Source organism: Electrophorus electricus, chromosome 9, assembly GCF_013358815.1.
Source record: "Electrophorus electricus isolate fEleEle1 chromosome 9, fEleEle1.pri, whole genome shotgun sequence".
NCBI classification, from domain to species: domain Eukaryota; kingdom Metazoa; phylum Chordata; class Actinopteri; order Gymnotiformes; family Gymnotidae; genus Electrophorus; species Electrophorus electricus.
Window position 1 is genome coordinate 22,338,128 of NC_049543.1, and position 144,179 is coordinate 22,482,306.

A 144,179-nucleotide genomic window follows, 5' to 3' on the forward strand; every position below is an offset into this window, starting at 1 on the left:
AGCTGGAGTATTTTTTTTCTCCCTCTGGCTTTTTTCTATGTATGCGGTTATTTCAAATCTCACACATGAAATGACCTTTTGTTGCAGTAGAACACTGGGGGATCTGTGTGTGTGTGTGTGTGTGTGTGTGTGTGTGTGTGTGAGAGAGACAGAGATTGCTTCTTTTAATTCATCCCCTGTAGACTGGACACTGTCTTTTCTGTGTTCAAAGAAGCTTCCAGGGTGACTGTGCAGGGCCATTTGTTCTCTCGCTTTCTCTCTCTCTGGGATGGTTTGACAGGTCTCAAAATGTTTTGCTGATTCTCTGCTGCATTAATTGCCCCATCGTCTCCTCCTCCATCATTTCCTGTGTCTCCTGTCTGCGGCCTTTTCTCCTAATGTTGACCTTTTTATAGCTTTTTTTTCTCACTAGTCTTTATTCCTGTTGTCGTAGTAGGTGTTCCTGAAATTAAGATGCGAGTATTGCCCAATGCTTCCACATCAGGAAGAATCAAAAGACTTAATCTTACTCAGTAGAAAAGCTGTTTTCACAGATTAATCAAATAAATGTATGAAATAGCTCAGGAAGAATTCACACTCGTACATGTGTCTAATGTTCCTCTAATCAGAATAAAGCCAATTTTGCGTCACTAATGAATGGTTTTGCTAATAGTTGTGATAAAGTGCAGCTGGGTATCTGTGGCTTGTGAGAAGGTATGGAAGCATGACTGGAGTTTGGAGCTAATCCCATTCCCTAAAGTAAACCCAGACAACATTGTGTGACACTCAAGACAGATACAGTCAAGACTGCATATCTTGTTTGCTGTCCTACTGTTTCTCTCTCTCTCTCTCTCTCTCTCTCTCTCTCTCTCTCTCTCTCTCTCTCTCTCTCTCTCTCTCTTTCTCTGGCTGTCAGACAGACATTCTCAGAGACTTTTATCCCTGTTCGATAGGAAGGCGGAGAGCTTACACAGTGAAAAGCAATCTTCATAAATAATGAACAGTGCAGCCTTTCACCCAGCCTACCCTTCTCTGAGCCCGGAGAGATTCAAATCACTGAAACTGAGATGAACACCTCCATTATATCGATGAACTTCAACCTTGTCGTCAAATAATGGTTAAACACACCACCAGCCATCTGACCAGCCAGAGACAGAAGAATAGGTTTACGTGGATTAATACATCTTGAATCCAGAACAGGGTATCTGATCATTAGTTGAGCCCTTGCAGCAATACATCAGCCATTTCCCTACTTTTATGTAATTAGTTATTTTAGTTTTTGATTTTGTACAACCTTTACATTTAATATTACGTTAAATGCTAAGTATGCTATATTTGGACTTACCTTACTTCATCCATGTGGGCATTTAAAAATAAAACTTGCAATAATGCTTTATATTAATATTTTTATTTTGTAGAATGTGGAAGAACAGTATATGGATATATATGATGTTTTCATTTCAAAGACAGGATTAAGGTGGGAAGTGCACCAAAGGTAGTCGGATTCATCAGTTTGCTTTGCTTTGTTACATTGCTTTCTGTTTTGTTTTGTGTTTGTTTTTCGGTTGCAGTTTTTGAGTGTTTTGTTTATTGTTTGAGGCATTATTTGCCTCATTGTGTCAGTGTGGCTGCTGTTTTGGACCATATTGCTTTAAGAGCTTCAAGTGTTGCCTTCCCTCGGACTAAAAAGTTTCTCACCTTGTGGAGAGTTTTAGGATGGCAGGCGAAATTTTATTTTTGTCACGTCCTTTGTTGTTTTACTGTTGCCCATTGTGTGTTAGAAAAAGGGCCAGAGGACTAACTGTTATCATTAAGCATTGGCGCAGAATTCTGTCCATTTGTTTTTATCTGTTACTGTTTCACACCATAGGACTCATTTTTTTGTTAGCATTCCAGGGCTTTGTTGATTCGGTCTGTTTAACTGGCGCTGGGGCTAAAATGAGCCGTCACCAGGACTGCAGTGAATCACAGTGCCAGGACTTCTTAAAGTTAAGCTTCTGTCTACACAGGTTGGAGGGGGCCTTGGTTGAGAGAGCTTCGACTTTTCTCAAGAGCTTCAACAAGAACTTGTATCTGGACTTCTCTTTGAGCTAGATGACTGTTGCTCATTATTCCAGACGAGGGGTTTACAAGGCTATCAGTAATGTAATGCCAGGGCAGCTTTGTGTTTGCATTCACCTTCCATGTGTGCTGATATTTCTGAAAGATTACATCTATTCTGGTAATTAGCTCAACTTGCCTTCTCTAGAAGGAGCACCACTGACAATCTATAATTTCTCTCTCTGTCTCTCTCTCTCTCTCTCTCTCTCTGTCTCCTCCTCTCCCCTCCTATTTTATTCTCTAATCAAAAGATAGATCCAAAGGGCAAGTGCTGTTTGCTTCTCTCCTCCTTTCAGTTTTCACACTGCTAACTGCAGTCGATTTCAAGTGATTTCCAGCCTGCGTGTGCATTCATGCGTGTGCCACTTGGCTGAGCACGCCTGACTAGCTGCATACTGAGCAGAAGAGACTGACAGGTAGCCGGGGAGTTAGAGAGTGGGAGAAAGAGATTGGGGGGGTGGGTGGGAGAGAGAGAGATGGGGGGGGGGGGCGTGGAGGAGGGGAGAAAGAGTGGGGGAGAGACAGAGAGGCGAGCTAGATGCACGCTACGCTCTGAGGTGTACAGATGCATCGTGCAAAGTCATTTCCACTTGGCTGCGTAACTCCTTGTGCCACTGAGACCGTGCTGTACGGAGCTGTTCTGTGTCCGTTACAGCCCCTGTGGCACTCTCTGCAGCACAAAGTGCTTCAGTCATTGTGCTCCCAACTCCATCACACCCTCTTCCTCTTCGTCAGTGTGGCTTAATTCAGTCCAAAGCAGCATCTTTACTTCCGTCCTTCCCTGGACAAACTCTGGCTTGCAGAGTGCCAGGTCTTGTTGATATCTGTCATCATGAAAGGTGATCTGACTGGTTATTATTTTCAGGCTATTTTTAGCTGCCTGGCCGGATTCCTGGAGCTGAATTGTCTTGATGTGGCCAGAATGAAACCACATTTACTGCACACTCTCCTCTTCGTTACCCAATGGGGCGAATGTTTTCCATTTCTCCATATCAGCTCATCATGACTGGCAGATGACTTGGATAATTTGCATATTTCCCACAAGGCACTGGGGAGACCCTGTGTACGGGCTAATCATGCTTGAGCACCAAAGATTAGGAATGTGGACTTGCTGCCCTTGGGAGGCAGGAAGGAAGCACTAGACAGAACAGAGATAAGAATCAAGTGACCAGATCTGCCCCCAGCTGCCTTGCTTTACCTGTCGGCCTTTGCCAGTTTGTACTTTCTTCTGGAAAAATCAGACAGTTTCGCCTCTGGCTTTCATAATCAGTTGAGTAAATGTTCAATAGTGTGTAATTCATTCTCCTGCAATGTCTGACCATCATTTTCTTTCGGGAGTTGTACTGTCTCAAGTACTGAATACCTTAGCTTCTAATGAACAGTAGCTGAACACTAGCCCTTTGCATAGTCTGCATTTATGTAAGTGTGTGTGTGTGTATATTCAGGCTTATGTCACAGTTTGTTTGTTTTTTTTATTTGCTAATACCACAGTCCCTTTTCTGTATAATTGAGCTCACTAGTGTGAATGCCATGATTTGGAGGCTTAACACAAATGAAGGTATTTGCAGCAAGTATTTGGACGTTGCAATTTAAATGACCATCAGTCTGCTCAGTCATCAAGCCCTTACGAGCTGCTTCTTTTCAGAGCCGGGCTGTAGAGGCTCGATCCCTGATTGTGGTTGAGTGGAGCCAGCAAGAGAACAGAAAGAGAGAGTGGGAGAGGGAGGGGCTTGGAGAGAGGCCGTGCGACAAGATGCTGGGAAGAGTGTGTGTGTGTGTGTGTGTGTGTGTGTGTGTGTGTGTGTGTGTGTTGGGAGGAGTGAGAGAGAAATGAGAGTAGGAAGTAACAGAGCATTGCTAGCAGCTAAGTGCTGAGTGGAGGGAGGGAGGGAGATGTGGCCTTACACACACGCAGGACTCTCTGGCTGCTTTGTGGAGACAGTGTTGGAGATCCGCTGCCTGCTTCAGGTGCCTAGTCCACACGGACGCTGCAGAGCTTTGGGTGTCCGCTATACCTTGCCTCATTACTCTCCAACCTGCTCGTCTGGACGCTGGGATCGAGGAGACCTGTTCAAAGTTGCTGAGGAGAGTCGGACTAGGCGTGAAGAGAGGTGATATGAAGGTGACCGGGAGCGAGTAGCCACTAATGGGACGACCCTGTCGGCATCGCCTTTGCCTGGATATCGCTGTCCGATTTGAACTTCACGGAAAGCCATTGGTGAAGTCGCCGCTAGCACGGGTTTCCCCACGCGCGTCGGCCTGAACCTCCCCCAGCCCTCTAAACTCGAGGAACCTGAGTTGAGAAGTTGACCCATCACCACCCCTGCGTCTTCCACTCCTTGGGGGAAGCAGGCATCGAACCCTCAGCGTTGGCCTGACTCGTTAGCGTCTGACGAGCAAGTCCATGTGTGGCTGTGGCTGCGGTATCATCTCTTCACTGATGAAGAGGCTTGGTCGCACGGCCTGCTGCTCTCACCTCCTCTCCTGCAGTCAAGCCTCGGACCAGCTGCAGCGCCTGGCCGCCCGCTGCCCCACGCAGCCCAAGGTAACGCAGCCAGGCGTGGCCAAACTGGGTATCTGCATAAGTGGCCGATTTCTGGTTGGCCAGAAACGGATGATGCGCCCGTAACCAGCGTAAGCTCGTGTGCATGGATGGCTCTGGCTGTTGCGCGATACCTTGTGCTTCTTATTAACAGCATTTGGGTTAGGAAATATTTCCTTTAGAATCTGCCTGAAAGGTTAAACTGACAAGCCCACAAGTGTTAAGCTGTGCTCTAGGTAGTCCTGTATCAAGGCTGTGCTGCTGATCTGATTCTGTCAGTAGATGCTTTAAGCCCTCAGGCAGTGGTTCGAGATGACTCGGCACTGAGGCTCAGGCGGACAGAGAAGTCTCTAGCAGTGGTTTTTGAGAAGGATTTCTAGTCTCAGTGTGCTCAGCATGACTGACCTTGCAGTGGCTTCTGTGATGCTATTTGGCTTTTAGAAGGGTTGTAGGGGCCTTCTAAGCACCCCCGCAGTAATTGATTTTATAATGGAACCCGGTGATTTTAAAAGGCTTTGTGTGGTGAAGCTCTCCTATGGCTGTGAAAAAGCCCTTTATTACATGGAACTGTTTGTCCGCAAAAGCCTGAAGCAGACAAGTGCAGGCGAACCGAAGGTTGTTCACCCTCCTGAGTGATTGATCTCCTCACTGATGGCCAGGCAGTGCCTCTTCCCTGTTCCAGGGTCAGTCAGGATGTAGACATCTTCCTGTCTGGAAAAATGCACAAATCTCTCCCCTGTTCCAGGGTCAGTCAGGACACGGACATGTACAGGAAAAAAACGTACAAATAGCTTGTCACCTCCGTTTCGCTCACCACTGACCGCCTGCATCCTGAGGTGAAATTCAAATCCCAACGGAAGGGATCAGAGGTTTCAAAAGATATACTGCCACTTCTGCACCACGGAGATGATGCACAAATAAGAGGTCCACATGTCAATTTTTTAAGGAATTATTCAAACCTGTCCAACAATGAGATGTTGCAGTGATAACCAATTTGCATCTTTGTTATTGACTATTGCAGAGATAAAAAGCTGTACACCCCCCCCCCCCCCCCAAACCAGGTTAGTGTCGTGCCGCTCATTTTTTATCCACTTTGTGCCATACATTTCTGGAACTTTGTTCGATTCCACATGACCAAATAGAGCAGGTCTTCCTCATTCGTTGCAGGTCTTTTCAAAATAAAGGTTTAGAGTTTCCTACCTACCAGATCAAGCTGAATCCTTTAATAGCACCGGTATCGATTAATGTGTTCCTGAATGAAATGTAGACTCAAGGGCATGAGAGAGCATTAGCCGTGTATTTATAGAATTACTGAGTTAAATGAGCACTTGACTCTACCGTGTGCCGAGTCTGCTGGCAAAGACTAGCATCCTCTATAATATCATTGCAGCGTGTCATGTGATGAAGCTAATTAATCCACCGGCAGGCTTGTGATGCCGTGGTAATTTAGGCACCAGCCATGTTGTTGCTTCACTTTCCTGGAGGGCTGCTACTCGGAATAAAGGCTCTAGTCAGCAGAAAGTAGTTTCTGCAACTTTCTGAATGGAGCCTCCTCTCCTCTTTTAAGAGGCCGTTCGTGCAGGTATCGGCGCATCTCGTCATCTGTGTCCGTGTGTGCGCATGTGTGGGGGGAGGGAAAAAAGCAGAAATGCTATAACGAGTCACCTGTTTCTTTTGATTGGCTGAATGTGACATTTGACATCTAGTACTGCTTGGTCTTTGCCTACTTTGATACTCTTAGCAAGCGTGAAGTTGGCACATTTTTTTAAGTTAGTTCATGCTTCTTTCTTTTTCCCCCTAATACACAACTACTCCTCACACAACAGACTTTCAAATCAGCCTCAAATTTATGGACAAATTACTTTCAAATAATTTACTTTATTAAATACAGATCGGTTATAGAGTGTAGAGGTCCGTGGCAGCGTTTTGTCTCTGGATTACAAATGTGCTCATGGATTCATGCTGCAAGATTTGTTGTAGTTTTTAGTGTTTCGCATGCATGTGCGTGCGCACATCTGTCTGTGGGGTTATAAATGGAGATTGAATATGTAATAAATCAGAGCTTCATGCAGACACTGCGTGATTGGGCTTGCTTCACGCTGCTGACTGGGTTCACCAAACCTGAGTCGCAGTCCTACACAGTGTGCAGTTTTCTCCCTCGCTGCTGGGCTCTGACCAGCCGTGATTTGATTGAAGAGCACCAGACTATTTCTAAGCATCACCGCATCACCACCCTAGTCAGCACTGCTCCATCTTGCCCACCGTTGGCGTACACACCGCAGGGTGGAAACACATTGTAACGCTGTTGCTGAAATCGGTTTCCATCGTAACTGATTTCTTTCATAGCTGCTCTTTCCTTGTTTCTTCCTTCTTGTCTGTGTTGGAGGAGAGGAGTCACGTTGGCGTGCTTCCCATTCCTGATGAGACTAATAGTTTATTTTTATGGATATACAGAGAAGCCACAGATAACATCCCTTTGCCTTGTATCACTTAACGACTCAGGGATGTTGAAATGTTAGGTGGACTTTACCGCTTTGTAACTACGACTCATGCAGGAACTTTTCCGTTCTCCTCCTTTTACAGAATGACTGACAGACACATTATAAGAAGAACGTGCCTGTCTACTACCATCCCTCTCGCTGCTTAGCTCTGCCCCGAGCTCAGCTCATGGTACGGCTCAGCTGGGTGCAGACATCCTCCTCTCGCTCTTCCTCTTGGGCCGCTGCACCATCGATTTGCCACCAGTGTAAAGGGACTCAGAACTGGAGTGTAAAGTGATGTGGCAGCACGAGGGCCCTGAGCAGATGGGGGCCCTGAGGTGGCTGGCTGACTGGTAGGCTGTAAGTGGTGGACTGTGTCCTTTCTGCATTTTCTGTGTTTGCCAATCACTGTGCTCAGTGCTAACCAGGCCTGGCCATCAGCACAGCCTCTTTCACTCAGGAGTCTTGAGCTTTCCGTCAGTGAAGTTGTCCGACATCTGTTTGCTCGTGCATGCTATTGATAGGCACCTTAAAAGGTGTGTGGAGTTGTTGTTGTTGTTTTCCTCTGTAGCAGGACCACAAGCAGGACATGGCACACTGCTCTGAGCTGAGCGAATTCAGCCGTTGGACCTTGAAATGGGAAGCAGAAAAAGGGAGAACTTTTTATGCAGACCTGTGCCGATTTTAATCAGATGTTAACTAGTGACAAATGCAAGGCATGTGAGAAATTTCTCAGTGTGCCAAAGCATTATTCAGTATGTATTGTTTTCTCTGGCTCACCTGAGGCCGGATTGAGGGGTGAATGTGCTATACTTCTCTTTAACGGACAATGGTGCATTCACAATACCAAATTTACAAGTAATGCATAGCTGCTACATGTATACAATGAGTGGCTTGGTCCCCTCAGTACAACCTGTTTAACCGGTGGCACTTCCAGCAACCTTGTTCTTGTCTGGTTATGACCTCTACCCGATGAGCTCTGGAGGCTTTGACAGCACTGTGTTCACACCTGTCTCCAGCTGCCTCCACAGCACAACCTGTGGATTATTCTCTTCATTTTCTAAATTTTGTCAGTTTGAGTAGTAGTGAGGTAACGCTGGATGTTCCTTTTAACAGTGGGAATATTTAATGATTTAATGTCAGGGGGAAAAATTGTAGTCTTCAGCCATCATTTCCTTGTTTTGTGTTTTTTGTCTGCGCGCAAACCCATCAATTCACAGGTGTGTCAACAAGTACAATTGACTCAACAAAAAAAAAAAAAAAAAACCAACCAAAAAAACAACCCAAAGAACAAACAATAACAGCACATGCCTGGCTCATGCCAGCTCCCTGTGGCTGATTGCGGAAGCTTGGTTGTTCCATCCGGACCTTCTGTGAATTCAGCTATTCATAGGTGTCTGCAGGCGTGTACACACCACTGCATTGCCTGTCCCTGGGGTCACCCTCGCAGCTGGACAGTCCCCACACCCCCAACACCCCCCCCACGCCCAAAGAACAGGCCACCCCCACCCCAAGCCACAGAGCAAGAGAGTGTTAGAGTAGGCCCTGTGACGCACATGCAGCAGAGAAGCTGATGCCTGTTGGTTCATCTTCACTGCCCTGCCCTTAAGCCTTAGGCTTAAGACACACTCACCAGACTGGTGGCTGGTGGATGGTGTCAGTGACTGACCCTCGCCCGGGCGGCGTGTTAGCACTTTGCTGTAGTTGTTCATCAGCACTGTTTTGGCCGATTCTGCACATCAAATCAGTGTCTGTGTTTCTGATGGTGGTTCAGTCTAAATTTTAAACTGCATGCAGGAAGAAGCTCAAGAAGAAGCAGGAGTCTGAACTCGGTACACTCACTATATTCGCTAAGAAACCTGCACCTTCTGGAAGAAGCTGTTTTTTCTTTTGAGTTGTTTTCTCTTGCTCGGGTGCAGAGTGTACATGCGTGTCATCCATCAGCTGAGGTCTGATTGGTGTGTTTGAGTGAAAACACAGGCACGGGTGACGAGGTGCGGCACTGAGCTGGTGGAAGGTGATCATCGGCTGCTTGTTAGTTTTTCAGTATCAGTTTGGTGTGTCCTTCGCCTTGAGGCCAAAGTGTGAGTGAGGTGGTTTTGTTTTGTTTTGTTTTTTTCTTCTTTTTGCTTATTTGTTTTGTTTTTAAACATGGCTTAACCCCTCCAGGTTCATTCAATTCTCCCAGGAAAGTTCAAGGTGCTTCTGTGCGTATGTAACACCCTCTTGTGTACAAAAGCCAAGCGATCCGTCATTGTTGCTGGTAAACGACACGTTCTAACCAACAGTACGGCCACTCACCTTCCTTCTCCTGTGCCGTCCTGCTGCGGTCGGTTGCAGCCATGTTTCCTGTGGTGTGGTAGATGGAGACAAATGGGCTGTCGCCGTGGTAATAAGTAAAGAAACGATGCGCTTGCTTCTGCCTCTCCCCTCTTCCCCGCTCTGCCTTATCTTCCTCTTGGCCTGTGTGCCAGTCTGCCGCAGGCAGCCGGGAGGGCAGCCTGAGCTCAGGCTTATGAGCGGCGGCGTTTCCTCCTCCTCGAGAATACTTGTGCTCCTCTGTTCTCTTCGTCAAGCAAGTCCTCCGCTGTGCTCATTTCTTCCATCTCTGCTCCGTCGCGTGGTAGGAATGGACTGGTACGGTTCGGCTGAAGGGTTGACGGGAGCGATCGCGGTGGCTGGGTCGATGTATGGTGTCTGCCACGCCTCGGCAGTATTGCATGTTTGTACTCAGGGAGTGTGAGGGGCAGGCCATAATGGAGCTTCTTAACAGAGCTCAGGTCATTAATCTCAGTGGGAAAATCGAGCCATCTAGCTGGGCTGCTTGGGCTGAATGCATCTTCACACAGAAATTGCTCGAAGGGACCAGACAGGAAGCTGACGAAGCAGTCAGACAAAGAGGAAGTGCACATGCTCACCTTGCTCTGGGCTGCTGTTGTGTTTGTGCAGGGATTGACTGGCAGCTCTCTCTTCTTCAAGGGTTTGTTAGCGGGCAGAATTTGAATCGGTCTTTTACACATGAGAAGGAATGCCTTCCACATCATGGATTTGCAGAGGTGCAATGCTGCGTGCACACTCTCGCTCTCTCAAATGTGCACATACATGCAAACATACTCAGTGTGAAAATGAACAAATTCTGCAAGCGAGACTGTTTGAGAGGGTGTGTGCGCACATGTTTGTGTTCGTGTGTGTGCGCGCGCATGTTTCGGTCAGTGTGACGAAGTGAATTCATGACACGATCTCCCTTATCACAGCCTACGGGATACGTGTCAATTCACGGAGGCCCTAACAGACTGGCAGATAGGCAGATGCTGCACACCTCACTACACATGCTTTATTTGACCAGCTAGCCCAGATCTTGACTGACCACACCCCCTTCGGCATCTCACAGAGCCTTGCTGGTGTTTGCACCTCTGTGTCTAGAGCTTGCGTTTCTCTTCAGTTGCAACACTCTGGATCCGGACTCTTTGAATGTTTTCATCTTGGGCACTCTCTGGGATTGAGGGTTTGTTCGTTTTTGTTTTTTTGACCGACAACTCCTCCTTGGTACACAATCATCTCATCCAGGCATCGCTCAGTAGATTGTTCCATGACATCAGTGGAAAAACTAAGCACTAGTGCTCTCCAGAGGGTGGCAGGATGGTCCTTATGAACTCTGCTTTGATAAGGTCTTTAACCATGCAGGGTGAAACACAGATCATTTGGCCTGAGTTATAGTAGGGCCTATTGGTCCACAGTTGTGATCCAACACACCTAACTCAGCAATTAAGCATTTGGTCATGATGGGGTAACGCAGGGTGGTTAGAGAAGAGAAAGTGGAAATTCATAGCACTGGATGAGGTGTTAATCCCCAAGGTGTGTGGTGTCTGTAGAAATGCCCCAGGATACCCCTGTACCCACTCAAAGTTGTTTCCTTGCTACCGAGCTTCAGTGTTTAGTTACGGTTTCGAGGACCATGACCTTTGTCACATATGCACCCACTCCCGGCATAATTTCCCTCATTCCTCCCCTCATCTTTGTTCCCCTCCTTCCCTGCCTCTTGTTCCTTAGTAGTTGTGCTAAACCTTAGTGCTGTATTGATTCTCTGGGCTTATATGGGAGCACCCTCTGCTGGCTATCGGTGCTCTGTGCATCTTTTGTATTTTTAAAATGTATTTTTAAAACTGAGCGTTATATTGCGTAGATCCTCTGTGATTTCCCTCCTTGATGGGATCTGAGACTGCGTTTTAAGGTGCTCATTTTATGGGCTGCGAGCCCCCCCCCCTTTTAAAATACATCATGCGCTGTTTGTTTAGGACATGTTTTGACCAATGTTTAGTGTCACTAAAGTGTTAAGCACACTTTTTTTTTAATTAAAAAAAATTTGTGACTCATTATATTTTAATGACCGTTTATTACTTAACAGCCAGAACACTTCATGACACATTAATGTTGAATAGTGGGGAATGAGAACTCTCAAGCCATTCCTGCAGGTTCCCTCCAAAGCTGTTTTACGGTTTGGAGGCCCAGCCCATGTGATTTGCTGCCAAACACTTCTGGGCCTTATTGTGTAGGAGACACTCGTACTGCGTCCCTGCCTGCGTAAATGCTAATGTCCATTGTTTTATTTGGGCAGCATGAATAAAAGATGAGGGGTTATTACCACTTTCAGCACACAGCTTCAACACACGAGGGTGTGGGAGACGGATAACTCTAATAACACATCTCTCTCTCTGTTTCTCTCTCTCTCTGTCTCTCTGTCTTTCTGTCTGTCTGTCATCTCTCTCTTTTCTCCAGAATGCCGGGAAGTCCTTGTCTTCATCAGACAGCCTAGCGAAGGTGCAGGAGGTAGCAAGCTGGCTTTTGGAAATGAACCAGGATCTGCTGTCGGGGGGCAGCAGCAGCAGGGGGGCTGGGCAGCCCCAGAGGCCACGCCCGCCGCCTCTGGGCCCAGCTAACGGGCGGCCGGCCCAGGCCGAGCCCGAGCCGGAGCGCCTGAACCGGCTCCCAGAAGCACCCGGGCGAGAGCCCCCACCCAGGAGGAGGGAGCACGGCGAGGAGGACGTGGATGACGACGAAGAGCAGCGACAAGGTTCCAGAGAGGTGGAGCGAGCGGAGGAGGAGGAGGAGGAGGAGGAGGAGGAGGAAGAGGAGTCATGGCCTCCTCGGAGCGAGAGGGTGGAGCCGAGGAGGAGGGAGGAGGTGAACGGAGGGGAGAAAGGCGCCCAGTGGATGTGGGAGCAGGAGCAGCGGCATAGGCGACGGCGGCGACGGCGGCACGACGACGAAGAGGAGGAAGAGGAGAACAACAACAGTGGAGGGGAGGGACGGGTAGGGGCAAGCCTGCATCCCGGGGAAGACGGCCGCCGACCCGAGGACGGAGAGAGGGAGGAGGAGGATATGGACCAGGAGAGTGATGAGTTTGAACAGTCGGACGACAGTGGGAGGGAGGAAGATGAGGAGGTAGAGGAAGACGAGGAGGGAGAGGAAGGCCTCCACACCCCCTCCCTCAGGACCAGTGTGTCAGACCCTAATGATAACACAGACCACCTCTCAGGACGACAGAACCAAATCTCATCCTCATCTCATCAAACACATCCTCAGGTAAGGTTTCAGTTAAGACCTTACCCAAACACGCCTACCTGGTCCAGCACATTTCCGGTGACAGGAACTGACATCGGTTGTCTTAATGCCGTTGTAATGAACTTCTGTCCTGTACTAGCTGAGTGCTGGACCAGTTGAGTAACGTTGCCAGGTCTTATGGCTGTGCCTTCAAATGATATCTTTAGGTTTTGAGTTTTTCGGCTTTAGCTTCTAACATGCTTGTAAAGATTTATAAATCCAGTTAGCATTGCTGGATAGAACTAATTCAGTGGTGCCGGTTTGTGGCGTATGTCACCCTCTACTGGACATACTGTGCATTAAGACAGCAGCACATAAATATAGAATTGCTTGACATGTGGTCCAGGCCATGTCATCTTGGGTGCCTGTGTCCGTTTATAAAGGAATACGTTTTACATAAATTTTTTTGCTATTTGATTTAGCTCAAGCAAGCTAGACGTGTGTTATGTAGATGTACACGTTGATCATTCTTAATTACAAAGACCAGTCTATATTTGTGCTCCTGTATGAATTTCAATTCCCAGACACACACACACACACACACACACAGAGAGAGAGAGAGAGAGAGAGAGACAGCCAGCCACTCTAACTATGCGTGACATGTCCTTAATGAGCGATTTATAGCTTTCATGCACTCGTCCTGGTATATTCCTGTCTCCCTGCTCACACACGTTCCAAAAGACTCTCAGCTTTCTGTTGAGTTATGAGCAGGTTTCTAAATTCTCACCTCCAAGTGCACTTGTTTATCTGTTCTTAGATGTGTGGGGACCGTGTGTAGCGTGCAGGTTTTATATATCCAACCCACTCCTAGGCTTCCTTGTGACTGCGTGGCCTGTGGCTCACCGCTCCGAATAGCCTGTTTCTTGCCTGCAGGCCAGGCTGTTTTGGCCTGTTCCGGGGAAGCCCCTGTTTTGTACATGAGGCCAAAGTGCTAGTCCAGCCTCCACTGGTGAAACCTCCGACCTTCAGTCTGTGACCTCACTATGTTCATTTATGGGTGATACTCTTTAGAAATGAAACGTATTCCTGCTTCTGTCATTTCGTGGTACCGTGCACTTGTAGTGTTTGACTGTGGACTGGTTGGATTAATTACTGAGAGTTTTAATGTAAGCTGTAGTTGTTTCTGCTGTCATGTTAAAAATGGCTGCCACCCAATGGCTGCTGGGGTTTGTATTTCCTTTGATTCCTTCACAAAGTTCCTTTCTGTGTAGTCCTTAAGTCTCCTGGCCTTCATGTAATGATAATTAAGACATATTAAGCCACAGTGGTTGTTTCTGTACAGGGAGGTGTGCATGGGACCTCCTCCTGTATAATCCCACTGCCTGAAAATAGGGAAGGGAAACCACTTCTCTTAGCCGCAGCATGGCTTTCCCTACCAAAAAAAGGTGGGGGGTGGCCCAAAGGGCCATGGATTTTATTGCTCCTATTCACGAGTCCGTCTGGTTGTCTTTCTGCTCGGTGGGGGCTGTTGTCGCTGAGCAGTGACCTTAACACATGCCTTCCCTGCCACCGATGAGATGGAGGTTTTCTGCTGAGCCATGAGTCAGTCAGACACACACACACACACACACACACAGAGAGAGAGAGAGAGAGAGAGAGAGAGAGAGAGAGAGAGAGAGAGAGAGAGAGAGAGAGAGAGAGAGAGAGAGAGAGAGAAGAAAAGACTCTCCCCCAGTGTACCATGCGAGTGGGCCATGGAGGCAGTGAGTTACTTAAGAGTTGGAAAGTGGGAGTATTTCTGTGTGAGTGAGAGAGACACGAGTGGGGAGAGGGAGGGAGAGAGAGAGAGAGTGCATAAGCAGACAGATTTTCCTCAAGCTGCTCTGCATGTCCTATAGCGTGTCAGAACTGACGTGCGTGCTTGTCACCGTGGCGCACTGGAACACCCAGTAGCAAACAATCCAGAGCTGCTCTGTCTGCTTCTGTCTTGCTGTCGGAGGCTGAGTGGAGTCCTGTATGAGCCAGGATGGGGAATCGCAGCATGAAGAAGGTGGCTGTGCTGCTGGTGAGTGAGGGACTGAGGAGAACACCTGAGCAAATGCGTGCGTGCCACTAGACCGGCTTGGTTTGTGCTGGAGGTGTATTAGAGTTGGCGCTGTGAGGAATGGGACTGTCAGCCTTGCTTGGATACAGTCGTCAGAAGGTTTGTTGGGATCAGCCTCGACCAGGCACTTTTGTGGGTTGTTATGGTTCTTTCGGTGCTCTTTTAGTCTTCATTTGCACACATGGTAAAGAGAGAATTGCAGGTAACTTAATCTGGTCTGTGTTGCTGCTGTGGCACTCAACAGATTGGATAAAATACAGACCCATGAGCAAAGCTGCTGTTCTGTTCCTTGTTGGACGATTTTTTAAGCGTGACCACTGTATGGAGTCAGGGACTATAAGGGTTAGGTAGTTTTTTGAATATTGTTTCACGATTTGTTTTGGTTGATTAAATATAGATTCTTAATGAATTCTTTCCTAGATTGAACTCGTACATCTGTCTCTATGCATATTTAATCTGCATAATACTAGTTCATTGTCATTATTATTGATTTTGTATATCAATTAAAATTAAAATTGAATCAAATTAAATGTAATTAAATGGAATAGTTTGTTCCCCGTTGGCAAAGTTTAACATTAATCTTTTCACTTATCACCCATATTTAAAGGTATTGTTTACATGTGGAGCATTATTTCTCTCAAGATGTTTATCATAATTACAATGAATCTTTTATATATTCATATTGTAATTGTCTTTAAATAAAATAGGAGTGATGTTGAATCGCTACCTTGCGAATGGAATCAAATCAGGGGCCTTTGCAGATACCCAACCCTGCTGAGGACTAGAGGTTTTCAGGACATCTTTTGCAATGGCATTATTTTTTTATTTGGGCTTCGAATGTCCCCATACCATCACCTGACGCCCTGATATTCGGAAGGAATATGGTCAGTCCAGAATGTGTTCACAACTTTAACCACATCAAGATCTGGCACTTCTCAACCTTATTATTTTAAGTGCTGCAAACCCCTGTCAGTGGTGACTCAGATTAAGTGAGGACCATGGATTGTGCAAGTGAGTCTCTTTTCTAGAGCAAAAAAATATCTACTAGATGAAGAAAAATCTGCTTGTGAATGTAGGTCTGCCAGGAGACTGCAAATGCCTCTGAATTCACCGGTCTCAGTTTTCAGCCCTTCGTAAGGAAGTGGGGAAACTCACAAAGTAATGCTACATTTTGTATTCAGTAGACAGCACAACTCTGCTCTTATTTATGAAGCCCAGATGTTTGGGCCTTGGGTAGTTTGTTGGTATCTTTTTAGACTTTGCATGCATTTTGAGTGCATAAAGGGACATAAAGGGAGTTCATGACTCACCTTTATTCTGAGTCGTGTCCCCCCCCCCCCCTTCTGCTCCACAGAAGGTATGCACTAGCGTTAATGCTGATCTGCTCTGCGTAAAATTTGGGTGTAGCATCGGAGTCTAAATGCTTTATCGCCAGAATCGTTGTTTAACATTTGCTAGCTGAATCTGTCGATTGACTGCCTGCGTCCTTGGTACTGAATGTCTTGTTGGTGCACCTGAGTGTAAGGGTAAGGGCTGACTGGTGGAATGTGTAAGCAAGTTTTCTAGCTCTGAGACCACATTGACGGGTGCGTGGTGGTCCGTGGATGGACAGCTTTTCCCACTCTATCTGCATCTGCATGGCCTGCGCTTCTCCTTCATACTCTGATTATCACAGTCTTTATCTAACTGTTTAGATAGCAGGCAATGCAAGTCATATCATATCCTCCACCTGTTCTGTTTCTTTCATGCCTTATTTATATTCTGGTTTGATCCCTGCTGGCAATCAGAAAAGATTTTTCCAAGCCTTGTTCATCTTTTATAGATGTTTTCTAGATAATGTCTATCTGATGTTGCTAAATGTAACTGTAGATTAATCAAGTGTTATGCTGAAAGCTGGTCTTTCCATTTGTAGTTAGTGTCTGTACTGAGCAGTCATTCTCCCTCCATTCATTCACAGGTTCACTCCTTATTACCCAAAGCATTCTTAATTTTTTTTTTCTGGGTATCTTGGCTACCTTTCTATATTAGAAATATTAAATATAATTGATTAAGAAATTTAGTGAATAATTTATTAATATGTTTCCCCCCCCCCATGTATGTTTGTCTTAAATGGCCAACTCTAAGCGAGAGTGGTAAGACCATATCCTGGAGGGAATCTTTTAGCCCTTCTGGTCTGTGTGTGATATACTCACCATATGTTCCTTGTAGCACAGAACAGAGTCTACACACACCATATCAGCTCAATTTTAAACATCAACTTTCTCCAGATTGTTCCAGGGACCATCAGCTGCCTTTTCGCCAAGATCCAGTTCTCCAGTTGTTTCCCGCATCCGTATTCTGCAGCACAGAGAAACGGATGTCATTCAAATGACGGTTCAAATGTGGCATGTGGACTTGGTGGTGAGTGTTGGGTGGACTTGGATGGTGAATGTTCCTTAAATATTTTAGAAATCATGGAGAAGCTTTTTCCCTCTCAGGTTCACAAATGGGGCTTAACGAGTACCTGAAGTTGCGCAGGGACACTGAGCGGTACCGTGCATCGGCCTCTCTGAGAAGAGAGGCATTTCTGTAGATAGGTGCATGTGAGTGTGGTTGGCTTATCGGAGCAGGAATAAACATGTTAAAAACATTTACATGCTAGCATGGGAATGCCCAGAGGAAAAACTTGCAGAACATCCTTTATTAAGCTCTAGTCTGCTATTCTAATTTGCTATGTCTGGTTAGGGTTCCTCCTTCTTGTTTCTTCTTCTAAACCAGCAGTTCTGGTTTTGTGTTTGTGAAATGGTTCGCTTGGAGAAGCAGTTTTGAAGCAGTTGAACTGTTCACCCTCTGCTGCGAGTTCATCCCATCCTGTGTCTGTTTACTGTGGTGGTCATTATTTATCCGAACGAAGCATTTAAATTTGATCACAACACATTCAAAATAGGTTTAAGTCTCATGTTATGTGATGTAAATTTGATTATGATAATATATCATGCTATCATGAGTCACCAGAGTTTGATATGTGCATGGTATTAACACCAAGCTACTTTTGTCATCGTCGTAAATCATTTTTAGCATGTCTTAAAGGCCCAGACCCCTGGATGCCTGTATGTTCATCCTCAGAGGGTCACAGGACTGCACAGGTTAGTGTTTTGTCTTGAACAAGCACTAAACTGCCTCCTGACTGATCATACAATGTGCTTTGCTTCAACAGTGTAGTTTACTTTCTGGTGGTGAGTGTCTGGACCACCATTAGGGCAGTAGCTATCAGGCTATAAAAAAATATTTAAAAATGCTGCTTGGAAGTGAACTTAGCAAATAAATGCTGTGTACTTGTGTGTATTCATCTGTCCGTGTGTGTGTGTGTGTTTTGGGCTCATCTTGCTTGCCTGAATGACTGGTCTGAAATCAGTTAATGGAGCACGACCCGATCAGAACATGCTCCCCACCACTCGCACCCCTGTGTGCGCATTTGCTGCCACTAGTTTGACCAGGGGCCTTTGGCTCACAGCACTCCAAAAACATATTCAGCAGTGCTGAATATTAAGGATATGAAAGGTTTAAGAGGACTTAGAGCTGGCCTAAGTAGGTGAGCTACACCAGTAATGGCAGTTTACTCTTGAGCCCAGTGTTATTAAAACTGACATGATTTGTGTTCTTTTAAGGCATAGTAGTAGAAACACGCACATACACACTCAATCACTAACTAGCTCTGCAAGTCTCTTGAGTAAGAACAAACACACACACACACACACACACACACACCTGGGTAGGTAGGGCAGGAGAACTCAGGCACTTCCTTCCTGAGCCATGAGCTTCAGCATCACAGGAAGAGGATTGAATCTTTTATAGCTCCACGAAATCAAGTATGCCCTTTCTGAAGGCACAACACAGTCTGCCGCCATTGTAATCTGGCTCCTGGGTTCCTCATGTCTCGCAGCTCAGGGCACCTTTCTGTAGTTCACTTGGTGTCTGTCTGTCTGAACACTTGTTCTATGTTTGGATTCAGTTGCATACATGCGCATACCTGTGGGTGGTTGGGTGGGTGGGTCTGACTGAGAGAGCATACTTTAATGGGCTGGCTTTGATGTGTCTTATGGGTAGGCAGGCTGGCACTGTTTGCAATGTAGCAGTATGTTTCCGAACACATTATATGAAAGCACACTGTGCATCCCAAATGGCACATACAGTTGATGGGCTAAATGACCAGCATCATGCACATGTGCAGTAAAACCAAACAATCTTATACACCAACCGCCAACCCAGGCCACTCCCCTAGCCTCTACCACACACCTCCCTCTACCCAGACACCTCCTTCTACCCTATACCCTGGCCCCTTCACCTACCCTCTACCACACACCTCCTTCTACCCTATACCCTGGCCCCTCCACCTACCCTCTACCACACACCTCCTTCTACCCTATACCCTGGTCCCTCCACCTACCCAGGCTTGTCATGTTCTCATGCTACTGTCGTTGTGCAGTCCTCATCTCTTGTTCACTGCCTGCTCTGCTGCAGGGGCTAAGTGTCCTGTGCTTATGTGTGTTTTAATATTGGGCCATCTTGCCCTGGAACTGGCTAGCACTGATGTTAACATCCTACTGAAATCTATATTGAATAAGTTGAAATGAACTGCAACATAATCCGGATAGGCTGTCCTTGCTGGCAAAGTATTCTGTTGTAATTTAGCCACAATAATTTTTAAATCAACTGCTTGTAATTCATAATACTAAGATTGTATCTTCTTATCTGCTCCCAGCTATGAGGATGGAACTTGTGTAGTGCAACTTGAAACCACTGAATGGCCCATTCAGGGTTCATTAGATGAAGAGGGATGGGCCTTATAATGTGATGTGTATTTATTTAAAAAAAGAGAGAGAGAGAGAGAGAGAGACGGAGAGAGACGGAGAGCGAGAGAGAGAGAGAGACAGACAGAGAGCGAGAGAGAGAGACAGACAGAGAGCGAGAGAGAGACAGACAGACAGACAGAGAGAGCGACAGAGACAGAGATGGAGACAGAGAGCGAGAGACAGACAGAGAGAGACAGAGTTCAAAGGTAAATAAACAGGATTTGGAGAACAACATTTCTGTTCAACATATTAAATCATGACTGAATTATTAATCTGAATGATTGATTAGATTTTGCATTAGCAGTTTTGCTTTCTCTGATGGCTTGTGTTTAGTGCTATTCATTTTGACCGTAGGTTATGGTTTTGATGCATCAGGAAGCAGAATAAACACTAATTTATTAATTTATAACTTTGCTTTGCTGCACTTCTGATGGAGTCAGTGTTGGGTTAAATCCTTTCATAGCGCATTATTATGTTATTGTCGCCAGTGAAGGCAGCTAGCAGAATCTGCAACGTTTGTCAGAACTTCCCTGGCTCGCGTGTGGGTGTGGGTGTGGGTGTGTGGGTGTGGGTGTGTGGGGCTAGATTTGATCTGTTTCTGACACTTTTCTGCTAAATCTGGCCCAGATAATGGAAGCTGCGGTGTGCTGTGGTTTCCAGCGGGAGCTCCACAGTTGCACCATCTGCACTGGGTTCTGCCAGAAATCCCACTCTGTGGTCTCACATTACACTTCTTAGCTTGACTCAGATCTCTTCAGGGTCCATCCTCGCAACCATGCTAAGAATCAGTGCGTGCCAATTATCTGCAAGAGATCTTTCTCCCCTACCCCCGTTCATGAATTACAATATATAATAAAACTCAAAACTTTTCGTTGAGTTTTTCATATGGTTTGTATGGAGTTCACTTATGTTAGTTGGGACCTTTCTATTGTGCTGCGCTGTTCTATTAAGCTGTGTGTCTCCCTTGTCCATGACTCCAGTCCTATTTGGTTTTAACTAATAAGAAGTATACCTGTGTTCTACTTTCATCCAGCTGTGAAGGTTTAACAGGTTTAAATTTATTTAAACAATACAAAGGTGTAGGATACTCCCTCAGGGCAAAACATCTAAATAATGGCTATATAACTAGATATTTAAGGCTAGAGACAGAAGCTTCATGCACTGCAAGTCCAGATTAGTTTGATTATTATTTTAGGTTTGATGTCAAGGAAAAGTTAAGACTTATTTATATTGAAATAAATACACCCGTACAGATGTCTTTCACTGTACTGGTTTGTGCTTGTAGACATAATGCAGAAATGAAAAAAAATATTCAAATGGTTTGAAGCTGTGTTTGTTTATTTATTTATTTATTTATTTATTTATTTATTTATTTATCCTTTTTTTTGTGTGTGTAATTATTAAGCCTCATTTTTGGCCAATTTTGACAGCACTGTGCCATGCACAGACAAGCAGATGTGCTGTAGCTCAGGATCCCTCCATGCCATGCGTGCGAGTATGTATATGTCTGATGACTAGAGGCAGACTCTCACAGTGAGAGTGAATCATATTAGATGTACTGTAATGTAGTGTAGGTTGTACTCTTAATATGTTAATTAACATTCAGTTGGGCACTGAGTGTGGGTTGGAATATCAGTGCAGGTTTAAGTGATTGCGTGTTTGGCATATGGTTACACGAGTAACCCATATCACACCTATCGGATGCCTAACATCTTATTTCAAGGGGCTAATGTAATTCCAGAGAAAAGACACACTGGAATACTATATTGTTGGTGCTCAGGGTCTGTGGCTTACAAATTTCTGCTGATTTTCCAGCATTTTAGTTAAAGCTTCTTATTATAATCACTATACATTAGAAGTTTAACTTTGATTTCACTGTCTGTGCATTGGATAGGCTGCAGCTGTTATGGCAGCAAGACAATATTTAAAGAGTTGTCAATGTTTGTGCGTAAAAGCTCTCCTCAGTGGTTAACTCTGCCTCTCTTGGAACTTTCCTATTGGAGTCCTGGAAATGGTTGCTACGCAACTCCCATTATTTCTCCTGTCGCCGTGGGGATAAGGTAAAGGAAAATAGTTGGATGATGGCGCAGGTGAACCACAGCTGTAGGCTGCGGTGGTGCCTTTATCATAAATGTTTTGGTGGTTTTTTTTTGGTTTTGGTTGTATCAAATAGGAGTTATCTCCATCTCTGCCTTCATTTTCATGCCTTAAACACTTTTTCCCTTCAACAAAGTCTTTACTTGACGTTCTGTGTCTTTCAGCCCAGTATGTACATACCACTTTTAATAAATCTTCTTTTGCTTGAGACTCATGCATTCCCACTTTGTGGCACTAGAGGGCACCAATGAACCAGTTTCTGTGTTGCAATTACCTAACCTTTAACACCTGGTCCTGGATCAGCACTGTCATCTACTTCATTGACCTGACACTATAATAACTGTCCTGAGATCTGTGTTTTTAGGGGATTATATTGGACCTCTGTGTGACAACTGTGCCAGAAACAATCCCTGGCTTAATCATTTAATAAGCCATTTCCCATTTGTGGTTGAACCTATGCCAAGCCTGACACAGGGAGCCATGGCCTGCTCTGATCTCTAGCCTGTTTCTTTACACAGACCCAAAGTCCAAACTGTCTGGAAGAGAAACAGCAGAGCTGGACTGAGGTCAGTCTGTGAGCACCTTTTCCACAAACACTGCCTTGGGAAGGAGTGGGTAGGGTCTGCAGTGAGCATGCTCAGAACCAGCCTGTGCCAGCTTCATCCTTGGGCTTTATGAGCTGGCAATCTATACCACAAAATTACACATCTACACACACACACACACACTCACTCACTCTGTCTCTCTCTCAGTAGAATATGTTTAAGAGAAATTCTGTGAAAAATGATGGGTTTTTTTTGTTTTGTTTGAAAAAAAAAGATGAACTAGATGCAAGCTGTTTAATTTAGGGTTCAAATATTTTCCCGTTATGTGATTGTTTTACAAATAGTTGAATTTTTATCCCTCTGAAGTCTAAGGTATTTTCTCTGTTTTTACATATTTTCTTAAATTCACTTTAAAGGCTCTTACTTATAGCATGACATCCATGTTTCATGTCAAAATGTTCAGACCAATCTCAGCTCTCTGCCTAATGGTACCATTTGTAAAATAACATTCATTTTGGCATCGTTCTCTTTTTAATTTTTTTTATTATCCTTCTTCATCAAAGGAATCAAACCCCTTAAGCTCCAAAGCTCCGTTACTTCCGTCACTACTTTCCGAAATCGCTGCAACTTTTAGCTAGCTAGATGTGGACTGAACGAGGAAGAGATGTTTCCGACGTTAAGGGTATAGCCTTTGTGATGTCATGATTGTTTATTGGTTAGTTTCGCACAGATTGACACACACATTCATCAATCACACACGGCGAGTAGATGGCTAAGACCTGAGTGATATTCGAACACGCGGCGAGAGGCGGATGATGTGCGCCGTAACCTATAATCTAATCTCTCATTAGACTTTTTATTCCTACTATTGTTTACCTTACTATTGTTTACTCCAAATTTATCCAAATTTAAAGGGCAAGTTGCACAGATTCAGGAAATGTTTGAACTATATTTCTACGCTGTCTTATTGCAAAGATATAAATAGAAACATCGCGAAAGCTCGAAAATCTCGCGCCGGTGCGCGCGTTGACCGCACGAGGACCACATGACGACAACTACGTAGTCACACGTCCTTAAAGACATAACACACTTCTGTTTTGAAGGACAAATCAGGTATTTTCTGCGTGAAAATGTACTTAATGTATGCTTTGGAGGATTGCCTTGTAAGTCTAAGAGTTCTCTTAGCATGCAAATTTGTTGTCCCTATGAGTGCCCAATGAGAGAAGGGTTTCTGCTCCACACAGCATGTGCATCAATTATTCATATGAGCCTGAAATTTCAACCAGTCATTTGGTTGTTCTACTCCCAATGGGTGCCTGAAAAGTGTGCATGTGCGTTTGTCTGTCTGTGTTTGTGTGTGCCCCTGTTTGTATCCTTGTGCTTGTGCATGTGTGTTCGGTTATGTATGTGTGCCCTCTCTAATGGAAACAATGTTTTGGGCTGATCAAGGGATATTCTTATCTTTGATTGATTTGATTGCTTGCTTGCTTATTATGCATGTCCATTGCTGGGGGGGTGTGTGTGTGTGTGTGTGTGTGAGTGAGAGAGAGAGTGCAGAACAGGCTGCCACGTTACATTTTGTACTTGTTTTGTGCTTGCATATAAACATAGCTTAATGCTGCTTTTATAAAGCTCCTTTTATTGACTCTCATTTAAATAATTGCATCCAATTATGGAAACTCCACAGTTTGGTGTGGTGGTATAGCTGTTTGGAGACGAGTATTCTGCTAGTCAAACCGATGTTCATGGTCTCCTGTAGCAAAAATGTTTATTACTTAATTGTTTATTAATTAACTGGATACTCATTGGAGCTTGCTTTTTCCAGTCCTCTTTGGCCATTTCTGCTCACGTGTGTGAGGTTTGACCTCTTTAGTAAAGGAATGACGGAAAGTTCTATATTCTATAACCCAGAGTAATTGAATAACTGTTAAACCCTTGGACATGGTTTAACAGTTTTTTGCAATAGGTCCACTTTTAATTCCCTTAAACTCAGACCTTGCTTGCACATAAGTGATTGAAAACATTTGGCAGTTTGCATGCTGTGTACCGAACCCAGTAACATTTAACTGTTACAGAATAATGGCGTTTCTTAAGTAGTTGATTTTCCACAATCTTTATTCTACTTCCAATGTCTGTGCTGCGAGAAGTGCGCTCTGGTTGCATGGGAGCAGTTAACATTATTTATTGCACTATATATTGTGTACACACATGCACTTGCAAAGTTAGCCTGTTGCTTTAAGAGTTCTTATGGTGGACCTTAATCATATTAGGTGCTTCACATGGAATACCATGTAATTAATAGCTCCCACTTGCTCCCTTTTGTCTACATGTCCACATCTTTGTCTCCGGCTATGTCCAGTACTATATTTACTGACTGTAACTCATCATGTCAATTTGCAGTGGTTGCCAGGAGTTAGCTGATGTCATAGAACATGAGATTAATTCTAGGGCTCACAGAGGTGATTGGCTAGTTATCAGTAACCATGACGACAACAGATGTAATGTTAATCTTCTCTTGTATTTGCATTCAGTAAATGCCTGCACTGCTGCCTTGCTCCAGAGGGCCCATGCTTGGCATCAGTGTCATTTGAACTCAAAATCACAGGTGGCCCCTGTACATACGAGGGGTGTGATTTTATCCATGTTGGTAGTGGCTACTTGAAGGGCGACCACCACAGCAACATAGCCTTTGTTGTCCGCTGGGCCAGACAAAGAAACATGTGTGGCTTATGTTTAGAGCAACCCTAATCCAGTGCAGCCCTTTGAAGATCTCGCTTTTTTTTCCCCTCTGTGTTTTTATTTAGTCGCACCTTTTGTTGGAGCTCTTGGAGGCCGGCTGTAGGGTAGGTGTTGTTTCCTGGACTCGTCCATGGCACAGTGAGCACTTGCTGTTATGAATTCTTAGCTGTGAATGATCTGCATGTGTGTAGAGAAACCTGAACCTCGGGAGTCTGACCTTTTGCCTCAAGGTATCCTGGTTCAGTCACCCCTTGAATGTGACCCCACGAACCTCGGACTCCACAGTAATTTTTTAGGGGAAATGTTCGGAGGGAAAAGTGTTCTTTGGTATGTCACTGCTGTTTTGTGTGTGCATGCATTTGTGTATGTGGTTTAACAATTTTGGTGATTTGAATTCCTCTTCCTTTGGTTCCAGCTTTTATGCCGTCTTTCAGAAATTTTTCAGTCCATCCACAGCTGTTGCTGTGGCCCCTAATAGAGAGTCTTTGTCTTTTACCTGTGTAGTCCTGACATTCACTTTTGATTAAAGCTGTCCCCCTGCCTGTACAGGCCACAGGAGACTGTACAAAAACAGCAAGGCATGCAGGATAAGGGATTCCTTTTAAACACAAGGACCTCGGCCGCATTCTGAACGATCCGAGGTTAAATCCTCAGCATTTTCTGCATTCCCACCAATTACCTCTGTGCAGTCATGCTGGCGGGTTAAGGCCCTGCTATGTGCATAAGGCACATGCATCAGTGCTGTGAGATTAAGGGAAACTCTAATGTAGGTCTGTGTGTACAGGCAAGGGAGCCACTTTTGGGTTTCCAGGGCAAGGCTAAAAATGCCCCAGTTTATGTCCACACTCACTTAAGCTATAGTAAGTGCTTTGGCCATTAGGAGACATTTTTATCCATACATGGTTTCCTTTTTTCTTCCTTTTCTCCCATTTAACATTTTTTTTTTGGCCAGGGGGAGGAGGGGAATTGCGCTGCCGTTGTCTAGTAGACCTCTGCTGGTGGAAAATATCCACAAATAATTTTAAGAATGGAAAAAAAATTCATTTCTTTCATTCTCCCACTGTTGCGCATCTTGCACACACAACGGTGTGTAAGAATTACAGCTCGGCTTGAAATACCAAGCTTCAAGTCTCATGGAAGACAAGCACCGAGACTCTTCTCTCCCGGCTCCTAGATGGTGGAACGAACTTCTGCTTGCTGTCCGGACAGTGGAGTCATTTGTAGTCTTCAAACGCAGACTGAAGACCCATCCATTTGTGGGATATTTTAAATGACCACTGACCCTGCTCGTATGTTGACTAACTGAAACTCTAGTACTTCTTGCAGGGTATTGTTTATTGACTTCTTTGTTGACTAACACACTCTCGTACTTTATTGTTTATTGCACGTATTGTCTCAGATGGAGCTTGTGTTTTTTGCACTTCTAGGCATAAGCATTATTTCCTGTATTTCAACAGTATTCTAGTTCATCGGTATCTTGAACTCTAACCTACTGTACTGGCCAGGATGTATTCTATGAGTAAACGACAAAGCACTTTTGTAAGTTGCTCTGGATAAGTGTGTCTGCGAAATGCTGTAAATGTAAAAATTGGATTTCTGAAAGTTGATCCTCATGCATCCATCACTGTTCTAAGAAATGCAATTCTGACACTGATTTGAAGGCTTGCATAGCACAGTGCCTCATTAAAAGCAGTAGTTGGGTAACTGTTCAGTCATCTCACAGCAGCAAAAAGAAAAGCCCACTTTCGCCTCAGTCTTCTCTGTACCGGGACCCGAGGCCCAGACCTTAACCTGGCAGGCCGTTTGTGAACGTTTGAACTCAAGTGCCCCGGCAGCTCTTTATTTATGCTGAACAGCCCGTCTGTGGAGGGCACAAGGAGAAAAAAGCCAGCCGATCCGTCACAACACCCTCACCAAGGGGTGGCAGGTTGTAGCGGAGCCCTCTGTCACACCTGTCCCTAGAAGCACAACCCCTCACAAATAAACCCAGAGCTGTTAAATCGCCAGGCGGGAAATGACTGGAACATCACGGCAACCTGACTGTGTGTGGCTGCTGGAGGAATAGCAGTGCTCCGTCTGAGCCTAGAGCGAACAAAGGAAATGCGTGAGACTGCAGCCGTGGACTGCGCCATGGTGAATATAGACTCACTCACTGACTGTAAACAGATGTCCACATGGGTTGTTCACATGCTGATTTGACACTGGCATATGTGGTATGGCATGATGGTTTGGGTTGCCCACGATGCTTACATTGTGATTATGGAATTTTTTTTATTTTATTTTTTAACTGATTTGATTACATTTTTTCAGTAGGGTTTGGGGGTAGATGTTTTGTTTGGTTTTATTTAGGTGTTGTGTTCCATGGTGAAGTATATCAGTAGCACCACCACTGTCATATCAGACTGAGTGGGGCTGAGCTACTGGGAACTAAAGGAAGCTCAGTGGTTGTCTGACAAGTGGTATTAGATAAGCGCCCCCTCGCGTTCCCATGCTGGTGGCCAGGGTGCACAGTCCCCCAGTGCCGGTGGTTTGGGGGGGTTGAGGTACGTCACACAGGAGAGCAGCTGCCAGGCAATGCTGACATCACATGGACAGGATATTTTAAAAGGGGGCGAGAGTCTGGGGAAGGAGCACGTTGTTGCCCCGCAAAGCAGCGCGCAGCTCTGCACCACACCCGCTCTGACAAGGTTCCGGAACCGTACCTGCTAGTTTTAGTTGCAGTTGTTGTTGTTGTTGTCGTTGTCTGCCAAACCACCAGCCAACGTTCCGCCTGTGAGAGCGAGATATGAGCAGCTAAAGCCCGGCCTGGCGATGCTGCGACATTGCCCCATCCCTCGCTTCTCGTCGGCCAGCCCTCGACGGAAGATGCCCAAGGGCTCTGGCAAAGAGAAAGAACCCGGGGCTCTCCTACAGAGCCAGGCGCTCGAGATGGCCGAGCCGGAACAAGTGGCCAAGGAGCCACTGCACCCACAGAAAGTACTGAAGATCTTCAGTATTAACATCATCGCCCAGGGCCTGCCCTTCTGCCGCAGGCGGGTGAGTTTGTGTGTGTGTGTGTGTGTGTGTGTGTGTGTGTTTGTGTTTCATGGTTAAGAGTGATGGCCATTTTGTTTCTTCAGTGCAGAGCGAATGGCAGTCGCCATCTCTGTGTGGAACTGATGCTAAGTCGAGCTTTGTGGATAATCCAAAAGCAGGAACATTTAACTGTGTTCACTTGCCTGAAGTTCTGCATGTGTGCTGCATCTACCTTGCAGCATTGGGGTGATTTGCTCCGGTCCCTGTTTCATAACTAACAGGCTGTCCCACTTAAGTGATGTAGTTATGTTTGATTTTTGCTATGAAGATCAATACTCAGGCCAGAACACAGGCAAATTGTAAATTGGATGTTGCACATATGGTTCCAAGGGAAAAAGGCTAAGGAAGTTTATGCAGCACATCATTTCATACACAAGACCATTTTAAAAAAATAATAAAAAAAATGTTAACAAATAAAAAGTATGGAAGATGGTTGAGAAGAGAGAAAGTTCAAATATAAATTTAAATAGAAAAATAATAAAAATAAATATATAGGCATAAGGAGCTTAAGACAAGTAAAGGATAAGACACAATAAAAACTATAGCAATGTGCTATCCTTGAAAATGAAACCCAACTTCCTAATTATCTGAGATCTGATGGCCCTGGTTCGTAATGCTCAGAATCCTGCTCGGACAAGCTGAAATCTTTATCAGGAATTTGCTGTATCTATTCTCTGAATTCTGTTGAGTAAGTAATTCAGGCCAAAATGTTACATTATATCATTGGTAGTTTTTACATTAAATATTAATGATTTAGCCCTGTCCTAATTTGTCACCAGTGTATAGTTTATTTTATATATTTATTATTTCTTGTATTTGGTGTAGAGTTGATAAAATGTAACTATATTTGAAATATTCATATTTATTCTAGAAAAAATATTACTGCAGCTTATTAGCACAAGTATTACTGCGGCTTAAGTAATTTTAGCTTTATTTTTCTTTGATGAACTACAGCACATAGATTGCTAATATATTTAAAATCTAAAATATCTACTTGTATTTTAGATGTATAAAACTCTAGAGATATGATTCACGCTTCCTTATTCGGTCTTCGTGTCTGTCAGTCTGAAATGAACAATGACAGCAGTTGGTGCAGCACTGGCAGCAGCCTGAATATAGCACTGCTAGTCTCTCCCGTGTTTTAAACTGTCACCCTGTACTGCGTCGCTGTCATTTCAACAGGACTGGTGAAGTCCACCCCGGACAGGTCGCTTATGTCACACATCGGCGTGTAGGCTGAAACCGTCCACTCTAATGGGGTTTAGACATGGGACGGATACACAGGTAGGGAAATGGCTCTGAACCACATGGCCACCTAATGCAGTGTGGCCTTAGGTAGGACTTGTTCTAGAGTGGATGATGGGTAATTTGTGCTCGTTTATCATGTGCCCAGCTTCTCCTTCAGTGGCTCCTACGACCCTAACGGGTGGCTGTAAAAAGCCCTGCAGCCAGTCTTCTATTTTTAGGCCCTTCGCCACAAACAGGGCAAAGCGAAACATATTGATCTTTGCAGAAAAGCAGCTGACGCCCGTTTCAGGGTGTCTGAAAGAGCTCTATCTGCACTTTTCCTGAGTGATCAGTTCAGAACCGGTCAAAGAGGTCAAAGAGGTCAAAGAAGTGCCGGAATGGGCGTGGTCAAATAGGGGCCGGTCTGCGCTATGGTAAGAGTTGGCTGGCCGCATGTTGCAATGCTACACCTCAACAACTGGCCTGCACGCACCGTGTTTGTAAGCAGGCCCTAAATTAAGCTGTTCATCTTCGTGGAAAATAAGGGCGTTGGTTAACATACGGAAACGTTTCCATGCTCAGACATGTGGTTCCTGGGCAAGGGGCTACCTACCGAAATCGTTTGCCATTTTGGGAAATCGTTCCTGTGCTTTGGGACTCATTAAAGAGCTTTATATAGTTTCAGAAGACACTACCACAACAAGTGGCAAAGCCACAGGCCTTGGATCAGAGAGAAATAAAACGCGTGCCTATGTCGTAGCTGAATTAAGATACCTCTCTGTAGTTATTTCCCTCTATGGGCACATCTACAAAGACGTTTGTGCTCCCATTTAGGGCAACGGTTCGCTCTTTTGCCTTTGCGCCATAAGAACAGAGCATGTTTGGGAGAAATCCATTACCCTTTGCACTTCCTGCTGAAATGTGGCTCCAGCCATGAACGGGGTCAATAACGAAAGCAACTCTGTTTGGAAATGGTGTTAAGGTCGTGTCTGCAAGGTGACGTGATGGAGGATGTGCGAGACAGATGGGTGAGCAGGGAGCGTGCAGCAGATGGCCCAGAGAGGAAAGCGTACAGAGCACTGTGGGCGCAGAAGTATCCAGCTGATTGGTGCTGTTTATGCCCTGCCTGCAAGTCCGGAGGCCAAGCACTACGGAGGAGACTTGAGACAGGCTCGAGAGATCAGATTTCCTAGGCATTACTTTTATACCCGACACCCTGAGTTCTCTTATATACTATACATGTATGTGTACTTGCGCACACCGTGTCTGCTAAAACTTCCCGTGCATGTTCATTGTGTTATAGTCCTGAATTCTTAATCTAGCTATGAAGACTGTGGGCCTAGAGAGTTCACAGAAAACACTTGTTTGAGATTAAGGCTGTTCAGATCTTCGTACAAGCCCATCAGCAGAAGGTTTTTCTTGCCTTTGCCAGAAAGATTTAATGCATGTTGACAATCTTGGCCATCCACTGTGAGAGTGCGTGGGCTAGTTTCATGTTTCACTCACATCCTAACCTGTGTAATACAACTGAAGGTGTCTAAACCGTAAAAGTGCTGTACTGCATACTCACATGACTTTCTCTGCTCCTTCTCTTGCCACAAGTACCCCTTTCCCTGCGGTTATTTCTTTGCTGCTTTCTTGCAAGGTTGTATTCTAAAAATATTGCAGGGTGACGCTTATGACCCTTAAGGCTACACTTGAAATGAAAGGATACTTGGATAACTTTAGCATGTGAGCTCTTGTACAAACCGTTTTCTTGTCTTAATAAAGTGGTCGATGTGAGCTTTCCAGTGGAGCCCACAACAGTGTTGTCTGTTCACCTTAGCTGGTAAATAATTGTGACCCTCAGTGCAAGGTATGCTTTGATTGACATTTGCATTTTTGTCATAGGGCAGACATTTGCGAGATAATAGTACACTGTGAATCTGAATGGATCCATTAGACACAAGACGCATGATTATTGTGACATGGAGAGAAAGCTGTCTCAGTGCAGGATACACCAATGGATGCGTTTCTCGTTCACAAATATCTACCATTTGCTCTGGGGGTTAAAACCTGGAAAGGAAAAGTCCCACCCCTCTCTAATCCTATATATTTGTTCATAAACTGGTGCATCTAAAATAAATAAATAAATAAAAACAACAAAAAGTCTGTCATTTGCTTGGATTTATCAAAGTGGGATAGGAGGGGCCATAGTTTAGGAAATATAGCTCACACTCTTGCTGCAGCCGCATCTTTCTGCGGTCTCTCTTTCGCGCCGAACACCAGCCGTCTAACCGGCTCGTGCTGGAGACGCAGCTGCTGAGTTGGTGCTTCCTTGCAGACCGCCATGAAAGTGCTGACTGACTTCAGAGGCAGCAGCTGGCTCTGCTGAATGGAATAGCTTGAATTTCTCCTGGCCTCCGTGGGCTAGTAGATGTGAGATCCCCGGAGCTGCCACTCCACAAGTTCATTCCACAGAATCCACGAAGCTTAAAGGAGATGCTCCCTTGCTGTTTGCTGTTTATACAAAATTGCAAATGAATTCAGAGCTTTCTGAAGATGCTCAAACAACCCGTGAAATATTCATTGTTTCCTCTCAGCTGATTCCATTGGAAGTCAATTAGTTGACTAATAAATGCCTTCCTTGCTTAAGATTCAAGATGCCACTTGAGCTTTCATGTCTCACACTTGGCTACACAGGAATCTTACCTAAGCAACCTCTTTAGTTAAAATAGCTGCCACCTGGGTTAGGTTTCTAATTAGAATGCAACCAGGAAAAAGAAAACAAAACAAACAATTTAAAAAAATCCACCTCCACATTTCCCATGAGTGTAAAAATCCAGCTGTTGGTGAGAGTGGCCATCAGGAATGGACAGGAGGCTGGACGGTGCTGTGGAGTGCGTATTGGTTTCCTCTCCCACCCTGCCTTGCCATACCGTTGTGGTAAAGTGATCTGGTCCTGCCCATCTCAGATATGCCATGTCCACGGTTACAAGCCAGGGCCATATGCAGCTTTGACTGTCACTGGTTTATCTTTTTATCTCCTTATCGCTAAGAAGCAGGGATTCCCTGAAGCAGATGACCAGGCTTGTTGAGTGACGTCCAGCATTTTAGATTTTAGTAATAAACGATACTTCTAAACAGTAGGGAGGTCTGTGCGTTGCTCTCACTCAGGATGGCCTGTGTGCGCATATTTGTGTGGCAGAGTGGGGCCAGCTACGTGTTGGGGCTGGTGTTGGCCCTTCTTGGAAGCAAGAGGTGAACTGCTGCTTCTGTAGTGTGCCTCTTTCAGATTAAAACCCCTCTAACACCACATGCTTAAAATGTGCTTACTTTATTGAGTGTTTTGCATCAAGGGCTGTACAATTACCACATCTATTCCTTTTCTCAAATAGATATGTGTTTGCTTTGTAGCTTTTACATTTACAGTGCAGTATATCTAGTTCATACAATTTCTGTTCCCCCCTCATTTTTAAGCTTCTGGTCATAGTGATAAAGTAGAATTGGACTGAAGATATAGGCACTTGTTCAGAATAATCTCACTCGAATAATCTCATATAGATAAACGGATCGAAAGATATGACTGATCCATGAACCGTCTAATGGTTCAAGGTGCTATCGCCTTGATTTTGCAGAGAGCGCCACACGGTCACTGGTGCTATCTTGAACAGCTGTTTGGTGGTATCATCCTCATCGTGCAGCAAAATGGCAGAGGTAGTTGTGAAAGATTTCACGAACCTCTGGAAGGAGACGGCTGAAGTAATGCACATTGATGCAATTGACTGAAAGGTAGCAGAAGCTTTGAATGCCTAGTGTCACTTGTAGCCATTTGCATGTTTTAACCTTTTAAACAGAAATTAAACTGTTTTTAAACATCATGCTAACGTGCTACCACATATCGGTTGGGTAATTTGAGGATATTTCTGACATTTGACATGTATTCTGACATGTATTTACGTTTCTGATTAATTCGGTCTTTTGGTAAGCGCCTTTTCCTGAACAAAGCTGTAAACCCATGCCCCTTCCGGAGCGGGAAGGGGGAACACGGCACGTTCTCAGCGGGGTTCTGCTTGTAAAACATTCCCTCAGTGTGTAGGGTCAAGCAGACTGCTGTTAGAGCAGTGTCCGTATCCCCTTCCCCAGCAGGCTCGGAGTGCCCTTCCTGGCTTCAGTTGATAGTTCCCCCTCGGCTTCCTCTCTGCCTTCACTGGAACAACGTCTCTAGTCTTACTGCATCATTGACTTGGAGTTTAGACTTCGCACCTGGGTCCGTCTTTCCTAAGGGTCATGACGTTGAACAGAACCTCACCCATTGTTTAAAAAAAAAAAAAAAATATAATAATAATCAGTAGTATCTATATTTATAATGCACATTTCAGTACCACCTTGGCTGTTCTGTGCTTGCATCTGAGAGCTTGTGATCTTGAAAGTCACTGCGCCGTCTTGAGGAGCACACACATTTAGATTTGCGTACGCACATCTATTGTAAGTGAATGCTTCCAATGATGTAAAAGTGAGGCTGTGAGATTGTCTAGGATGGGCGGGAGGTGGACAAAAGATTTGTGTGGTATAATGCCAGATAAACATAGCAGCCATTATTATCTTCTGTTAATTCACATTCCTATGGCTGCCATCAGAGTCAGCCTTGAAGTAGGCCTAACAGTAAATGCACAGCTGCTGCGAGAGACCCACCGAGCACAGCCCTAATCCTGTTTGCCGGAGTGTGTTTTACATGGCTGGCCCAGATATGCCTGTTTTTGCTTGACCTTTGGTGCCCTTGGCTCACCTTGTTGTCTGTGCCTATTTGAACTCTTTGAATGACTGCTGATGTGTTGTTCCATCGCTCGTGTTCCTGTCGCGAGAGTCTCTCCATATCCCGGGAGCGAGGCGATGGGATTCCATTGCCCTTGGGCTCCAAATAACGCAGCACTAAGGCATCTGCCCAAATCTATTCTGAGCAAGCCTATTCCAGGGCAAGGGAGAGTGGCACCCGGAGCACATGCTCAGGCTTCTGCCTCTATATGAAAACGCTCAAAATGCCTTGATGTGGCTAATTTGTGTTAAGCCGTCCCCTTCCTTTGGAGACGAGTACGATGCAAATTAAGCAACGCGTAGATTTGAGAGCCCAGATCATAGACCAAACACAAATGCTGTGACGTGAATAGAGATGAAGGCGATTTGAAACCTTCACCTCATGATGCACTGTAAATAATCAAGTGCGGCGCGAAGAGCCCATTCCATGTGCTTCCATTACCATGCTAACAGCATAGCTGACCTTAGAAGCCAGAACAGAATCTCATCCAAATGCTACTCAAGCTTGGGACAAAGTGTGACGTCGATACTGAGCATTCTGTGCGGGCCCTATGGGTGAATGTTCATAGCTTGCCTAGAATCAATGAAATAATTTGCAGCGCTGTGGACACTAGCTGCCCTTTTACTCCTGTTTTGGGGTTTAAACACCACCAGCCCCTGTTCTAAACCATTAGTATAGGAAACAGCAAGAATGCTCAGTGCAAATGAGCAGATGCTACCAGCACTGGGATTGGAAGACCACCTGCTGTGAGACTGCCAGGAGGCGCTGACATTTTAGGTGGGCCTGCCAGTGTGGGCGAGAGGCTTTCTCCTCTCGCAGGAATGTGTCTCTCAGCCTCTCAGCGTCTCCACACCAGCGGGAGTAACCGAAGACGATCGAGCTGGGCTCAAAATACCCCTGCTTTTTCATCGACAGGGAGCGTGGCATTAAAGAATGACACAGCAAATTCTGAAAGTACCATTTTTCAACGCATTCTTTTTGTTGTTTTAGTTGCTGCTTATTGTTATAGTAACACAGCAAAGCAGTAAGGCACATTAGACGAATGAAATGCGGATCCAGCATCAAATGGATTAAGGGTGGGCGGTGCTGCATGGCAGAATGAGCAGAAGTAATTGGTTCAGATAGGACAGTAGCAGCTCATAGCGCTGGTGAAACTTTAGCAGCACACTGCCTCTCATCTGCCTATAGCATCCCCCCTGAGGCTTGCACATGCTCTTTGAGTCTCACCTCTTGGTACATATGAGCCTAACTGGTCTAAATGGGATTTTTTCTTCTTCCTTTTTTTTTGTCACGCGCCGAGCGTGAACTAAACGTCCCCCCCCCCTTTTATTCGCAGGACTACAAGCGGAGCTTGCTGTGTTGGATGGCGGGCCTCCTGTGTTGCCTGCAAAGGCCTTCGCTGTGTGCTTTATCTGCAGCCGTGCGAGCTCTGAATCTCCGCAGCAGCTTGTGGATTTGTTGCGAGTCTCTCCAGGACTGCAGCCGATTTAAACTGCTAAATTTCACTCTGCTCTGTTAACAATGACTGGAACTATTTATTTATCAAAGGCTTGTTACCACATAACTGGTGCTTGCGTTGGGCCCCATGCAGAATCCTTCGTCGTTTGTCCTGTTAAATCACAGCGCCGCACAGATCGATCAATCTTCTGCATTGATCACGGGCGTCGGTGCTCGTCTTAGCTGCACAGCCGGTTGCCACTTGATTTTCTTATCCAATTGATTTTTCTCTCGTTTGCGTGCTCGTCCGTTCAATGCGACCTGTGGCCCATGTTCCGTTCCGTGAGAAGCCTGGCTTCTCGCTGAGCCGTTTGGGATCGCTAGCCACGAAACGCCATGTCCGTCTCTGTTCCCTCTGTTGCGGTTCTTGCTTGCTTGTCTAGGACGTCACCCCCCACCCCCTTTCCGTTTGCTTTCCTCTGATCACCTGGTGTCTGATTAGGTGGTTAGAAGGGAATGGCCCAGAGCTACCTCAAATGTCATATTTTCGACTGTCTGCTTGGTATATTTACTCTGTGCGTAAAACATTGATTCTTTGTGTGGCCAGGCATAGCTGTGTTCACCAAAGAGTCTCTACAGCTGGGTAGTTCAAATGCAAGATCTTGCTCGCAGACATAGAATGCAAAAGTTTTACAGTACCGGCTCAATGTTCAGTTTGGCTTTTGTGTTTAAATGCGAGTCTGTCATACCCTTCTGAGATTTGTCCTGTAGTTGGTCCCACTCCTCCATCTTTAAAACGAATCTCTTATTTGCAGGAAGAGATTGTCTTTGTCTTTTTGGGGACAAAAATTCATTGAAAGTGAACTTTAGTTTCCACACAGGGCCCCTGTTTGTTGTCGAAGGGCCCAATATTATATCTGCCGTCCTATGCGTGTATGGCGGGTCATTGTGAGGTTACAAGCAAGCCAACTGGCCAGAAAAACATGACATGTTCCAATGTCAGGCAACTTCATAATCCTACATATCTCTGCAGCTGGGTCTCATCTTCCTTCTCTTAATGATTTTCCTTCATGGCCTCTGTCCTTGTTGGTGTTTGGCCACTCCTAACAATGAGCATGCCTTTCTGACGTAATACAGCACTACGTCCTGGTCTGGTTGCGTTCCAGTTTGTTTCGCATGCAACTTTACATAATGAAGGATGGCAGAGATTATGAATATGAACTTGCTGTTTAGCTACAAATGGCTCTAGTTTGCTATGAGAACATTAGAAAGCTTGATATCCTTTTGCCCGTGGAGCGTGTGCATCAGACGCATTATTTGGAAAAGCTCCACAGCTGGAGTTTAGGGGGGGTTCACAGTTTATTGCCTATTACTGATTTGTGTCAACAGATCGATAGCGTCCTCATAGTCTTTTTTCCTGTTCTTGCTCTACCAGTGCTCTGGATGGGCGGGCGTTCGTGCGTGTGTATGTTTTCTCTTCATGAGTGATATGGTCTGTTCATGAGGTGTATATATACACACACACACACACACACACACACACACACACACACACACACACACACACACACACTGTTGGCACATCCGTATCTGGCGTTTTATGTCCAGCAGCCTATTGAACCAAGGTGCTGCTGTGTGATAAATAGACCATCGCGTGCTCTGGTCTGTGTAGATTAAGTGGTGTTACAGGGAGTGCTGCTCAGCACTTAGATGGACACAGTTGAGAGAGGAAACCAAAGCTCCTCCTAGATGTTGTTCTCCTGAGTGTTCATATGTGTGCATGGTGCCTTGCAGTGTGTAGTAGCTCTTTCCTGCACCTGGGGCTCTCTGTGCAAATTAACTTCTGCTTCATCCCCCCCCGCAGTGTTCACGGGGTTCATGGCACAGGCAAGGACAAGGCTGTGTGTCTGTGTGCACAGGTGTACGTGATCTCTATTATCTAAGGGACGTGTGTGTGTGTGTGTGTGTGTGTGTGTGCGCGCACTTTCGCACTCGTAAACACTGCGATGTCTGCCGTCATTGTGGTGCGCTCTGATGAGTGTCAGTGAAAGTAAAGCAGATCTCTTCATTTGCACCTCTTGACCTTGGAGCAGCTGTGCTTGCCTTTACAGAAATGGCGCTAGTTTCAACATGATGCATAAATTTGTTTTACACGCATAAGACCAAAAAGTCTACAAATAACATCAGATGGTATCTGTTTTTCAAGTGGTTTTTATTTTGGAAATTTCAAGAAGCGGTTCTGGACCAAAGTGTTGGTCCTTCTGTTTGAGCATGTTGGCTATCCCATGTTAGGTGGGTGTCTTAGCTTGGCATTTGAGGGGGTGCGTGAGTATGTTGGGGGAGCTGGGGGTTCGCAGATTTTGCCTGCCAGATGGATCAGGACTACTGACCATGTGGGAAGGTGGACCATCGGCATCCTACACGCCTATTTATAAAAGCTGTTTAGAAGACGCAAGTGTGCAACAGCAGCCTTCATCTGCCCTTGCCTGAAGTTATACACCAAGCCAAGATCGTCTTGACTGAACCGGAGAACTCTGTGGTGGATTCTGAGGGGCGTAATGATTCCAGGAAATTAATGTCTGTTGGTCTTTGCTTTTTTTTTTTCTTTTCTTTTTTTTGTCGTCTGTGAGCATGTTGGTTTGTGTTGGAGATCGTCCTATGTCTTCTGGCTCTATTTTCATCCCAGCAGAGTTTGTGTCCACTATATTAAGGTGCCGAGTAGATGGGTTGGCGTTTCGCATGTGGACTCGCCCATGCTAACATACACCAGTGACTCAGCATGATATTATTAGCCAGCTCCAGCCCTTACTAAGGCAGTGGTTCCTGCCTGCTGTCCATTTGACAGCTCTAAACGGCAGACGCATGAGGGGTTTGTCCCAGCCCTGTCTGAGCATGGTCCATGTTGTGAAAATTCTCTACTTGGACAGATTAGCGTATTTTACACCACCACCATTTGTTGTTTTTAGAAGGAGCCCCAAATTCGGTTATGGGACAGGAAGATGATTTATTTTTATGATGAGCTAGTCGTGCTGCTCCTAGAAAAGATGAGCATCACTTATACCACTATTTACATCCCATCTTTCCTTGCTTCTGATTCATGAACGAGAGAGAAACGGGACAGTTTATTGCGTGCGTGTTCAGGGGGTTGTCTCGGATCAAGCGATGCAGCTGGGCACGCGAGGAGAGATGCGTAATGGAGATCAGCTGTGGTTGTAGAGTCACGTTGGCAGGAGTTTGTCTGAAAGGCACATGTGGATATTCCACTACTTCTCAAGGAAGTGGGGGTGTTTTCAAAAGTGAAGTGAGATTCATGAACTTAAAGGCTTCTTTGTTTCCTCTCCCACTCCCCTCAGTTTAATAGCTCCTGAACAGTGCCCATACTCCTTCACTAAGCACAGACATGATTCACTTCTTTCATCTACTCTCTTAAATGGTTCAGTGTCCCTCACTGCTGACTGAAGTCAAGTGTCCACTTAGGTGGCCATTTTCTGTCCTCTTTTAACTTTTACCCCTTCTGCGAGGACATATGAAGGTGGTCCAGGCCACATGGAGGTTCTTTCAGAGTGGGAACATGGTTGTGCATGACTCACTTAAAATGCTGACTGCAGTTTGAACTGGTGAAGGGAAGGTCTGAATATAGGTCAGTAGTGCTTCCCTGGAGTGTTCTAAGAATCCAGGTGTAGACAAGAATTGTATTCTGTCCAACTCTCTAACTTGAATTGTGTAACTCTAGGCAGATCTTCAGCACCAAACTGACTGGATGCACTCGTTCAGTGGCTTTTTCCCATTTTGGTATATCTCTCTGAAGGAACGTAGGCTTCTTATTAACTAAATGGGATTGAGTTTTATTTGCGCTGACAGAGTTGGTAATAAAAAAAGTTTCCGATAATGTCTTTTTTTTTTCTTTCTTATAAACAGAATCCGTGCATTTAAATTACACCTCCGCGTTTCTGCCAGGGTCGGTTCTGTTTGGATCGTTCCATTGTGAGAGGTGAGGTGATTCCAGCTGTATCATTGCCGTCATGGGCTGCTTTTAGGAACAATGGCTGCTCACCCAAGTGTGAGATCACCAAAGTCTGCACTGCATTATCTGATGGGAACGGCACAGTGTTTGGCTAACTGTCAGAGCACATCGGCCTGGCATTCTCTGGCAAATACCAATAAACAGGGCAGTACGCTTACTCATTTAAGTAAATTTTGTAGCATGTAGAGGAGTACATTTAAAGACTTGTTTTATTATTGGATCATAAATCTTCTTTAGCACTAGCCATACGCAATGAAACTTTAGACGCTGAGATGACTCCTCAACGTTTAGATTGGTTCTCTTGACTTTGGTGTGTGGCACACCAAGATGTTGGCTAGTCGAGGTACCATTTACTACTGAGAAATACCGTTTCATCATTTCTTATTGTACGTAGACATCACAGTTAGCTTAGCTAGAGAAACAATAGCAGTAGCGCAGATGTTTCCTTGACAGTGTGCCCTTAACACGCCACTCTCTTGTACTTGGTAGTGAGTTGTATTGTATTGTACAAACCTGTACAGACTTTTGTTGCAGTGTTCCAATTAGTACGTTGGTAATTTTTGTTCTTTCTTGAGCAAAAAGAGGGCACCTATGCAAATGATCGTACACGTGCAAATGATTAATACCTCACACAAAGCATTTTTGTTCACTGGGGAATGTTGGTGGGATGTTGTGCAATGCTGAACTGGTGTGTCCACAGCTTTTGCCTGTGTGTGTTTTTGATTTACAGAGAGTCGGATATGGACTGCTCTCCCCTCTCATGCCCAGTCGATGGGGTTTATTGGCTGACTCTGTGAGACAGTAATCACCAGACCAACAGTGCTCTAAATCTTGGATTTCTCTGAGCTTGGTTCTCTCTGCTTGTTTCTCTGCATGGAAGCTGTTATGCTCTCTACTTAGGCTGAAAGATATGACAAAATAAGATGTGTGTACATATACATTTTCACACTGCATAATACAATAAATAATTCACACTTTTCTAAGACTGTCCTGTTACTGAAGATGCATATATGTGCTGGTTTAGTTGTTTTAGGCCAAGAAAGTAATTTGGTTCAAACTGGTGAAGCCCAGAGAAAAAGGCTATAAACAGCTAAGTTTTGTTTTATGTTATGATGGTCAGAATCCTGTTTCCATCATTATATAACAATGAAGAGTGGTTTTGAAGTTGCCGTAGTGACCAAAGTTCCTGTTTTTTAAGCCCACTTATTAGCATTAGTGTCAGTGTATACACCTTTACCATCAATTAACAGTTGTATGAGAGAGTCTGACTCCTTTAAAGTAAAAATCAGATGAGACAGTCTGACTACTAGTAAAAATCAGGCTACTTGATGCATGGATCTTTTCGTTTTGTACTGCTCGAACTAAGAGAATGCTACAAGGGCATCTTTCAAAAACAAAGTGTGTTGAAATTTTAAGTCACTGTAAGGACATGGTCTGGTCTGGCTGTCCACATATCAGAGGCTTCTGGGTCTAATGCTTGAATGATCAGTGCGCTTGCTTGTTATATTGCACTCATAGGATTTCAGTGTACACGGCGCTACTAAGAATGCATACCAGGGATCTTTGCTGTGCAGTGCAAGCCTAAATTAAGCTGTGAATGTTGAACTCAAGGGACCGGAGCTTGTTTGTCAGATTTTGAGAGAGGCACTTCAAAGTTTCCTTAGAGTCTTGACTCCCCTTAGGGTCATTTATATCAAAATTGAAACTGGCTGAATAGGAGGACTTATAAAGGGTTGTGAGACATAAAAAGGTGTTTACTCTTGGTATGTTTATGCATCAGGCAGTTTTCTTTTGTTTTTGTTTTGTTTTTTGACAATCCTGCATTCTGTTAAGTTTGACAGGTTCATCTCTGTTTGCTCTCAGAGTTCGCTAACCGGACATGGTCTTGTGAAACAGACTAATTTGGTGTTTTATGTCATTAGCACTCGCCATTTGTCAAATGACCCTCACACCTCTCTCCCCACACTGCCTCAGGATAGGATAGATTTATAAAGCTGCTGCAGACTGTGCAGAAACCACGACTTGCGCTGATGTGCGTTATCAGCAGAGAGCTGGTAGGCAGATCCTGATGGTTCTTTCTCATGTCAGTGCAGCCACCCCATCCCCACTTTGGCAGAACTCCTAGCAGGAATGCTGAATGCTGTGCTATTGATCCTAGCACTGGAGATGGTTTCAGGAGATGGTCTGACTGGATCCAACAGGCTGTTGTTGTTGTTTCGTTTTGTTTTTTGGGAAGCAAATTTGGTTCGTCTCCACCTCCTCTCGTTTTTGTGTTTTGTTTTTGTTTTGTCATCCCTCCTTCTTTTGAGTGAAGTTTGGTTCTCCTCTGATGGGTGGAGGAGCAGGACAGAGTGTGGCGTGTAGACATTTGCCGCACGATCTGTGGAGCTAAGGTTTAAGGCGGTGGTCCACCTTGGTGCCTAGCTACCCCACACCTTTGGGCCCCGTCTGCCGAGGCTCTGCTGTGATCCGTGTGGTTTTATGCTTGCTGGACACCCACGTTTCTGAGCCTGAGCCAGGGCTCTTTGACCCATTACACGTAGACAGACAGAGCTACGTCACCCTTCCTTATCGCCTTGGCGCCGAATTGTGCTGGGAAAAACCATGTCTCGTCTCTTGTCTCATGCCTTCCTTTAGGGATGCATCTTTTTCTTTTTTTTTTTTTTTTTTTTGGCCATCAGCTACAATTTGCTACCTGCCTATAAATTACAAATCGTAGCAAAATGTTTTCAGGTTTTACTTGGTAAAAAAAAAAAAAGATTGCACGTTTATACATGCATAAATGTGCGCGCACACAAAAGTGTCTCCCACTCAGTATGAGTAACGCACGCCAGAATCCTCTTGCCTCTGTTTTGGTTTGCTAATTAAGCTCCTTTCATGGTTTCCTCTAGTGAACATGCTTGAGTAGGGCATCTCTTTGCATGTTTCACGGAGATGAAACACACACACACAAATACAAACACACAAGCAGTCTGTTGCTCATAACATACACAGAGCCACCCTTATTCTAAAACTCTCACATGTGCACACAGTCACATGCATGTAAGCACAGACTCTTTCGAATGCTCACAGCAAACTCTCTCTCTCTCTCTCTCTCTCTCTCTCTCTCGCCTTCTCTCTCTCTCTCTCTCTCTCTCTCTCTCTCTCTCTCTCTCTCGCCTTCTCTCTTTTGTCTGAGCATACCTGTCTATCCTACCTGCTCCCATTATGTTGTTAGTCAGGACTCCAATGACTCAACAGTCTCACACCCAATTCCAGTATTAATTCTTACATCAGACTTTAATATATATTTTTTCTTTAAAACACTTTCAATACTAGATATTTTTTACAATTTTAAAAAACAAATGTATTGTAATTCTGTGTGTCTCAGTCTGTTTCCTGAATTGAGGTTAACTTTATGCTCAAAGTTCTTATTGCCTTTTTCTTCTTTTTCATGCAATCTCTCCTGTTGTGGCTGGATCTGGCTGATACAGGTAAGAACAATCTCTCTTATCAGTCTCCCTCTATTCCTGAGTGATCATCTTATAAAAACCAATTACATGTTCTGTATGATTTCCTATTTTCTGCCCCAGGGTTATCTGTCAGATATTTTCCATTTGGCATCTGTAAATATTCATCGCGGCAGGCTATATTTAATGATGTACACTTGCCATATACAAACAGTAGGTGGCAGTGTGCCCTCACATCTGACATACGGACTGCAGGCGAGCCACTGAGCACACACCCATTAGTTTATCTAAGCTTTTCGAAGCTTTTCTGAGCACCTGGAATAATTCCACTCTCCCATCCCATTTATACTCAGTCTCGATTTGCAGTTACCTTTAATACGCTTTTGTGTATGTATGTGTGTGTGTGTGTGTGTGTGTGTGTGTGTGTGAGATTATTTAAACACAGAGAGGGGCTTTCTGTGATTTGCTTAGGAAAGGCCCGAGACAGAGATGTACCCCTATGCTTCAGGGGTCTGTCTAAGATGGTGTATGTGTTGGAAATGTGTTGCTGTTGCACATTGTGGCTGAAATATCTCATACTTGTATGTTTTCTTTTTTGTGGGGTTATTTATTTATTTATTTATTTACTTAGTTATTTATGTCTTCTGAGCCATGTCAACAGTTTAGGAATGCTACCCTTTCCTAACCCCAGGGGCAGTATTGTCTGTGCATATATTATGCTATCATCATGTAATAGTAGCGTACTCTGTTCTCTTGAGTTCTTGGCTATAAGGTACTGTGCTTTGAATATTAAATAGTGTTCATTGTTTTTTAGTTTGGTTTTTTTTTTGGCCTCTTCATATATTTAGGTGTAGGGAAGCATCTTCTAATTTAGTCAAATGCTGACGAATGTCTGTTAAACTGACATGAATGCTTTAATTACTGGATTAATATCATTTTTCTATTCATGTAGTCCAGTGTTTCAGTACTCACCTGAGCACTGTGTAACTGAGCCCTGGGTGCCTATTCCCTTCTCCATCAGCAGCCAGGCTCTAAGTGCTATTAATCTGCCTCCATCCATCTAATATAATCTCGGCCAAATTGAAAGTCTTATCAATTCACCCAGCTAGCCGAACGCCAAACGAGCCGTAGGCAAGATCTCCAGACAGATAGTATGATGGCGCATTATCTTTGGTCACACTTAGTGACGGGGTGTCCAGGCTTGGCTCAGGAGCAAGTCTGCCATAGTTGCGCTGGCATGGTGGTTTTGTGCAGAGTCACGGTGGCTGAAGTGTTGCAATAACCTGAGGCTACGCGTTACTCATTCAAGCTCATACAGCGATCAAATGAATGAACTTCACTGCTCTTTACTTTGCGGTGGCACAGTAGGGGCACTGTATTCTGGACCCCCCCCCCCCCCTTCCTTTACCCTCATACCCCTGCATAGTGTGTTCCGTGCCCCAAGCCAAAACAGCGGCATGTCCGACACGCTTCCAAGGGCCAAAAGTCACGGGTAGCCGAGAGGCGGAACAGGGAAGAGGACTTGGGAATCCTGGCCCGGCGTCAGAAGAGCTCTGTCGTTACAAGATGGTGGCTAAATCCCCTTCTGTTCCTGTCTGTCCTGCTCGTCAATGGCAAGCTTTTTCCAGCCATATTGTCCTTGGCAAAATGGTGGAGGGTGATGAGTGTCGTTCTGATGAGAGACGGAGAAAGCTTCCTCTCCCATTAGAAATGCACAACCAACTTGTTGTATTAACATAGTGTGTGTGAGTGCGCACTGTGCACACAAAACCCGTGTGTGTTATGTGAAGTGGAAGGAGCGTCTTACAAAAACAAACAAGCGGTTTGAAATGTAGATTTTCCAGATCGATCCACTCTGGATGTTGGAGACAATTAGTAGGGTTTTGGCTACATCCTCATGCGTAGGTAGTGTGTGTTACCTAAGAAGTGGGCCATTGTGGTACCTAAATAAATGAATGGTGGAGATGAGCATGCAGCATTTGCTGAATCAGAGGGGAACCTGTGTCGTATAGGCAGGTGTTATCAAGGTTTGAGGGTTGGAAATTGAGTCTCACAGCCGGACCTACTATTGCTCCTGATCCAGTATTCACATCGAGACGGGTGAATGGCACCACATGCTTTTATCTCTTCAGAAGCATCTCTTGAAACCTGGACTTTGTTTGTCATTGCAGTAGTGGTATCTCTTTTCTCTCTCTCTCTCTCTCTCTCTCTATCTATCTTTTTATGACTTTTCCAAAACCAGCAAGGTTTGGGCTGTGCACTGGGAACCCCGGGCTTGGGCTGTGCTGAAGCTGGGGGAGCTGGGCCTGAGGGAGACATCCCTGGCCTGGTGCGCTCCACCTCAGCTGCCACCTCTCACCATACCAGAGCATTTGACTGTTGGATTCTTGATCTGCGCACCTCGGGCAGGTTTGCCTGCCTTCAGACCTCTGCGTCGGTTTGAAACTGTGTGTAAATCTGCGCGCGCGTACACACACATCTCCCATCATCCTGTGGGTTCTTTAATCCCTTGCACTCCACAGAACAGCCAGGGGCCCAAATTCTACATACCTACATACCAGTATTCTACGTCCTTTTCAAATTATTTTCAGTGTTGTCACACATCTAATTCACCGTGTTGTAACTGTATAACCTGTTTTACGATTAACCATTAAGCATGGATCTTAACAGGTTAATCCATTTTAAGGGCTCCCTCATCAAAGACGGCGCTAACGCCACCTCTCCTCCTTTGTCCTCGCCTCACTGGTTCCTGCCAACTTCTGTCACACCCAGTGGTTCAGTGCAGAGTGCCATGAAGGAATGCCAATGACAAACACTGGTGGACTTCAAACAAACGTGCACCGATCCTGTGACGCTTTCCCGCCCTCTGCCAGAGTCTTCCCACATTTCAGGACACTTTTTTAAAAATGATATCAGGAGTCCAGGAAAAAGATGGAGGACGGAGAACAAAGCAAGGTGGATATGTGCTACCCAGTTAAACAGTGTGCGGTCTGATTTTGTGCCTAAATCATGTGTGTACTGCTGGCACCCAGTGAGATGCATGACCTTGGGTGGGAATACTGTGATGTTCAGATTTATTTGCATTAAAAAAAAATGTTTTTTTTAAAGCAGACATAGTCACAAAGCGGCGTTGCAGAAATGCGATTCCAGCATTACTGTATTGCCATTGCTGACTGAGATCTTGGTGGGGATCTGCTTTAATGCCTCTGCTTCATTTGATGTCCTTGCACAGACTGTGAAATACATCCCGTAACCATCCATCCACGGCTCTCCATGTGGACTTGGTTAAAGTTGCGATGGGCTACTCCTTTGGTAAACACGCATCCCCCTGGTTGACGGCCCCCTGTTGTAAGAGGGCCTTGGGATTATTCCTCATCTTTCAACCTCCTGTGTGTCAGCTCTCTTCACATCTTGCACTCTTGCAGCTATCATGTGTCTCAGAGAGATGATGTTCTAACAGTGCACTGGTTGGTGTCATGGTGTCTGCTCTCTGCGTGCTGTTGTATAGGAAGGAGTGTTGCTGTTTTTCCTGGGTTTTTTTTTTTGGTTTGTTTGTTGTTTTCCTCCCTCTGCCTAAATGAACCCTCTGTGGAATAGCGGGCCATTTTAAGGGAAATTACTTTCCATTAGCTTCCCTTCTTACATTTCTACATCACTTTCATTCAATTATTATATGGAATATGCGGGTGTTTTGCACATTTGCCAAGTCACATTAAAAATCTTCTCGCTTTCCCCTGGCGAAACGCCCCTGTGCAGAAAGCAGGCTTTCTAATTGGGAAATCTCTTCTGCAGTTGTGCCCATCAGTCACTGATCTGTGTGATAGTGGGAAGCAGGCACGTCGATGTGAAGCTCCTCCTGGCCTTTGATCAGTAGCTGTGTCAAAAAGCTTTCAGCTAATGAGACCTGTGTCTGTGTGTGTGCGCACGTGTCTCTCTCTGTGCGTGTGTCTGTGTGCACGCGCGCGTGTGTCTTAATGTGTGTGTGGGTGTGTGTCTTAATGTGTGTGTGGGTGTGTGTCTTAATGTGTGTGTGGGTGTGTGTCTAGCTTTGTGAGGGGGTGGGTGGGTGGGTGTGTTCTTTATGCATCATAAAGAACCCAGTGTTGAGGTCTGAAGAGCTAGCAGATAATGTAGTGGTGTTGACAGCAGCATCCTAGGTGTGAATGAGTGTGTTTGAGCTCTGTGGACTGCCATGTACATCCTGCCCCGAGTTACTGTTTTTGCCAGCTAATGTTGTCGAGGAGCTCATGTCAACCCACCAAAATGTCTGTTTGTGTGTCTGAACACGTCTGTAGAAGTGCTTGCAAGATTAAATTGAACCATTTTTCTCTAAAGTCCCTGCAGTTTAGTACGAGTCAGGTTGAGCTCCCAACCTTTCTGGAAGTCAATTGCTAATTATCAATGTGCGACCCTCTTTATTTCCAGTGGGATTTATCTACTGGAGTTGATGCCAAGACCCCTACACAGAGGGAAAAGCTATATTTATTTATTTTTAACAGCAGTAACAGCAACAACAAAAACAACCAATGAAACCCGTTCTCAGCCACAGTGCAAAACAGTTTTCTTATTTCCAAATGTTCTCCGTAAAACCGTGCTGCCTGAGTCCTGTATTCACTTCCTTCAGAGTAGCACGGAGCATTTTGTCGTTGCGTAGGACATATTCTGCCAAATGGTTTTGGGGGGCAACCTGGCTGTGAAAGCAATGTTCAGGCTCAGTGTTTCTCATTTTTACGCGAACTTCCTTAGAACATGGTAAGGTGCTGTCTGCTGCCGCCGCTGACGTTCTTCGGTGGCTGCTCCGCCTGCAGTCCGCTTCAGAACCCACTTCAGACTTCGCTGCACCCGCTTAGGGACACTCTTCAGAACCCGCTTCACACACACCCCTTTTTAACTTCATACCTCCTGTTTTCCTTGGGTTGGAACGAGGATGAGTGTGCAGGGCTCCCTCTAGTCTTGTGTCTGTGGGTTCAACAGAAAGTTTCACTGGACCATCTCTCAACCTGAGCCCGCTGGGAGGGTGTTGCAGCAGGGGTCTGAATTTGCCCTGATGTGATTAACTTCCTAGCATAACCTCCCACACTCATTAGGCCGCTTGCATTTATTTACCGTTTCCAGGGTGAAAAAATCATTATGACAGCACTTGAGGAAACCTCAGATGTATTCACAACAGACAGCAAGTCATGAACTGTCTAGAGTTAAGAAACAGCCAGACACCCGTAGACCACGGTTGTTGTTATATGAAATATGCTTGCCTGCAGCGTTTGTGGATGTTCTGAACAAAGTGATTCAATTTCACAGTGCATGAAGAGATCTATTTTGACAGGCAAGGATGATAAATGCATTTTTTAAAATATATATATATTTATTTTAAAGTTCCCAGTATGGGTTGTTATCCCACATCATGCACTTGTGCCCTAGTAAACGGTGGGACTTCACAAGAAATCATTGGTTAATCCTCCTTGCAGGGTTTACTTTCACAATACTGGCATCATAGAAGGCAATATGCAAATGAGTCTTCTAACCTATCGCATATTAGTTTTATTGAGCTCTTCCTGACCAATCAAAGACCTTTTTTTTTTTTTTTACATTTTCTTGCTCATATATTAATACATTTGCAGTTTCAAGCAAACCCAAGTCGTTATGGTCACAAATCTTGCATCCTGTAACCAAGAGAGCTTAGTTAGAGTGTTGCACTCCGTGACAGAGATGAGCAGAGCAACTCTAATGCAAAGAGTCTGGGGTAACAGACCTGAGTGTGACACAGTACTGATGTCTCCTCTCATTCACTGTAGCTCAGAGCAGTCAGTACTGCGGGGTCTTATTAGAGTTCCCATTAGGGCTGCAAAGACCAGCAAATAATTTAGATTTTATTGCAAAATGGCGTTATGGTGATTACCTTTATTATTACAGCAATCATTGTCTCCAAACAGGACGTTATGCTAGTACAGGCCAGTGTCTAAAGATACCATTAAGCTAGAGAGAATACAGAGTGTGCGTGTATGCGCGTGTCTGCATGTTCCTTCGCAGGCTTGCACGTAAGAGTATGATTTGTGATTAATCGTGTACCCTGAACTGACTAGGACTTGTACTGGGCTTTGTCAAGTTAGATAATGAAAAGACTGCAGTTCATCAAATTGTCTGCAATTCTCAGGATTGGTCCAAAGGCTCACATTAATGATGGAGATATTAGGATTCATTAGAGGGTTCATTTGCGTATTGCAGTCTTTTGTAATATGAGTATTTCTAAATCCATTATCATGAAACATTCAGTCATGAGAAACAATCAATATATCATTCTGTGTGAATGGACCATGGTAATTATAATCGTATTACTGTTTGGTAGTTCTGGTGGTGTTTTTAGTTTCTTTTGGGTGCAGTTCTCAGGTGTTGGAATGAACAGAGGCATAAAAGGAACGCGAGACCTACTGCGTGCATGTGTCTCAGCGTGTCTGTAAAGTCAGGCAGTCTTCAAAGCTCTGTCCCGTGCATATACAGGTGCATGGATCTTTTTCCACTGTGCCACCCTGATCAGATTCCTCTGAAGACAGTGCGCCTCTCTAGCCAATGGAATGCTCTTAGCATGGTGGCCTATTGTTGTTAAAATAAGATGACTGTGATTCATGCTAATCTCACCCTTGTTATGAGAAGAATTTATGCTTTCAGTTTCTTAGTCAGCAAGAAGCCTCACAGTACACTGTTGACTGGTGTACCATCCCAGGGTATGGCTGAGACTTCAGAGTGAAGTTCTGTTCATACTGGCTGTCCCCAAGATCTTTATCTGACTGGCTGCTTTGTCTTTCTTGGTCTTTCTGCTATGGTCTTTATCAAGCGCGTCATAGATTTTTGTTGTCTATAATAACATCCAAAGAGTCCTGATACAACACACTTAAGCCAAACTTTTTTTTTTAACATGAATGTGTGCATGAGTTTGCACACACACACACACACACTCCACATTCTGTATTCACATGCACAAACACAAACAGGTTCACATACACTGACACTTTGGTTCGGTCACTTGGAGAAGTCTTTGGAATACTGTATGAGATCATGTTCTTAGATACTAGGTTTTACAGAATAAAGTGGAAGTACTGGCATTCAGTCAGATGGTGTACAAAAACACAGACATATGCATACTTTCATGCGTACACAAAACAAACAAGCAAGCTGGGAAGTGTAAACAGACCTCAAGGGAAGCGGTCTCTCAAGCTCATGCTGTGGAGCTGGGGAACTCTCAAGGGGAACAGGGGGCTCGGATCAGAACCAGGCAAAGATACACAATCATCAAGGCACACAATGTGTCACTTTTTTGGGCTCGTCAGTCGCTCACTGAGAGAAGCCTATACTCCATGAACCATCCTTAGCTTTGCTTAGTTATGCTTATCACGTGTCTTCTTTGGCCCCGTCGATCTCTGCTGTGTCGCTTATGCTTGCCTTACGCCAAGCAATTTTTCAAGTGGTTTCACTGTCAGACAATTTTCCAATATATGAATAAAATCATGGGAATTTTGCTAGAGCTGTGAAGCATTACCCTCATCTCAAATTTCGTATAAGGTGGTCAGGATAGCTGTCTTAAGTCTGTTCGGATAAAATTTATTTTTGGTGGAAATGTGGCAGACTGTTCAAAATTAGGTGCGTGTGCAGGAACGGAACCCCTTCCACATTGGTCGAAAAAGGCTAAAGGTGAGCTCTCTCCGGCAGCAAATAGGAAGTAGCAAAGCACGTACAGGAACATGTGCGGGTAGATGAGACATGGAGTCTCCTCTTTAGCTGTATTTTCAAAACAAACCACTGCACTCACAAGGGCAGCTGTGGCCAAAGTCTGCTTCTGTTTCTGCTCCATTCTGTTCAACAGTTTATCATCTTGTAAGTTTCCAACAAAATAGTCTGTAACTGAAAACTGACTGACTGCATTGCCTTTAAATGTAAGAGGTTGTCAGACTTGAATCTTTTAACAGCCTTTTTTCAGAGACCTTTCAAAGATTTTCTAGTGTAAGTTCCAATAATTTTAAGGTTGGCAAAATAAGACATACCCAGAACAGTTTAGTTTTATTCTCTTGATTTAAGTGCTTATCAGGTGGGTTCACTGTTAAAGTAAAGCTCTCATAAAGACACACTAATTAATAAACACGGTATGTCTAAATAAAATTTGAATTCTGGTTTTCTTTTAGAGATCCCTCATGATTGAGTTTTGAGGTTGTGCTGACAGGACTCCTTAAAGAGACTCTGCTTTCGTATTACCCCCACCCCCATCCCAACCCCCTGTTATTACCGCAGCTAAGAAGAAACGTTAGCTGTGCATCTAACACCGAGCCGTTTCCCCCGAGCTTATCTGCAAGGCGTGTTTTTTTTTGATTGTCTCAGCGCTTTCAGAGGCTGCAGGAGAGGCTGGAATAGCTGATTACCCAAACAATCAGGTTCCTCTGTGCCTGTCCCTCCCTGTAGGAAGCTGTAATGACCATGAACATACAGTTTCTTTACGAAGAGCACATGGCCCTTTTCCTGCAACATAGCGTGTGCTGCTGCAAAAATGAACTGGATTCTGTCTCTCTGGACAGGGCAGGGGTGATGAGGAGTTTTCTAGCTGATCCAGGAACAGTTTTGTGAGCTGTCTTGTGATTGGTCAGGGCTGGGATTTGGGGAGGAGAAGCTGGCTTTGGGTTAGCATACTGTGGATCAGGAGTTTGAGAGAAACGTCTGGGCATTAACTCAGCCAACTTCCTTACCTTCAGGAATGCTTCATATTTCACAAAGGGGCCTTTATTCAAGATTGACTCTGACTGTTGTGAGGGCTTGCATATACATTTTCTCCTTATTGAAGCCCTCATATTTCATATTGATGACTTCCTCTGTGACAGAGGCAACCCTAATGCCCTCATCTTGTCTATATAGCCGTCTGTTTCACACGGTCTTGGGCTCTTGGCTCAGGTAAGATTGGGATGCTCTGTTTAAATGACTTGTCTTTTCATTCCACCAGGTACGTTTCGATCACCTCAGCTTCCGCACCCAGAGTTGTTTCAGGGATGAGCACCAGGCCGCTGGCGTTGGTCCCAGCTGGAGTCATGCTCCGCTTCCATTTAATTGTGTCGTGTTAGCTCATGTCATCTTTTATTTGCTTTCAGAGGGAACAGGATATTAAAATGCACGCTATCTGGGTGCATCATAAACTGGCCGGATGGCTAGAAACCGCATGGCTGTTTGTGAACCCTGCAGTTCCTGAATAGTAATTACCCCGCATCAGCACAGGCCGTCGTCAGACAGATGGCAGAGAGACAGGACAAGAGAGAGACAGGCGTGTGGAGAGTTTAAGGGCTGTCACTTAAACAGATTACGCTGGTCTTGCGCTTTCCTGGGTGGATGTGGGTGAGAGTGGCCGGGCTTTAACGTGTTGGTTCCCAGAACACCGAACTAACGAAGGAGTGGAGATGTGCATGGCTAGCGAGCGTCACTCTGGAGCATACGCCGACGCTGCTGCTGGACCAGACCCAGAGTCACCGACGATGGGGCTCTCTCTCTTTTTTTTTTATTTTTATTTTATTTTATTTTTTTTTTATTTTTTTTTTTTTTACACTGCCGCACATGCCAGCTTTCTTCCTCCTGCTCAGCTAGTGTCTCATCCCATCACAGCCACATCAGAGGCTCCCAGATAACACTCCAGCTGCTTCAAGAGAGGCCCTTCAGACACACGGCTTACTCTCAAGTCAGAATTCATGTGGCCAAATCGAATTCAATATAACTATTGCACATCTGTATTACGAATTTAGATTTTAAATAGCGGTTTATTGTAAAGTGTTTCTAAATAAAGTTTGGTTTAGGGTTAAAATTACTTTTAAAGGGACAGTTGTAATTAAAATGGTCACTACAACAATCCATCCAGATTCAGTCAGAGATGGGCCCCACCCCCCACCCACCAGTCCTCAGCATCAGGCCAGAGGCATGACACGACATCCCTAAGGCCATCCAGGCCTCCCCGTGTTGCCAGGCAACCGCATACAGATGGAAGGAGGTTGTCAGGGTCTCTGCTTCTGTCCGCACCGTGAGGGGTGAGCGAGGGGGAGAGAGAGGGTATGGGGCAGGGGTGGGGTTGGCAGATCTGGAGTCTGTGTCGGTGTCCACAGATCCCCTGGTCAGTGAAGCTTCACACTAAGTGAGGTGAGTCTCAGGCACCTGACATTGGCAGGAGTTGCAATGTAGCCTTACCTCTCTAATCAATACACTCTCTCTTACTCTCTCACGCTCTCACTTTATCTGTCACTCTCTCACTCTTGCTTGCTCTCTCTCTCTCTCTCTCTCGCTCACTCTGTTGCTTTCTGTCCCCCTCCCTGCAGTGTCGGTTAGCTCACCCACCGTTACATAACAGCGGATGAGTGTATTAGTCACACTAGTATGGGAGGAGTGGGTGGCCGGATGGAGTTGTGCGTGCTGCAGGGCACCTTGTGCAATGTGGGTGGGTGGGTGTGTGGGTGGGTGGGTGTATTGGTCAGGGGCCTTTTTTGTTTATCTGCTCCTTTTGTTGGGCCTGAGCTCAGGGACATTGTGTCTTCTGTTAAGACTAGCGTGTCTAAGAGAGCTCTGTGGAAGTGGTTTCTCTGAACTGTTCACCATCACTTCCAAGGAGGAAGGAGAGATGGACAACAACTGGTTTTCAGTCAACCAGACAAAAGAGCTATAGACAGTACGATCCCAGGGCTCCTCAAGCACTCTCTTGTCTCTGTTATTTGGTATGGTTTTGTTTTATTTTTTGTTGCTTTCAGGGTAGGGATAGGGGGCAGTATCTGTGTTGGAAGCTCTGTTTGTTTCCTGAATGGCTAATATGCCAAGCTCATGCCTGGAGCGAGTCTGCTTAGAGGGGGTCTTGTTTCTGAACACTGCCAGGGCGGTCCTCCTGACAGAGCAGCCTACCCAGGCTCATTACCATACAGCTGTCTCAGAGTGAGAGGGCCTCAAACACCAAAGGCACTCCCTTACTGTCACTGCAGTATCACTCATAAGAGTTGGCCTTGAATAGTGGGTTAGAGATGCAAGCAGTCAGTGGACCAATGGCATACATTTGAAAAACTATTGTGACATCATTGTAATGTCATAATGTATAAGCCAAGTTCACATTGATGTAAACTTTTAACAAACATTCTAGTGTTGGGATTATTTGACTTGAGTGTACAGGATAGGGGATTGAAATATGATCTGATTAAAATCCAGTGGCTTTTCCTTTTTAGAATCATCAGCTTCTTTCATTAGTCTGCTCCTCCCTAACAGACGTATAAGTCTTAGTTACCACAACGGTGTGAAGACAGTGTGGTTTTTGAGTGGAAAACCTCGGCATCCTCTTCTGGAAAATTGACTGGCACGAACAGCATGAAAGCATGACACGTAGTCTGCCATGGAATGTCTATTTTTGGGAAGCTGTTCCGACCGAATTTCGCTGGCGTTCTGGCTCTTGCAGAAGGTCTTGTTCTCAGGGGAGGGTTGCCGGCTGACGTGTTAAGAGAGAAACCTATAGTAGGATTCCACTTATTAGTTCGGATGAGAAATTACAAAATTACAATTTCAAATTAAAAGTCCTAACAGTAAAACACATGAAATTGATGCAATGATGGTATACCTGCATTTATTCATTTCAAAGTATAAAATATGAAAAAAATATTGAAAATATAAAATCTTGAAATTACTGTAATTTTATAACATAGCATTTTATAACATACAAACACAACAGCTGATTTGCCTGATCTACAGTGGTTTACTATAGGTTTTTAAACTGAATTTTATCTTTGAGTTTCTTAGAGGTATGGACGGACAATTCATGCTTTATGCATGAATTCAATTAAGAAACACGTTTTGTGTGGTTCAGGAGGAATGTAGGCTGTTATCCTTCACCTTTTTTGCCTCCTCATACGGACTGTAGCAGCTCCTTCTGTTTCCTGGCGTTGGGATCCTGAAAAAAAAAAAAAAGCTACATAAAGATCAATTCTGTGTGGTACAGGTGCGTCAGACGGGGCACCTCTGTCGCTCGATGCATGCCAGAGGTCCCTGCTGTCTGTGAGGAGGAGCAGGTGTGTAAGCTCAGGGACCTGAGGAGCTGGAGCAGTGGACCTAATGAGTCTCATCATATAACGCAAGGAGTTCAGTTTTCCTCATTCAGCGTGTGCGTCACAGGAGGACCTAAAACAACCTTCACTCCCTTTGTCGACGTATCTAATTTGGACCTCCTGTTTAGAAGTGGTAGAGGGTTGGGAGGGCTTTGGTTGGGGGGGGGGAGGTGTCATACCGCATTCGTCACTGTAGGTAATGCAGCTGTATTCCTGTTCTCTGTCAGTCATGGAGGTACACCCGTGCTGTATTATAGTCTTACAGGGCATGCTAAGTGGAATGGTGAAGCAAACCCGTGCTAGTGACTGATCGGTCAGATAGCTACAGTGATTTCCAACTGGGAGCAAATCACTGGTACCAGTATAACAGAAGCTTTCACACAACAACAGTGTCACAAGGACACATTCAGTGAAACATGCGGTGTGAAATGTAACCATAGCACTCTGTTATTAAATTCAGCGAGCTTTTGAATGTGAAATCCCTTGAAGAAATAAAGTTTTGATTCCGCCTTCTGTGCATACGCTATTCAGTCAGTACACAACTGAAATTTCTTGCATATAACTGAAATACCGTCTTGCAGAAATGTTTCAAAGATTCAAAAGTTTCAGTTAAATTAGGGGACTTGGAGCAACATCTGACTGGGGCTTTTAATAACAAACAGCACACAAGTCATATATCTGTACTTTTTGCTGTTCTTTGTTACTTTTTCACCTATTTAAGATCCTGTTTTTAAAGTTTGTCATAAACTAAGCCTGCCCATGTGTTGTCTTTGCTGAAAGTTGCTGTTGTTGGGCCTCTGTTGCAGCCCCACTCTGCAATGATTGTGATGTTGCCAAACAAGAAGGAAAAAACGGCAAATCTGTCAGTCAGCGGAAGCATTGCCGGCGGGGTTATATTTGAAAGATAATGCTAATGCTGACAGTTGTAGTCAGAGGTCTCATCTCACTTCCACACTAATGCGCTTTGACATAAAATATCATTAAATGGCCCAAAGGCTTTATATACAGAGACCTCTGAAGGAAGTTCAGGACCACACAGAGCTCTGAAGAGGGAGGGAGGGAGGGAGAGAGAGATTCTCGAATGCATCATTTTTTTGTCCTTTTTTTGTCAAGACTCTAATGGTGTGATCTTTCTACTCCAGGTTCAGTGCCAATAGCAGGCTCTGGCATTTCCATTTAGAGTTTCCCCCCCCCCACCCGTCACACCCAGGCCTCGTTGACCCAGCCAGATTCTGGAGGCTGTTGGCTGTAGGAGGCAATACGGCTGCCTGATCAGATCAGTATGAATGTTCTTCTCTCAGCAAGATTACCGTATTCATACACCGCCCTTGAGTGTGTACTGCCTCATTTAGACCAGCCCACTTGGATAATGCGGGACACTGTAGGTAGGATCAGCAAGGTGGAAGCCTGAAAAGGTGGCGTCGGGTTGTCATCAACCCCTTTGTTGCCTCAATTTCGTTTTGTTTACTTTCAATTCTTGCGGTATGTCAGCCCATTGTCATGTTTGAAGCTACTCAATGTAAAGTCCACACACTGCTGTCATCATCTCGAGCAGTCCTGACCTTTTTCATATCCAGCAGAGGGGTCTGAAGGCAGGAAGAGCCTCAAGTCTCATCCTCAATCCTACTCGAGGAGATAAAGAAATGATCACAGTCACTAGTGGTGTGATTAGAAGCCATTTCCAAGACTTGACGCATGGCCTGGAATGCAAAGGAGATGTTCAGTAGTCTCATCACAAATTTTTTTTTAAGCACCAGTTGCAAAATAGACACAAAGTGCTTCGTTATCGCTCGGCTCACGGAGGGGTTTCAAACCAGCCGTCCTTGTTTTGATCTTTCTAGGCAACTGCATCTTGCTGACAGTTTTAATGGCTCCTGGCTGGCTGAAGGAGACCGAGACCGAGACCTGCTCCAGACTCCGCCTTCCTCCAGATGGTGTCATCACGGTGGAAGGCGGAGCAAAGGTGTGACGCACGATTAAGGGAGGTGCAAAAATCACGCATAGGGAAACAGAGAGGCCTGGACTAATTGGGTGCTCTGAAAGGCACGGTGTCTTCCCTGCGTCCTGGGCGTGCTCAGTGGAGATCGTTCTCTAGGCATACTGCTTCATTTCAACAGGGACCTTAACTGTATGGTCAAATTTGGATTTTAACCTGAACATCAACTAGTTTATTAGCCTGCTTAAGATGATTGGAATTTCTTCAGAAATGCACCAACTTCACCAATATATTGACTTCACATTGAAACATGTCAACAAATGTTGCATCCCAGATGGGAACTTTATTGGTTGTGGAGTTATGTCCCTCCATCCTCTTCTAGTTACGGTGGCACACCTGCTGTCTGCCTGTCACCTGGATGATGGTGCATGCCAGTGGACCTGTGTTTAGGACTCTACATGCCATTTGGGACCCTGTCCCCACCTGAAGGCTTAAACAATGCACGAGTACTTACTCTGCCTAGCTTCCAGTGGATATGTATTATTGATCATGGGCAGATAAGCCCTTTTAAATAATCCACATGTGCAGTGTGTGCTCTTATTGCCCTGTAGTCCTCAGATCTTAAAGGTGTTGATATGTGCCTTTAGGCTGCCCAGCCCTCTTAACTTTAACTGACAATACATACATATGCACGCACACGCTGCTGTTTGATCGTCTGTCCTTGTCACTACAGAGCTGTTTTAACGCGCCATAAGTTTGTCTAAGGTAGCCAAGGTTCTGCGTCCTTTTCCCCTATGCAAGTCTGAGATCAGAGGAAAAGCGAGCAGTGTTTTTAATGCATTTAGGCTGATGTTTAATGTGGCTACTTAGAGCTGTGTGTTCATTAGTGTCTCGACCGTGGTCCGGCCTTTGTTCTGCAGTCATTTAGATTCAGAAGAATTTTTTTTATTCTTGTGGCAGACGGGACCTAAGAGGAGCCAAGAGGGGAGCAGCACGGTTCACACGCCTATCCCCCTGGTGTTCCCATGATGCTCTCAAACCCCATGTCTAAGACCACACGCAGATAGATTTGAGGCGTCCAGCTGTGTCTACTTATTGTTTATAGACCTTGACCTTGATTGTTTATAGACCGAATGACCCATTGTGGACACCATAGGGTGCAGCTTGGGTGTGGTGGTGTCCCCCATGACGATCATTGCTCTGTCTTTCAGGTGTGATTGACGGCTAGACTGCTGAAGATGGGTATCACAGCTTTGCAGCTCTATCTTCCCTCCTCACGCACTCACTTTCTTCTCTCCATTTCCTGCCCTCCCTTTCTCCACCCCTTCACCTCTTCCCTCTCTCTCTCTCTCTCTCTCTCTCTCTCTCTCTCTCTCTCCCTCACTCCAACCCTTCTCCTCTTCCCCTCCCTCCCTCCCTCCCTCTAGCCTACATTCTTTGCCCTGTTGCTTTCTCGAGGGCTGACAGACGTGCCTGCTGGGATCTTTTTATCCACACCCACCTGAGGAATGGCCTTGTGGTCTCGTCATTCCTTTCTTACCCATTGTTAGCGTTCACCCTACACAGGCTGCTTCTCCCTGCACTTTGTTCTTTACCTCTTTCTTCACCCTTTGCCATTTAGTCACTGTCGCTGCTTGTTCCGGTTCTCTGTGGTGCTCCTGTGTTTGTTTAGCGTTTGTTCTCTCTTGCTGTTTCTCCTTCGTCTGTCTGTCTATCACTCTCCCTCTTTTGGTCTCTCTCTCTCTCTCTCTCTCTCTCTCTCTCCTCTCTCTCTCTGCCATGCTCCTCTCTCTGCCTCTGGTGTTCGTTTTTACTTTTTTGTTTTACTAAGGAAGGAAGCTTAGTAAAGAGTGAGCGTGAAGGATCCTCCCCAAATGTCTGTCACATGGTGCTGCCCGCGGTACCCCTGCAAGGGCAGAATCCTTTGCATACGTACTTGGACCAAACCATCTCCCCTATGTGCAGGGCGAGCCACAGAGGCGCCGAGCAGCTGGCGAGCACCACCCTTCTGCCGCCTCTCCACCGCTGGATCAGACCCCAGCCTCCATGCTGCCCCAGGCGTCGCACACTGATGGGCAGAGAGAGCCTCCTAACCCTGAGGCCACTCTTTCACTCCTCCTCTTCTCCTGTCACTGATGACTGTGTTGTTTCGATGTGGTTAGCAGCCTGAAGCCCATATATCTGTTAACTCCATAATTTGACTGAATCCCGATCCCTCAGCTGCTATGTTTAGAGCCGTATGTCTCCACTGTTTCCGAATGTGGTTTTGGGAGAAAGGATTGAGGGATCTGTCCCTGCAGAGGTGAAGCTTGGGTCCTGGTTCCTCCCTCAGTTCTGCATAGTCCAGGTCAAGTGCAGGTGGCGTGTGCGTGCGTGTGTGTGAGCTACACATAAATCTGCAGAGGGGCATTGATGGTGATCGGGCTCCTGGGAAATACTCATTAATGTATGACAACTTCCATCTCCTTTTCCTCAACACACACACACACACACACACACACACACATACACACACACATACATACACACATACATACATACATACGTACATACATACACACACACACTTAGTAATACCTCCAGGAGTTTGATGTGAAGATATGTCTTCCCCCCCGCTTTCTTCAAATGGGCACCGTTGCTGTTGCATTACATCATCTACACTTCACAGAAGTGGCAACCTAAAAACAAAAATCAGAATACTGGTTCTTTCTTATCTCTCATGTTCTTATCATTCCGTGTGCTTTTATTTGTGCTTGCTCTCAGAGATATGACAGCGGATGATGATGATGATGATGATTTTTCCACCACCGACACCGTGAGGCTGCTCCTCTCATATGACTCTGGCTCGTATGCCACATCAGTTTTCTGTTTTCTCTGCACAGTTACAACAGTCATAATATGGGCCGAGGTGAGGTACTGCAAGGTTTCCAGTCTGAGCACACAAAAGGATTCCTGCTGCTCACCAGAAACTCAGCAGTTTTCTGATGGTTTGAACAGGACCACCAGTGAGGACAGCAACAAGTCACAACATGTCCTGTGAAGAGAGGCAACTGGTTTTCACACGCATCAGTGACCGTGTGCGACACCTACTGTAAAAGTTTTGTACGCTTGTCGTGTTTCACCACCTTGCACAGTTAGCATTTGATACTTGGTTCCAGACTAGCTCTCGTGTGTGTACTTAAAAGTTTTATATCTGAGCATAAGCAGTCCAGTGGGGTTTTTGGTCTGTGACTTACCACCTTCGCTACCCAGGTATTTTGTAAAGTATTTTAAAAAAAGATTCTTACAGCAGAAATTTCTTTCGTAACTGTTGGTGTGTTGAAGTGATGGTTATTGATTAGTGGTCTTGTACACAATGTCTCTCTCTCCTCTAATCTTCCTCTTCTGTGACAGTTTGTGCAATTCTTATTTTCCCATGAGATCTCTTTGCCTCACCTGTTCACACTGTACAATCGTGCTGCAGCCTCTACAGCTTCAGTTTGCTTTTTCAGTTTCACCAAACCAGTCTCTATGCCTTCTGAGCTCTGCTCTGTCAATTAGACACACACACACTTCTACTTATGTTCACTAGTTTGTGTCAATGCCTAAAATATGAACAAACCCAGCATTTAACCTAAAATTAAATTTTAGCCTCAGACGCACCCAGTTATTCAATCAAAGTTGTCTTATCTCGTTTCCCAGGAACCAAAGCAAGGGTGAATGTGTGTAACTGTCTAATCATGGATCCCTCCCGGCTCTGTAACACTCCCCACCTGACCCCAAGGACCACTCCAAGGTCTCAGTGGTGATTTTTTTTTTTTTTGGTAGGACACCATAAAGATATTTGTTGTGGGGTTTTTTTGCTAGATTTTTGGTGTGGGTCTTTGTTTGAGGGGTGTGTGTGTGTGTGTGTGTGTGTTCCTCACCACACAGCCTCTCTGTCTCCCTTGGTTGTTCCCACCACCAGCAGAATGTACATTACTGCATTGTTAGGCGAGCTCACGCTGTAATTTGGGCCTATTTTTATCAGATAGTGGCACTGCTTCTTTCGTGTGTGTGTGTGTGTGTGTGTGTGTGTGTGTGTGTGTGTGTGTGTGTGTATGTATTTATGTATATGTGTGTGTATGTATGTATGCGTGTGTGTTTGACCCTTTCTGCTGATATCCATCTTGAACTATACAAACAGCCAATGTGATATGATGTCGGTGCGTCACTGAACGCACAGATGATGCTGTAAAGGTCAGTGCTTAATGAGATGGGTGTCCATGATAAAAGATGGGACAGGCAAGCAGTAGCTGTACTGCTGAATCACTGATGGCCCTTCACCACACACACACACACACACACACACACACACACACACACACCCCACTGAACCCTGTCTAGAGAGGAAGGAGGGAGATATGCTTGAGTAGGAACTTTGACTAATAGCATGAATCTGCTGTGTTATATATTATATATATATATATATATATATATATATATATATATATATATATAATGTATGTGTGTGTGTATGTATGTGTGTGTGTGTGTGTATAAAATCTATTTATGTATAAACACATTCACACACAACGAACAACGTTAAGCACACTTCTGTCTTCTGAGTATCTGCCAGGGCCACACTGAGCATGCTCAGTTCTGCATTTGCATCATTCCACTTCCTAGAATGCTCACAAGCATCACTTATAAAATCACAGGGAGGGATAAAAACACAACCAAGCATAAAATTATATTGGTACAGCTATTAAAAGTGTTGCCTCTGTTTAAAGCTTTTTCACCCTCTAAGTATGTAAACTGTTTCATGCTATACCTAATTGCCTGATTTTATGCATCAGATGTTTTACAAAGGCATTCTATTATTCTCAAAGCGTCGCCTTTTAATTCTGAAGTTACCCGTTTTACAGACTTTGTGTAGATGCTGTTCGTTAGATATGACTGTTATGAGCACTGTTTAGAAGAGTATCATGTTATTCGACTAGTAATTGTTCTTGAAACTACTGATTTTGTCTGTGTGTAAGTGCGCGCACACACTTTCAAAGCTCATGTGAAAACTGAGATAAAACCCGAGTAGGTTAGAGATTTTTCACCATGAGCGTCACTGTTTCATTGAAGGTCACTGGGACTTTGAAGACACATGTCTTTGGTACTGCGGTAGCAGGTCAAGTGTTTAGGTTTTAACGGTTTTGTTCTCTTTAATGTTCTGCACATGTGCTGTTGTGCACAGAGTCCACACAGAGCCGTCAGTTCCGAGGGCCAGCCTGTCCACTGCCTGCTAGTTTATACCTTTCACCTGGTTCACAATGATGTGAAATGACACCTCCTCTTAGAAGGCCTTCGTGCCTGTCCTCATATACCTTAGACCTGAGGTTCCCAGGCCAAGGCTTACTGTACATATTATTGTTTAAAAACCTTTGTGCAGTTTACTGAAGGGACTGGTGCTGAGCAGGTGGGTTGATTTAGGTGCGTCAGAGCAGAGAGAACACTAAGCTGTGGATATATTCTCCAGACTTGGGACTGGAAAGGGTGTCATATATATGTTGTCCAGCATGGATCAGAATACATACTGAGCATTGGTGCTCAGTCTTGGAGGGATGGAGTGAAACACCAGGGAGAAGCTGCTTTTTATCCTCTCATAAGGCACTAAACTGACCTAAGATCAGGGAAATGAATGTTTGTGGCTCTGAGCCCAGTCTTTTTGTAAACAGCATTTTAATATGCCCTTTTAATCAATTTGAGGCTTTTTGTGTGTGTGTGTGTGTGTGTGTGTGTGTGTGTGTGTGTGTGTGTGTGTGTGTGTGTGTGTGTGTGTGTGTGTGTGTGACTGATGTGAGTGATAATAGCTCATGTCATTCTGTCCCTGTAGTTTGTGCATCATTAATTCATCCATTTAGTGCTTACTGGAGAGGTCATTTGCTTTTGTCAGAGTATTACCCACCTCTCCTCCTTCACGTCCTAATTGGCTGTGTTTAGAGGGCAGGTTGAGGCCTAAATTTCTGCAACTGGAAGAGCCTCCGTCTGTTAACATAAAACCTTCCACTTTCACTGGGCAAATCAAAAAAAGTTTGAGTTTGCTGCTTGATGAACAACACACAAAAACCAGTATTAGTTTAGCGATGATTTTATAACAAATTTATAACATCTCATTTGTGTGTCTTGTTGAGCTGAATTTATGATGGTTTAGGCTTTAAAGTGTTGACATATAAAGACCACAAGTTCCAACACCACCGATTTCTGTCTTTACTTATTACTATTACTGGTGTTTCACCACTGTCTCATCACTTCAGATCAGTGTTAGCAGCAGGAGAGGTCTTAATGTTGCTGATATTAGACAGCAAGGTAGTCTGGTAGTCTCATGCCCTTAGGGAACTGGAATACTAATCGCTGTATGCGGACTCTCCCAGCTGTTAAACCTCAGCCCTACCTTATCGGAGATATCTCCCAGACATTGCTGTATATAGTGGGTTTGAATCTCCATCTCTGGTTAATGGATCTTCTCCGATATTAACAGCGTAATTTCCCGGCACCGTTCCGCTCCTGCACCCATCTGGGTTCAATTTAGCCAGAGCTGTTATTGTTTGTCTGCCACACAAATTGGACAGCAAACCTTCGTGTCTCCATGCATCATCCTCCCTCATTATTCATGCATTCATTAGAGGCCACACACATGTGGGAGGGGTCTCTGACCCCCCCCGTGTGCATTTTGCTCTCTCTGCCCACGGCCCAGTCATATATGATGGAGCACTGGTTCAAGCTGTAGGCTATGCATCAGGGTCTAATTGCTAATCAGGGGTGAGAGCAGATGGCAACATTGTGCTTAGAGGGCCACCCTGAGCAGAGGCTGAATTTGTTAACCCCTCCCACCCACTGGTCATCTGTCTGTTGGATAGGAATGTGCTCCTTCTCTTTTAAATCTTTCCTGTACGCTAACTGGGGCCGACCCGATGTGAAGCCCCTCGGAGGAGAATCAGTCCACAGAGCACAGTTCTCCCTATAGCACAGCAGACTTCAGGGTGTGGGTGAGTCGGAGGGGTGGGAATACTTGTGCATGAACTTGTTTTTTTCATTTTACTCTTAAAAAAAAAAAAAAAAAATCAGCCTGATGTTTGTTTCTGAATATTCACTTCCACTCTTTTCATTCCTCAAACAATTGGTTTTATGATCCGATTCACTTGCACCGACACAAATTCCATATGTATGACTCATTTTCTAGGGGAAAGTTGTTTGTAATGCGCCTTTTTTTAATGCTTCTGAAAACAGTTTATCACTGTTACACCCCCCCCCCCCCCCCCCCATTGTGGCACGTGATGGACGCTTTGTCCCAGCCATAGTGGCGGCCTGCTGCAGCCTAGCCAGTATAAAGCCCTGATTTATACAGCACAAGATGAGGCCACATTCTTTCATCCCCATGGCAAATCTGTCTTACTAGTTCCTTAGTAAGAGCAAAGTGTACCTTTTGGTGTTCCATGATGATTCCACCTGTTTTGGGGAGTGTGTGTGTGTGTGTGTGTGTGTGTGTGTGTGTGTGTGTGTGTGTGTGTGTGTGTGTGTGTGTGTGTGTGTGTGTGTGTGTGTGTGTGTGTGTGTGTGTGTGTGTGAGGCTCTTCGAAGTGCTTCGACAGGGCGCTTTCTCAGATGCCATGCATTCCTGTCGCTGTGTAAAGTTTACCCGGGTTTTTGTCTGTTGAGGCGAGAGAAAGAACTCGACACACACACAAAAAAAAACTGTCCCACTGGGCCCCTCTGAAATATACGCACACACCGAGTTTCATTTAGGGGTTGCCACGGCAATGTACAGACAGACAGAAACAAAAAGATGTGGGTCAAGACCTCGTCATTTCACCTATAGACATTTTTAGTTAAGTACAAAAAGATTTGGTCTTTCCAAATCCTGTAGCTGAACTACAGAATTATTTTTTTTAATTCAGAAAAATGTACTCTTGAAAACTTTCAAATAGACCCTGACTTGATTCAGTTATGGCCAGTGGTTTCAAGGTGGAATGTTTGAGACCAAGGCCGTGGTCATCACAAGAGCTCTCACAGTGCATCTCGCTGCCTGTCATGTCCACAGCTCCTGTACGGACACACACACACGGACACACCCTCCTCTCTCTCTCTCTCTCTCTCTCCCTCTCTCTCTCTCTCTCTCTCTCTCTCTCTCTCTCTCTCACACTCACTCAATGGTGATGAAGAGGAGATGCAGACTATTCATCAACGGATTGCCTGGAAACTTGTGACAGGTGCAATTTTGTCCCTAACAGCAGGCAGCAGTAAGTCATTTTGGCACACCTCTTCAGAGTACAGTGAAGTACATTCTGGCCCTGCCATGCTGAACACTTCCATAATAACACACAGTGCAGGACAGTGTGTGATTTACACAAACTCACTGCTTTATTCCTTTATGTTTGGTACAAGCATCTATTCATCTATTTTTGTAGCTAAAGGCTGAGAGTACAGTAAAGAATATACTACAGTACTAGAGGAGGTGGATTCAATGGTTAATATGCCATTATGTAGTGGCATACACTAGCCCTACATGACTGCTGAGATCAAGATCAATTCTACCTAATATAGAGTTCAGCTTCATATTTGCACTGTTTTCAGACAGAAAGAACAACTACTACTAGGGGCAATGGTAGCTCAGTGGATAAGGTACTTGACTAGTAATAGGAAGGTTGCCAGTTCAAACCCCATCACTGCCAAGTTGCCACGGTTGGGCCCTTGAGCCTCAATTGCTTAAGTTGTATTCAGTCATAACTGCAAGTTGCTTTGGATAAAAAGGTGTCAGCTAAATGCTGTAAATGTAAACTTCTAATAGTACTATATAGTTCTAATAATACTATTAACAGTAGTAATATCTATAGGTACAGCACCTTTTAATACCTTGAAAATGAAAGTGCTGTACAGTGTGTGTATGCAAATAAGAACAAATCAGATGATGTAATCAGTCTAAATCTTAATTCAAACTGGTATTGGGCACACAGCCCTTCACACTCGATAAAGCATGTTTGATATTCCACAATGATGTTCTGTTCCTGAGTGCATGTGTGCATGTGTTTGTTTTTGTGGGGGAGTGGGGGGGGGTTTGGTTTTGTTTTTTTTGTAATGAATGCTGTCAAGCAAATGGTAGAGATCACATTTCTCATCTCTTACCTGATCATTAGATTAGACTTTGATGAGCCTTCTAACACCAGTACTAACTCCAGTTAGGTTTGTTTATGGTTTGTCACCCTAGATAAAAAAAAATTTCCCCTTTCTGCCCGCATCATCATTTGTGAGGTGCTGAAAATGTAAATGAAGTGGCAGAACTCAGATTTGCTATCCTTAAGCACAGCTATTCCATTCAATTGACTGATCTGAATGCTTTCACACCCAGTGAGCAGTTCAGTTAGGGGAAGATTTGTGAAATCTATCACCTGGGTAAAAATGTCCCCACCTTCAAAAGTCCATTGTGTGGGGATAATTGTCGTCTTATTAGCTTCACTGGCTATGTGGTCTCATTTTACTGCCAACACAACAGATCTGTTTTATGCCTTAATGAGTTTGAGCTTAGTGAGGCCTGACCGATACCACACACTGAAACTTGGACATGGCTGTAGTTTATTTACAAGGTTACTTCAGCTAGTATCCCTTCCAGATAAATATACCACCTCACCACTTTGTGCTCCATAGCGTAGAAGTTCAAGTGTGAGACGAAGTTAAATGTTGAGCATTCATTTGTCTAACAAAAAATGAAATTAGATTTTTTAAATTATGGTTTCAGAGTCCTATGAGCATTCTCAGAGGCTGAAAGCATCTGGGAGTGTCCTTTTTGCTGCCTGGAGGCCTGTGGGTCTGGGAGTTGTCCTGACATGTCCGGAGAGACGCTGGAACAGGCGCCCTGTGCCTTTTTTCCCCTCGTTTCATCCAAGCTAATAAGAATGAACAAACTTTTTAATTACATTTCTGTTTTTATGACTTCGGTTGTTTGGTTAATTGGTTGGTTTGTTTGCTTTGGGATTGCGAAGGGCAAGTTTCCTTGTTTCCTCGTATTTTATTTCACCGTGGGTTGACACCGTTTTCAGGTCGTGCGTTCGGTCCCTTTTGGTTTTCATGCAAACATTCCTTAGTTTTACATAACGAGTGTCCTTTTCATATTTGTAAATATTTAAAATATGGTGGGCACACGTGCGCTTTTCTATTCCGTGACCTGCGATAAACTAAGCATTCTGGAGGTCGGTTTAGTGAGTTTGCGTTTTTGTCATGAGTCCAAGTATAACGCGGCCGCTCTCCCTCTCCAAGAGGGGGTTCGGCCACCGCAACAAGTGCGGGGAAGCACCCGGTTGTGCCCGTCGCCTGCCCGCTCTACCGTTTCCCTGCGCTCCGCTCCTCTTCTCCGATACCCTGCGCGTACTGTTGAGTGGGGTAGTATCGGGAACGCTCGAAAGAGGGCAGGGCGCTCCGCTTTCTCTCGCCTCCTCACCCCTCCCTTCCCTTCGGCTTCCGCTCTTTTTCTCGACCCATCCTCGTCGCCTCCTTATTCTCTCGCAGTCTCGCGGGGGACGGTGAGTGGGGCGAGCGAGCGTGGACCCTCTTGTTCGCGCGCTGCTCCTCCTTCGGTGAGACGCCGCGGAGACTTTACCGGGCGCCGCTGCGTGCGCGAACGTCCCGTGACGTACATGCACGAGCATGTCCACACCAGAGACGGTTTTGGATCTACCTGAGAATACGCAGGTCGCGCGCTGGTTAAGAGCTCTTGACGAGCACAGATATCTGGACTCTACCGACTAGCTGTGAAGGAAGCGCATCGGATTACAATCATGGGATTTTACGGCACCTTAAAGATGATTTTCTATAAAGTGAGTAGGATTTGAGCGAGCTGGTGTTTTGCTGCATTAACAGACACGACAATCCGCTTTACTCGGGTATCCGCTCCTCATTTAAAGTATTAACTGTGCATTTGTGCAATGCTTGGAGCTCGTAATGAACGGAACAGCAAGCTTGATGTGCTACGGTGACAGATACTAATGTTATGTCCACTGCGGGAAAAAAATATCCCACTGACCGCGGCAGAGACGCGAGCGAATCACCTTGCATGATATTCGGTGCCACAACGGTCGTAGGGATTTTCCGTTATTAAGATTCCCCTACTTTTATAAGGCGTGGCGGGAACGTTTGACTAAATGTGCTCCGACGTATATTCATTATAAAGGTTTCGCTTATGCCGACAGTAAAATACTGGCGCGCTCTTTATTTTTATTTTATTTTAATTTCTCTCCGTTATTCAACCATCTGCCAAAACGCATCGCCGCAGCTGCACCTGCGCGCCCTACCGATCGTAGCCCAGATCGCGCGCTAGCGTCGTAGCGTCACAGCCCATCTCTCGCTTCTGTCGGCGTTTTGATGTTTCCGTGCTTGATCGGGACATCGGGAGCACAAGTTCCTGATTTAAAGGGTTGTGCGTTATAGCGGTTCCCCCCGTTAGTGGATGCTGGGGACGCAGTAGGAAAGCAGATCGTGGACAATCGTATTCCTCCATTGCGGCAGTTCGTTCCTAACTGGTTAAGATTCTGTTTGGCTTTAATATTGTATGTACAGTACGTACCTTCATGCAGTTCGGTGGTAATTGTGCACATACATAACCTACTCTGCGCATGCACTGTTTGCGTATGACGAGGCGTAATCATCTATTTAAAACTTCTTAAAATTGGTTTTGCGAACGCGTAGGCGTTATTTAAGACTCGGCGTCCTGTTGAACGTGTTCGGTTTTTCGCGGTCTCCTGTGTTACCCCTTGAAGGGTGTGTACCGCGGAATGGGTCACTGTGTCATTGATGGTTTTTTGGGTGTTTTTTTGTTTTTGTTTGTTTGTTTTTTTTAATAGTGCGAACTGTACTCGACATCTGTCGCAGCGTCGACACGTTAGCCTCCTTTAAAAGCGTACAAATCAGAGTAATTCGCTCAACATCGCTGCACGTAGCGAGGATGTGTACCGACCTGGAGCGGCGGACGCATGCCAGATGCAGTCGCCGACGTTGTTCGTGATGGCATCATTAAAGTTCACGTGAAAGGGATTAATTTCCTAATTAGAGGCCCCTCGGTGAAGTATTCTGACGGTAAATACAGGACAGTTGGGAGAAAACAAGCAGCAACCGGCCTTCCCTCGCGCTAAATGTTAACGTGGGAGGTTTGACTGGAATAAGCCCGATTGTTTCCACAGCAAAATTTAGGCCTTCGCAATAGTCAAATAGGAAAAAAGGGATTGCTGAATTATTGATTTGGTAGTTACTTGATCATTGTGTTCTTTACCCTATTTGCTGTTTTTGTTTAATAAACAATTTAAGCGCATATCAATTACATCTGCAACCTAATGTTGCAGGTGTAGTGCCTAGCACTCAAGAGGTGCTGATTTGGCCAGGGAAAGAGTGTTTTACCAGACTCATTACTTTGAACAAATCTGTAATCAGAGTTGTGCTGGCCTCTGGTACTTCCTCGCACCACTAAGTGAGGTGTCTCCCCTGTGGGCTTGTGGCGTAATGGTCCCGCTGTGGCTCATCAAGAAAACGAAGCTCAACACAAGTGCAGAATTAAATATGCTTTGCTAAACAAAGTGATAAAAATGAAGAGCACTGTCAGGCTCCGAGCAAAATGCAAATGGTGGGTGTGTTTCTATGTGGGGGTGGTTATATTTCTAGATGTGCGTATGAGAGGGGTGGGGAGGAAGTCACAGAGTGAACATGTGCAACTTGACCAGGGAGTAACCAGTGGGAGGAACTGACTGCTGTTGGGCTTTTTATGTTTTTAGAGTTTTATAAACTGCATTCTCCACATGCCTTTCTTGTGGATAATTTCAAGTTCCTCGCTCTGCTCAAGGATTTTCGCCTGTTAGGCCAGCTTAGCTTGCACACCTGAACACTGCTGCACACACCTGCATGCACATGACTCAGCCAGCAGTTTCTATATATATATATATATATATATATATATATATATATATATATATATATATATATATATATATATATAATATCTCCACACACACACAAGTAGATGAGAAACCTTTCAGGCATAAAGAGCCACTGTGTGGTGGTGTGGTAAGAGAAGTGCAGGGGTAGAGCCTCTCTCCCCGTGCTCCTCTGCAGCTGCTGTTGCGACATTCTCCTGAGGTCCAGGGCACTTGTGGTGAACCACAGCTGGGCACGGTGTCTGCTAGCAGTAGCTGTGTTTGTGGTGAACCAGGGCGGAGAGCATGCCCTGTGCTTTTTCCACGGGTGCACTCTTCAAGACCAAGGTTAATTTGTCAGGTGCACTAAATATTTGAAGTAAAGAATACTTTAAAATGCTATGGCTGACATTGCTTGTGAGCTAGTTGGTGGACTGAAGTGGAATAGAATCCATGCTCTATTGCATACACACACTGTGTGTGTGTGGGGGGGGGGGGGGGGGGGTGTAGAATTACAGCAGATAGGGAGACACACCCACACCTTCCTAATTCTGTCTACTTTTAACTATCTGACCATCTACTTGGACTGGGGTGTGGAATTATAGCAGACTGGGAGACACACATGCTCCTCTTTCTACTTCTACATAATCTACTTTTAAATGTCTAAACATCTACGTGTGTGTGTACACACACTTGCCAAAGCGCTGATGCTCTGAGATCACACTGCGAGCGCTATGCTGGCTATTTGCACAAAGATCTTGGCCATATGCACCTTTTAAAACAAAACCACTTCCTAGATTCCAACTGAAGAATGCTTGACACACAATTATACACAGTTTCCAGCTGGACTGGAAATATGTTCTTATGCACTTTTGCCTGCGGTGACTAGGAATCCCACGTTTCAAGCACAACCAAGAAGTCCATATGCCATAGATGAATCCTTGATTCACCAAGTCACTTTCCAGTCAGTCCCCTTATTGTGGTATTGATCACTAGATCCATTATTTGTTCACATCGCTCATGGTTCTGTTTGTTCCTGCAGTGTCCATAGCATGGGTTTACCTTAATCAAAACCTCAGGAACTGCTTCACAGTTGGATAAAGTCCATCTCATTGTACCAGCAGTGCTTGCAGAAAGATAGAAGTTAGAGAAGTTAAACTGACTTCACTGCTGTTTCCATGACACAGATCATAGGCACTTGGTCCCACCTTCCTCATCACAGAAAATTGTACTTTTTAGTAGCTGAATTTTATTTTCATTTATTTCTGGTGGTGCATAATGCTGCCCGAGACAGCTAAACTGCCTTTGTGTGAGAGTGAGAGAATTAGAATATTTGGGGACTCAGTGTCATGTCTGTGGGATAGAGCTGAAGTTAATGTAAGCAACAGAAATTACTCGTGTGTACAAATGAGTCCTCATTCACTCTTGTTCATCTAATTTCTGTAAACATCCTTGCGACTTTAAAACCCATGTACAATGCACAAAGAGCTCCTATTGTGAGAGCCTGTTCCTGTTTTCTTCCTGAAAAGTCTGGTTCTAATTCGCCTATAGTACAGACCCATTTTAAACACTGTACACCCCTAAAATAGTTTTATTCAAATGTGCATTAGGACTTTGCTGTGTGAGGACACTGAACCTTTGTTTTTCCATAGAGATGCTCTGCAGCCAGGCACCAAGTATGCACTAAAAGAGGGTCATCTCTGGTAGCGTGTGTGTGTGTGTGTGTGTGTGTGTGTGTGTGTAAGAGAGAGAAAGAGTTGGGGGGGGGGGGGGGGGGGGGGGGTTGGGAGAGTGTGGTGAATAAAGAGGCCATTAAAGAATAGGCTTGTTCTATTTTTCCCCTCAGAGCTGTTTGTTTGTTTTGTTTGTTTGTTGGAGGGGGGGTGTTACGGCAACATAAAGCCATTGCTCACCACTGCACTTTGCTGGTTCACTCAGATGCGTCACCTGCCTGTGTGTCTCGTGTGCCAGAGCCGGTCTTTTGAAAGTCTACCAACCTGATAAACCTGAGTGCCGACTTTCAATTTTGGAGACCTAGTCCATAATCCTCACTCGTAGATAGCCATGTCTCCTCTCACTACTCCATAACTGACACTTAGAATGAAAGCCAGTGAGTATAGGGTCATACTGGTAATAGGATATAAAGCCGGGTGACTCTCTCAACATTCGTAAACAAACCCAGACACTGAGCTGGTTCACAGTACCTGTGTGTGACTGTTGGGAAGTTTCTTGAATATTTTTCTCCATTCACACTTGTTTGTTTGCCTTTTAAAGCTGTTACAGTTCCAAGCTGGACAAAAGTTAGATCTGACTTTACCATTGCATGTTAGTGTGGTTCTAGGTTGGTGCTTTAAAGTGCTTATGCATCTGTCAGTTTAGGTCTGTATTTTTGCTAAATTAGGTAATTCTAAGGAGACTTCCATTTAATTCTCCTTCTATGCCAGATCTTTGGTGCTTCTCTTCTAAACCTAAAAAAGAAGAGAGTAGAGATTAATTACATTTAAAAATGTGATGGGTAGTGCAGGTAATTCCAGTGGGCCAAATCCCTTAAATATTTTCAGTGTGCAAAAGGATTCTCTAGAAATGCTTTAAAAATACTTTTAAGTGTCTAAAATGCTAGAAACCCCCTTCCTGTTACTGACTATGGTAATGAGTGTGTTCATAAGTTGGCATTGGTCTGTTTCTGCCCCATTGTACAGTTTTAAATGAAAACCAAAACTAAGCCCCCTCTCTCTCACCCTCTCTCTCTCACCCGCTCCTCTTCCACCCCACCCCCACCCCCAACCTTCCTTTTATTTTGCAGATGAAGAGGAAGTTGGACCATGGCCCCGAGGTTCGATCATTCCCTTCAGGGAAAAAGCCCTGTCCAAGGTACAAAATCACTCTCTAAAACACACCATGCGAGGGATATAGTATCCAGTCATCTAACTGTTTTGTGGCTCGTTTCTAGCTGTGCCATGTGTTTGGGATTCAGAGTGATGCCTTGAACACTTTCTCAAGAAGCGATGAGGAATGATTTCAGGGCAGCATGGTTGCAAGAGTTTGCACGTTATGTGCTAAAATGTGTGCTAGCTTGCTTTCTTCTGGAGTTCTTTGGGTATAGAGCAGTAGTGTGTTGGCTTGCTTTCTTCTGGACCTGCGCTCTGGTTTCATTTGCTTGTGATCAAAGATACTTGGAGTGGCTCAGAGTGTGTAGAGCAGTAGGGTGTGGGCAGCTCTGTGAATGTGAGATGCATGTGTAGAGCAGTAGGGTGTGGACACCTCTGTGGATATGTGACACAGATGTAGAACATTGGGGTGTGAGCAGGTCCGTGAACTTGAGACGCATGTGTCGAGCACTAGGGTGGGGACAGCAGTGTGAACATGAGACTCTGGTGTAGAGCAATATGGTGAAGATTGCTCTGTGAATGTGAGACGCTGGTGTATATCAGTAGGGTGTGGGCAGCTCTGTGGATGTAAGACGCAATGTAGAAGATTGAGGTGCAGGTCACATGAGTGTGTAGAGCAGTAGGGTGTGGCGGCTCTGTAAATGTAAGACAGGTGTAGAGCAGTAGGGTGTGGGCAGCTCTGAGATTGTGCTCAGAGTCTGCCTCTGCTCCTCTCTGCATCACATCCCAGTAAAGCTGAATCCATTACCAAATAGGGCTTACCTAGGTGGACAGTTTTGCCTATGCGTGCTCTCTCTCTCTCTCTCTCTCTCTCTCTCTCTCTCTCTCTCTCTCTCTCTCTCCCTCTCTCCCTCCCCCTTCATTACGTGGTACAGTGTTAGTGCTGAGTTGTCTGTAGGCTGCTAGTTGCTATGCCGTTATGTCCCTTGAGGTTTGAGGATATGGGCCTGAGGACATGAGCTGTAGTGAGATCGCTCTCAGTCAGCTTACTCCCAACTAGCTGAGCATAACTGAGCACAGGATAAAGAGCGAATGCTGTTACATACCGACCTGCTGGCTCTGTGGCCAACCATGCACACAATACAGAGCATCACAAGGGCACACCGAATTTAGAGGGAGGAAACACAGTTACTCCTACACACGCACAAGTAAAAGGACCTGTTGATAAAGGAGTTAATTTCTGTACAATTTACACAATGTAGATGTAAATTTTCTATAAAGCCTTAGTCAGTGTGCTAGACTACACAACCACTATATACTGGATTATAAGAGAAGTTAACCATAAACGGTTCTGTCAGTTCTCAGCTAACAGATTTCATTAAACCTGTGGCTATGTAAAGATAGTGCCTAAATAAATGAAATTTCTGTATTGCCTGTGTAATGGTGCGTATGTGTGTGTGAGAGAGAGAGAGAGAGAGAGGTGCACTGTGTGAGCTGAGTTCCCTGGCAGGAGCTCTGTGTATTCTCACAGGTCTCAACTGTGCTGTTGTCTCAAGAGTCTGAACTTGTAAGAATGTGTTATATCGGAGTTCACATATCTACAGTGACTCCTCTACTTCCTGCTCCTCCTTTTTCCAACATTCATTCTGTTAATTCCTCTGCTGTCTTTAAAACAATATTTATTATTCAATTTTAACAAACGCCTTTGGGGACTTCTGAAGCGGACTACCTGAAGCCCACTCTCCTAATTGAGTTTTTATTCATTTATTTGTCTATTTATTTGTTTATTTAGTTTTTGTTTATTTATTAAACCAGCTGATGAGAGCTATGGGAATCGAATGAATAAAACGTCTGGCGATCTGACATTGAGGAAAACACTTTAGATGACCAGTAACTGGTTGTTGGGGTATTAGCCTAGTGAACTCACTCTCAATGTCTCTTGCGCTGTCTCTCTCAGTCCTACTGGTCTGGTCCCGTATCCCTCCACTCCCACTACATTTGGGGACTTGCGGGCGGCTAATGGCCAAGGCCAGCAGAGACGCCGCATCACGTCCATCCAGCCCCCTGCTGGCCTGCAAGAGTGGCTCCGCACCTTCCAGGTAACGCACACACCTTCCAGGTAACGCTCACACGCATGTGGGCCGAAGTTCTAAGTATTGGTGAATTCTGACCATGCTGCGTGAGTGTACTTTCCTGCACTACTGCTACTGGCAACCAGGCTGAAGTGCTTAAAAATACACACACATTTTAGGACACACATTTTTAGCGTGACCCTTGGTGAGATTTGGAACACTCTTTAGTTAGTTATAGAAGCTACCGAATGTCTGATCATTTACTGTGCAGTGACACAGCCAGGTTTTTAGCAGATTCCACCCCTGGAACCCTACATATTAGTATTCTTCACCTCTTATAACCCTGAAAATTTGCATGCTCTGCCTCTGGGGCCATGTGTATATTGGGATGCAGCTGCCTCTGGAAGCCTGTAGGGCCAGTACTGTTTCTTCCTAAAGAAAAATCACTCCTGTAAATATGGGCCACCTGAAACCCCTCCTCTGGGACTGGCCTGCCAGTTACCCACTTGCTTTGCTTCTGAAAATTTATGGTTTTTACTGCACGGTCTTAGAGTCCAGGGCTAGAGGCTGGGATTAGACACTCCCTGAACTCCATGCATGCAGCCCATGCTTGCAGTCACTTCACCAGGTGTCTGTTCTGAGCTGGATTTTTTAAATATAAATAAATATGCCCTCTGAGTGCCCTTGCCTCCTAAACGAAAACACAACTGACTCAGCAGAGGAAGGCGGCCCGGCCCGGCCCGGCCCGGCCGCAGTGTCCTGTGCTGCTGATAATAGCAGGCTTGTTTCAGGCCCTCAGCACTAAGTGAGCCAGCCTCATGTGTAGCAGCCAACAGCTGTGGGAGCAGATATATACGACAAGGGCCGAAACGCCATCCTTTCACCAGAACAGAGCCCTGTCCTACCGGTAGAGCCAGGCCGGCTAGAGTCGCAGGCATCGCAGGAATTGCCGACGGTGGTTTGTCTGTGTGCTGCATTAAATTCCATAGGCGTGAGTCATGAGTGGTGGGCCAGACAGCAGTCAATATTCCACGCCTATCCTGCACAGTGCGTTGAGTCATATACCCCTCCCTCTGCTTTCTGCAGTCGAAACCAAACAAGCCTGAGGATACCCCCCCCCCCCCCAACACACACTTTTTTTTTCGTTGGCAAGGTGTGCTTTATTTTCTCATCTTGCACATTACCTGCAATGTGAATGATTTTCATCAATGAATTGTGCTTAAAAAATTGTTTGTAAAAAAAACAAAGCAAAAACAAACCAAAAAAAAAACCACAGCAAGTACCATTGGAGCGTCTCAAAAAACCATAAAGAAATGTGTTATTAAATCAGATGGGTGTTGGAGTTACATTCACTGCGTCTCTGGTGTAGTGCATCTCCCTCCACCCCCAGGAAGCCTGAGAGCTGATGGAGCAGGTGGAGAGAAGGTGGGGCTCCCCGAGGGCCGATTGCTTTCTGAACGCCACGGGGCCTGTTGTTTCTGAACCAACCCTGCGAAAGGAACAAATGACTCGCTGTCTGTTATTCAAGATTTAAGATGAACCTTAGATTTATGCTTCAGCCTGGCGTTTTAATGGAGTGAGAAAATATTTTTACAGAGTAATTTTGTTTGTTTGTTTTGGCCAATACCTCCATTTGGATTTAATGCAGCTGTGTTTCCCTCCCCTCATAAAGTAGACTATATAAATGGTGTACTGTGTTAGTAACACACACACGCGCGCACACACACACACACACACACCACCCACAGTAAGCAGTTCCTGCATGTCAAATATTGTCCAGGTAAAATATCCTCTACTAAATAACAGGTGAACCAGCCTCCTCACCCATTGTGTCTGACTTCCTTCCATCCTAAAAATCCCCATGTCACCTTTTCTCCTCATTTGCTCGCTCTGCAGAGCTGAACGACTTTGGGTGTGTGTGTGTGCGCGTGCGTGCAAGTCAGGCTGGCTGGCACCTGCCTGCATGCAGGTCACCTGTTCCCTAGTCTGTGTGTAGTGTGCCGTGTGTGTCATGGCCCGGAGGAGAGCGTAATTGGCTGTGGTTTGAATAAAGAAAGGTTTGGCAGTTATTGATTGCCGGGCTTCTTGCTTATAATGAGCTTCTGAATACATGGCTGGTAATAGATGCAATCTCTGATACTACTGGTGAGGAGCTCCTGAGAATGGCTGTTTGTGTTATGCTTTATAGTAATTTGTGTGTGTGTGTGTCTGTGTGTGTGCGCGCGTGTGTGTCTGCCGGACTGTGTGTGTGTGTACGCGTGCATGCATGTGTGTGCGTGCGCACGCAGAGCTGGAGTGGGCCAGAGAAACTGTTGGCACTGGATGAGTTGATAGACAGCTGTGAGCCCACGCAGGTGAAACACATGATGCAAGTGATCGAACCCCAGTTCCAGAGAGACTTCATTTCACTGCTACCCAAAGAGGTACACACTCATACATGCGCACACACACACCTGTCCTACATTAACCCATATTCCCCATTGTGATGGCTTCTTGAAGAAAATGCCTTTCTAAATGACTGTGAAGCTCTAGACTAGGCAACAGAGTACGGAACACGCGTTGCTCTTTCTTTAGGGGTTTTGCCGGTGATGGATTGCAAAACTGCAAGGCATTGTGGGTCTGTACAGACATGCAGGCCACCACCTCCTTTTCCAGAATGTTTACATACATACTTAAACACAGAGGAAAAAAAAGTGATGAATAAAACGCGCAAATAAATGTGACAGATCTTTCATGTTAATGCCTGAAGCGAAGGAGGATGGTAACTGTCAGCAGGTGAAGAAACATTTCTCTCTCTCTCTCTCTCTCTCTCTAGTTGGCTTTGTACGTGCTGTCCTTTCTGGAGCCCAAGGATCTTTTGCAGGCAGCTCAGACGTGTCGTTACTGGCGCATCCTGGCTGAGGACAACCTGCTCTGGAGGGAGAAATGCCGAGAAGAGGGTGAGCCCATCACAGCCCCTCCAACAATAACACACCTCTGACTGACTCCTCCACAGGCCAATTTGTTAGCCCACACCAAAGTGCAAGGTTGTAACTGTACAGCTTAATGAGTTTTCTTACACTGACACATGATTTAATAAATCAATTAATTTAATTTACTAATGAGCTGAATCAGGTGGCAGAGCAGAGAAAGTAGTTTTGTGACTTGCAGATATTCCACCTGCTCCTCTGATTGGCTGCAGGAAGCGCAGAGTGGTAAAATCCACAGAGATTGTGCTCTCACAAAGGTCACATGATTTCCTGCCCTGGGCAGTAAAGAGCAGGTGTCCTCAGTCCTACAGATACTCTTAATAATGACTGGTGAAGGTCTTAATGCCAAATGCATACATGCCCTCATTGCTGTCATCATGCTGCTGCTTCTAAGCTGACCCCTGTTCTTTGTTTATTGCTGCTGGTTTCACGTTGGCACTGTTGCTGACTGGCCTTTTATACCCGTGGTGGGTTTATTTACGCACCCTCCTCAGGCATCGACGAGCCGCTGCACATTAAGAGAAGGAAGGTGGTGAAGCCCGGCTTCAGTCACAGCCCCTGGAAGAGCGCCTACATCAGACAGCACAGGATAGATACCAACTGGAGGAGAGGAGACCTCAAATCACCTAAGGTCATCATCTCCACATGCATAGACTTCTCCACTCCTCACACCTTCTCTCCCTCTTACATTCTGTTGTGTTCTCTCTCTCTCTCTCTCTCTCTCTCTCTCTCTCTCTCTCTCTCTCTCCATCTCCTCTTTTTGCCTTATACTGGTATTCTTCTTAATTTAAAATTTGTTGAGAAGATCTTCAGGAAATCTTTGAAATTTGTTCAGAAACTTGGCATCTATGGTTTTCTAACACAACACAAATCTGGCTGTGTGTGCGCGCGTGCGTGCATGTGTCAGAGCATTATACACCTCCAGTACCTAGTGTTAAGTCCAGGTGTGTGAGACACTTCTGTCAGACATGAGTGGACTGACGTGATCTAAGGTGCAGTGGTGTAACTGTAGTAACTGCCTGCTTCTCCATAGTGGTTTTAAAATGCTGCGCCATTGGCTGCATCAGCAGAAAAATCTCGCTATCCCCCACTCTCTCTCTCACACACACACACACACACACACACACACAAAACTGCATCCTTCCATCCCCATGCTGTGTCTTGCTTGTCATTTGTCTGTGTGGATGGTTCTATATGTGGTTTTGTCTCCATCTGTTTTTTCTCTCTTTGCTCTTGTTGAGGTGTTTATTTTTCCCAGTGCCTTTTCTGAAGATGGAAAAATACCATCTACAACATTCTCTCTATTTCCCTGTCTCCCTATTTCTACCCGTGTCTCACTATATCTCGCTGTGGCGCCTTTTGACTCCTTATATCTCCATTTCCATTTTGTGTCTCTTCCCAGGTGTTAAAAGGGCACGATGACCATGTCATTACCTGTCTGCAGTTCTGCGGGAACCGCATCGTCAGTGGCTCGGACGATAACACGCTGAAGGTCTGGTCTGCTGTCACGGGGAAGGTAAGCACCTCCTCATTTCTCTTGCTCTCTCCCTAATGAATTTTTCATTCCCGTTTTGACTAGGGTCATTTTGCTAAAGGCCATCAGCCAGCACACATCAGCGCTCCAGAAGAATATTTAGGGGGTGATTAATGCCTTCAGGGTCTGTAAGCTTTTATCAGGTTTAAGTTTTCTAAGTTTTTATCAGGTTTTGTTTTTCCTAGCTGATTATTTCACTTGTTATTTATTCAAGTGAATCGCCTTGGCATGTGTTGACAGCAGAGAACATTTCCCCTCTCTCTGTTTCTGTCTCTCTGTGCTGCTTTTCTGTGTGTGTGTCTGGCTGTGTACGTGTGTGTGTGCGCATGCATGCATGCATGCATGCAACTTCTCTCAACAGTGAAGTCACCCAGAAAAACTGCATATTATTGTCCTTTTCAATTATTCACACTGGACACAGAGAAGGTGTGTTCACTCAGGGGTCTGATGCCATTTTGCACTCTCTCTCTCTCTCTCTCTCTCTCTCTCTCTCTCTCTCTCTCTCTCTCTCTCTCTCTCTCTCTCTCTCTCTCTCTCTCTGGTAGTTAAGTATTCATGACTATAGCTAACTCAGTGACATGATTCTTGTGCTGGTTTAAAGCGGGTCATTACAGTATAGGGTCTGTGTATAATGGAGTATTCTGGGCCTCACCACTGAGAATGCGTTGTGTTGTTTTTCACCTTCTGGCTCCATTTTCACTTTGGAACTAATGAAATCTTATTTTCTTTCCATGCCAATTTACTGTATGCAGTGCAGGAGTGTGTATCCTATGCCGATTGGCTGCTAGTCTGCTGCAGCAGGGCTTGCGTAGGTGTGTTTTTGCTCCACAGTGTCACAGCGCTGTCTGACGGGACACACTCACAGCAGATGGCCAGGGCAGTGATCACATGAGCAGAGTGAGATCCACTACCTCTACGGCCAGCTGCCGTTTTGATCCTCTCTGCCACCAGGGTCACGGCGTAAAGCTGTGTTTACCACCTGATCTGGGACCATTTCTCCTGGCCCGGAATCATCCCTCTTAACACTACGGAAGGAAGTGCAGGGCTGTACACAGCTCAGTAGGCATGCGGTTTTGATAATTATCAGATAACATATGCTCAACATCTGAATGTAACACCTGAATTAATGTGAGTGAAGTGACTGACCGCACAAATAAAGAAGGCAGTCAATCCCGCCATCTCGCGTCTGTGGAGATTTCATTTGCCCAGAGTCCTGGGCTGCTTTCTGTTTAAAGCACATTCCCCCTTCTCCAGAGGTTAACATGCAATCCATAGCTATGTTTGTTTGTCCAGGTGATACTGTCACCTGCAGATGAAGGTGAGCCTGTAGGTAAGCCCTCACAGTGAGACGTGTATCTGCAGTCTGATCCACGCACTATAGGGATTTCTCAGCACCAGCAAAGGCCAATTAAAGCTGGAAAGACTGTCTGCATTTGAAGTGCATGTCAGTGAGAGGAAGGTTTTTTTATTTATTTACTTATTTACTTTTTTTTTTTTTTTTTTTTTTTTACCCCTACACTACTTTCTTTCCCATCTTCCCTTTAGACACACACACACACACACACACACTCTGTACACATACACATTGTGTGTGTGTGTGTGTGCACGTGTGCTTACGCAGTGATGTATTCCCCTTTGTGAGTGAGTGGATTCCGTAGATTCCTCCACTCCCGTGTTCATGCCACCTGCTCCTCCAATGGTTTTTCTTCACACATTATGGAGATTTACCTGCAGCACACATATGCACATGCACACACACACACGCGCACACAGCCCAACCCACCCCACCAACGCAGATAACTGATGGTGATGCTGAACACTGATGTTTTGATCATCAGTTGTTGTTGAAACGTGTTAAATGTACTTACTTGGTCTGCAATTTCTCCACTTGCTCTCTCTCCCTCATTCATCCAACACTTTCGCAGCCCTCGCTTTCTGGACGCACACACACGTATAGAAATACGTGTGTGTATCTGTGGGTGGGTGTCTGACTCTCCACTCTCGCTACAGTCCACTTCATCAGCCGAGTGCCATGAGCCCCATAGTCTGAGCTGGGCGGCTCCTGCACAGACCTAAGCGGCCTAAGGCTGAGATCAATAAACCCATCCAGAGAGGCTAAATCCTTTCACCAACTTCAGGTTTCAAATGGCCACATGCAGTCCCCCTTCTTCCTCTGTTGATATGCATGCTGCAGCAGTGTGTGTTTGTGAGACAGTGTATGGGTGCACGTGCGTTTCTTTTCTTTTCTTTTTTTTTAAACATCTTGTTTTATGTTTTAAATTGTCCTTCAGCTTCTCAAGGTCTTCTTTCTCTCTCTGTCGTTCTCACTCCCTCTTTACCCCTCTCTATCCCCCTCTTTCTCCTGCCGCCCGCCCATTTGAGCAAGGAGTGTTTGGAGATAAGCTAGCTGAAGAATGTCACTGTGAGAATAGTTGAAATTCCTTTTCCACATAAGTGCACAGACCTCATTAAGCACACTTCACTGTAGATCCTCATTACTTTGGAGTGCTTCAGTAATAAATTGACTGCAGATCATAGATTGAGAGAAAACTGGCTTGCTCTCGCTTTTTGGGTTGGAACTTTCCCTCTTGGATCCAGAGCCCAGCCAAAGCCTGTGTCTCCTTCTCAGGAGCTGATTTAGCTGTGGTCAGACTGCTGCGAGAAGTTGAAGTTCCTTCTAGAAGTCTGAGACGTGTGGAGCTGCTGGTTTAACCTCAATACAGGCCTGATCTCATGCTCCAGGCCTACAGGGCTATGACACTGTACCTTAGAGTCCGATCATTAACTGGTTAGCTCCTTCAGGTGTGTTTGAGAAGGGAGACAACTAAATTGTGCAGTGTCAAGGTTCTGCTTGAGAGGAGTTGAGGGAAGTATTATAGCTCTGGGTGGGTATTCATTCACTCCCTCTTCTATAGAGAGTCACCTGACAATGAGTTGTTCAGGTGATGAGTTTTTTAGGTTCATCCCAAGGGTTTTTAATGGGTTATCATTCCCCTAGCCCATTAGAGTGTGTGTGTGTGTGTGTGTGTGTGTGTGTTATTGTGGTGTCCACTGAAGAGCCCGAGTCGGTGCTGCGTTCCCGTGAACCTCAGATCACACGTGGCCGTATGCTGTATCCCACCCTTGGCCTCAGTGGGCCGAAATGCTCCGTGTGAAGTGGACGCCAGCGTGCCTGCGCGTTGTCTGCACTGCGCTGGTGTCTGCGGGCTGCTTGCACACGCACTCCAGCACGGCAATCGGATCACGGGCACGGGCTTCTCGGCGCACGAGCGGCCATTGCGCTGAGAGAGACGTAGAGCAGATCGGGTTGTTTGTGTGGTGTTCTGCTGCGTGACCCCGCCTACACGCGCATCGCTGTGGCAACAGAATCGGAAATGAGTTGGCGCAGGGGGTGCTGGCTGGGCACGGTCACGCCTGGATAGCCACCCCGTATCTCTCTGCTTCTGAGGTTTCGCTAGAGGCCTGTAATTAATCCGGGATATGTAAACTGATTTAAAAAACTGCACTACTGCTCTGTGAACCAGTCACAGTGTAAACCTTGAGGACATTTTGTGATTTTATGGAGGGACTGAATGTATAAGGCCTTGTGCTGAGTGAGGGCTACAGTCTCGATGCAATAACCAGTATAATGTGCGTGTGTGACACTAGGAGATGTTGGTTCACACTGAGCGTTGCCTTTGAACAGAGAACGTCGGATTTTAGAGCCCCTCCCCATACTTCTCGCTCTCTCATGCTTTCCCTTTCTGTCACGCTCTTCACCATAGAAAAGGAGCGCTCAGTAATGAGAGGGCCTGAGTTTTCCCAAATACAAAGTCTTCAGCCCAAATTGGAATGAGGCCTCTGCTCTCAGTAGTGCTCCGGCCACGAACGCTGCTCTCCCTTCTTTGTTGTTTCTCCTTGGACTTGCTACTCGCTACATGTGAACTGATCCCCCAAGCCGCATGTTAATACCAGGCGTAAACAGTGTCCACGGTATGTTTATTGATGTTTGGTGCAATTGGAGTAAGCTTTGAAGGGCTTTGTAGCCTATAGCCTGTGTAATATGCTATCGTGTGTGTGTGTGTGTGTGTGTGTGTGTGTGTGTGTGTGTGAGAGACCGACCTCCTTTGGCTGCAGGTCACTCAGATCAATGTTTACCCTAACAAAGCAGACTCTGTTTGACACCATTACCACACACAGGAATGTGGAGGTCAAAGAGAAGCTTTTGCGCGTGCAATATACACACACTCTGCTCTCCCATGGTGTGTGTCAGTGCTTTAGAAAGTTGCACTGAAAGCAGCCCTGACTTTTCTCTGTCCGCTCTGCGGTCCCTGCCCCCCCCCCCCATCTCTCTGTCTGTCTTTTTCTGTGTGTCTCTATCCAGATCTCCTGTCTTTCTCTCTCTCCTTCTCTCAGTCTCTTCCTTTGCCATTCATTGTTTCATTCTGCTCCGTCTCTGTCCGTTTTTTTAAATCCCTTTCTCATCCTCACCCTCTCTGTCCATGACTCAGACTGCACCTTTGGCCGACCACCAAGTTCTTTACACACAGACTGCAGTGTGCGCACGCGGACACGCACAAACAAATGCGCTTGCTTGCTCACTGCAATCTTCCGCCTACTGCTTGTTCTGATGGCCAGAACTGCAATCATACCAACTCTCTCACACTGCTGCATTCTGCTAATCTATTTTCAGCTACTCATGGTCACATGTTGATTTTATTCACTATTAAGTAAACTGGTCTCAGATCAGTCTAGTGGAGCATCTCCCACTGCAGTAAACCACTTCTACTGGCGGCCAGTGGTCATGATGGTACCCATGACGATAACTGATGATACCTGGTTATCTTTTGGAAGTGATTTCATTTAGTTCCACTCTTAATCACACCATTGTTTTCTTCTAACATTAGAGTTCACTCCTGGTGCCTTCTTAAACACGACATTAGCCATAAGGCTGTGCAGGTTTAGTGCTATGATGTCGTAATGGTCTGTTCCTGCAGAGCCTACATAAGGACAGTTTTGAGTACTGTCACAATTACATACTGCAGTGCTTGAATGTCACTGTCCTGTATTACAAGATAGCTGCTGATTAACCATGTAGCTCATGTCTTGTGGCTTAAAACACTGTAATTTCCCATGCTTGACTTTTACCCTCAAGGGGCATCATTGATGTGACTCAGCCCAGGATCATACACTCACAGCGTTGGTGACACTGGTTCAATAATAAACGGTTGCTTTGTTCATGTATCTCATCTTGTATTGTACATGAACTTGCTTTACTTGCTTTCCAGAATGCATTTACTGAGGCTAGAATTAGAGAGAGAGAGAGAGAGAGAGAGAGAGAGAGAGAGAGAGAGAGAACACAGCTGCTCTAATGTGCCAGTAGCTGAACCGCTTGAAGGCAGAACCTGGCTAAACACAGTTGCCAGTGTCTGAACTGTGGCATCCCAATCCAGTCTATTTAGTGGACATCTCCACATATCACTGTAGGCCATTTAGCAGTATATTCTGAGCTCTGGGAAGTGCTGAAACACTGATACATTGGACAGCCACAGTTTTTCTGATCGTTTGACTGCTGTGCTGATGTTCTGGACCTGCGAGGCTGACGGTAATGATAATAAAGCAAGTGCTCTAACCAGTCCCCTTCTCCCGCCTGGGCGATGACTCCTTGTGTCCTGCTTCTCCTCAGGATCCGATCACAGTTCCGAAAATGAGTGCAAACGAGAAAAGAATAAAAAAAAAACCCTGTGAACTGATCATGAGATTTAGAGGTGGATATGCAGCTCCAGATGCTGCCTGTTGGCCTTTCGGCCAACGGGCAGGTCTGGGTGTGCGTCAACTGCCCGTGCCCGTCTAGTGGATAGGTTCTCTACAGGCCTCGTAAGCAGATGCCTTGGCGTGTTCATTTCCAGGATCTGCTGCCATGCAAAAGCCCTTCCAGTTATTCTGGTGTTCATTTAAACCTCCTGACATTGCTTTTAAAAAATCCATCACCTTGGTAACAAATACTTGTTATAGAATGGACCGACGCATACATAATTTAGTTAGAAACTCATTAGTATTCATGAAACCCCTCCCTACCTTCCCCTGCTTATAGGCTCGTCATGACATGATGTAGGCATGGCTGCCGAAGGCTTTTAAGCTGTTGATTTCTAAGACGCTGAAGACTCTGATCCGTGTTTTGACTCATTCTTGATAATTACCACTCGGTATTGAAAAAGATATCTCTCTCTCTCTCCCTTCTTTCACTCTTTCTTCATTCTCCTCTTTGTCTTTAGCCCATTTTATAATTTTTGCAGTTACATTTGACCCTTTGGACAGTACAGGAGTGGTTGGCTGCTATCGCTATTTGCAGTGTCTTGCTAATTAGTAACTCTCTTGTTGAGTTAAACCCTCTGTAACGTGATGGTACAGAATGAGGCTTAATAAAACTCACCAGTGCTGAGATGAGTGGGTTGGTTGCTGCTTTTGCAAATCAAAATCAGAGGGAGAGTGAGGATGACTGAACCCTGCTACATTTCTGGTTCCTCCTCATTCTTCCCCTCGTCATACTCTTCTTCATCCTCCTTGGTTTTATCGCTCCTCATCCAGAAGTTACTGTGGAATGCTGGGATCGTATCCCGCCGGTGACCACCAGCCTGCTGTTCTATATCACCATTTGGAGAGAAAATTAAAATTGAATTCGGACGTTTTAATTAAACCCGGGGGTGGAATGTGGACTTAGGGATGAGTCTGAGAGATTTCTGTTATTGCTGCAATCAATACCCAATCTATCATGTTAAAGGAAGGAGAGTGTGTTTCCTGAGTCATTAGTTCCAGCTGGGCTTTCTTGCAGCAAGGTTCCAAGTCTTTGCTGTTTGATGTATGTTCCATAAGTAGGAATCATTACTGTTTTTTCTTTGTAACAGGCTGTCGGAATGATGAATTTAACTGTGGTGTGGAACGTTTACAGAGGGCTGCATAGGAAAATGAAATAACCTTGACAATTTATTGGAAATGTGTTTGTTGCTTTGGTTGTCCACCTGCCCCTGCAGACTTTTTTTTTTTTTTACATTTAAGTTCGTCGTAATGCACATTCATGACCTCCCTTTTTCTTTTCTATTTCCTCTGTCCATCCCTGTCCCCCTCTCCTGGTAGTGCCTGCGGACACTGGTTGGCCACACTGGTGGCGTTTGGTCCTCTCAGATGAGGGACAACATCATCATCAGTGGCTCCACAGACCGAACTCTGAAGGTGTGGAATGCGGAGACGGGGGATTGTATCCACACGCTGTATGGTCACACCTCAACTGTGCGCTGTATGCACCTCCACGAGAAGAGGTAAATGCTTCAAGCAAATGACATCCTGTCACACTGGGGTGGCAGGGGGGTCAGTTTAACCTGGTGTATGATTTGCTGTGTGTGGAACATGGAGCTGGATACTTCACACTGACCCCACCCACCAAACCTTATGCCCTGCGTGCACTCCTTTTATGGGGGAGATTGAGGGAGCTTAGCATACACGTCGGTTTCAAATGTGCAGGCTATATGGCTCTGAACATATACAGGCATTGGAAAACTGGGAAAAATCATTTCCTCTCTGCCTGCCTACTCTAACCCCATGTTCTGCAGGTATGTGCATCCTCTGGATTAAGCCCAGCTGGGTGTTGTGTAGTCTTTTAGGGAAGGTCATTTAGTTCCTGTGACAAGCAGAGGGCAGCAAACCAACTGTCGAACCCTATAGGTGATAAACATGTGCCCTGACTGCCAGACCAAAGGGCCAGCTCTCTGGCATAGCAGCCAGAGCTCCCATTTCACCTGCCTGAAGTGATGGGCCCAGTCACTTTAACCCCCCTTCTTTAGAGCTCTGTCACCACAGTACCTCAAAACACTTTGTGCATGTGTCTTTTGTATCCATAGTTACAAGATTTATGTTACAAATATACGCAATCTACTAGCTGGTCCACTGGTCGACCACCATTGATTTGGGCACTAAACCTTTTTGTTCGTCTGCATTTGTGTGCGTCTCGCTCCCCCAGGGTGGTGAGCGGGTCACGGGATGCCACCCTACGTGTGTGGGACATCGAGACGGGACAGTGTCTGCACGTTCTCATGGGCCATGTGGCAGCCGTCCGGTGTGTTCAGTACGACGGACGCAGGGTGGTTAGCGGAGCCTATGACTTCATGGTTAAAGTGTGGGACCCTGAGTCCGAGACCTGCCTGCACACCCTACAGGGTCACACCAACAGAGTCTACTCATTACAGGTGACAATCGCACACACACTTTATATAACAGCATTGATCCAAACACACTGTGTCTTAATGGATTTAACTAGCCTCTTAAGAGTGTCTCATATAAATATAATTCCTCTGTGCTAATGGCTATTCGGGTCTGTATTTAAAAGTTGTTGAGGGTGTGCTCAGCTGTTCAGCAGTAAGAACAGTATCCGTCTCCTCCCCTCTTCTTCCTGCTGCTTCTCCACTGCGTCCTACCTCAGACAGTGGCTTAGCCCAAGTCCACATACCGGGCCGAGGCGTTCGCCTTTCCCTACTCACACACACCAAACCCAGCTTAGCAGCGCACTCGCACGGGGTTCTCTAATTACCTGGTGAGTCTGGTGCGATAAGAGTGAAAACACACACACATATCTGCAATGCAGCGGGACCGTGCCTGGGAAAGACTTTGGAGTGAGAGCCCTGCAGTGTGTTGACGGCACAGAGTTACTCCTGGCTGCCGTCTAGTACCAAAAAGCAGCTTCCTGCTAGTGATGACTGTGCAGTTGTCCTGAGGGCGTTTCCTTCACTGACCCAGCAGGCCTGTTCCTGCCTGTGCGGATTATGTGACAGATCGGCCCGTGCTCGAAGTGCCTCTCGTGTTTACTGTGCTCGGGGGAGGGGTTAAACACTACGGGTGTTCAGCGTCACTTCTCGTTTCTATTTCGGGCAGCAGCACTGTAGCAGATGGGCAGATCCGTGGACCTGTGTCCTTCTGGCTCACGGGTCATTCGTGTGGAACGCAGAGTTCAGACTGCCTGTCTGAGCACCTGATATTTCCTCTACATACACTGACAGTGGTGTGGATGGTTGTGATGTACTGTCATGGGAAAGTTGTGATATCAATGTTTGCGAGGCATGTTAGCGGCGTGACCAGGTGCTTGGTCCTGATTCCAGCCCCTCATAATTCTGCTCTGTTCATTTGTGCTTCAGGTTTGTTAAGATCTTTAACGTAATTACATCAGATAATGTGATCAAATAAACTGCCGTTTAATACAATAACAGTGGGTGGGGAGTAGATGAAGGGGTTTAGGTAAACAAGTCTCATTGTTAGATGAATGAAAACAAATCCAGTTGAACCCTGCCACGTCTGCATTGGGACAGTCAGTCCTTTCCCAGCATGCAAACATCACTTGTTCATAAGGGATGAATAATGCATATATTGTCTGTGTTGCATGACAGTCATGATTGTTGTTTCTACTGCTTATTTCCTACATTAACCTTTAGTTGAGGTGGGGGGGGGGGGTGGTATGACTGGGTGAACTGATAATGCAGGATTTACATTGAAGGATCACTGAGGCCAATAGTGATATAGTTGGGAGCCTGGTGGTCATTGGCGAGATACGATCCCAGCATTCCACAGTGCAGGTGACAAAGCCATAACCTCTGGATGAGGGGTGATAAAACCAGGGGAGATGAAAAAGAGAAAGACCAGGAGCAGAATGAGGAGGAACAGCCTTCAGCAGACCAGAATGAGTAATGTCCATTCCCTTCATAGTTTTGGTTACAGACTGGCCAAGTGGCCAAGAAACTCTCAAGCGTCCTTGTTTGTATTGTGCCTTGTATGTGTCTGCTGTGTGTTTGTAATGTGTGTATACACTAAGGTAGAGGGCTGTATGTTTGTGTGTGTGTGTGTGTGTGTGTGCGCGCAGTTTGACGGCATCCATGTGGTTAGCGGCTCATTGGACACTTCGATCCGTGTGTGGGACGTAGAGACGGGAAACTGCATCCACACTCTGACAGGACACCAGTCTCTGACCAGCGGCATGGAGCTCAAGGACAACATCCTGGTCTCTGGAAACGCTGACTCCACTGTCAAGATCTGGGACATCAAGACGGGCCAATGCCTGCAGACGCTGCAAGGTGAGACAGGTGGTTAACCAGGAGAAATGAGAACTGGGAGCGCACCCTCTCTCCTTCTGTCTTCTTCCATCTCTCTTTTTCCTTCCTTTCTCGGAGGGGTGAGTGGAGTGGGATCTCAGATCATCTAGTAGTGGATGCTGTTTGGAGTTCTGCATTCATTATGACTGATGACTAGGCTTGCTGGTGCTCTCAGGTGAAAGGTTCTTGGATTGCGTGCAGATTGAAATTTTGATGAACACATCATAAGGTTTTATTATTATTTCTTCCCGCTGGCTTTTCTGGACTGAGAATCTCTTTCTGGTAATTGGCTTGTTTATGATGCGCTGCAGTGTTCAGCACCATTTGTGATGTAGTGAAAGAGATGGCTTCACCGTCATCAAAACATTTAATTTTTTTTCCCCTCTCTGTTCTGAAGCTTAGTCATATTTTTCATCATGTATGCACACGTGCATGCAGAAGTATCTTATTATTCTTGTCTCTTGGTATGAGAGACCTTGGAGTGCACGTGCATGTGGGGCTTCCCAGACATTCCCATATGAACCGAGCACTTTTGCTAACGAGGCTCATGGAACAACAGGATCCACTGAGAGGCTGGAGGGGAGGGGACGGAGGGGTTTATCTTTTTTCTTTTCTGTTTTCCCCTTCTCCCATTTGTGGCCTACATACTTAGGTCAGTGTGCCTTTCCAGTACATGCTTTTATTTGAGCAAGTATTACGAGCAATCCACAACAATACACCCCCACACCCACCATCTCATTCTGCTGAGAGGGTGATTAGGTGGTAGATGGATCACGGGGCCCATGTAAAAGAAAAGGGAGGGAGGGGTCTTGGGCTGGGTGTGGGGGGGGGGTGGGGTGATGTGTTGTGGGGGTGTCCAATCATCAGCCACCTTTGTGTGTTGGTGTGTTGTGTTTAAAATCAGTGGTTAAAGGACCTGCCATCTTTTCTTTCATGTTTGACTCCAGCCACTTCAGTAAAGGATCATTAGTGGGTTTTTTGCCTTTGAAATGGAAATGTTCATTTTAATCTTTTTTGCTCTCAAGTAGCAGTGATTCCGTTTTGGTGCATTGGCTTAAATACTTGGTAACATTTGCATAATGGGTTTCTGAGATTTATATATTTATTTCTACATTTATTTTTTTTATGGAAATTGCATATATTTGCATATATTTTGGTATTTGTAGTCTGAAAGAGAGCTTGGCGTATTTGGAGGAAATTTATTGAGAATCGCATTGTATAGAAAGACGAGTATGTCTTCAGAGAAACTTGAAATACACACAGACAGACATGGAGTGAGAGAGAACTATAGGCAGTACTGGGTTCACATTGCTGTAAAATATTCCTTCATGCAAGCCACACCCATGCTGCCACACCGCTCTGCAGTGACAAGCCTGTATATTTCCCCCACCCTGGCAGGCACTCTGGTTTAAGCTCGGCTGTGTCCTGTGTAGTGTGTGTATGTATAGCGGTGTCTTATGATGTGTGTTTGTATAGTCTGCCTGTATAGTTGTCTTTTGTGGTATGTATGTGTAGCTGTGTCTTGCGTCAGTTTAGCTATATCTTGTGTAGTATGTTCGTGAAGGCTGTACCATACCTCAAGAGCATAAAACCAAAGCGGTTATGTGCCAGTGTTTCTTGTAACCATAGTTACATGTTCGTTCTCTCTCTCTCTCTCTCTCTCTCTCTCTCTCTCTATGTGCACACAAGGTCATTTAAAAGCTATAGTGGTTTTTTTTTTTTTTGTTGTTGTTTTTTTTCAGTCTTTCTCTGTTTGAGACTTCAGAGTTGTAACCTTCTGATGAAGCATGAGTAGCACTAATCCATGTGTGTGTCCGTGTGTGTCCCAGGTCCTCATAAACACCAGAGTGCAGTCACCTGCCTGCAGTTCAATAAGAACTTTGTGATCACCAGTTCAGACGATGGCACAGTGAAGCTCTGGGATCTGCGCACAGGCGACTTCATCCGCAACCTGGTGACCCTGGAGAGTGGGGGCAGTGGTGGAGTGGTGTGGCGGATTCGTGCCTCCAACACCAAACTGGTGTGTGCTGTGGGCAGCCGTAATGGCACGGAAGAGACCAAGCTGCTGGTGCTGGACTTCGATGTGGACATGAAGTGAAGCCCCACGGGGCAGGGGAACTGAGGAGGAATCGCCGTGCTGTGGAGATAAGGGTGTGTGTGGGGAGGGGGGGCAGACAGAGGTAGGTCTCTCAAACCTGAACTGGGCCTCCTCACGGAGCTCCGCAACAGGACCCATTGCTTGCTCGCTCGCTCAGTCGTTCACATCTCCTCCTCCACGCGTTGTGCCATGCTCGTGGGTTGCCCCTTGGCAGCCATCGCCACGGTTTGGGTTCCGATTCGAACAGGGGTAGGAGCGAGGGGGGTGGGGGGTTGGAGGGACTGCTCTACAGCGATGCATTCTGGGAAGGAAGGACACAGCCCAGGAGGATGCTGGGAGCAAGGAGAAAGGGGTTGGAACGCTTTCCTGGAGTCCCACCTCCTGCAGCCTTGCACAGAGACATGGTGACTCAAGCCTGACCGTGCACACCCAGATGGACAGCTTTTGTTTTGTTTTGTTTTGTTTTGTTCTTTTCTCTCCCCCCCCACTCCATTTCCCTTCCTCCCCTTCTTTTCTGTTTCTGAACGAACAAGTCAACACTGTATGCATGACGTGAGGGAAAAACCTGATTGTCCTCGGACAGACTTGGTGAATGGTGTATACAGTTAGTGTTTAAAGGATAGAGAGAGAGCTTATACTGCAGGAGTGGTTTAAATGTGAGGAGTTATTAAAAAAAAAATTCAAACAAAAAAAAAATAATTAAATAAATAAATAAAAAAATTTCAATTGAAAGGAAAAAAAAACAAACAAACCAGGGCCGCCAGTTGTATCAGCCACGCCTCAGCCTCTCTAGTCCACAGGTCCTGCACCCACTGCTTTCCTCTGGGTTGTGGTCATCATTGTTGTTGGTATCTTTCCACTCACATTTACTTTGAGTTCAAAACACGGAACTGTGAATTCAAGTGTCATTCTTTGTTTTTACACGAGATTTTGTTTGGATTTTTTTCCTGCTGCTTCCAGCAGTGAGTCTCAGTATTAAGCTACATCACCTTTCTGCTGTTTTCTGGACTCCTCATATAGTTTGTTTTGTTCTGGTTTGGTTTCCCCCACCCCCACCCCCCCTTGTTAATTCTTTCCTTTAATGCAGAAAGGCGTATCTGGACCTGCAGTTTCCAGAGAAGGCCCTGCTCTTCTGATGTGTCAAACCAGGCTGCTCATATTGGCTCTCCTCAGTACTGGTGCTTCATGGGAGATGGGGAATTTTTTTTTTTTTTTTTTTTTTTTTTTTTTTTTTTAAACCCATATGTCCCATGGGATCAACACCCTTTCACACCACCCCACCCACCCCTCAACCACCCCAGTACGATCCATCCCAGTGGCCAAAACTGAACTTCATGCTGCTAGTCACAAACAATGATGAGGTGGAACTTTTCACTGGCTGTGACGTTTTAGTCCCAGACTAAATTCTAAAAAATATTTAAAAAAAAGAAAAAAAAAGGAAAAAAAAAGTACAAAGTTAAACAAAAATGACACAGACATGCATACAAACAAAAACAACATATGAAAACAACCGACTTTATGTTCTTTTCTTTTTGCCACTGAAACTTGAGCCAAATGTGCCTCTAGGAGGCTGAAAAACAGGAGAACGATGGCGATGAAACGTTGGATGACTTTGAATCTAATGGCAGGATGTGTTTGTGAGCATGGTTTGTGCAAGTGTGTGTGCGAGAGAGAGACAGAGAGCGAGCGCGCGTGTGTTTGAGCAAACTGTTCACACATTCCTTGGGACAAAAGATCACCACCCTGTTCTGTGGGGAAATGTTTGACCGATTTGGGAAAAAAAGGAGTGAGATCCCTTGTCATGTTTAATTAGTTAAGTGATTGAAATCATTTGTCCACATTAAATCAGAACAGAACGTTCGTACAGATGCATTGACTTAAGCGACATTCAGAAGCTCAAAAAGATAGTTAAAAAAAAACCAAACAAACAAAAACAGGAGAACTGTTAAACCCGCCATCTCGAGCTGTATGAGGCGGAGCGCAAAGCTGGTGCCGGTGTTGGTTGGACATGCTCTTGTGGTTTTTTTTTCTTTTTTTGGTAAAATGTTTCACAGCTCCGTAGGGGAACACGACACAGCAGCATCCGTAGCCAAACCTTTCGTCTCATTCTCCGAGTCACAACTCAAGCTGAACTGTGAAAGTGGTTTAACACTGTATATTACAATAAAAAAACAATGTTCGTTCTCCTGTTTTATTTTTTTCTTTTATTTATGGTCTGGTTTGAGAAATCAGACATTAGAGGTGTTTTTATTTCCTTCTTTCTTTTTTTAAATTCCTGTAAACTGCCTGGTGTAACAGACAGATTAAAAAAAAGACCTTAAAGGGATTCTCTTGGTTTGATTCACTTAGAATTTTTATTTTCTTATAACTTAAGTGCAATAAAATGTGGGGTTATTTTTTTGTTTTTCCCTTTTTCTTTTTTCATTTCAAACTACTTTTTTTTTTTTTTTTTTGGGTTGTCTTTGTTTGTCACTGTGTTAAAGTGTCATGTTTCCAATAAAGCTTCTACGGTTTATTGTACTCCTGAAGGGATAATGTTCCTTCCAGCCTGCTGAATAGAGAATGGTGTTCATGCTCACCAAGCTTGGAGCAGACACCACTGCAACACAGTACGTCTTTGGCACTTCCTCGTAGACATTTAGCTGAACTGTCACAAACGCCGCTGTACCCTGTGATAGAAAGCGCTTATGTTGCTTTCTACGAGTAATCAAGACACTATATTCCATAGTAACATGTATGATTTGCTCGTTAATACAATTACTAGCACACAACTCTATCTCCCTCTGGCAGGAGAGCGAGTTCACATGTGAAAAGGGCATGAAGGTCGAGCAAATGTTCTGAGGGTCCTTGGCCCAAGACGATAAAAGACTGAAATGACAGGGAACAAATATCGGGCATTCAGCTTCATGTAGTATGGATAGATGAGATGACTGTTCTCTAAATCACGCTGTCTGAGGAATTGACCGTGAATGAGACTTACAAAGGCTCAAGGCTACATGGTTTGCGTTAGACTGTTGCCTAGCAATGCTTCCACTCTGCGGCAAACTTCCGATCTTAAAAACAGTTTCATTTCTATGGAAACTACAGTAAGACCAAAGAGTGAAAGCCAAGAGGACTGAACCCCAGTGGGCCAGGCTGGCTGATATTTGAGCTATACAAGGTTGTAATTTTGTTATGGATCTCTGCTAGAAGCGAAGCAAAGATAAAATGCTTCAAGCGTAAAAAGTGGCGATGCTAACTTTGCGATATAAGCCAGTTTTGTTTGCCATTAACCCGCTATTATTGGGTAAGGCCTCGAAGCATCGCGCTTTTCTGCCGGGCAGGTTTGTGCGCGCGTCCTCCTGTCTCACCTGGCCGGTGACGCACCGGAAGCCCCTCTCTCGGGACGCTAATCGGCCGAGGTTTGCTCGCTCTGCAGGTGCTGATTTTCATCGTCAGCAGCGAGGCACTGCGAAGGTGAGCCCGAGTTTGTGGGGTCGGAGTACACGGAACCACAGCATGAGCTGTGAGCTGCGCTCATTTCCAGTCCTGGAGGATTTAATGTTGTCGGGCGCGTGCAAATCAGCATTCCTGTCTCGCACTCGCACCGTGCAACTCATCAGTCATGTATGACGTTTCTCATAGATGCGGTAGTGTAAGGCAAAGCCCGGTCTAATCGGTGCTATGACTCTCCAGGACTGCATATGTTCATATCTGTTGTAACTGAGCTGCTTGTTATGAGTAGGAGGAGCCACGTTGTACCAACGTGTTTAATTCACCAGTATAAAACACAAGCTTGTTCCGTTGCGATTAATGTTGTTGCGATTAATGTTCCTTATACACACACGCATTACGGGTCCAGTTGCGCTGCAACTGGAACTGGATCTGTTTGCAGATGCTCCGTTTTCTCCCCACGAGTCCCCGAGTTCTTAAAACAGGCTGCCAGGCAGCTCTGCTTCGTCTAGGATTATGTGCTTTTGTTGCCGTTTCTAATGTTGGGTTTCTTTTATTCACATCTAAAGGAAAATAAAGTCTTAAGATAGGAGTAAACAGTGGCTCACGCGGGTAATGTAGTTTAAAAATTAATTCCGCAGAAAAATGTCGCCCAACTTTGCGAGTCTCTCGTAGACTGCCAGTGGCACTTCAGATGAAGCGTTTTGACAGACGCCTCGCCTTTTTTGATTTTCGGGGTCAGATGTCATTTTGTAATGTTCAGGGATGGAATTCCCAAAAGCACAGCAAGATAACAGCCAGAGCGCGTAGGCGTTGTTTGGGATGGGGGGGGCTGGGGGCGTGTCCAACAAATCCTGCTCACTCTACTCGTATGTGCTAGATTTGGCGGCGTGAAACCTACGCCACCGCTAGAGCATAATACTCACGTTTTAAAATTAAGAAGCTTTAGGAAACAGCACAGAACGGTTTTTTTTTTTTTTTCCAGCGTTGTGGAATAAATGTTATGTTATTCTGTACACTTTGTTCTGGCACACATTGCATTGCCGCGCTTTGTGTAAGGCTTCCTTATCTTGCAATTGTATTAATTAGGTTTGGATTCTTTAATCGTACACGTAAACACACACGTGCCACAGGTATATTTCCGTATTCCTGTAGAAGTCAATACAGTTCTTTCTAATTCTAACCAGGTCAGACTAGGAACTGACTTTTTTTTCCTGCTCTTTTCTAACAAAGTAGGTTATTCTTATTTTTCCTCAGTACATTATAATTTGAAAATGTATTGTCATGCGAATGCAGCCAGGCTTAGGGCACAGCACTCTAGGTGTGAATCATCCATTGGCACTTTTAAGAAACCAGTTCAATATGCATTTCCATATTAATATGGATCATAAATTCTCTGCCTTAATAGGGTTTAATTCAGCTGTGCTACAGACTTGGGTTCTAATGGTACCCAGGTGGTGGGGAGAAGGGAATGAGGTCTGTGGGTTTGGTGTTTTGGGGGCAGTGAGGCCGTGCGTGGAAGAGATAAAGTGAGATGGGGAATGAGGTATTTGTGATGGAGGAGCACAGAATGTTCTAGAATTGAGATGAGAAGAATGTACAAAGCTTTATATCAGCTGGGAACGCAGGATGTCTGTTCTCTACAGCTGCCTCACGGCCACGTTGATGCTGCGGCAAATTAACTGCACACTGGCGTACGGCGGCAACAGAAGTATTATCCAGTCAAACTTTACATACATAGAAACATGCACGCAATCACATAACGAAGCTCTGAATATACATTTATTCATCATCCTAATTTGATTGGTTTTCAGTCAGTGGTGAGGCTGACCAGGGGGTGGGTGGTTGGGGAAGCAGGATTTTTTAATTATTATTTATTTGTTTGTTTTATGGTCTTGTTTACAAACTGCCAAAGTGTGAAGTGTCTGCTCAGATGTGTATGAGAAAGGCTTTCAACCTGCCTGGAGCATGATGGGCAAACAAGAATGGCATAAATTTTCTTTATATGAGCTTGTTCAGGATTATCATTCTCTATATTATACTCTATAACAGAAAAACACAGAACTGATCTGTTTGACTATGTCTAGCATGTGGTTTTGAGATGACTGGCTAACTGTTATGTGGTTAATAGGCTTTACACTGTGTGCTAGTCTGGCCATATCGGTCTCTCGATCAGTTGGCCTGTCAGTTCGTTGTGACTGTTTTTACTCACGCCACTTTAAACTTCTGATTTTCATCAAAAGCTGAGCAAACTGTAGTTATTAAACACTCTACCTCATCACAGACAATAGGGTCATAACTTTCAGTTTGGAGTGTTCTGCAATCATGTTTTCTTGTTCCAGAGCAAAAAAAATAAAAAATCATTATATGGATAAAAGCAAGAATATCCTAAGTGAGACATCCTGCTGTGTATATAAATGTTTGTGAGAGGCTTGTGATAGAAATGCACCGAGTGATAAAGCTTTGTTTTCTCTGTCTTATTAACTTCATTGTTTTTGTTCTTCAGATGATGGTTATTCAGCTCCATTCACTTTTCTTACACTACATGTTTTTTGCCCTGTGGGACACGACTTCTATCTCATAGACCTGCAAACGCCTATTAGAATGCACACTTCTGAACAGCTGTAACTGAGCTTTGGTAAATTGCCAGCATATGAGCTGCTACGGTCGTCATGGAAACGGACGCTTAGGGCACCACTGATGGATAGCCTGAGAGCGAGAGGTGTCAGGATGGCCATTTTTGAGTTCGATTGCATGCGATATCTCTGATGTGTTCTCATCCCCCTCACCCATTGCACCATGGACCCTTAATTCCAGGCATGACTAATCAACCCCGAAGAGATGCTTAATCATCCATCACTCCTGCTCCACTAAACTGCCTCTGCAGCACATAACGGCAGCAGAAATCAGAAAAAACTGCTTGTGGTGTTTGGCCATGAGAGTGACCATACCTGCAGACAATGTGTAATTTCAGGAGGTTTAATCTCCCAAACCCTGCTCAACCACTTAGACAGAGAAACACCAGACATCTCCAAGAAAATACAGAGTATGACTGTGTGAATGTGTGAGTGTGAAGACAGAGCGGCTGCAAATGAGTGACATTTTCTCGCCAGGGCCTTCCGCTCTTGAGGGACGTAACATTTGGAGGCTGAGCGTTTGGAGCCAGCGTGAGCTGCTTCAGAATGACCCTGTGGGCATTCTGCCAGTTGAGCTAATTACTGCTCCGCCTCTGCCAGCTCCCACACGTGAGGGGAAAGGGCCAATGCCCACTGCTCATGTTCCAGCAGGGCTTCACTCTGCCAGCAGAGCCAGCGAGAAGCAAAGGAGAGAGAGAGACACACGTTCTCCCTTCTGACTGTCCTGCGCTCCGATTCACATAGATTCACTCGGCTTGCTCTACTGCAGCTGATGTATGGAATGGTTTTTTGTGTTTGTTTAAGACAATGGTTCCCATTGCATAGTTGTTTCTGCTCTGAGAGTCTGCTGGTTTCGTAGGACTGCATGATATAAAAGCTATTTGGCAGCGCTGCTTGGCTAACTGTAAGCCTGTGTCTGTAATTTCTGCTAATTGAGCTGCTGGGTAATCAGTGGCCTAATTGGCTTTTTGCTGCTTATTGATTCTGCTGTGACTAGTGGTCACATGCTGACCCATTGCCCCAAAACAAAACCAGTGTTTGATCTAAATGGTGGTGTTATTCTGCATAGGTCATCTCACTAATCATTAGAATCCTGCTTTTACATGTCCATGACATACACACAAAGTAAACACTGAGAGAGAGAGAGAGAGAAAACTTAACACACACACAGAGTGGAAAGTGCAGAAAGAAGATGGCTTCTTATTGGCAGTTATTAGGCACTGTAGTGAGGGACACTCAGGACAGTAATTATCTTCTCCTTCATCTGAAATCTACTGCAAGGTTCCTCCCATGAACAGTTATTACTCATAGCTTGAGGAGGAGTGACGCAGTCCTTTCAGTCTGTTGTTTTTTGTTTGTTTGTTTGTTTGTTTTTAATACAGGCAGCACAAATGGAAAACAGACAGATGAAGCCATTACACCCAAGTACATTTCAAATGCAATGGTCCTTTAAGCTCATTGTTGCAGTGGTTTGGACACCTTCCCAGTTATTGCCGTGCTTGGAAGTCTGTTTGTTTAGTGATTTTTCATTTAGAATTTTAAAACAGCGAAAAGGGAAAAGATGGGACAAACTGCATTTTTACTATTTTATATCTGTTAAAAGTGTAATGCAGTGACTGAAAGCTGTTTCTTGAAAACTTCCTAAAGTTCCCAGGAAAGCCCCAGATCTGTATAAGGCAGAGATAAGTTGTTATGTTTCATCTCTGAGTCAGAGGTAGCAGTAGCTGTTCATTTGGATGTAAAGAATTCTGACATACTCTTGTCATCCTGTTGTCCTGTAGGACAGTCCAGTCCTGCGCCTATATTTCACTGTATGAGCATTTCTCAGCTTTTATGATCTAGTCTAGTGTCTCCAGTCATGGTGGTGGGACCTGAATATGTTAAAATAGCTGAGAGGATGGAAGAGCCGTTATGCAGTAACCTATTTAAGGCCTGAAATCCTATTAATTAGAGGTGCTTGCCAGCATGTCTTAGATCAGTGATCACTATCACAGGAGGAACTGGCACTAGATCGTTCATTCTCTGAGGTGCACATTTTCTTTCTGTAATGTTCTAAAATTCTCATTGCAGTTTCAGAATGTAATAGGCCATGGCTGATAGAAGTGACATTGTGTTTCATCCCTGGACTGTTACTGTATGTGATGCTAATACAGATTTGCTGAACAAAACATCAGTCCAGCATGACTGATGGGTCTTCTGTAATAAGAAATGGTTGGTAATTCCTGTGGCCTCTGCCATTGCTGAGAAACCTTTGATACCAAGGGAATCTTGACATGTGACAGACGGCATTAACATTTTAATGTTAGCACAGCACGATGGCAAAGCATCACTGTCTTCGCTGATCTGAGCCAAGTCAGCACTGTATTGACTGAGAACCGGAGTTCACACAACGCATAAATCGATAGAAAAATAAGAGAAGCCTTCACTCTCTTTCATCAGCCACCAGGAGGATCTAAAACGCACAAACGTACCACTACAGCCATAAAAACACACTAAAGGAAGAACCAGACTTTGAAGTCGACCCCGTTCCTCTTTCTGACTTTCACAGCAAGGCACTCTGTTGTTGTCATCACTGGTTAAATTCATGATGGGAATGTAAGCAAAGCCAAAACATGCCGAATGTGTTTTCCATTGTATGGAAAACACGTTAGCAGAATACAGTAATACATACCATTCATTCAATATTTTTTTTCTTTAAAATTGCACTCCAATTCCACAGTTTCTTGTGTAATAACACTCTGTCGGCTTTGAAATTGATCCTATACTGCCTTCAGGCACTGTTTGTTGCTATGGCACCATGTTTTTACTAGAGTAAAAGGAGTCAAGACTTTTGCGGACATTGTTGAAAGTCTAGGATGTATCTAGGTTTGTCATATTGATTACAATTTCTAATGTCATTATCTGCATACAGAGGATCTGACACTGCAGTACGGTAAAGTAAGTGTGTGCGTGTGTGTGTGTGTGAGAGAGAGAGAGTGAGTGAGTGAGTGAGTGAAGGAGAGTGTGAAAGGCATGCTTTGGGTAATGAGGATTAGAACAGAGTGGATTTCTGTATCAGACTCTGCAGTTTTCTGACTGCCCAGCCTGGGTTTTACACAGTTCAGAATTGAGGATGTTCTCAGTGCTGAATGGAGAATAAAATAGGCTCAGAAACTCTGCTAGATATCTTGGGATTTATTCCTCGCCCACATAATCTGAATGATCACAAAATATGCAGCACTGTAATGCATTCAGAGTGAACCATCACTGTCGCCTGTGCTTGATAGGACAGTATATGGCAGACACAGCTGCTGTGGTCACAGCCTGAACCTGCCAGTGCAGAAGAGTCAGATCTCTCAAACTCTCCCATTAGTCCTAATCTAGAAGATTCTAGAGTTTTCACTGTGGTTCCAAAATGTAGAAGTGTTGCTACTGTTAATGTATATAGGAGTGAATACTCCTATAGGTCAGGTTACAGTAGAGCTGAGGCTCTTCCACTTGTACAGTCGCTGAGAGTTTGGGTTTGTTGCCTCAAAGGGGGAGGGAGTTGCTGCTTAGTTGGATTTTCAGTCCAAAACGCTAAAGCTACCACTGAACTCTGTGACCAACATGGATAATCTTAACCCACTCAGATGCTAATTGAATGAGAGGGTTTTTATTTTGCTTTGCTCTCTTGAGCCTGCACTTAGTCCATGCATGTGAAGTAATGAGAACAGAAGGACAAGCTAATAAAATAATACTAAAAAAAACCCCACACATTAGTTTTGCATTAGGCATCCAGGGGCTTTGTTACCATCTCATTCATCAAAGCTCAAGAGCCTGAAAAACGATGACGTCACAGCCATAACTCAGGGTATGGACATGTGAATTGGTGTTGATTCATAGAATGCTATAAAGAAAAAAAAAAAAGATAGATTGCACTAAAAATCCAGCAGCAATTTAATTCTTACAGAGTTCATCTGAATAAAACTGAACTATGTATGGTTTAAACAGAATTACAGCAAGAAATTAGCTCTCTTTCTCTCTCTCTCTCTCTCCCCCTCCCCCCCCAAACATATTTGATTCCAGATCCTGTGTGCACTACATTAATTGTGTGTTAATTACCCCATTTAGATTGGCAATATCTTGTTGTCTTGTTTTTGCACATTTATTATTTACATCTGTATTAATATTGTATATTGTAGAGCCGTGGGGCAATCAGAAGATGAATGTGCCTGTGAATGTATGTACCATGGCTGTCAACATTTCCAAGACAGAGAAAAGTGTGTGCATGTGTGTGAATGATTGATTGTGCACATGTGCATGCACATACATGCACCAGGGTGTCTGAGACTGTGGTCAATACTGAAGCCAGTAAATCTTTTATGTCAGCAAGAAACCTGCACACCCGCTTCAACAGCCTTTAACACACTCTCACACTTACTCACACAAAAATACCTTCAGTTTTGTTTATAGCAATATTAAGTTGAGTTTGGATCTAATACTGAGAATGTAGTTTCCTCCAGGATCAACAAAGTTTGACTGAGATATCAATCTATCCTAGCTATCTAACCATCTAGAGGTTAGCACCCTTGTAAACATGCACACACCCTCATTCGGTCTATAGTCTATAATGTAAACCACCCATAACACCAGTGCCCTGCTCCAGCTCAGGCTTTACTCTTGCAGTATTAAAGGACCCTTATTTTCCAGCCTTGCTGTATTATCATCCATGCTGTGCTGACTGAATGTGAGAACCAGCCATATTTTCCCACAGTGCAGTAATTACAGACCCGTTGTCTTCATATCAGCTACAAAATGCTGTAACCCAACCACAAAGACATACAAATAAATAACATTCACACCCTAAATCTATTGGTAACACTGAGCATCCATTATTTCTTCCTAACCTCAGCACCTTAGCATGCAATATTAATGCCCACTAAATAATGAATGTAGCAAAACAATAGAAAATGACTTTGGTTAGGTAGAATGTCATTAGGAGAGGAGCCAATCTCTCTTCCTCAAATGCACGGACCGCATGCACTGCTTGAACACTCTATCTACCAATCTGTTGCTCACATCAAATGTCCCCAGAGCTTTTGCACTCTTTAATAGCCTCTATCCGTTTGTCCTCTGCTCCTCCGAGGGACGGGGATGATGGTTTCCCAGTGAAATGAAAGACATTATTAACCCTCTCAGGAGTGGGGGTTTCTCTATGGGACTCTAACTCTTAACTGGTTGTAGAATTATTTGATTGGTATTTTTAAAGATGGATAAATGCCATCATTATATCATCAGTAGTAGGCATGTGGCATTCCAATTCCATTAGCATGGGCAAAGTCTATGCGAGAAATCTACAAAGGATGTTTCAAACTTCATGTATGCTCGGGAATCCTAAGATTAGTTATCGGTTGTGGCTGATTAAGATTAGCAGCAGGTATAGAATTGGTTATGGGTGAGATAATTTGTTCCTTTGAGGATGCATTAGCCATCCACCTGCTGCTGACAGAGCACAGCAGAGGGCATGGTCAGGATAATTGGGTAATTTATTCATCTCTGTTTTGACAAACTCCATTATCTCTGGCATATCTGATTTCATTTATAAATGACTGACAGAAGAAAGGAGTTGTTAAAACTTAAAGAAAAATAAAGAAAATCAAATGCAGATGCAGTGTTCTTGACTTGCTGTTGGAACTTTCGTTGGCCAAGTGCTGCATGGGTTAGGAAGGGTTAAATTGCTGTCACAATGCACTTAATTTCATAATCTGTTTCACAAAGATATATGAGTATGAATACACTGAAGAATTGATGCACTCTGGGCTTAATTCAGATAAATCTCTAATTTCCTTTTTTTTCCGGTCTGCTGGTCATAATTGCATATCTGGCTCTCAGTGGTCTAGTCTCTGGCTGTGAGTGTCTGGAGCCACAAGCCCCACAGGGTGCAGGTCTACCACAGGACTTCATGGCCCAAACAAGTTTAAGGCCTGTCGAGCAAGACTGAAGGGCATATCGCACACCAGGTAAAGTAACAGCTCATCTCCAGTGTCCATGTTGTTGCTCTATCCTCGCCTGTCTGTGACTCTTTACTCTCTTTTTCTGTCTGCCTGCCTCTCTCTCTCTCTCTCTCTCTCTCTCTCTCTCTCTCTGAGTGACTGTGCTGTAATGGGGGAGGCAGCAGTAGATCATTGGGGCAGGTTATCAGGGCGCAGTAGGGCCTTCATCATTGTTGAAGCTGTGCGAAGGTCAGGCCAGCTGCCTGTGTGGAGTAGAGCTCATTGTGCTGCCCTGCCTTATGAAACCATGAACAAACACAGAAGCTACAAACAGGAGCAGTGTTTACCAAATGCAGTGCCAGACGACCACTGCTACACAGCGTATGAGGTAATTATGGAGCTCTATAGGAGATGAGCAAGGCATGAAGGGGAAAATCTAAGATATATATTTCTGCTGGACCGAGCAGCTTAAGTTGTGCTGGACTTTTTCTTGCGTAAAATCAGTTCTCACACAATGACTCAGTCAATACATCCAAATGGTGAATGCGCTCATCTCAACTGCTTCTTCTGTTTCTTTTTTGAGGAACAAAACCCTTTCCAGAAACTACTGTCGTTGAGCTCTTATGCCTCATTTAACTGGCCTTTAATTTTATTTAGGACACTCACTGAGTGTGTCCTCATATGTGAGAGTTTTGTCCCAAATGAAGGGTCTTATTAAGATGGGTAAAGGGTATAAGACCACCAAGCTTCCCGACCGAGCGGAGCCCCTCGGAGCCCTGCTGAGGGGGCTGCTATTTGTGTTGCTCTCCTTTGCACTTTGTCCCTGTAGTTCTGGTCAGCCCGTGACCACACACCTTGGTCTGTCTTAATGGACTCATTAGCACATCATAAAAGCCCACTGCTATAAAAGCAGGGACAGCACTGCATTCATTTCCCATCCCAATACCAATGTGCTCCATTATTTAATGTGATTAGACTGCAGAGAAGCCAGGTCTGTACTTTAGTTGTCCACACTCTACATGCTCACAGTTGCACTGGTGCCATTTTGGAATTACCCTGTGCCTCAATCATAGTCCCACCGTCAGTAATGCTCAGAATTACCCTGCACCTCAGCCAGAGTCGCACTGTCTGGTAATGCTCCGTTTGTCCTGACGGTCCATCGGCAGACTGGTGTGGCTCGCTGTGCCTCGGTGTCTGAGAGAAGCTGCCCTTGATGCTTAATGAACACCTCTGTGGGTCTGCCGGTAGAAAGGCAGATCTGCCCTGGGCCTGTGGTTCCTACTGCCAGTCTTGTCGGGTAATTATGAAGGCCCACCTGAGCCAAGTCAGAAGAGTATGAGCAAGAGGAGCCAAGGGTGAGTTCTGGATGGTTTCTGTGAGGCAAACACTGTGCTCTCACTGCACTGGATCAGCCCTTCCTTTTGACAGTACATTTGGCTTTCTGCTGTTATGCAACAGGGAGAATTTTTATTTATTTATTTATTTATTTATTTCTGTTGCAAAAACCTCTCATTTGTGGTGGGTCGTAAATGATGTGGGGTTCGGCAGTGACGCACATGGACAGAAATACAGTGCTGAGGTCAGCCTGAAAGACACCCTCCCAGTTACCCACAGTCGCTCCGAGCTCAGCCTGCTGACGTGCGACACACACCACGTCTCCCAGCCACAGCTCACTGCGGAGAGTGAGTCATCAGGGTGGGAGCAGGCCACGCTAGTCGGAAGTCTCGGGCCCTGTCTGCGGTGTGTCTGTGTCTCTCTCTGTCTCTGTCTCTCTCTCTCTCTCTCTCTCTCTCTCAGTTGTAGTGTTGGCTCTGGAATTTATCTTTGTACATTTGAGGCCACCTGAACATGAACCTTTAAGCAGAACACAGTGAACCTCAGTGTCTGCCATTTTTAGGAGTCGCTCTTTTTGTGCAAGTGTCTGGTGTACCACCTGTACTGAACTGCTTGCTGGGTAACTGGGTAATTAAAGTCATAGCATAGTTTCTGGGCAAAAGAGAAGTGATAGCAGGTATTTTGTAAGTTAATGTTTTTGCTGTGAGAATAACAGAGGGCATGGGAGGTATGACTGATCTCATTTCCCAGGACACAGATTTGGGGAAGGATTCCAACAAGTGGCTGAATCTGATAAATGTTTTGTGGAGGGATGTTTCCGGAACAGGTGGTGTCCTGGATGATGTAATGTTAATGAGGACTTTCTCTGCAGTTGCTGAGCTGTACTGTTTCTTTTGCCAGCGGAACAGCTGAAGACCCACATTAGAAAATGATGGAAGATGTGATGACATTAAAATAACAGCCACAGCAAGACGAAATGGGTACAGATGCATTTTCAGCTGGTCGAGAAGATCTGTGTGTCACTGTGATCCCTCGCAGAAGGAGATGGTGATCAAGTGTGTTGCAGAAGGACTCCAAGAAGACTTAGCGGTGTTCCATGTTATGAATTCCAGAAGGTTTGCAGAATTCCAGTATGTGAGACGTCCTTCCTCTTTTCTGTGTGTCTTGCCCTTGTGTGTCAGTAGGAGTGAAATCATATGAAAACTTCAGTGCTCCCTAAAGGCTTGCTGGAAGTTCTTCCACTGATATACAAGGAGAAGACTAGAGGGGACAGTACACAGCCTGCTTCATACTCTCCTGTCTCTCCTTCTAACTCTCTCTCCGTCAATGTTTTTTTTCTTTCCTCTCCTACTAGCTCTCTTTTTTGCCCTCTCTATGTTCTCTCTCTCTCTCTCTCTGACCCTCTCTCGCATTCTCTTTCTCTATGTTGACAGTAGGAGTCTCGTCTGCGGTGAGGGAGACTTGCAGCCTTCCCCCATTACTGTGCTCGCTCCGAGTTTATTTCATAATGCCACAGCGAAGGACAAGTGTTCTGACAGCTTCCCTCTCGGTTCTCCAACCCTGATTTATTTCTCCTTGCATAAGTTGTCTCTTACATAAAGGACACTTTTTTTATTTTAACATAGCTTATTTTATATAGCAATTTATATTATTTGTGATGTCATTATTCCTTGTAGTAATACAGAACCAGACCAATAAGTGTTCAACAGTTATATATATGCACAGTGTATGTGTTTTTTCGTGTATACATTGGCATATATATATATATATATATATATATATATATATATATATATATATATATATATATATATATATATATATATATATATATTTTTTTTTTTTTATTTTTTTTTTTTTTTTTTTTTTTTTTTTTTTTCACTAAGCATTCTAATAGTTTGCACCAACACTCACCAGGCATTTTATTGTGTATATTTAAGTTGCAGGTACTTTTAATAGGTACCTAATTAGGCCACTAGTTGTCTGCCTCTACTCCTGTTCATCACTGATTGGTTCCTGACCACAGGACCACTGTTGACCAGATTACTGGCAGTGGTAGTGTGTGTCGTGCTGGTATAATAGCATCAGGCACAGTAGTATTGCAGGGGGTGCACATGTCTGTGTCACTGCCGGGCCGAGGGTGGTCTGCCAAGTCGAATGATCAGAAACTGACCGCTAATGATGAGCTGAAGCGGGCTAACGCAAACTGCACTCGATAATAAATGGGCTATGCAAGTAGGTAAGTGTGGTTCAGAACGACAGGGCATTCGCACATCTTTCGGAAGGAGATTTAAAGTCACGGACTGGTTAGCAATGAGCTGCAAACAACGTTTGATATCGCACCCAAATTTGGAGCAATTATCAATAGTTAAAGTTGACCATTTGCCCAGTGGGGCACTGTCTTAGCTCTGTTTGTGGCAGTACTTTTTAATTATATGTAATTATTAAAATGAAATTTCTTGCACAGCCTCTCAGAGAAAGTTGAATCATCATCTAACCTTCTGAAGTTATACTTTCAGTGTCAACAACAATGTGTGTGTGTGTGTGTGTGTGTGTGTGTGTGTGTGTGTACAAACTGGAGGTGGTCAGAAGGGTACCTTAAAGGACAAGAAGTGCTGATATGCATCTACTGCCTCTGCGTATTCTACTGCAGCGTTTGTGTCTGCAGTGGGAGAGGAGCTGAAGTGGACGTTTGGATGCTCATAGTAGTGTTGCATCCAGGCTAACAGTGGACAGGGAAGATGGACACACTCCAGGACAGCACAGCATGCGAGGCTGCCCATGTGGTAGTGCAAATCAGTGCAAACGACCTGCGACAGGTGGGAGAGAAAACACCAGAATCAACATAGATAAAAGTCTTAAAATTTGGATACAGTTTTTAGAAAGGCTCAAAGGCAACATTAAATAGTCAACTCTTTACAAGCATACACACATTCTGCAACAAATACTGTCTGGAAGTTTCAGTCTGGCAACTATATACAGAAGGTATATTCTTTTTTCAGAGTCTCAGTCTGGACTTTCTTCCAGCTCCTGGATCCTCTGTAGTTGCCTTGGCTTCATGTCTAAAGACGAACCAGAGGGTAGGTTAACTGTTCTCTGGGTCTGTTAGGAAGGACAACATAAGTGCCCTTTTTCCAGAATGATTGTGGTCTGTTGGGCAAACCATCCTGGTGTGAGTGCATCATACAGAATTGCCTGGGTCTGCAGGGGTCACAAAGTACACTGTAGTACAAATTTTACATTGACAGCATTTAGCAGACACTTTTATCCACAGTGACGTACAATTACACCAAGTACAAATCAAGCAATTGAGGGTTAAGGGCCTTGCTCAGGGGCCCAACAACTGTAACTTGGCAGTGGTGGGGCTTGAACTGGCAACCTTCTGATTACTAGTACACTACCTTAACTGCTGAGCTTACATGGTGTTCAAAACTGGTCTGGGAGCCCCATAGCACTGCACCAATCAGAGCCCATTTCTCAAAAGCAATGTAGTGTTCAAATATTAAAGGACAGAGAGTGTTCAGGACGATGCTCTATCATTTAACAATCATCTTTGTTTTGCAATGCTTTTGGGAAACCAGTCCCAGATTGGTTACTTACTTATCTAATTCTACTCAAAAGATAATCATCAAGTCCTTGATGATCTGATTTTTTTTCAAAATCTTTCAAGGTTAATTGAAAGAAATCTCCCCCCCCCCCCCCCCCAGTCTTGGCACTAGCGCTCAGCTGTGCTCTGCTACATGTGCACTGGGTTTTATGATGTTTGACAGACCTTTTGTTGACCTTCACAGAGAAATGACTGGCTTCTCTATGTGTCCTTGTGTCCAATGTTAAACCCCCCACCAACCTAGGAGAGCTTTTTACAGTCCTATTCTGTTTTGGCCTCCTCTCCCCCACATTTCCTCCACCCCCCAGACTAGGGGAAAAGAAACATCTTGCATATCTGCTGGTCTAGTGTGCCATTCTTTCATGTGTCGAGCTTCTGCCACTTTGATCTTTACAACACTGGGTTATCTGCCCTGTTCTTCTAATACATTTCACCACTGAAAATGAAATGTTTTTCAAAGACCTACTTATCCAAAGATTAAGATGGAAGATATTCTGATCTTAAACCATTCTTAAAGGGTTGAGGGCAAACTCACTGACAACAAAAGAAATAGAAATCTTTTGAGATTCACATGCAATTTACAGATAACCCCAAAACCATTCTTTTGTAAATGGACTTACCTCTGTCTGCTCCACCATATCCAATAAGTGAGATTTTGGATCTGTATATTGCATTACTTTGAAGTTAAATTAGAATTTTAATCACAAAGATTTTTCAGGTTGTTTGTAAAGGTTTGCAAGTTGGAAGTTTGAGCGGGATAAGTCATAGTAGAGGTATTCTGAAAGTAAATAACACTGGATTAATAAAAAAAAATCAGATATCAAAATGTAGCAGCTTGGACTAATTAAAATGCTTTTAAAATTATTTTAAGTACAGGTGATCAAATGAGAGTTTGCTGAGAAATAAGGTAATCTCTCAGGTTAACTGAGGGATTAGTTGAAATTGGGTTGGGTTTGGTGAAAACACATGCTATTATTTTGAAAAAACACTATAAATGAAACACAACCAAACAATGTGACTAAGGCTCCATTAAAATTAAACCTTGTATTCTGGAAATGTAGAAAAATAGGGGGTTTTATTAGCAGCATCTTTACCAACAGTTGTGATTTAGATTTCTTCCCCCTCACTTTTTGATATAATCATGTTCTTTGGTCAGTGGTAACTTTGGTTAGATTCTCAACTGTAGTATTAGTCATTTCAAAAAGAGAAGTGTCATGTTTCACTGTGCCTAACGGTAAACAGTGTATGGCAACAGCTTAAACTCTGCATGTTCTAGCCCTCCTCCTGACAGCCTAATCAACATAGCAATAAAACATTCACTTAATTAGAACTCGTTAATCTCAGGCATTATGCATTAATGGATGTAATTAATTATGCAAGGAACTTGCTCTCAGTAAACGACTACCAAGAGCATCATTGGGAAGCCAAGCCGAACAGCTCTGTACTAAAATTTTTTTTTTTAGACGCCAAACTGAGGTCAGGTTTCTGGGTTGGTCTTACAGTGTAGTGTAGTAGGATTTGGATATCCAAAGATGAGCAGAACAGAAGCTAAACTCAAACAGGGTACTGAACAGGCAAGGTTCGTGCTCTGTTGCAAAGCTCCACATTGGTTGGACCAATCGTAACATTTCAGACTGGGTGTGCATGTGTGCCTGTATGCAACAGATACCCATCAGTGTGAATACTGCACAGCATAAAATGATGAAGAAAAAACAGGTTTTCATCTGTGTTAAAATGTGGATTAACATTTTATTAAAACTTGATCCATTTATTTTTATTATACAGTGTAGACAATAGTAGAGCAAAAACTCTACTGTATTTACTGTATGCAGGTTTGAACATGCAAGAGGTGCAGCGCACCCTCTAGCGTGTCTCTCTGCTTGTGCTCTACTAGCCTCTACACTCTGTATAATAAAAATAAATTGATCAAGTTGTAATAAAATATTGAGTCGTCCCCCCAAACTTTTATTTCCCTTCCTTTTTCCAAGGCACAAAGAAATAAAAGTGAGCCCGTTTTCTGTATCCAGGCATCAGGCCAACAGAGACTTCCCTTTCTTGGGGTTATAACTGGAGATCTCCACACCAATTCTTCCTGACCCACTCCTATAGTTATTGATATGACATGTGTCTGCAGAAGGGCTGTAAATTCATAAGCTCTCTGGATCAATGAGCTCAATCGATGTGATGCAGAGTCTTTATTCCCTTTAAAAACCTTGCGCTTGCATTTTTGCACCTGAGTCATGCTGTCTCCTGTCGCTGTCACACACTCTCCTCATCAATTTTAGCACCACAGAAAGCATGGGCTTTGGAAAGAGTGGTTGTGGAACAAATCACGTTAGTTTTCAATCCCTCATCTGCTCAGAGCTGCAAAAGGATACAAATATATAAAATAACAGGTGATTCTAAATGAGTTTACTGATTCAGGCCTGCCTTAATGAGGATGTACGAAGCAGGCAGGTACACGCTGTGTTGCATCACAACTCCAGTTTGCGTTGGCCAAGTTTGCAGACTTAAAAAAAAATCCTGTGGGGAATTTCTCCAGCATAAATTATAGGCTTCGGGATATGGTGAAGTCCAGCCCTGAGCAATAAAACGTATCTTTCATGGCATATATATTTACACTGAGAGGAATGCTGCAATACTGCAAGCTTTCAGATGGTATGTGAAGAGAAAGTTATATAATTTAGTCTTCCATTAACTGTTGAAAGTGAAACAATGTGAGTAGTGACACAATGTCGGTGCACAGGTTATGAACAGACGGACAGACAGACAGCTATGACACTCTTGTCGCTAAGCAGAAAGGAAAGAACTAGTGCCAGTTAAGGTCAATGGATAACATCAGTCATCTTGTGTGAAAGATTGTAGATGAACACAACACACAAAAATAACTCAATATACCAGGAGGTGGCAGTAGTCCATATTTCTAATTTAAAAAAAAGAAAACTGGAAGACCCAGTGTGAATCTATTGTCTTTGCCCACTTCTGAAAGTAAAGCAAACTAGCCTAACTGCCAAATGCTGAATCCATTTGCTCTCTTTGGTTTCACTTCCCATGAATCGATGCGCAAGGCTGAACAGCAAATCGGAGAACATGCTCAATTTGCCCAACAAGCACTGACAAGGTCTGGTTAGGTCCAACGCAATAGTGCACACCCCAGAAACTATAGACAACAGCAAGCCATAGATGCCCATCCACAGTTATGGTAATTTGTTGCTACACCAATCTGAAGACCAGTTACATTTGTGGCATTTAGTTACAAAATAGTTTCTAATCTGGTCACAAAGATGGGCACCTCACAAATTCAGTAGGATGTACCAGGCTAAATAAAGAATAAAGAAGACATAAATACATAATATCAATTACAGTATATCTGGCAACCAACACACATAAAAACACCTGTACAATGTTAGCATCAGTTGAAGTGATATTATTCCCTATGTTTCAGAAACTCAGGGGTTGTTACCGTAAATGAGAGGACAAGTCACAAAGTACTTCATAGTACTTTGAGATGACACACTGTTACAAGTCCTGACCTATCCAGTTTTAAAAGTAAAGGTGTGGTGTTTAAATCATAGGTCTATTAGGGAATAAACAGTTTCAGACCAAGTGTTTTTCAAATGCTGTTATGAAATCTCAAATACAAGTGTTCACACAATTGGTAATATTTACCATAGCCAAAAATGCCTCAAGAGTGTAAATGTAAAGACCATTATTAAATTGCTTACACCTTCACAATGACATGGTTTTTTTTACTGTTTTATGTGTTCCCACATGTACTTCTTCTTGATTTTTTGCATTGTGGGTAAGATGAGGGTGTATCACTAGAGTGCTGAATACAAGTGGTTAACAAAGAAGGGTATGATCACCTGATCATACTTAAAGTGATGTTCCAGATCTCATAGCTATGGGCATTCAGGAGAGGTTGCCATAAACATGAAGACCAGTGCTGAAATACTTCAAGCTTTGAAACATTGGTATATGTCACTATAACACATTTTGTAGCTCTTTGTGAGAAGAGTTTAAATACATAGCCACCTAAAACACTTATACCATGTCTGAAGGCCAAGGTAAGTTCTTAAGAGTAATACCAGAAGACTTCTGCTACAACCCATGTCTTTGAGCTGTCTCTAGCTCTAAGAGTCCAACAAAAATGCTCCATGGTTAGTGGTGTCTGAATGTTTGTCTTTTGGAGTAAAACATGCTTATACAGAACAACTCATAATAAATTATTATTAGGCATGTTGCCTTGTAGTCTAACTGGTATAGCCTGGTACACTTCCCCAGATACATAAGAAAATGAAACTCAAGTTAAAAATATAATCACCTAATTATGATTAACTTGGTGTTCCAGAACTCACAACCATGGTAACCTACCATAAATGTGAAACCTAGTCCTTAGATGCATACCAATTCAGAATGTTAACTTAATGTATGTTTTGCTGATTTATTTTTTTACTATAGCTTATTTTGCAGTTGGTGTGTCCTAAGTTGGCCACACATTATTCTCCATCCAGTCTGGGAGGGGAACCATGGGAAGAGAAGTTATTTTCTGTTGATTATGAGCCATGTGTTCCGTATAGGTAAGAAAGAAATTCTGGGATGGTCCTGATATTTGAATGAGTTTGTCTTTGAGTAAACCCCTCTGTTAAGCCAGGTTTCACTTATTTCCCAAAAGCAATACGTAACCAGTTCATACATACTTAATGTGTGGCTCCAGGTTTCACATTTATGGTAACATGCCACAAATGTGAAGACTAGTTCTGAACTACATCCCTCTTAAAAGTAGTCAGTTGTTATAAATATGGGCCAGGCCACTTTTACCTCTTACCATGCACCGCCTCAGGTGTGAGGCAGGCATGACTAGGCTGTCCATTATTTACCACACTGTATGTGGTCCCTGTGCTGGGTGGTAGCCTGGAGACATGAGGGGTCCTCAGCGGATCATCTACTGACTCAGGCTCTGTGTGAGTAGGAGGAGCCTGGTAGAAGGGTCCTAGCCCCCAGTTAGAGAGAGAAAAGAACAGGCCCCAGTCTAAGAAAACTAAAAAACACTTTTGCACAATTCAAAAAATAATAATAAAACATGTGTTTAAAATTCTGTTATGGTGCTGATACATATTCTGTTGCACCAGTGTTCTCACTCAGGGTTGAAAAATCTGAATTTTTAAAAAACGTACCATGATCAAGAAGACTATGCACATCATAAGACATTTAAAGACCAAGTTGAGTAGCCAACTGTGATTAGCTATTTGCTGATTAAGTATGCAGATTTATGCAAAAGTGGTGTTTTAAGTAACCACAGTGGTTTCTTTCTAATGACAAAAGCTCAGTCAAGTTATCTCTCAGGCAAATCATTGATCAGAGTTTGCCTTCTAGAAGCCAACAATGAGCAAGCCAGGATTCAGGCTCTAATGCAGTGTGAGACCTTCCTCTGTCCTGTCCTGTTTTTGGTAAATTCAGTCCTATTTAACATTTAACCTAGGCTTTCTAAGCATTGTCTGCATCATTACACACTGGAACCTGAGATACTACAGAGTCTGATAAGCTGAAAGCATTTGCACTCTGACTTTCAATGTTCAACAGTTACAAATGCTGTTTCACCATCATGTATCAGTTACACAGAAAAGCACAACTATTCGAAAACTAACCTAAACAAGACACCATCTTTAACAAGAGGGTTAAATTGTTAGGGTAACAATTAAGATAAAGTTTACATTGTTTCTTACTGATAATTATCCAAAATTTCTAAAAACATGACAGAAAATTGCCAACATTACAATTAAGCAACTGAAAAACAGTATAACTGAATTCATTTCCAGTAATATGGTCAAACATCAGTCTCCATCAAATACATGAGAAATCATACTAAATACATACAAAAAAAAACTGTCCTCATCAACTTTTCCTTTTCAGCTGTTTTGTATTTTGATGTTTTAACTCTATAAGGTGCCTTTTAAATTGGCATTATATACTATTAGATTGTTGTTCTTAAGAGCATTAAATTGCAAATGGATTTCTATGTTGATGCTCGTCAAGTGTAATAAAATGTGAGGTATCATAGGCTTATTACAGCGTTATTTCTTTTTTTAATAGCAATACGAGGACTACAGAGCTCCCGCTGGCGGTTCTAAACGGCCTAGTCTTTGGTCACATTCGCCTGACGCCTTTTCAACTGCGCGACTACTGCTAATGTCGCAGGGCTCCCACTGTTGGGTGTGAACAGCAGCAGGTGACGCGCCACTTTGTTACATTTCTAAAAGTCACATTGAACGATTATTCGTACTAGGAATAATACCGTTTAAATACCAAATGACAATTCACATAGCGATTTGTTTTAGTTTGAGCGACATGTTTCCAACACTTAATGTGATTTTGAGTGACATGTTTCCAACACTTAATGTGATGGATTCGGACCCTGTTTACATTGCTTTGAAAAGTGCTGAGGACACAACTGCGGGCATTAGAGTCCCCTTTAAAAAGTCGTTCGCGAGTTCAATGGCAAGAAAACAGCGCTGGAACAAGATTTATGGCCACTTTTGCTGTGTTTAAACATTTGTTTGTGTTTTTTTGTTTTCTATCCATTTTGATTAAATTTCGTTTCACGAAAAGTCAGTTGTGTCGCGTTTATTATCGTGGCATCGTGTTTCACAAAATGTAAGCACGAACGTTTTCTGTTTGTCATTAGGAACATAAAGCATTTCGTTTTATTGACCAGTGTGTTATTACCCAAATGACCACTGATTAAATAAAGCAAAGCCAGCCTGTAGAGGAAACACTTAATGTTTTCAGAGTACACGATCACACCCATATTTGACGTTAATGGGTAAACGCCAGACACCAGCCGTGTGGAGAACTCGTAAGATGTTCGTCTCCTCCAATTCCTCTTCATTCGCACCAAACGTCTGATCGAGCTGGGAAACAACCTCTTAAAGCATCTTAAACAGCCATTATCGGGCAACGTTGTAAAGCGACCTTAGAGCTCGGCTCTTGGTGAACACACGTATTTACCCTCTCTTTTGCTCTCACGCCATTTAAGATACAACGTTAACGGTGTCATTTCATTGCCGAAACAAGTTAACCTACCTGACTGAGGGCTATTGCTTGCTTCGATCAAAAAGGTTCTTTCAAAAACAACACTTCGTTAGCGGGCTCGAAAATTAGACACGAGGATTATTAGAAAGAGGTAAAAATAATATCCTGAGCTAATTTGCAAAAACTTTGTGGTCTAAAATGCATATTAGAGACATCAAATTATACGTTTTATAATTTCTTGCACATAAGGATCCAAACGCTGACAGTATTAATTAGGATAATTAATCGCAGCTGAGGAAAATGTAGGGCCTTGTTTGCAATTAAAATAGGAAGACTGAAATTTGTAATACCAACTTTATGGTGGTTTTCCATCTCCCCAAACTCGAACCTCAGTAACTAAAAGAAAATCTTTAGGCTGTTGTGGGTTTTCAAATAAAGTCCACATTTTCCCTCCTGCCAAATGTCCCCCATACATCACAATTTTCATGTCTTTCCGTAGTACTCGCACAGCGAGGCAGCGTATGCGTGCACAGTTGGGCGGGACCACAGAGCTTACATTTTTTGTGCACCGTAAGGAGCATATCCATATTCCCTGCACCACTCCACAATCCATGATCAGATTCTACTGTGCTTTTTTTTGCTTTTTTTTTCTCTCTCTCTCTCTCACACACACACACACACACACACACACACACACACACACACACACACACAGCCTGGCCAAAAAAAAGGTCACACACTAATATTTCATTGGACCGCTTTTAGCTTTGATTACGGCACGCATTCGCCGTGGCATCGTTTCCACAAACTTCTGCAATGTCAACATTTATTTCTGTCCAGAGCTGCATGAATTTTTCCCTAAGATCTTGTATTGATGATGGAAGATTTGGATCACTGCACAAAGTCTTCTCCCGCACATCCCAAAAATTCTCAATGGGGTTCAGGCCTGGACTCTGTGTGAAAATGATGTCTCATGCTCCCTGAACCACTCTTTCACAATTTGAGCCCAATGAATCCTGGCATTGTCATCTTGGAATATGCCCGTGCCATTAGGGAAGAAAAAATCCATTGATGGAATAACCTGTTCGTTCAGTATATTCAGGTAATCAGCTGACCTCATTCTTTGGGCACCTAACGTTGCTGAACCTAGACCTGACCAACTGCAGCAACCCCAGATCATAGCACTGCCCCCACAGGCTTGTACGGTAGGCACTAGGCATGATGGGTGGATCACTTCAGCTGCCTCTCTTATTACCCTGATGCGCCCATCACTCTGGAACAGGGTAAATCTGGACTCATCAGACCACATGACCTTCTTCCATTGCTCCAGAGTCCAATCTTTATGCTCCCTAGCAAATTGAAGCCGTTTTTGCTGGTTAGCCTCACTAATAAGTGGTTTTCTTAAGGCTACACAGCTGTTTAGTCCCAATCCCTTGAGTTCCCTTCACACTGTGCGTGTGGAAATGCTCTTACTTTCACTATTAAACACATCCCTGAGTTCTACTGTTGTTTTTCTACGATTTGATTTCACCACACATTTAAATGATCGCCGATCACGATCATTCAAGATTGTTTTCTGACCACATTCCTTCCTCCAAGATAACATTTCCCCACTGTCCTTCCACTTTTTAATAATGCGTTGGATAGTTCTTAACCTGATTTTAGTAGTTTCAGCAATCTCCTTAGATGTTTTCTCTTCTTGATGCATGCTAATAATTTGACCCTTCTGAAACAGATTAACATCTTTTCCACGACCACAGGATGTGTCTCTCGACATGGTTGTTTAACAAATGAGAAGCTGCTCACTGCATCAGTTAGGGTTAAATAACTTGTTGCCAGCTGAAACAATCACCCATGCAGTAATTATCCAATGGGAGGCTCTTACCTATTTGCTTAGTTAAATCCAGGTGGTGACCTTTTTTTTTTTTTTTTTGGCCAGACAGCGTATATACATACTACATCTGGCTACGGGTCTCCGTACCACTTACCAGTAGATCATAGGGAATAAGCCATCAGGTCTTTTGGAGAGTGGCCTCAAGGATGTGTAAGGAAAGGGAGTGAGTGCTGTGTTTGGAGGCTATAATTTCTACAAGAATGCTGTTTGAACTCCTGCTTTAAGAAAACACACAGAACCTGCAAGAGACTACTTGTGTGTGTGTGCGCGCGCAAAATAGGCATAAGAGACATAAGGATAAGAGGGAGAGGGAGAGAGACTTTAGAAGACAGGGACAGAAAAGACTGGGACCAAAAGGAGAGTTGGGAGAAGAAAAGAAGACAAACGTCTTCTGTCTGTGGTGAAGCTGCTGTCCTCATCATTTATCTTTGTCATGATGGTACTACATGGTGTTGTTCTCACACACACACACACACACACACACACTCACTCTCTCCAGGGAGTTCTGCCAATAAAGAAAATACACCCTGACCATTTCACATGCTCTTGCAGAAACTAATCCCCACACATCAAACTAACCCATGCTCCACAACTAACCCTTAGATCATACTCTTTGATTTGCCTCCAACAGCAGAGGCACTGTGTTTATGCCAGCCAGCAGTTATTAATTCTGTTTATTATCACTGCTAGTCATTTTCCAATCTACCTGACCAGTTATCTGAATGTATGCCTGCAGCTTAGGAACCCTGACACAGTGCATGGCATTTGATTTAATTAAAAGATAAACATAACAAGTGTTGCTGAACCTTACCAGAGCTTAGCATCATCATAGCTCCTTCTCTCTCGGAGAGATTGATAAGCGATTCATTTCCGATTGCATAACTCCCTTATGTTCTTGCCCCTCAGATTAGACGTATCAGCACCTTCTGCTCCTGCGGCAATGTGTCCGTGAACCTCAGCAGATTCTAATGCCTCCATACCCTCACAGGCATCAAATTTCCTTTGATAACAAATCAGTGCACGAAAACAAACTAAACTAAGTAACACACAGCACACAGCTTAAGGAGTTTCTAGAACAACACGGGTCATTAGCCTAAGTTTTAATTGGTTCTCAGACGGCATCTTGGGAGTCCTTGCGATGCCTCGCTGCTCTCTCCCTTCTCGCTAGTCAGTGGACAACTGCCACATTATATTAATAAACAGTAAACCAATAACATAGCATGAGAGATTCTATTTGTTTGTTTGTTTATGTGTTCATGCATTTGTTTAACTGGATGCATGTTAGACCTGTGTATGATTCCAACTATGCCAGGGGGAGTAGTCACTCAGCCGTGGTAGGAGTAGTAATAACTTTTCCCCCAAGTAATGCGCCAAAACTGCATATACTCCGTGCCATTATACACTGTTACCATGGCAATACCCGAGGCTCTAACAATGATGCTGGCCTTGGTGGTAATGAGTCATTGATTAAAAGCTCTTACTGTTTCATCAGAGGAGTGCTGCTTCTGCTTCTGTTTTGGGGTTTTTTTCTACTCCTCTTCCCGTTTGTCTTCATTTTGTTGATATTGTTGTTGTGGTATTGGTGCTGGTGATCACTCCTTGTCCATTAGACTGGCCAACACAATTTCTGAAATGCAAATTCATATCAAATGAGAACTTGTTTTCCCATTTGTTCTGTTCTTCCGCTGTGTGGGAAGGAAAATGTTAGTGACTGAATTACAATTACAGTTGAAGCATTACAGCAATAAATGCTTCTATAGTTAAGAATTTCAGAGTCTAATCACTGTCGTTATAGAGCCCTAAGCCATTCTCCAGGTTAATCACCCCACGTCCACGCATTTCAGCTGGACCAGTGGTTAAGCTGAGAAATCTGGACAGCTGTCCAGATTTCGGACCCTTGATTCTACGTTCTTATTCATCTTTAACTCTCCTCTTCCGGTTCAGCACTTTAACGGCCTTTGTCCACTGCATACAAACTGCCTGCTGGAGCTAAGAACTATAACAAATGGCATTTTAAAGTACATTCTTTTCCTGAATAGGCAAATTGTATATTTAAATTGACTGGAGCCTTCTGCTGATTGTATTCAGGGGGATTGTTTTCTGTTCTCCTCTATGTTTGGTTAATGAGGCTCCTTTTGTAGAAAACATAATTATCATTTGTTTTATTGTTTATTTACTTTTCATGGACTGCGTGATGTTTATTTTGAAGAATTAGTCAGCATAATGGGGAATATAGATAAAATAAAGGTTTAATTAAAAAAAACTTTCTCTGAGCAGTGTATTAACAGCTGTATTGACTGTTGAATGTCGAGGTAAGGTCAGTTTTACTGAATTTCTGGTGATTTTCAGAGAACAGTCTAACAATGGAAACTAAAGTTGATGCTAAACTTAAATACCTAGCAACTATTCAGGTGCATACCTTGTTAAAATGACCTTGTGCCATGCTGTTGGCTAGGCTTTCAAATAATGACGTATTAATTGCCTGCACCACAGATATCCTGCTTCAGGGAACCTGTATCCTGCTTGCTTAATGTTTAAAAAGGAATTCAAAAACAAGTTGTGGAGTGACTATGAAGAGCTGGTTGTTACAGCAATGATAGCTAAAGGTTTTTATTTATTAGTCCTTCATCAAAAATTGCTTTTAGATAAAAACAACTTGAGCATGCCCATTCTGTATCTAATGATGTTACATATATTTACACCCAGGATCATGTTACTGGGTACTTTATGTCCACAGTAAATGCCCCAGCTCCTGACCCTACAGAAAGATTCCAGGTATAATAGCAATTAACCATTGCAATTCTAGGGCATATTTTTTTTAAAGACACTAACCCAAGATATAAGATACACAGGACCAAACCTAGAGTATGTGTAGGTCAGCATGACATGGTGTAGGAGGGGGAACTAGTCCTAGAACAGTTCACGGAACAACATGAGATTTAATGGGATTTGTTATGGACTTGTTATTCTCAGTGCTTCAACGTATACTGAATTCCACTGTAAACTAAACACTGGTGATTTGAAACAAGCCAATATATAAGTTCAGCTTGTATGCTGTCCACTGAGCTAGAGAGACTATATTCCTTTGGTGACAAACTGGCTTCTCCTGTAATAGAGTGAATGTATTACTTTCCATCTATAGGCAGTCTTCCCAACAAAAGGTGCTGTCTCTCTGCTCTGCTGATTTAAATATGCTGTGATGCTAATGTAACAGATAAACACAAAAACACAGGCAGGAGTTATCAACAGCCAAAACCAATAAAATAAAAGCAGAGAGTATGAACTCTGTTTCTTACTATCAGCCCACTGATAAACAACACCTTTAAGGAGAATTTACCGTGTGTGTGTGTGTGTGTGGGCATGCGTGTGTGTTTGTGTTTGTTTGTACATAAGCTATTTTAATTTCGACATGAATCTACAAATTTAAATCAATGCTCGGTACTGACACAGAAATAAGGAAGCGTGCACGCACGTGTATGTGTGTTTGTGTGTTTGTGTGTGCTGAGACTGTCTTTCTTCACTGTTGCTTCCTGCCACACATGAATTTTTCATCACTGCCACACATTCATTTATGAGAAAATATTGTTGCCATGGGGAGTGATGCGATGTGGGCACAGCAGTAATCGATCGTGCTGCTTCTTCATTGGCTGGGCCTGGTAAGGGAGAGAGAGTTGATGGGTATATGGGCGAGTGCCTCTGGCGTCTCCCCGGCAGCTCAGATCAGCTCACACTGTTGCTATGCTGCGGCTGGGAGCCGAGTTCACTGCCGTGGCTTTGTGTTAGTCTTTTCTGCACTCAGGGTTTAGGGCCCTGTGGAAAGTACCCACCACTACAGGCTGTGCTTTGAAGAAACGTGGGTGTTTATTTTTTCATGAGGTTATGCAGACACAAGTGTAATTGTTAGCTTGGCTCATGGCCAGATTGAGAGACCCTGGAAAAGTGATGAAAATGACCCACCTGTTTATTTCAGAAGTACATTTCTAAGCAATTCTAAGTTTCTAAGCAGGTTATGTAGAGATATGTAGTATTCTTAGAGCTTAGTCTCCCTAAAGCACTTATAAGAAAAACATATGTCTCTCTGAACTTGAAAAATGTTTATCACAATAAAAGCAGTAGAGAAGTACAAGAACGTACTACAGATTCAGCAGAGCTGAACTGAACACCAAGTAATAAAAGAACACACCATATATACATATTTGAAAATACTGCCTCCAGCTTCTCCTGTGAAAGATGTGACATCAACTGTGTATGACCAATGTTACTGTAGTCAGTATGGAAATACCACCCCAGTTCTAACTATGAAGGTACAATGGAAACGGAGTTCTGTTACCTTCATGTCTGCTGAGTGCAGTGAGGTAAGCCAGTCACCTTTGGTTCCATACTGTAATTTCTTAGACACTGCAAGTGTTTCAAGTTTCAAGTTTCGTTTATTTGTCACATACATAGTCATACACAGTATAACTCGTAGTGAAATGGTGCTCTGTCCAAACTGAGGAAAAAGAAAACAGGGTGCATAGAGGAATATATATTCTATATATGTACAAAAATATATTAACATATATTATGTTTATATACACAATGTACAATGTATATGGTTGTGTATATATGTATGTACACAATGTACAGATCCATTTTGTAAAATGACATATTTACAGTTTTTATGTTACATATTTACAGTTTTTCTGTTTTTCTGTTTTATGTTTTTATGTGTTAGGTGTTCAGCACAGTGATCTTACAATCCTTTTCTACACGTGTTGGTGAGGCATGCTCTCTTTACCAAACGTCACATTCAAGAAAGCACATTGTATTGCTATATTAACAAATGGGTAAATTTTGGTAGGGGATGGTCCTGATACTGCCAACATCAAACTGGCCACTAGAGGGAGTTATATTTCGAAGTGGCTTAATGTGTGATGGTGCATATTATTACATTTACAGCATCACTGAATGTTCTTTCAATGTCATTGTGTTAAAATATGCTCACTGATCCATTACATCATGTGACAGTATTTTGCATGTTAAAAATATGTTGAAGTTGCACTGTCTTTTGAGAAGCACATAGACACTCACGAATATCTGGAGCAGTATGAACTCTATAAATATATAAACGCGAACGTTTTTTAATACTTGGTACTGATTAATCACAGCATCAATCAACAGAGCAAAATGGTTCTTTCACCTATTTTCAGTTTCCTTTCTTAGACAAAATGCTGCTTAGCCTAAATACCTCAAAGCCCAGTTCCCAGAAACATGCAATTAAGATCGTCTTAAAGGAGAGTGTGTTCAGTCTAATGTTCGCTCTGCCATGTAAAGATGGTCTTTGTTGAGTTGCTAATGTGAGCTGTCAGCCTGTTGCAGCAGTAGGCTGTGCTATACAGATCTGCAGTTAGAGTATGTGAGTGGGAGCTGAGTACTGAATCAGCGGTACTCCTCCATGAGAGTCTAATACCATCTCCTCGCCCCCAACAACCTCTCTGCACTTCACCGAATCTCTAATTTCCCTGGTGACCGTTAGAATAACGACAACCTATCGGTATACAGCCATGTAATACAAGGCTTCCTGTGCTCTGTCTACTTATCCATCCATCCATCCATCCATCCATCCATCCATCTTACTAGTTATCTCACTAGCTATCTATCCCACTCTCTCCCTTTCTCCTTGCACAATAGTTTCTGGTTTTGGTACATCAATATTATTATATTATCCATCCATTTCTCTTCCTTTTTTCTATATTCTTGCTCCCTTCACTGTTACCTGTACAGTACACGGTGTTGTACTGTGTGCTGGTCTGTAATGAGGCTCCTCTCCAGACATAAGTACGCACCATTTTTCATCATTAACACAAGTGTCCCATTTGCATATAGACATGTGCTTGACATTTATAAACATACATGGTTATTAGGAGAAAAATGAAGAGAGTAGCACAACATGTTTAGATTCACTCTCCGTCTATTAGAATGTGTCATTATTATTCAGTATGGAGGGTTTTTTCCCCACGATGATCGACCAGAGGGTAAACAATCAGACCTGCAAATCATGCATGTTAAAAGGAAGCCATGGCATGAATATATAGGATACCATAACAGTGCAAGTGTATGTTATATGAAACAGTTTTATGCTCAGTCAAGGTGCACATAAATCTTAAAAGCCCATTAAAACAATGCAGGCATCCCCCAAGAATACTTTCCAGCATCCTCACACTCAAACCACAGCAGCATCACAGCCATGATTAACCTCATATTCTGATATTCTGAAGCAAATACAGTCATTCTGTACTGCCTACTTATAATGTCCTTTTTGGTATTATTTTGTTCATATGGGTTGGCCTATGCATTTTCTTTAAGTTTGAAGGACAGTTTGTTCCTGTCAAACTGGTAGGTCTTCCTGTCACAAACAATATCTCGTGTTTTTTTGTCTGTGATTTTTGAAGCCTCTGTGAGATAAAGGACAACAGTTTCATTCCACTAAAGAGCAAGTGACAATTCCTCTTCTCAGAAAGGTGGGGGGGAAAAAAGGACTTGTCAGACAAAGCCTTGTCAGTCAAAACTCACGTTCTTCAGCTCTGTGTGTGTGTGTGTGTTCGTTCAGGGGGATCGGGGAAAACCTGACTGGCACAATAATGAGTTCAAGCTGAGATACAACCATGGCAAGGCGATTCTGGTTCAGGTTGTCTGACTCCAGCTGCAATAGAACAGAACTTGCATTCAGAAAAGTACAAGTACAATATCCGAAGGTATAGAGGGTATGCTCCTGAATGTGTGTGTAGGTTAAAGAGTTCACTGTTTAAAGTCATTCAGTATCTCAAAGAGATTCTTTATTGATTGTGTGACTGTGGTTTGTGTTTTTATGAGAGACAAAGGGAGAAAGGGACAGTGTGATTTATTTGCCAAAAGAGGTTTTTGCACGTGTCGTCACAAGCAGTACTTGTGTGCTGATAAACAATGACCTAGTGTAAGCATGTCTGGTAGTGGTGCTGTCCTCTCCAACATCTACCTCTCTGAGACACTTAATTACAGAACCTGGCCCAGCCTTTCTGACGGCTGCGCCGCACAAATTAGCTCAGTGTTGACTCACCACATTCATCCTCACAAGCCTCAACACAGCAAATTGTATAGCTGTCTTTAAGTGTCTTTCCTTTCCTCCTCCTTCTTTCTCCGTCTCTCTCTCTCGCCATCTCTCTCCAATATGCGGATCTCGTGGATAAGAAAGGCTTTCGTCTTTTCCTCTGAGCCAGAAACCGGCACTGGAAAAAGATGGCTTCAGGTTTCTGTAGGGACAGCCTAACATTTCTGTTCAACGTGTCTGTGACATCACCCTGGTTATGCCCACTGGGATTAAGCTTGGGTTTTAAGGTTTCGCTAAACCATATTGCCCGCGTACACCAATGGGAATATTTGCCAGAAAATGCCTCTCAGAGTTGTGCCGTCTCACTGTAACCTGCTCTTTAGCCTCTGTGTGGTCAGGGATAGTCTCAGAATGGGCAGAACGTGATGAAGGCTTATTCTGACCTCAGCCCTGTGGACCGAACAGATGAGCTCTGCTGCTCTGACACACTTCATGAATATGGATCCCCAGGTGTTCGTGGGGAAAACCATCTAAGAATAAGAGCACTCATCTACAGCTCTGATATCACCTGGACAAACAGCCATGGTTGTGGCCCTGGCCCTGAGATAAAATCACCACAAAGCTAATGAGGTGGGATATAATGTGTTCTGCCTTCACACTCAGACTGACATTATACAGTTACTACAAATGAAACTGAAACTGTACTGAATCCAGATGTCACAGCAGAACTCACAAAAGTTCCCCATTTGATGCCAGTTCCACTGTCAGTGCTGGCTGATCTAGGAGCTGCTGATCAGTCTTTGCCTGGAATTTGCTATAATGCACCAGTGATCACCACAGAACACTACCAAACATCACAGGTCCCAGTGCAGAGTGAAGTCTGGGCCACCCAGGAGCTGTTCAATCCAGAGTGCTGACATTTATAGCTCACCTGACCAGGCTGGGGGCTGTGTGCTGAATAATGCTGTTCTACACCTCCCTGTGTGCTTGGGGGCCTGAGACATACACAGACATACACAGATATATGTGCCAAGAACGCTCCGTACTGCATACAGGCTGTCCTTACACATACCCCTAACTGTTAGTCAACCCCACACGTCAGTCTGATTTTAATATCAAGTATCTGCACAGAGCTACGTCAGCTAACTCCACCCCACTGAGACTAACTTTTTGCTAAATGCGAACACTCTCAGGCGGAAGTAAACAGTCCTGCTTTTATGAATACATGGTAATGTTTTGGGGACTTCCAGGGCTTTTAGGGTTTGCTGGGATTTTGAGTGCTTTCCAGCAGGTTCAGATTCTTTATTTAGAGTCATTATAGGGAAACTACTCTGATCCAGCCCTGACTACACCGATTATACAGAGATCAGTCTATTTAAACCTGAGATATACCAGACACAGACAAACTAGTAGAGCAGCATCTAGGTGTGTAAATCCTACTACCACTTCTGTACACAAGCTAAGCCTTGGTGAGCCTGGCGAATTTGCAGGTAAAAAGTAATCGGAAATTTGAACTTGCCGTGAAGGAGATTAGCAGACTCGCGTCACTGCCAGAAGTGAGCTTTTCTGTTGAGCTCTTTCCACGGCTATCAGTGGAAGCAAATGGGCGAAACCTTAGAAACGACTGTAGGATGAAGAGGTGTATAGGCACCACAGCACCCAGCAGACAAGGCAGTTCCTCTAATTATTATTAGCGTCACACTCCAGTAGGCAGCCAGGAGTCAGATGTGTGTATTGACTAAATCAGCTGGGGAGCGGGCAGGGGCATCTAGCTTAGATGAACTAATTGCGATACTCTATAAGAGTTAATTTGCTGTCAAGCCAGGAGTCTCCCCCATTCACATCAGTGCACTTTTACCAGAGGCCTTTAATTATCCTGTATTATTTTAAAGAGCTGGGAGTCAGAGGCCCAAAGTAAACCAGACTTATCAATAATACAGACTGAGAAGTCGGCAGGCTGCAAACACACAATTTAGCAACATTATATTTAACAAGGGTATTTAAAATGCTTTAGCAAGAGTCTAGTTTGCTGTAGACCACACAAATTAATGCTACATACTTGAAAGGCCAGCCATCTAGAACCAGATTCACACTGTGTTAAAGCTTATGAAAATGTTTTTTTTTGCACAGAGTAGTAACCAACGTGCCCAATCACAAGCGCTGTTATTGTTTCCATGAGTCCCGACTGGCTTCATCATTTACCAGAGGCCCAAAGCATAAAGCAGGTTTGGATTTTTAGTGCTATTCCCTTTGCTAGTGATGTGAGAGCAGTTGTGCTAATTTTCCTTAACCGAACGTTCCACTGCCAGCTGGAGTCACGTGTGTGGCTCGGATGCCGCTGGCAGAGGGCACCAGCAGCTGCTGGGTCTCTTTGATCTCCGCTGTCTTTCGGCTCCCTCTCAGAGGGAGCTGGAAGTGAGGCTGAGGGGTAGCCAGCCCCCTGCATGATCTAATGAATGCATCAGAAGCAGAAGACAGAGAGCGTAGTAAGGAAGATTCCAGGTGTAACAAAATACCCATAGAATCTCTAGGAGCTACTGCTGCCATCATATACTTCACAATCCATTATCCATGTAAACCATCATTTAATGAGACTGATCTCTCCCTCTCTTTCTGTATTTTTCTTACACCTGACTTCTCACTTTCCATCTGTCTAGTTTTATATTTGTTGCTCTCTCTCACTCTGTCTCTCAGAAATCAGGATCTAGCATCCTATCTAAAAATGAACAGGACAGACATCATAGAATGGCAAAGCTTGGGGCTCAGATAGCTCCTAGCACACAGCTGCAGTGTTGTACCCACAGAGAAATGAGTATAAAAGGCTGCTCTGAGGAGTGTTTGATGGGCAATGTATAAAAAGTGGAAGAACAACAGACCGACACATCCTCCAGAAAGTGAACAATAGTTCACAGCTGGGAAGGAAAGTTTTGGAAGAAGTACGGGTGTAGCATGTGTGATATCAGACAGATGAAAATACTTTCCCAGATATTTGCAAATTAATTCCGCTTTTTGAATTAAATCCGTCATTTTACCATTTTTTGTCAGCTTTATCAATAAAAGAATAAAGTCAAAATCCTTTATCAAATGCATAAAGAACAAACCATGCAGAGTTCTACTATTATTTCAAAGAACTATTTTTCCTATATCAAAGCCCCCAAATCATGCCATCAGTTACAGCTACCAAATACAGAAACCAAACAAGTGGAGCTTCACTGAGCTAAAACGGCAGGGCAGATCAGAACGCTTCCTGCAGGAGACAGCCCTCACATCAGTCAGGTCATTTAGGAGGAGTTCTGCAGAGTACACACCGTGAACACTGAATCACTGAAGTCACTGAATCAGAGGTTTGCACTGCAACTGATCAGAGGCTTGTGAGGTTGGAACATATAAATGTAGTTTGGCTTTAAAAGTGTGTTTCTCTCAAAATGGACCCGTCACTTTCAATGGCAAAAGCCTTTTCCGATTAGTGAGAGAGAAAAGGAGAAAGCAGCTGAAAAAAGGGGGATTGCTCAGAAATCAGTGCTTTTCAAAATGCTTTTGACAAATGTGTTTGTCAATAATGAGACGCACCTGCAGTAAGTGCACTGAAGAGAAGAGATTTGAATGCTGTCCCACAAAGCCCAGTACAATCGCAAAACACTCAAAAAAATCATCTGTGACCAGAGAAAATGTAAACAACATATGAAAGCACATGCATTCCTAAAGGGGTTCCAATCAAGGGCTGACAAAATTATGGGGTGAGTGGTAGTTGGGCAGTGGTAGCGCAATAGTTATGGTACAACACTTGTAAACAGTGCTAGGTTGCACCTGTTGGGCCCCTGAGCAAGGCCCTCAATTGCTCAAGATGTATTCAGTCATAATTGTAAGTTGCTTTGGATAAAAGCGTCAGCTAAATGCTGTAAGTGTACCTAGCTCCCAAAATATTTGGGGAGATGAGTGTATAGGGAACACATACGTGCCAATTATTGTAAAGGATACAGTGTGGCACTGCCTCTAACTGAACATAACTACATAGACATGTGTGACTATATATATATAACTTTGTTTGGAAACGTAGCCCAGGGGAAGAGCATGCACTTTTTCACAAGCACATATAATAATCTCTGCTCTTCTGAGACAGTTGCAGAATACTCTACAGTGTTGTAGAATGGAAGAGACATCTATGTTTAGAATGGACCAGATGCTATTTTTACTTCAAAAGTACATCTTGGTTATGTGACATTATAGTTGCACGCAGTCTGAGTCCAGTCCTGAACTAAAGACTACGTGGTGAGCCACAGTTCGCTCTATAAATACAACACTAGACCTCTTTTGCCAGAGAAAACCAATCTTACATTAATCCAATCTCCTCCTTCTGTTCATCCATGTTACTTTGTAGAGTAATTAATTAATCATAATTAATTTTCTTCTTCATTCTTCGTATGAATAGATCTGACATACAAAATAAAATGAGAATACTGAGTTATGAGTGCAATAAATCTCTCCCAGTCAGTCTCGTTCGTTACAGTGTTCACTCATTTAGATTCCATTTCCCTTTAATCCTTCAGAAAAGTTCTTTAACAAAGCAAATATTTAAATGTAGCACAAAGGCCCCGTGCGGCGAGTCTATGGTCAGACAAGTTAGTGCAAACACAGCACTTCTGCCCTCTGTGACCCCCACTAGAATGGGTTACGCACAGATATACGAGAGTAAGACGGATGCTGATGTCGTAGCGGCAACCTTTTTTTTCCCCAAACAGATTTCTGCGGGGGTGCCTCGACCTCCAGACAAAGCTGCCCGCGTGTGCTCTGTGAAACGACCTTGTGACAGTACGCTGCCTCCATCACATTCAGAGAGGAGCGGGAAGAAGGCAAGCACAGCGTGTGCCGCGTGAGGGAGGACTGAGAGCACGTCAGCATGTCAGTACTCCAGGGATTCTCTCTCACAGAGATGAAAAACACAATATTCCATCAGCCTCTCCTGATAGGGGCATTGCAGACCTCCTTTAAATCTCCACTACCTCTCTCCCTCTCCCATTATTTCTGTATATCATGTCTCTCTCTCTCTCTCTCACTCACACACACACACACACACCACATGCTAATCCCAGTCTTTTTCCACTTTTGCTCTCTGCTTCATTGCTCATTCTCAGCCTGTCCCCCAGGTGTCCTCCCTCTCTCCCTCTCTCTCTCTCTCTCTCTCTCTCTCTCTCTCTCTCTCTCTCTCTCTCTTTTACTGTCTCTCTTTCTTGCCTTCTCTCTGGCCTGTGCTTTTGAAACATGTATGGATGTGAGGTGGGGCTGAAGGGACTCAGGAAGCCTTCAATATCACAGCCCTGCTTCTCTGTTCGTTCACAGTCTCCAAAGGACAACCTTTCCACAGATGGGAACCGCACCTCCTCCCACCAGTCCCTGGGTCTGGGTCTGGCCTCTCTCCCTATGATGTGATTGTCCACTCTCCTTGAAACTCAGTGAGATCCATCCCTCTCTCAGCACCAGGTGCTTTTCAGACCCATCACCCACAAGGACCCCAGGTCAGATAGTACTGGAATATTCATTATTCATTCTTCATTGTTCGGTTGAAAATAGAAAGCAGAAAAAAGGGGGAGGATCATCAGGCCATCTGGTATCCAGTCAATAGAAAATGACCAAACTGCTGCAACACAACTATTTCATGTCACAGGAAACCGTGCATGTCTACTATGAGGAAACTGAGCACTACGAGCAGGGAGCTCTGTAATGCCCCTGCCGCTCATTGTATGATCAACATCATTTAGCAAGAAAGCTATTACAACCTTGGGTTTTCTCAGAATAAGCAACACAATATTTTTTGGGTGAAACACAATTTCCAACTAAATTTCATAGCACAGAGAAGTTTTCAAACCTTGAAATGTATTTCCTCTAAAATATTGCTAAATCCACATTCAAAGTAGCTGGGCCAAATGCTACCTTCAACGAAAGCTCTTTGCTCCACACATTACAGTCCAGACCTCCATATAAAAGGCTTTTGTTTCCAGTTCATCAGTGAATCAGTGTGTCTACAGTGTTTTAATGTCCATAATGAACTGCAATGCGGACTCCCCTCTTTAGCATTCCACTAAGCCAGCGTTTAGGTGGTTTTGCTCTTGTGCTGCCTGTGAACCTTCTGCTCTCCCAAGCTTTTAGCAGCTCAGTAATAAACCACCTCAGCAGTGACTCACCCTCTACCATTTAGCACTATCCCCACAATCACAACTAACACACGAGCACTCTATATATTGTACATAACCCTAAAACTATTAACCCAAATCTTAAACATTACCCCAACAGTTCCTAACACTCAAGCACAGTGTATACTGTACATAACCCCAACACAGTCCTAACCCACAACCACACTCTATATACAACCCCAACACGATCCTTAACACAGAATCCCAATGTAGAAAAAGCTCCCAACACAACACACAACCATGCCTTACGTATAACCAAAGCTCCCCCGCCCTTGTTTTCTCTGGTTCCCCAAACGCTCATTTTCCAGTTGAATGTTAATTGAATTTGGAGCCGGGTGTAATGTAGAGGCTTCTCACACACAGCTGTCTGCCTGCAAGAGATGGGAACCAGGAACAGAATGATTAACACGAGAGAGAGAGAGAGAGAGAGAGAGAGAGAGAGAGAGAGAGAGAGATCAAGCAGTGAAAGAAAAGGAACTGGAGAGAAAGAAAAAACAGGAGAGAACATCTGAGAAAGAAATCAAAGATAGAATGAATAAACGAGAGGAAACAATAGCGAAAGTTGAGAGAAAAGGAGAGAGAGAGTGAGATTAGCAGATCTTGAGTAGTAGCCCACTGCTGGCTGATAACGGATGTGTTGAATCAGTCACACTGCTGAATGCTGATATAATGATGTATCTAGCATGGGGGATGGAGATCCTCACTGGAGATCAGACTGATATGGACCTGAACAACAAATTAGCAAGTTACTTGTTCATTCAGCTAAGTACAATAAGCCAAATCTGCCTATCAAGATTCTCCTGTTTTCAGTCCTTGTGCTTGGGCACTTTGTGGAAATGAAGGAGGAGGAATTTTTGTTCCACTGTCACTGTCCACAGTACTGTGGACATAAATTGTATTAGCTTCAAAGAGCACAGCATAAAGTTACACCTGCCTCACCCTCTCGTCCATAAGAAATAAAACATAGACTGTGGGGATGAGGGAGGAAGAACACTCCTTAAACTGCCCCACTGAGCCGAAACACATCATGCTTCAAGGAGGCAAGGACCACATGCCACACTGCTGTCCACAAAGCTTTAAATACCCATCACTCACAGGGACCATTAAAGAGCACAGACACAGAGTTGGGTGGGAGGCAATGGCAGTCTGACATACAGCAGAGCAGCTGGAAGCTGAATATTTCACACTGATCCTAGATCAGCTTCTCCAGCTCAGGAAAATCATGAAACTGGTCTCTGATCTGTTATCCAGTGGGTGTTAGGGTGCAATCCTCTGAAACTGATCTCAGATTTGCACAAGGGTGTTATCCAGTGAAGCTGATCTCATATATGCATACATTTGCTATGCAGTGAATTTGATGCTGTACTGTGCTGCTGTTAAAGAAAACCCATCAAGTTGTCTCCTTAGGTTCGTCACACATATCAGTGGAGATCTGTCTCATAGAACCTGTGTAAGATCGGTCAGTGGGGCATAGGAGCCTGCAATCCTGTTCTACGCACTTTTAATCAGGCTCCCTCACCAAATGTATTAAATAACATGTTCTAAAAATATAAAAACATTTATCACTACAGACAAATGACCGTGGAGCAGGAAAAACACAGAATAGGTTCTCCATGCATACAGTCCTCCTCTTAGCAGTGAGAGGAACTATGCCAGTCTACTGTGTTATAGTTCTACAGCAAAAAAATCTAACAAGACATTTTAAAATGCTGATAAAATGTGCTCAAGGTGTTTAAAAATGAGATGTACTTTATAAAGTCAGTACCATATAAGTACAAGTTAACTGTAAGCCCCTTTATATATATCTCAGCTGTAATTTCTTCTAGTTCCATTCGTCTTCCACAGATGTGTTTGCTGTCATAAATCACACTATTAAATCATATGACAAAATGGCATACTGTAGATGGTGTGTAAAAAACATTTAACGCCCCAGAAAGATGCCCACTCCACTGCTCTTGTGGGACAGTTAATGTTAAAGACCACTGGTGCTGATGCTACAATGACGAATGGCTTCGACTAATGCATGACAGAGGATGGTGAAGCCAATCATACATCAGCAGTTTTTGATTCATTCATCCTCCCCTTAACCATCCTATCAACACCATCTCCACAGCAGTCACTGGCAGTGAGGGAAAAAAGCCATCGGGCTCACAGCGTGTGGAGGGACATGAGGGGGCGAAGGGACGAGAGTGAAGGAGGAAGCACTCTGTCCCATTACGCCCTACACAGCACACCTCCTGATCTTTATCAGCCCAGGAGGAAACAGGCAACAAGTGGGGGATGAAGCTTACAGTGGGGAAAATGGTCTTCTGTTGAGGTTTTGTCCCCCATAATAACCTGTACACATGACAGAGAACCTTATTTAAGTTTCAAAAACTATGAGTCATACTTTTAACTTTTCTTTCACATCCCTTCATCTTGCAGGATATGCTGCAGTCTAAAAGCAAAACAAAGACCATTTTAAATGAGGAACATTAGCGTGGGTGTATCTAGCAAGGCTGGCTTCTGCAAGTGTTAAAATCCACTCATTCACCACAGAAAAACTCAACCAACTATGGAGTTGCTCTCTTTTAGTCTTTCTGTCTTAAGATTTGGTGGATATCATACCACCAAATTCCTTATAATGTTCTACATCGATTACATAACCGTAGGGCAAAGCAAAACCTTCATTTGCTATTCACCATGTGCTAAAAATATAAATTGTATCACACCAAGCAAATGGCTGGGGTAATTAAATCATCAAGGGACTCTGAGATAGGTCTTAATTAAATTGTGAAAGCAGCATTCGCCAAAGGCCCTAAGGAATATTCACCAGGTTTGACATACCGTGACTTATAATGTAATTACAGCTTTAATGAAAAGTAAGGACCACAGCAAACAGAAACCTGATCAGATTGTAGATCTGGTATTCAAACATGTATTAAAACATTTGTTAAAACATTTCTGTCTTGTGTTGGTGCCATGGGTCTCCTCATCAAACATCCACCCTCACCCCAAAATAGCTGTGCATTGACAGTTGCTTGGCCCCTGTATGTGGTTAAATATAATATAATATAATATAATATAATATAAGGACCTTTGTAACAATCATTTTATGCTTTACAATCAGGTAGAATGTAGTGGGGGTTGATAATTATTAGTTTGTAACATTTTGTATTGCTGTCTATAAATATGCAGGGATAAGAGTTTCCTCTTTTTGAGGGCAGCACAGATAGTGACAGACAGATAAACAGCTAGGCTGCAGAGTGGATACAAAATAAACAGACCATCAGTCAGACATACACAAAGTGCAAAACCTCACAAGAGGTGCCAGAGAAGGCAACCAGTGTAGAAAATCTGACAGAACACAGCATGAATTAGATAGTGTGTGTAAAAACGAACAAGCAAGGCGAAAAGACAGTAGATACCATGAGTAAACAGATGAATACATTAGACAGTGCGCTATGATTGTTATTGATGTGTGGGTAATGTCAGCACACTGATTCTGTCGCTTTCAACAATGTTAAATACATCTACAAATTGTTAACACTCTGTTGAGTGACTCGACAATACTGGAAGCAAATGCTAATTGCTCATGCTCACAGTTCAATAGAAACCTCACCAGAATAGTTGGTGTGTTGCTCAAGGATGAGAAAAAGGATCCATTATTTTTCTTTGTGAGTCAGAATACTTACCTGTTTATGCACCTACACCCATACATGGCACAACTGCAAGTCTAAACCACTGGACTTACCAGTGTTTTAAATTTTTGCTGCTATTTTTCTGTCATTTAACTAGCACATATCACTGCAATGACTGACAGGATGAGGGCAGTTAGGGTCACAGTACTTGCTTTTTTTATTTCCATAGAAAGACTAGCACAATGTAAACAATCCTGCCCAACTCCAACTCTCCTGCTTCTGCCCCATCCAATTCCGCCTCATCTTCTACTGCCCTACGACACCTGCTTCTGCCCTGGCCAACTTCACCTCACCTGTTAATTCCTCGCTCTACAAGCTCACCAGAGAATTGAACATCGGTGCTAAATTATATTTCTCACAAATCACCATTACATACACTCTTTCAGTTACGTCTTGTATAGCTGTGTACATGCATAAATAGCTCTCTATGATGAGCCCTCTACAGTCTCTTGCTGATTTTCTCATTTCTGTGCTTTATTGTTTGTGTTCAGTACACTTAGAAGTGTCTTAACTATCTCTCTCTACCTAAATATCCTATGTGACATGCAGCAAAAACTCTGGAGTTGAATTAATACATCAAATTGAATTCTGCAGGAGTAACACTTTGTCTAATGGATTTAGTTTTCTACACTTTCTGTACACAGTGATTTAATCTCGCATCATCATGTCCTATCAGAGAAAATGGGAACATACACAAGACTTGTTCCACAACAGAGTTATATGTAATAAATACATTAGACCTTCACAAAAGCAGTTACTGTCAAGATAAACAAATATGTATGAAATAAACAAATGAGTTGAACACAGCAGAAGTGTTCTTTGAAGTGAGCTTATTTCCCATATTCGTCTCTAAGCATTCTGGGTTGTTGCTGAGGCTCGGTCTGATGAGCAGGAAATAAATGAATGCTGCAAAGCAATCACATGGAGGAGATGAGCTGATGCACCAATCAATATCCAGCTGATGGTGGCCAACTAAAATCATTGGTTTTGACATACGAGTGCCTAATTTACAAGATGGGACTTTCTCCCCCAGTGGAAATGAGAAAGAGAGGTCTGAAACATCGTGAGTGGGCCTCCAGAGCAAGCGGGAACTGAACTGAGCCTGAGTCATTTGAATTACTGCTGTTATGTTTTTCAAAGCACAGATGGGAAGGAGATTGTTTGTAAACACCGGAGACACAAATGCTCATGTTTTAGTTTATAATGGGGTCTAACAGTAGTGTTCTGCAAATACAACAAATTTGCTTTGCAAATACAATGTGGAACTGTGGCTACAATGTTAGGTGCCATATGTTAAATTACACAGATTTATACAGTCTACACCTCCCTTAAAATGAGTACACAAAGTTTGAGGTGAAATGCTCTTGGGGAAATGGCAACTATGTGCAACTGGCCTGGCTGACAGTTGTTTGTTAGCTTTCAGCTTCCAGTTGGGCTTTGCTGTATAAAACAAGTCGGAAGTGTGTTGGCATGCCAACAGTCACAGCAGTTGGCTGAGTCTGCAGCACTTCATCACAAGGTCACAGTGGTTTCATGATTCACAAAACAATCTAATGAAATCAATGATAATTGGGCATTTACACACACACACACACACACACACACACACACACACACACACACACACACACCTTTGTATAAATTATTCAAGAAATGTGACCAGAGTGGTTTGTGTTATGAATAAACAAAATAATTAAAAGTCTTTTAGAAAACCAAGCTGTGTCAAAGCAGTCACACTCTATATTAATGCAATCTTCCAATCACTCTATAGAAATACTGCACAACGGCTGATATTAAGCTTGCAAAGTATGGCTATATTTGGTAGTTTTTCATGACAGATGGAGGAATGTAAAATATTGTAAAAATGTTGTCATTTTCAAAGTAGTGGATTAAATTAGGGTAAAAAAAATTATTAATTGTGTTTGATAGCTGTTTTGAGTTATAATGGGAAATTCGTTTGAATTGTTGAAAAAACGTTAATTCATATCAAACCATAATAATAATCAGGAGGTTAATCCTTCTCTGACCTCATTTTCTCTACAAGAGACAGTGACTAAACTTTATGCTCTCACGGTGCTTTTGTCAAACAATTTGATTAGACTGCTAACCACGGAAAATATAGTATATACAGAGACATTAGTTGATGAGATTATTGTGGAATCAGTGTAATAAAAGCTCTAAATTAGTTCCCTTTTCCTGCCTCCCTTACCTAAATCCCTTAAGAGATCGAGCACAGATGAGAAACCACAAAACCCAATCACATCTCTTCTCAGGGGAAAGCTCAATACCATGTCTGATCAATTTGCAAATGATCAGAACCATAATACTGCCTTCACCCAGACAGATTAACAGACTTAACATACATCAATAACATTAATTTCCATTAAACCTGACTACAATGACCCTTAGTCTATTTCTAGGACATAGGCATTGTCTGGTGGCCTGATTCCTGCTGAAGCACCTTTCCAAAATCTCTTAGTAACCTGTCACAGAACTGAATCCACGTGTACGCTGCGGGTAGAAATCTCACAGTACTGCTGAAGTTTAAGGCAGTGCTCCCATTCAGTGAAGGATGACAAAAGCTGGTTGTGTATTTAATGAATAGTTTGGGTCCCGTGTGAACAGCGTGACCCATTTTGCTCAGCTGAAGAAGTGGAAGAAGCTGGGAGAAAAGAACTGTCCAGAGACTATGTCTGGTCTATGTAATCACAAATAGAGAGTTTGAGAAAGAATGAACTAAATCCAATCACAGACACTTTGTGAACTACAATAAATGTTCGTAAGTTCATATTCAGTGGTGTGGATTCTTCACATCTCCATACACAGGCCCTGTCTGAATTCACCATTTGATCACTATTTATTTCACACACTGAGCCTCCAAACACATTTGCGGTTCACACCTACAGGACTCCCGCTCACATCTACAGTCTGCGTGTGAGCAGACCGGTGAAGGATAGAGAGAGAGAGAGAGAAACATGGCGCTGGCCCTCACAGCAGCACACGCAGCTGCCATGCTGATCAACGAGGGGCTGGGAAGGCGTGTGAAGCAGCTGGAGTTGCTCCGCGTGTGATTAGACCCACTCTGACTGCCATTGTCGGCCCAGCCCGGGGGAAAGCCACAACACAGGCAAAGGATCCCAGCCGCCCCTCGCTGCTGACACGCTGCTGAGAGAGCTCATCCCGAATAGGGATAGCCACCAACCAGATAGTGAAAATTACCCAAGAAAGACCCAGTCACAATAAGGTTCCATACTTTTCAACCAGAGGGGTTAGGATTTGAGGGGTGAGAAGAAAACATGTCTGAGTAGGTTAGAACTGTTCTTCCATCAAAAAGAGAGAGAAAAGGAGTGAATTACAGAAGTTAAGAGAAAGAGAGAGATGAAAAAGAGAGAAAAGAGAGAAAGAGTGCATAGAAGTGTATTATAAGAGCATTCCTCAACTGCTACAGCCAGTGACTCATGATTAATGTAAGTGCACAATATAAATTTAGCAGGAACCTCAAAGCAGGTGGTTATCAGTGTGCATTAAGGTAACAGCATGTAGAATGTGCTCCGCCTCTCTCTGAGCAACAGAAAGGTGCAGGGACTTTTCGTCAAAGGTAAACGTACCATTTGCAATGAAGCATGAGAGTGATGCTAATATGCTGGTGTTATAACTGCTCTTGACATTCTGTTCCCGGGGTTTCATAAGCAAGGACAAGAACTGCTGAGGGCATGTCAGTTTATGTCAAGCACTCTAAAGAATATCCTGTCGCGCACAACACCCACATGTAAACGCTGCGTCATGGCAGTCTCTTGCACAATCCACCCACACAACAGCACAACAACTACCATTACGCAGGCGGCACAGGTAACGTCTTGCAAAAGTTCAAAATGTCCCCAGATCATTATCCTCTAGTAACAGAACACAGTGAACTAGCAGTCTGACTGAGGCAGAAGCAAAGGGACATTCAGACCTCCTCGCGTTGGACTCCAAGTTAAAAAGGAATGTCATATGAACATGGTAAGTGCTCAAGGCCTGTGGTAAATACTTGCATGCAGTTAAAGTTAAAGGGGAGGTTATGGGTTTTTCCTGAGCAGGTTCAAATGCTGGAAGGACCAGAGTCTTTACATACTAAGTACCAGACCACATCCAGAAGCCACTGTTCCCAGTGAAGATTTAAGAACACAGTATCACGATCCAGTTTACATTAACAGGTAAAATTGAAGTCATATCTCAAATAGAGACCATTACTTGCTATAAATGATAACAAACTAATCAAACAGTTCAGCCCACTATAGTTTCAGAGATACTGCCAGTTTAATTAAGCATATGAGGCTTTTTATGGCTGGGCTTTGATGCTCCCTTTGTTTTTGTTGCTCCGAAATCCTTTAACCACATTCCCCAAACTGATTTCACAGAACACCTACCTCTGTTTGAGTTCTAATGAAACTATGTTGAAATACAGTAAAAAATCAAGATGAAATGATGATTGCTTAAATAAATGTGTGAAATTACAATAAAAAGGAAAATAAATTATCTGCTACAGCAGGCTTTTTTATTTTAAATCACATGGGTGGCAACTTCCCAGTGAGCCATGGTACTTCAGGGGTTACTTCACACGTCAGCTGATGATCAAACCCAGCTTGAGTTAAATCAAGTGTGTTAGGGCAGACCTGTTCACCTCCAGGCCAGTTTTCCTTGCCTCAGCATACATAATCCAACTCATCAGCTGCTTATCAACACCTTTGGGGTGAGATGTATTGGAGCAGAGAAAACATGACGGTCTACAGAGCATGTCTCTCAGTCCACGACAAGCTTTCATTTTAATTAATGATGTAATCTGAGGATGATGCAAAAAAAAACCCCAATAACACTTGTTTTTTCTAACATAATGAATTCTCTATAAAACCCCACTTAAGTCTCTACTTCTTATTCCTCTGATTGTCAACAGAGTTCAGAGCTGGATACATATTTGGATATGTATGGATATGTTATGCTTATAGACATGTTGTTATAGGCTGACAATCTAAGACATATCTTAACTTGTGTTTAAATTATAGATGAGACTATAGATGGAGAGAAGGGATAGAAATTTGTTATTTTGTCATTCAGTAGCCAGGTTGCAATATTCTTGTGTTTATACTAAATATACTAGCAGAATGTAACTAAGCCCAGTGCACAATAAGTTTATATTCTCCAACAAACACAACATTCCTCAACAAACACCAGCACACCCCAACACCAATACTCTCCAACAAATACCAAATTCTCCTAGAAACACTAACATTTTCAAGCAAACACCAGCACCAGTATTCTCTGAGAAAGACCAGCATTATCCAAGAAAAAACAATATTTTGCAAGAAAGATCAGCATTATTCAAGAAGTACCAACATACTTGTGTGTGTGTGTGTGTGTTTACTTGGCATTAATGTTAACTCAATCATGATTGATCCCAGCCATGCCCCATGTTTAACTAATTAGATTGTCTTATAGCCTATAAGAAATGCCTATAATCCTATAAAAATGCATCTATATCCCATAAGAAATTCAGAAATGCACCAGAAATACATACATCTGAATGACTTAATCACAATATAAAGCCCAAAAGTGAACAGCTCTCCCTATTAACTTGTAAACTGAAAAGTCATTGTGTACTTTTTCACATACATGATAGGCTAATGCTATAATATAATAAACTGTGAGAGGAAATGTTTACAGTGACTAAATATAAAATACACAGGAAACAAGCAGCCTAACATAGAACTCTAATATATTTCTGTCAATAAATTAAAAATAAATAAATAAAAAATAAAAAAACTTTAGTGCAGAGCTATATTCACTTTTAGTTAAATCTGACATTATAAATAACATTTCTTCTCCTTCACAAATGAAAACCTACTGTCTGATGCAATGCAAAGCAAAGCATGAAGAATGCAGCTAAGTTGTTAGCCTACAGAGCTCCATATGCATATGGATCACATAGAGGAGGAAGAAAAACAAAATAAAGATGGTGTGTCTAGGCATACATATAGTTTAATGAGCCCGCATTTATGATTCATGCATGGCAATGAAATAACCAAACAATGATAGATCTCTAACAAGAGTCAGTACTCCTGCCTTGTGTGTATTTGTGTATATGCATGTCTGTGTGTGCACTGTGTTATGTGTGTGTGTGTGTGTGTGTGTGTGTGTGTGTAGCAGGTAAAGAAGCTGCAGGGATGTAAGGAGACAGAGGCTCTGCAAGAACAGAAATATACTCTCTCTCTCACTGTGTGTCCGTGTACTGTGTATGTAGTATTTACTCTTTACTCTCTTCTTCCTCTTTCTCTCTCTGTCACCCTTTTTCACTCATGAACATATGCAAACACACACCCATGTTCACACACATTTTCTTTTGTTCCTCTGTATTCTTCTCTCACAGGTTCTGCAGAATGTCTCTATACCTCGAGAACCCCAGACAATTCAGTTCTTCCACAGTAGAAGTTGTTGGAGGGGACTTTGTCTTAAGCTTAGAATGCACCTCACCTTCCAGTTCACATTGATTTCAGCTCCACTAAGGATTTCCATGCAAGATACAACAGATACATGAACTGCCGGGCTGCCAAAACGAAAACCTTCTAAGAAGATGGATTTTGAAATTCCAGCACTGACTACAGGTTGTACAAAGTTCATAATTCAGACCCAAGCTCTACACCCATAGTAACCTTCTAAAGAGCTCAAAATCATGTTTTAGTTCATGTCTGCAAGCCTTTTATTTTCTTATCCTCTGACAAAAATCAATTACTGATGTACAGTTGATAAAAGGCTGTGCCAATGAGCAGCAGTCCCACTTGCATACCAACCAGAGTTAATAAGGAATTCATAGTTGAGGCTGTCTATTACCAACCCATTCTTTTTTAGAGGCGAGTACACAGACATTGTCCAGAGAGCACAGTGGGTACCTTAAAAGTTTTAAGAGTGCAGTAAAGACTTTACTGTCATTCCCTGGTCTGCTCAGCCAGCACAGCAGGACTCCATGTGTTTTCTGCCCTCATACACACATGATCTCATTCACAGGGTGCTTGGTAATTAGCACGTGAGTTGAGTTGTGTGGAATCAGACAAAACAAAGCACTAAACCGTAGCCCACTGGCAACACAATATCAATTCATGGTTAACGTCAGCTTTGTATTTGGTTTGTTCATTATTAATTTAAACGTTAAAAACTGAGCTTCTAACCTTCTACATTTACAGCACATAGCTGACACATTTATCCAAAGCGACTTACAAGTATGACTGAATACAATTCAAGGGTTGGGGGTCTTGCTCAGAGGCCCAAGAGTGGCAACCTGGCAGTGGTGGGGCTTGAACTGGCAACCTTCTGATTAGTAGTAAGCCACTGAGCTACTGCCCCAAGGTGGCATCAAGCTGGAATAACATCACTTGCATAACAAAGCAACTTTCAGTGTTGAATTCATGTTGCAACCCTCTGACAAACAGCACTGGACGAGAATAATTAGGTGTTTTCTGCCTGAAGGAGAGAACAGGTGTTTTAAGAACCACAGATGTACAGATCCACACTCCCGTCCATATCAGGCATGTAGTGGAGACGTGCTACTGTTATGGCTCTCTAATATAGGGGGTATTCTGCAAGGATGTCTGCATCATTCTGCCAACAGGCTTCTATGCATGATTAGTCCACCTGTGCAGAATACCAAACCCCTTTCATCTGTCATGTGCTCACCATCAGCATAGAAAAACCAAGAGAGGTTATCTTCAAAGAGTACTCTGGGATGTCTCTCTCTCTCTCTCTCTCTCTCATTTCTTTTTTCTTCTTCCCTTATTTTTTCTGTACTTCTTTAACTAACCTCTCTCACTCGGCTAAGATACAACATGGTCTTACTCAGAATGACTACATACTCTTTATGAAAAATAATTTTTTTAAAAACAATATTAAATGAAGTTTCAGTAAATAAATTAAATATCTGACAGCAACAGACTTTGCCTTCCGTGTATGTCCCACATTGGCTAATGGAGACCAAAGACATCATACTGCAGCTGGGCAGGTCAGATTAAAAAGAATTCTTCCAGTGCTCAAAAGCTCTTGTGCAATTCACGCATTATGGTGTGCAAAACAGAAATCCAATTTTCCCGTAGCTGTATGTCTGTCTCTTTTGCCCGGAGACTATGAAGCAAATATCCACAGTGATACGACTCAACTGATGAGCGGATCAATAAAAGTACCAGTGAATTGGAGCGGCCTGCAATAGACTGTAGCAGAATGGACTTGAAGTTGAGCAAAATGGATTTGTAATGCATACACATTCTCTGAAAGCAAGATGAAGGAAGACCACTATCTGCTGCCACCATAGGTATCAATATTTGAGTTGATTCAAAAGAGCAGAAAAGGTGACTGAGAACACATGGTTCACACCTGTCGATTTTGTCAAGGAGTCGAGCTGGTGCTGTTATGTAGAAGCCTCCTGCAGTTAAACCCCTTTAGAGCTTTAACACTATAGCAAAGCCATTTTTATTATAAAAAAGAAAACACTCAGTTCACTTGCAGATATTGCAACCAGATATGTATTAACAAGGAGACCTGACAGAATGAAGGTTGATATTATGAAGGCCTGACAGTATTACGCACTAGGACTCTGACAGCAGGCATAGAAAATAGCATGACTATACCATGGTAAGAGATCGTTTAAATGAGATGGTTTTTGGCACCTTTTGTTTCTGCCCTGTCTACAATCTTACTGTTCTTGTTTAACAAAAACTATGACGCCTCAAAGATTTAGCCTTGTCTTAAGCCTGGTAGCTTAATTCCTCTAGTAGGATTCTATGCAAGGATGCTTATGCAACAGACCCCACAAAAAATGCTACAGGATAAAAAGGCAATACAGTGTAATGTTACTGCTTTGTTAGATAACGTAGCAGCAAACTCATTTGCCTATTGCAGTGCACGCACGCATGCACGCACACACTCAGTTATTGTAGTAGTGAGGAATATCCTGCTGTATATATTAATGAAGTAGTTCTAAATGTTATATGGAATAATTAAATTTATAAATTACTACTTCACTGATAAATGAAGTAATAACAAAGTAATTGCATGTTCCAAAGAGACACTTGATCTTTTATTAAAATGTGCATCCTGAGTATCTTAGACAAACATAAGCATATATGTATAATACATGCATGAAATGATGTAGATATTGTGAAATCAGGTTTACTGCATTATGTCCTTGGACATGGTTACGAGATTGTTATTCGTGCTGTTGTGCTTCAAGGTTTTACTTTATAGGATACCCACACGAGGGAACCACTGAGAGTCCAACTCTGTATATGAAAGTTGTAGTTTTGATTAAATGAGGTCATATGAGTGTGTAGAAGTGGGTGTATGAGAGAGAAAGAGAGAGAGAGAGAAGCATATGTGCACAATGCAGTTTAGTTTGTATGTACTCATACATGCATGTAATATGTGTATAGGACTGTATGTGTGTGTCTCAGCAGTGAGCACAGGGAACAGGCTGCCTGAGTTGTTAAGTAAGAAAAGACAGTGTCCAGCATCCTTATCTCCCCCTCGCCGCAGCACTGCCGTTTGACTAGCTAACAAATTCTGAGCTCACCATCCCAAGTTTCTCCCCAGTTTTACAAGGTCTTTATTATGCCATAATAAATCAATGCCTCTAAAACAAGAGCAATTGATTGGTCCTAAAATTAAGTGAGAAGCTTACTTGTGAGGAAAGGTTTCTTTTTCATTCCTATTTCAAGTTCACTTCTTTTAAACATTTTTTTTTTCAGCAGTAATTACAGATTAATTGTTAAATTTCTCTTTTGAAATAGGAGGAGAACATACAAAATCAAGGAAATGTCATCTGAGGTGAGACTGACATTT

General features: G+C 43.8%; 2 protein-coding genes and 2 long non-coding RNA genes across 8 annotated transcripts in view; all 4 read left to right on the forward strand.

Moving 5' to 3' along the window:
- LOC113582221 overlaps nucleotides 1–11,986 on the forward strand; it is a 41,473-nt gene extending 29,487 nt beyond the window's left edge. Inside the window, exon 3 of the long non-coding RNA XR_003411144.2 lies at nucleotides 11,878–11,986. This is a non-coding gene — a long non-coding RNA (uncharacterized LOC113582221). The remainder of the gene's footprint in view (nucleotides 1–11,877) is intronic.
- Nucleotides 11,987–12,266: 280 nt separating this feature from the next.
- On the forward strand, nucleotides 12,267–22,253 carry LOC113582226 (zinc finger and BTB domain-containing protein 47-like). The gene is made up of 2 exons (XM_027017886.1): nucleotides 12,267–12,684; nucleotides 22,194–22,253. The coding sequence occupies exons 1-2, from the start codon at nucleotides 12,313–12,315 to the stop codon at nucleotides 22,251–22,253; spliced, it is 432 nt and encodes a 143-aa protein (XP_026873687.1). The 5' UTR covers nucleotides 12,267–12,312.
- Nucleotides 22,254–27,564: 5,311 nt separating this feature from the next.
- LOC113582219 (F-box/WD repeat-containing protein 7) lies at nucleotides 27,565–94,017 on the forward strand. 5 transcript variants are annotated; one of them, XM_027017881.2, is made up of 12 exons: nucleotides 67,615–67,680; nucleotides 67,716–67,805; nucleotides 72,691–72,758; nucleotides 74,673–74,814; nucleotides 77,076–77,210; nucleotides 77,603–77,726; nucleotides 78,251–78,387; nucleotides 79,159–79,272; nucleotides 86,404–86,585; nucleotides 87,284–87,509; nucleotides 89,171–89,381; nucleotides 91,229–94,017. In XM_027017881.2, the coding sequence occupies exons 1-12, from the start codon at nucleotides 67,636–67,638 to the stop codon at nucleotides 91,495–91,497; spliced, it is 1,743 nt and encodes a 580-aa protein (XP_026873682.1). In that variant the 5' UTR covers nucleotides 67,615–67,635; the 3' UTR covers nucleotides 91,498–94,017. The 5 variants fall into 5 exon arrangements, with proteins under 5 accessions (XP_026873680.2, XP_035386232.1, XP_035386233.1 ...); XM_027017879.2 differs by lacking the exons at nucleotides 67,615–67,680; nucleotides 67,716–67,805 and adding an exon at nucleotides 27,565–27,995; XM_035530339.1 differs by lacking the exons at nucleotides 67,615–67,680; nucleotides 67,716–67,805 and adding an exon at nucleotides 29,259–29,318.
- Nucleotides 94,018–94,899: 882 nt separating this feature from the next.
- Nucleotides 94,900–107,927, forward strand: LOC118242026. Its single transcript, XR_004776510.1, has 4 exons — nucleotides 94,900–94,953; nucleotides 103,419–103,546; nucleotides 107,523–107,673; nucleotides 107,857–107,927. It is a non-coding gene; the product is annotated as an uncharacterized LOC118242026 (long non-coding RNA).
- Nucleotides 107,928–144,179: the final 36,252 nt, after the last annotated feature.

What these genes read in the sequence shown, in the direction of transcription:
- LOC113582226 (XM_027017886.1), top strand. Translation starts at nt 12,313, where the DNA reads ATGTGGGAGCAGGAGCAGCGGCATAGGCGACGGCGGCGACGGCGGCAC. An exon ending in CTCATCAAACACATCCTCAG is followed by an intron (nt 12,685 to 22,193) that starts GTAAGGTTTCAG and finishes TTCTTTACACAG; the next exon opens with ACCCAAAGTCCAAACTGTCT.
- LOC113582219 (XM_027017879.2), top strand. Translation starts at nt 27,771, where the DNA reads ATGCTGCGACATTGCCCCATCCCTCGCTTCTCGTCGGCCAGCCCTCGA. An exon ending in AGTGGCTCCGCACCTTCCAG is followed by an intron (nt 74,815 to 77,075) that starts GTAACGCACACA and finishes GTGCGCACGCAG; the next exon opens with AGCTGGAGTGGGCCAGAGAA. An exon ending in ATGCCTGCAGACGCTGCAAG is followed by an intron (nt 89,382 to 91,228) that starts GTGAGACAGGTG and finishes TGTGTGTCCCAG; the next exon opens with GTCCTCATAAACACCAGAGT.